At 40.7% G+C, this 134,496-nt stretch overlaps 3 protein-coding genes across 9 annotated transcripts; 1 reads left to right on the top strand and 2 right to left on the bottom strand.

Moving 5' to 3' along the window:
• Positions 1 to 14,247: 14,247 nt before the first annotated feature.
• Positions 14,248 to 33,730, bottom strand: odad2 (outer dynein arm docking complex subunit 2). Of its 3 annotated transcripts, none has more exons than XM_085467547.1 (22): positions 33,619 to 33,730; positions 32,762 to 33,009; positions 32,342 to 32,499; positions 31,787 to 31,991; positions 31,544 to 31,650; positions 29,763 to 29,899; positions 29,284 to 29,397; positions 27,083 to 27,213; positions 26,483 to 26,614; positions 26,207 to 26,338; positions 25,926 to 26,079; positions 25,379 to 25,525; positions 24,829 to 25,038; positions 23,707 to 23,940; positions 21,601 to 21,711; positions 21,335 to 21,489; positions 18,263 to 18,443; positions 18,109 to 18,170; positions 17,356 to 17,470; positions 15,668 to 15,856; positions 15,237 to 15,458; positions 14,248 to 14,615 (listed from the first exon to the last, which is right to left on the bottom strand). In XM_085467547.1, the coding sequence occupies exons 2-22, from the start codon at positions 32,983 to 32,985 to the stop codon at positions 14,490 to 14,492; spliced, it is 3,246 nt and encodes a 1,081-aa protein (XP_085323673.1). In that variant the 5' UTR covers positions 32,986 to 33,009; positions 33,619 to 33,730; the 3' UTR covers positions 14,248 to 14,489. The 3 variants fall into 3 exon arrangements, with proteins under 3 accessions (XP_085323673.1, XP_085323675.1, XP_085323674.1); XM_085467549.1 differs by having other exon boundaries at positions 27,083 to 27,210; XM_085467548.1 differs by having other exon boundaries at positions 32,762 to 33,003.
• A 2,909-nt stretch (positions 33,731 to 36,639) lies between these two features.
• mpp7a (MAGUK p55 scaffold protein 7a) lies at positions 36,640 to 104,314 on the bottom strand. Of its 4 annotated transcripts, XM_085467544.1 has the most exons (21): positions 104,014 to 104,314; positions 72,111 to 72,258; positions 63,450 to 63,568; positions 59,428 to 59,505; positions 58,211 to 58,291; positions 56,113 to 56,244; positions 55,875 to 55,956; positions 55,121 to 55,206; positions 54,550 to 54,624; positions 54,065 to 54,261; positions 53,471 to 53,535; positions 52,010 to 52,051; positions 51,440 to 51,460; positions 51,313 to 51,327; positions 50,532 to 50,564; positions 45,699 to 45,869; positions 45,168 to 45,248; positions 44,096 to 44,189; positions 43,301 to 43,409; positions 41,561 to 41,704; positions 36,640 to 38,817 (listed from the first exon to the last, which is right to left on the bottom strand). In XM_085467544.1, exons 2-21 carry the CDS (start codon positions 72,145 to 72,147, stop codon positions 38,638 to 38,640), a joined length of 1,842 nt encoding a protein of 613 aa, XP_085323670.1. In that variant the 5' UTR covers positions 72,148 to 72,258; positions 104,014 to 104,314; the 3' UTR covers positions 36,640 to 38,637. The 4 variants fall into 4 exon arrangements, with proteins under 4 accessions (XP_085323670.1, XP_085323667.1, XP_085323668.1 ...); XM_085467541.1 differs by lacking the exons at positions 50,532 to 50,564; positions 51,313 to 51,327; positions 51,440 to 51,460; positions 52,010 to 52,051 and having other exon boundaries at positions 104,014 to 104,309; XM_085467542.1 differs by lacking the exons at positions 50,532 to 50,564; positions 51,313 to 51,327; positions 51,440 to 51,460; positions 52,010 to 52,051; positions 104,014 to 104,314 and adding an exon at positions 76,044 to 76,102.
• A 1,754-nt stretch (positions 104,315 to 106,068) lies between these two features.
• Positions 106,069 to 131,342, top strand: waca (WW domain containing adaptor with coiled-coil a). Of its 2 annotated transcripts, none has more exons than XM_085467540.1 (13): positions 106,069 to 106,395; positions 106,597 to 106,627; positions 107,443 to 107,635; positions 118,102 to 118,193; positions 118,841 to 118,956; positions 119,056 to 119,171; positions 124,523 to 124,774; positions 127,031 to 127,153; positions 127,323 to 127,471; positions 127,727 to 127,851; positions 129,443 to 129,638; positions 129,723 to 129,850; positions 129,938 to 131,342. In XM_085467540.1, exons 1-13 carry the CDS (start codon positions 106,355 to 106,357, stop codon positions 130,005 to 130,007), a joined length of 1,632 nt encoding a protein of 543 aa, XP_085323666.1. In that variant the 5' UTR covers positions 106,069 to 106,354; the 3' UTR covers positions 130,008 to 131,342. The 2 variants fall into 2 exon arrangements, with proteins under 2 accessions (XP_085323666.1, XP_085323665.1); XM_085467539.1 differs by having other exon boundaries at positions 127,320 to 127,471.
• The last annotated feature ends 3,154 nt before the right edge of the window (positions 131,343 to 134,496 follow it).

Raw genomic sequence — 134,496 nt, 5'->3', positions numbered from 1 at the left:
GTCACCATGTTTGCCACAAATTGAGAGAGCTGTTGTGTGGTGACCTTGTCTGCGCGACCTAACAGAAACTCGTCCCACTGCCCCGCTGTAATGTTGTCGAACAACTGGCGCACAAGTGATTTCACAGCACTTACTGTGTCATCAGTTGTACAATTATCCAGATTACTCCTAGCTTTTATATTTTTCATTGTGTTTAAATTTCTCTTTGCTTCGTGAAAATTTATTCTAGGTTTGTTATTAAGCAAGTAACTGCGTTTGAACCCAAGCGGTGTGTGTGTCTAGACATTGCCTTGCCTTCTATATATAGATACACGTTGCCTGTGACGTGACTACTCCTTTGATCCCTGGTTGTGATGTCATTTGATCTGCGTTTAACCCCGCCCACCCCAATTATATATAATTTTTTATGTTTGTGTGCCACCTTAACTATATGAGGATCAAAAGCTAAACAGTCTCCTCTGTGGCCCCTTCGTATCATTAGGAATAAGGGGCCCTGCGTGGAAGGCAGTGGATGAGATTACTGATGTCTGAACACAAAAATACAGATACTGAAGCCGCAATGTAAACCTAAGGTACCTACCATTCTCCAATACAGGGTTTGTGTGTTATATTTTCAGTGGGCTGATTGCGCCATCTAGTGATTATTTTTTATCATCACATTCTTAAAAGACATCTGCAGTGTAGCATGCTTTACTTAACTTTACTTAACATCTTATCTGGACATATTTGGAGTTTACAGTGTTATTATACTATATCTATATCTATATCTATATAGATATAGATATATAGATATATATGGTGTATCGACATCTAGTGTATATAATCAGTGTGACTTTTTCCCTTGAAAAATCTAAATAAATTGCACAATACATTTTAAGCAAAATTCCAGATGTAGCAAATACTATAAAAATTAAGAATACATTTTATAACAAATTTGTCAAATGGTTCAATAATCTCAAAAGAAAAAAGGAATTTGCCTTTTCTTTTCTCTCCTTTAAAAAATGCTACATTGTCTTCTTCCACACATAAATCAATGTATGTTTTGAAATAAGTCAGATACAAAATATCACATTCTGCTTTATTAAACGGTATTCTGCCATGTTCAGATTTTTGAAAGGTTTAAAAATAGGTTACACGTTTAAATGAAACACGAAGTTGGTAAGAATGAATTTGTTCAACTCACAGACAATGAAATCAAACAGAAATCAGGGCATGAAATGTAAACATTTTTATTGACATTAACTTGAAGCGCTGAATTAGTTGTGTTTTCGGTTCAATTCAGTTCACTTCAATCTGTAAGGGAAAGTAAATGATGGTCTTTTCACACTGTAAGGTTTCCTTACAGTAATACACTGTAAGGAAACCTTACAATGTATTACTGTAAGGTTTGGTACCTTCCAGTGTTAAAAAGAAAACCCCAGCAGACACACCCCTCTGAGCAAGCACTCGGCGACAGTGGGGAGGAAAAACTTTCTTTTAAGAGAAAGAAACCTCCGACAGAACCAGGCTCAGTGAGGGGACGGCCATCTGTCGCGACCGGTCCGCGGAGTTTCATAAATGATCCAATTAATTAAAGAGCCATTATGATTTTAAAAATGGCTCCAATTAGTTTTTAAGAAATGTTTTCAGTTGATTTCCCTACATTACAGAAACCTTATTGTGTCTTTTGCTCCGGCAAAAAAAATTGCGTGCAGATGCTAAAAATTGGCGGATGGAACCCGGTTTCTTAGATAATTTTGCTATTTGGTTTTTGAACACGTCCACGATTGTTTCCTCAACTATTGGGTACTGTAACTGCATGAACAGGAGAACGTTCTCAGGCGTTTTATACTTTTTGCAAAGAGATTTGTAAACCAGCTTGCTGAGGTTTTTAAAGTTCTCCAATGGAACTTTAACACATTCTTCTTTGAGTTCTTTCCAGACTACAGTGGTAAATCTGTTTTGGATGGCTTCAATCATGTCTGGGGGCATGAAAATGCCTGCCTTATCAAAAGCACACCTAATCACGTCCCCATTACAGAGTTCCACAGAAAGTCTGTATTTTTCTTCTTTCTCACGTGATTCAACTTCACACGTGTCTGTTAATGCCAATAGGTGTTGTTTGAACACACAAAAAACTGTGGTGTCACTCAGTGATTCATCTAAAGCAGTTAATTTTTCATTTAGATCACTGAAAATGTCCTTGGCAACCTTTTCCAGCACTTCTGGGCCTAAAGGCACTTTAATGTTCTGGATTTCAGCCCAGACCTTCTCCAACAAACGTTCATGCAGAGAATCGGAAGAGGGGGACACTGATATTTTAGCAAACTCTGAAAACACAGTTTGAATAAGTTTGCTCAGCCATATTTTATCCTCAGAGTTGTTTTCAGCCGGCACGCTTTCATGTTTAACAGGGGATTTCTGTGGGGTTGGAGCTTTTACAGAACTAGATGTATATTCAGAAGATGGAACCAGGTGTTTTTTGAATGTAGAAATGATCGTTTCTTGGTGTTTTTCGTCTAAAACCATGGTGGAGAAAACCGCATGCTCTGGAATAGCCAGCTCCTTACAGATGTCAGAGAAAATGACAGTTTCCACATTTTCTGCGATTTCTACATCTTTAGACTCCAGCTCAGGCCAGAGTTTGTCAAACATTTCTTTCTTGTAATTTTCAGCAGAGAGATGTGCTGCTTTTTCGGCCTGAAAAATCACACCGTCAATGACTGACTGTACGGTGTAATCCATAGGAACGTCACAAGATGTTACATTGACTGGATTTTCTATGGCGCTTTCAACTCCGTCTGCGGAGCTGACAGAACTTGACTGACGCCTACAGCGCATCCACGGGTTTTTGAGTTTTTTCTTTAACCCACCGCCACGTGCAGTCTTCCTTCGCTTGACTATTTTTCTGCCAGCAGTGGCAGAGGAGACGTCAAGTGCAGGGGTGGCCTGGGAAGACCCCTGGTTTGCAGCTGTCGACTGCGAGCACAGGGTCACCATGTTTGCCACAAATTGAGAGAGCTGTTGTGTGGTGACCTTGTCTGCGCGACCTAACAGAAACTCGTCCCACTGCCCCGCTGTAATGTTGTCGAACAACTGGCGCACAAGTGATTTCACAGCACTTACTGTGTCATCAGTTGTACAATTATCCAGATTACTCCTAGCTTTTATATTTTTCATTGTGTTTAAATTTCTCTTTGCTTCGTGAAAATTTATTCTAGGTTTGTTATTAAGCAAGTAACTGCGTTTGAACCCAAGCGGTGTGTGTGTCTAGACATTGCCTTGCCTTCTATATATAGATACACGTTGCCTGTGACGTGACTACTCCTTTGATCCCTGGTTGTGATGTCATTTGATCTGCGTTTAACCCCGCCCACCCCAATTATATATAATTTTTTATGTTTGTGTGCCACCTTAACTATATGAGGATCAAAAGCTAAACAGTCTCCTCTGTGGCCCCTTCGTATCATTAGGAATAAGGGGCCCTGCGTGGAAGGCAGTGGATGAGATTACTGATGTCTGAACACAAAAATACAGATACTGAAGCCGCAATGTAAACCTAAGGTACCTACCATTCTCCAATACAGGGTTTGTGTGTTATATTTTCAGTGGGCTGATTGCGCCATCTAGTGATTATTTTTTATCATCACATTCTTAAAAGACATCTGCAGTGTAGCATGCTTTACTTAACTTTACTTAACATCTTATCTGGACATATTTGGAGTTTACAGTGTTATTATACTATATCTATATCTATATCTATATAGATATAGATATATAGATATATATGGTGTATCGACATCTAGTGTATATAATCAGTGTGACTTTTTCCCTTGAAAAATCTAAATAAATTGCACAATACATTTTAAGCAAAATTCCAGATGTAGCAAATACTATAAAAATTAAGAATACATTTTATAACAAATTTGTCAAATGGTTCAATAATCTCAAAAGAAAAAAGGAATTTGCCTTTTCTTTTCTCTCCTTTAAAAAATGCTACATTGTCTTCTTCCACACATAAATCAATGTATGTTTTGAAATAAGTCAGATACAAAATATCACATTCTGCTTTATTAAACGGTATTCTGCCATGTTCAGATTTTTGAAAGGTTTAAAAATAGGTTACACGTTTAAATGAAACACGAAGTTGGTAAGAATGAATTTGTTCAACTCACAGACAATGAAATCAAACAGAAATCAGGGCATGAAATGTAAACATTTTTATTGACATTAACTTGAAGCGCTGAATTAGTTGTGTTTTCGGTTCAATTCAGTTCACTTCAATCTGTAAGGGAAAGTAAATGATGGTCTTTTCACACTGTAAGGTTTCCTTACAGTAATACACTGTAAGGAAACCTTACAATGTATTACTGTAAGGTTTGGTACCTTCCAGTGTTAAAAAGAAAACCCCAGCAGACACACCCCTCTGAGCAAGCACTCGGCGACAGTGGGGAGGAAAAACTTTCTTTTAAGAGAAAGAAACCTCCGACAGAACCAGGCTCAGTGAGGGGACGGCCATCTGTCGCGACCGGTCCGCGGAGTTTCATAAATGATCCAATTAATTAAAGAGCCATTATGATTTTAAAAATGGCTCCAATTAGTTTTTAAGAAATGTTTTCAGTTGATTTCCCTACATTACAGAAACCTTATTGTGTCTTTTGCTCCGGCAAAAAAAATTGCGTGCAGATGCTAAAAATTGGCGGATGGAACCCGGTTTCTTAGATAATTTTGCTATTTGGTTTTTGAACACGTCCACGATTGTTTCCTCAACTATTGGGTACTGTAACTGCATGAACAGGAGAACGTTCTCAGGCGTTTTATACTTTTTGCAAAGAGATTTGTAAACCAGCTTGCTGAGGTTTTTAAAGTTCTCCAATGGAACTTTAACACATTCTTCTTTGAGTTCTTTCCAGACTACAGTGGTAAATCTGTTTTGGATGGCTTCAATCATGTCTGGGGGCATGAAAATGCCTGCCTTATCAAAAGCACACCTAATCACGTCCCCATTACAGAGTTCCACAGAAAGTCTGTATTTTTCTTCTTTTTCACGTGATTCAACTTCACACGTGTCTGTTAATGCCAATAGGTGTTGTTTGAACACACAAAAAACTGTGGTGTCACTCAGTGATTCATCTAAAGCAGTTAATTTTTCATTTAGATCACTGAAAATGTCCTTGGCAACCTTTTCCAGCACTTCTGGGCCTAAAGGCACTTTAATGTTCTGGATTTCAGCCCAGACCTTCTCCAACAAACGTTCATGCAGAGAATCGGAAGAGGGGGACACTGATATTTTAGCAAACTCTGAAAACACAGTTTGAATAAGTTTGCTCAGCCATATTTGATCCTCAGAGTTGTTTTCAGCCGGCACGCTTTCATGTTTAACAGGGGATTTCTGTGGGGTTGGAGCTTTTACAGAACTAGATGTATATTCAGAAGATGGAACCAGGTGTTTTTTGAATGTAGAAATGATCGTTTCTTGGTGTTTTTCGTCTAAAACCATGGTGGAGAAAACCGCATGCTCTGGAATAGCCAGCTCCTTACAGATGTCAGAGAAAATGACAGTTTCCACATTTTCTGCGATTTCTACATCTTTAGACTCCAGCTCAGGCCAGAGTTTGTCAAACATTTCTTTCTTGTAATTTTCAGCAGAGAGATGTGCTGCTTTTTCGGCCTGAAAAATCACACCGTCAATGACTGACTGTACGGTGTAATCCATAGGAACGTCACAAGATGTTACATTGACTGGATTTTCTATGGCGCTTTCAACTCCGTCTGCGGAGCTGACAGAACTTGACTGACGCCTACAGCGCATCCACGGGTTTTTGAGTTTTTTCTTTAACCCACCGCCACGTGCAGTCTTCCTTCGCTTGACTATTTTTCTGCCAGCAGTGGCAGAGGAGACGTCAAGTGCAGGGGTGGCCTGGGAAGACCCCTGGTTTGCAGCTGTCGACTGCGAGCACAGGGTCACCATGTTTGCCACAAATTGAGAGAGCTGTTGTGTGGTGACCTTGTCTGCGCGACCTAACAGAAACTCGTCCCACTGCCCCGCTGTAATGTTGTCGAACAACTGGCGCACAAGTGATTTCACAGCACTTACTGTGTCATCAGTTGTACAATTATCCAGATTACTCCTAGCTTTTATATTTTTCATTGTGTTTAAATTTCTCTTTGCTTCGTGAAAATTTATTCTAGGTTTGTTATTAAGCAAGTAACTGCGTTTGAACCCAAGCGGTGTGTGTGTCTAGACATTGCCTTGCCTTCTATATATAGATACACGTTGCCTGTGACGTGACTACTCCTTTGATCCCTGGTTGTGATGTCATTTGATCTGCGTTTAACCCCGCCCACCCCAATTATATATAATTTTTTATGTTTGTGTGCCACCTTAACTATATGAGGATCAAAAGCTAAACAGTCTCCTCTGTGGCCCCTTCGTATCATTAGGAATAAGGGGCCCTGCGTGGAAGGCAGTGGATGAGATTACTGATGTCTGAACACAAAAATACAGATACTGAAGCCGCAATGTAAACCTAAGGTACCTACCATTCTCCAATACAGGGTTTGTGTGTTATATTTTCAGTGGGCTGATTGCGCCATCTAGTGATTATTTTTTATCATCACATTCTTAAAAGACATCTGCAGTGTAGCATGCTTTACTTAACTTTACTTAACATCTTATCTGGACATATTTGGAGTTTACAGTGTTATTATACTATATCTATATCTATATCTATATCTATATATATATAGATATATAGATATATATGGTGTATCGACATCTAGTGTATGTAATCAGTGTGACTTTTTCCCTTGAAAAATCTAAATAAATTGCACAATACATTTTAAGCAAAATTCCAGATGTAGCAAATACTATAAAAATTAAGAATACATTTTATAACAAATTTGTCAAATGGTTCAATAATCTCAAAAGAAAAAAGGAATTTGCCTTTTCTTTTCTCTCCTTTAAAAAATGCTACATTGTCTTCTTCCACACATAAATCAATGTATGTTTTGAAATAAGTCAGATACAAAATATCACATTCTGCTTTATTAAACGGTATTCTGCCATGTTCAGATTTTTGAAAGGTTTAAAAATAGGTTACACGTTTAAATGAAACACGAAGTTGGTAAGAATGAATTTGTTCAACTCACAGACAATGAAATCAAACAGAAATCAGGGCATGAAATGTAAACATTTTTATTGACATTAACTTGAAGCGCTGAATTAGTTGTGTTTTCGGTTCAATTCAGTTCACTTCAATCTGTAAGGGAAAGTAAATGATGGTCTTTTCACACTGTAAGGTTTCCTTACAGTAATACACTGTAAGGAAACCTTACAATGTATTACTGTAAGGTTTGGTACCTTCCAGTGTTAAAAAGAAAACCCCAGCAGACACACCCCTCTGAGCAAGCACTCGGCGACAGTGGGGAGGAAAAACTTTCTTTTAAGAGAAAGAAACCTCCGACAGAACCAGGCTCAGTGAGGGGACGGCCATCTGTCGCGACCGGTCCGCGGAGTTTCATAAATGATCCAATTAATTAAAGAGCCATTATGATTTTAAAAATGGCTCCAATTAGTTTTTAAGAAATGTTTTCAGTTGATTTCCCTACATTACAGAAACCTTATTGTGTCTTTTGCTCCGGCAAAAAAAATTGCGTGCAGATGCTAAAAATTGGCGGATGGAACCCGGTTTCTTAGATAATTTTGCTATTTGGTTTTTGAACACGTCCACGATTGTTTCCTCAACTATTGGGTACTGTAACTGCATGAACAGGAGAACGTTCTCAGGCGTTTTATACTTTTTGCAAAGAGATTTGTAAACCAGCTTGCTGAGGTTTTTAAAGTTCTCCAATGGAACTTTAACACATTCTTCTTTGAGTTCTTTCCAGACTACAGTGGTAAATCTGTTTTGGATGGCTTCAATCATGTCTGGGGGCATGAAAATGCCTGCCTTATCAAAAGCACACCTAATCACGTCCCCATTACAGAGTTCCACAGAAAGTCTGTATTTTTCTTCTTTCTCACGTGATTCAACTTCACACGTGTCTGTTAATGCCAATAGGTGTTGTTTGAACACACAAAAAACTGTGGTGTCACTCAGTGATTCATCTAAAGCAGTTAATTTTTCATTTAGATCACTGAAAATGTCCTTGGCAACCTTTTCCAGCACTTCTGGGCCTAAAGGCACTTTAATGTTCTGGATTTCAGCCCAGACCTCCTCCAACAAACGTTCATGCAGAGAATCGGAAGAGGGGGACACTGATATTTTAGCAAACTCTGAAAACACAGTTTGAATAAGTTTGCTCAGCCATATTTGATCCTCAGAGTTGTTTTCAGCCGGCACGCTTTCATGTTTAACAGGGGATTTCTGTGGGGTTGGAGCTTTTACAGAACTAGATGTATATTCAGAAGATGGAACCAGGTGTTTTTTGAATGTAGAAATGATCGTTTCTTGGTGTTTTTCGTCTAAAACCATGGTGGAGAAAACCGCATGCTCTGGAATAGCCAGCTCCTTACAGATGTCAGAGAAAATGACAGTTTCCACATTTTCTGCGATTTCTACATCTTTAGACTCCAGCTCAGGCCAGAGTTTATCAAACATTTCTTTCTTGTAATTTTCAGCAGAGAGATGTGCTGCTTTTTCGGCCTGAAAAATCACACCGTCAATGACTGACTGTACGGTGTAATCCATAGGAACGTCACAAGATGTTACATTGACTGGATTTTCTATGGCGCTTTCAACTCCGTCTGCGGAGCTGACAGAACTTGACTGACGCCTACAGCGCATCCACGGGTTTTTGAGTTTTTTCTTTAACCCACCGCCACGTGCAGTCTTCCTTCGCTTGACTATTTTTCTGCCAGCAGTGGCAGAGGAGACGTCAAGTGCAGGGGTGGCCTGGGAAGACCCCTGGTTTGCAGCTGTCGACTGCGAGCACAGGGTCACCATGTTTGCCACAAATTGAGAGAGCTGTTGTGTGGTGACCTTGTCTGCGCGACCTAACAGAAACTCGTCCCACTGCCCCGCTGTAATGTTGTCGAACAACTGGCGCACAAGTGATTTCACAGCACTTACTGTGTCATCAGTTGTACAATTATCCAGATTACTCCTAGCTTTTATATTTTTCATTGTGTTTAAATTTCTCTTTGCTTCGTGAAAATTTATTCTAGGTTTGTTATTAAGCAAGTAACTGCGTTTGAACCCAAGCGGTGTGTGTGTCTAGACATTGCCTTGCCTTCTATATATAGATACACGTTGCCTGTGACGTGACTACTCCTTTGATCCCTTGTTGTGATGTCATTTGATCTGCGTTTAACCCCGCCCACCCTCAAAGAAAAAACGAGAAACTGTTGCCTAGCAACCGCTACACGCTGTCTGAGCCGCAGAACCGTTTGTTTGTTTGTTTTTGGGTTTTTTTTTGTAAAAGTAGGGAAAAATGAATTGCATGGGTCTAAGGCATGCATGCCAACCGTCCCGATTTCTCCGGGAGTGCCCCTTCCGAAAATCTCCCGGAGCCACCATTCTCCCGAATTTCTCCCGATTTTCCACCCGGACAACAAAGTTGAAAAACCATATCCCAGAATTCAAAGCACGGTCCAGCCAATTCCAGTTTCCAACAATGGCGGCAGCTACTTAGTGTTAATATTACTCTTATTATTCTTTCTGGGTCGCAAAATAAACTTTTAACATATTTTCAGGCGAGAATGTAGGTGTGTAAACCTTAAATATCTGAGCCGGCGAGAGCAGCAAACCCCCGCGGTTTTCGCTACTCAGGTTAAACATGATAAGTCACTTGGATAACTTAAAAATGTTATTGTCTGGCTTTTTTCAGTGTTTTATTTATTCGTGAGTAAATCGGTTTGGCTGAGATGATTAGAGTCAATAAAACTTTATTAAGCCCTCTGGAGGATTCCTGAGTATTTCACACAACTGAATAAACGTCAAACAGAAAACCGATTAAACAGAAGTGTGAGATGGTCGAGAATTTGCGCCAAAGTCCGGTTATATTTTAGATAGCAAGCAGCAGACGGCAGAGTTGATCTCCACCGAGAGAGCTCGTGACGTAATTCTGACCGTCCAATTTCACAGTCGCTCACTTCAGCCTACCTGGCTTTCGGAGGACCCGGCGCACTTAGACCGCGAAGGCCTCGGGTGGATATGGCCTCTGAATTTTGACACCCCTGCTGCTTCCAGCCGGACAATAATAACGATGAAATTTAACTTACTTTATCCGATAAATAAACACTGTAAAATTATTGTTTTTTAGCATATATATATATATATATATATATATATATATATATATATATATATATATATATATATATATATATATATATATATATATATATATATATATATATAGATAGATAGATAGATAGATAGATAGATAGATAGATAGATAGATATAGATATAGTATAATAACACTGTAAACTCCCTTACAGATTGAAGTGAACTGAATTGAACCGAAAACACAACTAATTCAGCGCTTCAAGTTAATGTCAATAAAAATGTTTACATTTCATGCCCTGATTTCTGTTTGATTTCATTGTCTGTGAGTTGAACAAATTCATTCTTACCAACTTCGTGTTTCATTTAAACGTGTAACCTATTTTTAAACCTTTCAAAAATCTGAACATGGCAGAATACCGTTTAATAAAGCAGAATGTGATATTTTGTATCTGACTTATTTCAAAACATACATTGATTTATGTGTGGAAGAAGACAATGTAGCATTTTTTAAAGGAGAGAAAAGAAAAGAGCCAGCTGAGTCTATTATTGTTACCAGACAAGAATATAACTGCACCAAATTTTGGAAGATTAAATACAAGAAATTTTAATCTTTTGACAAAGTGATTAAGTGAAACATTTTGGATTTACTCAGTTTCGAATGATGAGATTTTCTGAAATGTAGATATATTTAAAATAAATACATTTTTAAAATAGACATTGAACAGGATACACTTCCTTTTCAACATGACACCCACCTTCAGAAGGCATGTGACGCTCCTTATTGGCCCACAGTTTTCACTGATCGATGTCTCAGGCCAAAGGGTTGAGTAATGAACCATGACGGCTCTGTAGGCACGTTCACTTATTCAACCTGAACTAAACTGAGAGCAAATTTTGGCTTTTAGGGAGAGGTGAAAGAGATACCTGTAAAGGAAAGAGGAGATGTTGATTCAAAGCAAAAAAAATATGAACAAATGAGATCTTCAAAGTTAACGGAACGCAAGCTGATGAATGATTCAAATGAGTTTTTATCCCAATGAGCTTGTTTAATTGGTTGTTAAAAGCCAGAATTGTGATTTAAATCATAATTCAATTCATCTCCCAGCTCTGTGATTAATTACTGGATTATTAAAAGTATACTCATCACTTCTCGTAGCACAACAATAAACTGTGAAAAATGAATGAATGAAAATCTGTGGTCTCAAAGAATCACCTGTTAGGACATTAAACATTGTTGAGCTCGATATGGCCAATTTGTTTGTGTTGAGCTTATTCCTTGGTCATTTGGTGAAGAGGCTTCTGTGTGAACCTGTGATGACAAAAGTGCTGAAATTAAATTGTGCGTTTTTATTTTACTGTGAATGACAAACAGGAAGTTGGTACATGCAAGAATGAAATGTCCCCAGTAAATAGAACAGAACTGCCCTTTTGTCACGGTACTGGCTTAACCATCATACACCCTCTCTGTGCTGTTTGAGTTTTTGGTTTTGTTGTCTGTATTAGAGTTTTCCAGCAACAAAGCTGCCGTTTTGACTTTACTCCCCATGTACAAGTCCTGGTGAGACCTTTACTGTCATTGTACATGTACAACGAAATTGAGGATGCTTCACACCAACTGCAGGAATAAAATATTCATTGTAAGACAGCAGCAATTTAAAAAACAAAAACAGAAATGTATACAAAAGGAGAGAGGAGCACACATTTCACTGTAAGGTCTAGTCCAACGTAAGATCACTAAGTTAGGACAACTTAGTCATTGCAAGTACACAGTAATAAGAATAACCCGATTAATCTCAGTGTGAAATACCAATTGTATACCCACTAAACACCAAGTGCTAATAAATTAAAAGAAAACATTTTTTTCTTACACAAATTAAATGCAACTAGATCACATGATGTTTTTTTCTCATATTTCTAGATTAACACTGCAAATATAATTCAAAAATAATTAACAACACTTCTTGTAATGGAGTTAAAATCCAAATTTTATTTTCAAAACAAAAAATATATCAGCCAACATACTGGACACTGTTCTGCTGCACAACAAACAATATATTGCCACTATTAGAGCTTGTGTTATTTCACTATATTTTAAATGTTATCAATTTTATATACTATATTTTTAGTTAGACAACCTGAAACTTTAAGCTTACAATGAAACTTAGTCTCAGATTTAATTAATCTGAAACTAAGTTTAAGCTTCCCATAACTTTGTATTGCAAGTTACATTACCGATATAGTCTATATAAAATGTATTGTTTACCTACAAATGCAGTCTGTAGTTCAAATGCTTTTTTTGCATTCAAAAAACAGAAGCTAATATTCCAGTCATGGCATTACTGCCAAAATGACTGTCATGGATTTAGGTCGTCCAAATATAAGTTGATTCTGTTCATCTGGACGTACGCTACGATACGTCCAGATGATACAGTAGTGAGGAGTAGATTTCTTCACAGTAGATGTCATTCTAAAAGTGCGGTAACTACGTTTTTAGGATATAATCCACCCACTGTTATCATCGTCAATGCCCTGTACCAACACAGAGCAGAGCAGCTACTTGAACGCTACTCTAACAGAGGTCGATTATCTTGTTAATAATTTTACCTCCTCACTATTTATGACTGGTGAGTAGAGCTACAACATCAACTCATAAAAGATCACTAAAGTGAAATTACACAAGATGAAAAATGACAATATATGAATTTCCTATGAATTCATTATCATGTGAGCCCTTAAATGAAAGTCTTTCTCGAAGTCTGCTTTTCCTGAGCTGTAAAGGACTCAGTCTCACCTGTGAATGGTAAATGCACTGATTCTTATATAGTGCTTTTCTACTCTCCCGGAGTACTCAAAGCACTCTATACAACATGGCTCATTCACAAGCACTTCTATACACAAGTGCAAACTAACCTGCATTCACATGGGAGGGCAATTTGGGGTTAGTATCTTGCCTAGGGATACTCGCCATGCAGACTGGGGAAGCCAAGGATCGAACCAACGACCTTCCGATCAGTAGCTGATCTGCTCTACCACTTGAGCCACAGCCATCCCTGTGAAGAACGCGTGCAGACAGCAGATCAATTATGAGTACAGTGGCTAAATAAATGTTATGTGACTCGTGCGCATCAATGCAGTAAACTTCAATTCTATTCTATTCAACTTGTAATTTCTAGTTAAATACTGAAATCTGTCCTGACAAGAGAAGCACCTTTGAGCTTTCATCATTAACATTGCGCTAATTCCGTGCAACAAAAGCACAGAAACTAAACACCCAAGCAGTATTTTTAAGTTCCAACCTGTGTCACCATTTATGACATTTAGTTTTCTATATGGGGTTACAGGTGAGAATAAAGAGCCATGCAAACTCGGTCCAGTTCGTTCAAAGTTGTATACGTGTTTGTCCTCTACATCATCCCTGTCCTGAGTCTCAGTAACGTGGCTCCATTCCTGCTGCAGTGTGAGCGCAGTTACCTTGTCCCGGCTCCCTCCTGAGTCTGAAATACTACTCAGAGTTGCCAGCTTGTGAAAACCCCCTTTGGCTGGTATTTAGTCCTTCCGTTTGGAACATAATACTGCAAAGCAATATTATAACTAGTCATTAATGAAGCCTGAGTAATTATAAATTAGTAGACCTGAGTACAGATTATCTTCAAACTTGAAGAGTTGGCTGGATTTGTACAAAGTGAAATGGTTGGCAATGAACAGATGCAAGGATATCACTGTTATAGCCTCATGCAGTAAAGAGCATGTATGCTATATCACAAGACACAATAAGATGACTGATCAAGGTTTTCACTACCTCATCGATACGAGGCATTTTGTAGAGGGTCAAGCAGCTGTGGCAGTTGTTTGACTTCAAATGACAACTTTAATATCCACATTTAACTTTCAACTTTTTTCTCAAAATGAACATATTTTTTTCTTAAATCGGTCCTAATACTCTGTTGTAGGCACCTGAGCTGTAAAGTAGGAGCTCAGGATCAAAGTTCCCTGTTGAAATCGAAACAAGAAAGCCAACAAATATACACTCGTCGATCAAGGTAAAGCAGTTTATTTGAAACCAACAGATAGAATATATCTGAAAGACAGTTCAGACAGTTCAGTGAACACTTTCGTTATTAGAGCAGAAAGTGTAGGAATTTTTTTTCTAACAATTAAATGGTCCAAACGAAATTTGATAAGCCTGGAAAAACACAGTTCTTTAAAGTAACACATTACATAACTGCGCTGATCATTTTTGTATAGTCCCTCTTACATATCCAGGGGTGTTGCTGTGATCAGTTTCTAAAAGTGAATAACTCAGCATTCCTGTTAGCCATGTACAGTAGTCGGATGCTGCGCACACAGCCGGCAGCAGCTTCTTGAAGCTCCTCGTCATTGGATCCCATCATGTGGATCAGTGGCTGTGGAAGTATACAGGACAGAGCTGACAACCAGCAGAAGAATGTATTCCCAACAAATCTCATTTACTAAAGAGTGTTTCTCAAAACTGAATTAAAACACCAGAAACACATCACATTTCAAAGCATGAGATGCATTATAATACACCAGTCCACACATCGGTGTGGTTAGCAAAGAAGCAGAGGCAAGGCATTCCTAGGATTTTCCCAGAAAAACCAGAAGATGAAGTGAGCTAGCCTGTGGATGAAAAAGCTGTGAACTTACAGAATAAGTCCGGTTAAAATCTAAAAAACTGCTGTTCTTCTACTTATAACCACATTATTTTGTAGAAAAATACAAAAGCAGTCTGCTCAGTGTCGAGGAGTGTGTGTGAAACATTTGTGTTTCATGTGATTAAAATCCAAATATACATTATGGAGTAGTGTTGCAACTCTTAACTGGTACATTAATAAGGGCAAACATAGACACAGATTTAAAAAGTATTTCTTAAATTGGCACATTCTTACCACCCGTTAAAAAAAATCTAATAAAAATGTAAGTCTAAATGGAGGAAACAAAAAAGCAGTTTGAATGTGACTGAATTTTGGAGTCAGATATCTAGGTACCACAGCACTGTAACTGACCTGAACTACTTCTTTTTCATGCATGGTAATACAGTTGTTGGGATTCCTTGACAGCTGATACAGGGCCATGGCTGTGCTCCGCTGTACCGAGCCTTCTTTCGACTTAAGGTTACGCACAAGTGGTGCCACAGCTCCAGCCTCACCAAATGATGCCCTATTGCTGCCCCACATGCAGCACTGTGCGATGGCATCAGCAAGATGGTGACGGAGCCTGTCATGAGTCTGGAGAGAAATAAGACGCTACTGAATCCCAGACAGCATTTTTTACATTGCCCAGAACAAGTTGTGTCTACTAATGCACCCCTCATTAGCTGGATTCATACAGCAGTGAGTGATTAAAGAGCACCTAAACTCAGCATAAAGACGGTATATGAATACTGACAACAACACTACAACCCTGTTGTTTTTCTCCAGCTGTGAGGTGTTCTTACTGTGTTAGTCAGCTTGGCCAGCGATGGGACAACCCCGAAATCAGTGAGGATTGCCAGATTCTCCTCATCTTTGGCTATTTTGCAGATGGCAGCACAAATACTTGCCAGCACCTCATTGTTTGTTGAGCTCAGCAATTTAACAATCAGTTGGAATCCACCGATGAGCGAGCGTGCAGTTTCTCCTGCATCCTAGAGTCAAAAAGTCTGTTATTAGCTGCAAATGAACACAGAAGATGATCAATAGGGGAGCAGTCCTAAGAATCCAGTCCAGTGGATCCAGTGAATAAGTACTAACAAAGCCCGACCCTGTTTCCAGAAAATATCAGGATGCCTTTTAAAATGTAAATAAAAACAGAATGCAAGCATTTACATTTTTTTTCATCCATCCATCCATCCATCCATCCATCCATCCATCCATCCATCCATCTTCATCCGCTTTATCCGAGGCCGGGTCGTGGGGGCAGCAGCCTAAGCAAAGAGGCCCAGACCTCCCTCTCCCCAGCCACCTCCTCCAGCTTATCCGGGGGAACACCAAGGCGTTCCCAGGCCAGCCGAGAGATATAATCTCTCCAGCGTGTCCTGGGTCTGCCCCGGGGCCTCCTCCCGGTGGGACATGCCTGGAACACCTCACTCAGGAAGCGCCCAGGAGGCATCCTTGTCAGATGCCCGAACCACCTCAGCTGGCTCCTTTCGATGTGGAGCAGCGGCTCTACTCTGAGCCCCTCCCGGATGGCCGAACTTCTCACCCTATCTCTAAGGGAGAGGCCAGCCACCCTTCGGAGGAAGCTCATTTCTGCCGCTTGTATCCGCGATCTCGTTCTTTCGGTCACTACCCACAGCTCGTGGCCATAGGTGAGGGTAGGGGCGTAGATCGACCGGTAAATTGAGAGCTTTGCCTTTACACTCAGCTCCCTCTTCACCACGACGGACCGGTGCAGCGTCTGCATTACTGCAGCTGCAGCCCCAATCCGTCTGTCGATCTCCGGCTCCCTTCTCCCATCACTCGCGAACAAGACCCCGAGATACTTGAACTCCTCCACATTTTTTTTCTTTTTAATTTTAATTTTTATCTATCATCTATCTATCTATAAATCGATCTATCGATCTATCAACTTTCAAATCACTGAAGTGGACTCTGACAAACAACACGAGTAACTGATGCTTAAATTATTTTCTGTGTTAAAGCTCAATTTAACTGGAATCTACACTGGTCCAAAATATGGATTGGCCTTGCTAACCACACAACTTAGCATAACCTTGTTCAAATATTGGCACACAATAACAACACAAAAATGTCCAAACTGCTGAGCTAGAGGTTTAAAGGTGGTAGTCCACTGGATTTGGACACAGTGGGTACATCAATATTTAATTTACAGCATTTCATAAGTTTATATGTTTTCTATGCTTTTAACATACCACGGTTACAAATGAATATAATGTTATTCTGTGCATGGTTGCTCTGTCCTCTGAGCTACAGCCACCCCAACTGTGTGCCTCTGGAGCTGGTAGCATGTTCAGAGAAGATTTTCAGCTGGGAAATCAGAAGCCATGCCACAGGATATTTACTCAGTCTGGCAAAAACACTGCAGAACTCTTTGGTTTACAGGATAAATATGTGCTTCACTTCACACAAACAGGAGACACAAAAGACCCAGTTTTAAGTCACAGACAACTAAAGAAATACATACCTCTGCATTTTCAATGCATGCACAAAGAGCCCAAGCAGCACTAGACTGAACATCTGCACTGGGGGTTTTTAGCAGCGACCACACCAGACGGATTCCATCAAGCTGGTCAATGATTCTGAAGAGAGAGAAAGACATGGAAGTGTTGTGAGAAAAGAGGGAATGAAAGACGGAATGAACAAACAAATAAACAATTGTAAACACATTTTGCCCACTGTGTGAAACTCCCCACAGTAACTGGCTATATTTTATCATACTAACAATTTTTTATTGGGCTTTTTATCCCAAACACATGTAATGGGTTTATTGTTAGTTAGCACTAATAGATAACTAACAACGTGAATTCTGACATTAAGTTGTATTTAGGTTTAGGTATGTTAGTCTGACCAGCTCACCTCCTAACAGTGACTGCAGGCCGATAGTAAAACACTGGGAATTAAACCACAACCACATTTAACACAGCAGGTACAATAAACAAAGCTTTTAAAACCTGTCATTAAGCCGGGGATAACAGGGTAACCTACCTGCATAATTACAAATGTAAAAAACAGGAGATTTCTTGAAGCATCAATGCATGACCAGTTAATGATACCGTGTTTAGATCCTTGACTTGATGTCATTCTTTTGTAAAACGGTATGACCGTATTGTCAAGAATATGTGAGTGTATGAATATATGAGTCAGACACATCACATTTTAACAGGCAGTTTGTCTTGTGTAAATTGTACTTGTGATGTACAGAAAGAGACAGACTTACACCATGTTATCCTTATTTGTTGCACAGGCACCCACTGCTTTGGTAACATTCACAAGCAGCACCTGGTTAGATTACAGGAAGATGAATCGGTAAAGGAGCAAGTTGTAAACATGGCATCACCATTAATGCAAAAATAGAAAAAAAATCTAGATACCTGGTTTGGGCTTGTGAGCAACTTAACTAGTGGTTTGATGCCTCCAAACTCACGGATGGCAGCCTTGTTAGCAGGTATCTGGGCAAATTCTCCCAGGGCTCCCACTACATTGACCAAGACTTCTTCGGGTTGATCAGTTAGTAGATTCACCAAGATCTCCAAGGCTTTGTACTCTTGAAACCTTTAAGGAAAGAAGACAAAACTGGGGTTGTATGATATCACTTAGAATAATTTAGCAATTAATTATATTAACCAAAGAATGTAAAACAACACTAAGAGTTTAGTAGTGTTTACCAGGTTGTGCTAGACTGGGAACTGTAAACATTTGTGCTACCATTGGCAGCAAAAAAATACATAGGTGGAAAGTCAGGGGATGAATAAAGTACTTCTTATCTCACTTTTTAATCCATTCACTAGTCTGAACCATGTCTGGACCACGGTGTGAAGTGGTTTGAACAACAGACTGATGACTATCACTATGTCTAGAACCCCATGCAGGGCATACTACTCAAACTTAGCATTGACTTAGTTGCATCTGCAAGCCACACTGCAACCCACCTCTACTCCCCTTCTCCTTTCATGCCGTTTCTGACTAAATCCAGCATGAAATACTAGGAAAACACATGCATATCTACAATGGGAAGAAAACCAAGTCAAAAATAAATGTAAAATGTCAACAGCCAGCACACTGTGTGGCTCCAGTTTTGCCTTTTAACTGCACCATGGAATCAATGTCTGTATTATCATTAATCAAGAAAATGGCTAATATGTGCTGCTGTCCAGACCATGTAAATCATCAGTCACAGAAAAGAAAAAAACATCCTGTTGTTTGCAGTGGGCCACAGGGTCTCATTTGACCATGAACTTAATGACGGAAAAGAGAAGAAAGTCGACTTCCCTCTCAATACTCCTGTAACAAAACATATTCAAAAATGATTGTCATTTCAGTACGCCACTCAGCCTGTGACTGATTCTGAAATGAGCGCATGCCCCTAAAACCCTGTTACCATTAACAGCCTTTCCTTTTTGACAGTAATGGCTCTGTCGCTTCATTCCAAACTTTTGCCTGACCTAGACATTTCAACCTCCTAAGACCCGCACTCCTCTACGGCATGCATTTTTCATTTCTCTTTGATATTTGGTCACATTGGGGCCTTATTTTTGTTTTTAAGAAAAATAAGAGCCACATATGAGGATATTCGTTTAAAATTTTGATAGAACAGTAGCAGTATAATGTCCTTGTAAGTGGATATCAGGCCCTTGTCGAGCAAAATTGAGTATTTTGGTCTAAATAACCCAAAATGTGATGTCCAAATATGTGGACGCCAGGTCCTAGAAGGTTAAGTGATAAGCCTGAGAGAGTTCGAAAAAACAGATCCACTTACACATTCAAGTGGGAATTAAAAACATTTGCTGTACATCATGCTGGTTTCCTCCCGAAGAGGCGGCCAATTTCACCTTCATTCATATCCAGCTGTGCATGTCATCCAAAAAACACAACATAACACAACACACGGAAACCAAACCACAAAATGAGAGAACGCTGTCAACCTTTGTGATAAGTTAAAGTTAGAGTGAGGACAACCAAAGTGTTTTTTAGTCTTTGTAGTGTCACTAAATGTGCTTTACATAAGATTAATGGCATCATTTCTTCTCCCATGGAGGTTATGTACGTGAAAGTGTTTGTGCGTGTGTGCATGCATGCATGTCATTCTTTCTGTAAACACTAAAATTGTTTTTATAATCCTTATAAAAATGTCTAAGGCTGTAGAGTGGGGTCATGTTTACTATCCATTAAAGTTTGGCTAACATCCTCCGAGGTCTCAAAGGTTGAGTTGATAATTAATTGGTCAAAAATTGGTAAATAGCTTCAAGTGTAGAGTGTATTGTCAACATAGAGAAAGTACCGTACAAAGACCTATTTAAAACTATGTTTGTTACTGCCATTGTTTGTATGATAACAGCATATAAGAGATTCTAAATATCACATTACTTTGGACCTCTCACCTCTCTTTCATGGTCAAATGTTCATAAAATGTCTTTTATGTCGTAAACTGCTTAAAATTCTACTGCCATTGTTTGTAGTGGAAACATTTAGGAAGTGATACTGGCATATGGGAATTCTAAATATTACTTTATAGTTTTCATCCAAATATCATGTAACATTTGACCTCTGACCTCACTTTCAAAGAACAAAGAAAACGATAGGAACAAAATACAATACTGTTTCCTTGAAAGTAAATACAGCCCAGAGAGTGAGCTGCCTTGGCTGAGGTTTGCACTGTCTGAGCGCTTCTTCTGTTATTATTATTATCATTATCGGTAGCTGGATAACTGTTTTATAGTGTGACAATTCATTAAGTGAGGCAGAGACCCTGTACTGACAACAAGTGTTTTAAGCTGCTAAATTAGTCATGGCCAGTTAAGCTTTCATTGTGTCAGTTATGATATATGAAGTGCAGAAAGCCTTGTGAGTGCTACTGAACCCTTTTTCTAATTATTTTTAGAATTCCACTAAAATCTGAACTACACATAAGAAAAAATGCATTTTCTCACCTCAGGAAAAAGCTTTCAACTTCATATAGTACTTTTTTTTTTTTAAATCATAACAATTATTACAACAGACTAGCTTATGAGTTCATTTGCTAAACTGAAGGGAATAACCAACACATCCTGACGTCTATGCAATCAGCATCCACGCTGATCCTTTTGTTTAGCTGTGGAAAAAACTGAAATCTATAAAAATAACATGTGGTGATGGTATAATGTCCCTCATGCACAGAAGTCGGCAGGATGCGTTCTATATCCACCGCTGCTACTCATGTGTTCACAGACTGCATCATTCTGGCAAACATATGTTCGAAAGGCATGGGCATATGTGGACGATTCAGTGTTTTACTGCTATCAAACTATTTCATCAAGAGATTTGTCAAAGTCATACTAATCTGTTACATCTAATAACGAACACTAAAAAGTTATGAATACATTGTTCTTTGTGTCTCTTTTATATTCTCTTTTAAAATCTGTGTGTGTTAATGAGTGGTACCGCTGTGCTGTCTGAGGTATTCATACTTAGTTACATTCTCCTGGCTTATGGAACATTTCCATATTGCTCCGGTAGCAGCAGCCAGAAGTTGCTTGTTGTCTGCTTTATGCAGCAGTGAGACCAGTGGCTGCAGACCTTTATACTTGCGCACCAGGTCACGGGTTTGCTTATCCTCTGCACACTGCAGAGCAAAAAGAAAGAAGTGAGAGCTATGTTAACACTGTATAGAACTCTTTTAGTCCAAATCCTTTATTCTCCAATGGATCCAAGACACAGACAAGAAACACGGTACCTTAAAGATAGCACTGGCACAGTGCATTTGTAGCTCATCGTTGTCACTGCTTAGGTTTCTGACCAAATCTTTGATCATGCCTAAAGTCTGAATGTCATTCCTGTAGCTCTCCTGTAGTGACACAAGAATAAACAGATCACATAACCATGAATGAACCATGAGGTGCTGTAGGGTTAGGCTCAGTGTGTCTCAGGCAGCAGCCAAGAGTGAAGGCCATGGAGGACCAATTGGTGGCTATTGAGGCTGGCGACTGAGTCCCAGCCTCCCAGTCTCCTCTCTAGTGGGGAAGGAGCCTGAACTAGTGTGTGAGGTTGAGAGATACTGGCTAGATATAGCCTCACCTCAACACATGGCTTGAGCTATGGAACCAGTCTCCTAGAGAAGGACTGGACTCTGTTCTAGTCTAGAGTTGCCTTCAATGGGAGGTGGTGGGCTGCGGTGGGCATCCTTGAATTAGAGTTTTAATCAGTGGACAAGAGCGTTTGATCCCTGCACCTGCAAGCCAGGGAATAGGTCCTGGATGTTGTTTGCGCTTGGAGTACCCAGTGTACCCATAGTATCCACCCTTCTTGGAGTTGCTGGGTGGTGTGCTCGACAGTGCTCTGTCTGGAGCCTCTGTTTTCCTACTAGGAGACTTCCACACTCATATAGGCAACAATAGTAAAACCAAATGGTGTTCTGTTATTGGACCTGCACTATATTGCCAAATGTATTCACTCATCTATCCAAATCACTGAATGTAGGTGTTCCAATCACTTCTGTGGTCACAGGTATATAAAATCAAGCACTTAGGAATGCACACTGTTTCTATAAACATTAGAAAGAAAGAATGGGTTGCTCTCAGGAGCTCAGTGAATTCCAGCGTTGCACTGTGATAGGATGCCACCTGTGCAACAAGTCCAGCCATGAATACTTCCTAGCTACTAGACAGCCGACAGTCAACTATTAGTGGTATTAGCTCAAGAACAGTGCATAGAGAGCTTCATGGATTTGTTTTCCATGGCCGAGGAGCTCCAATTAAGCCTTACATCTATAAGTGCAATGCAAAGTGTTGGATGCCATGTTGTAAAGCATGCCTGGAGTGAAAAATCATGCTTCTCTGGCTGGAAGAGTCTGGTTTGGTGGTTGGAGTGATACTTGACTAACTGCACTGTGCCAAGTGTAAAGTTTGGTGGATGGGGGATTATGGTGTGTGGTTGTTTTTCAGGACTTGGGCTTTGCCCCTTAGTTCCAGTAGAAGGAATTAAAAAATTTTCAGCATACCAAAGCATTTCTGACAAGTTCATGCTTCCAACTTTGTGGGGAGAGTTAAGGAAAGAATGACAATAAGTCAGAATTGTTTTGTGCTCATCCAGTGCTCTCCTATGTCACACATTTTGTTCATAACCTTTAAGCACAGAATTTGTATGAACAACCAAGCATCGGAAAGTTACGGTTCGTGGCACCCAGTATCTCATGTGGTCTTGTTGGCTGCAGGCGGTGGTCTCCAGCTCACACTGGAGCAATTCACAGTCGAGCATGAACCAGTGAATATGAGAATTAACTCCTACACGTCTAAGGCCATGGCCATCAGCAGAAATAGGGTAAATATTTTGACCCCTCCAGATAAGGGGCTCGTTGCTGTCCCAAGTGGAGGGATTCTTGTTCCCTTGATTGAGGGAAGACAGGGGCAGAAGATTGACAAATAGATTGCGGCTGCTGTACTCGTCCGTCGTGGTCAAGAGAAAGCTAAATGTGAAAGCAAAGCTGTCGATTTACCGGTCTATTTACGTCCCTACCCTCACCTATGGTCACAAGCTTTGAAACTAGTAGAAAACCAGCAGAAACTAAAAACTAAACATTTTTAAACAACAACAAAGAAAATGTAAATAAGAAAGTTAACTCTGAAACTAAATTTTAATTTTTTTTAAAGTTAAAATGAAATAAAAATAAAAACTAATTAGAAAATGCAAAACTATTATCAGTTCTATAAATGTATTTACAATAAAAAAGAAAGGGAAATTACTGGCATTGTCATTTAATAAAAATGATTTGCAGTATTTGTTTTAACACTTTGAATAGATGTTTTAATTTGACGACTTGTTGTCAATCCTAGGCCCCTCTCACCTCTGAAGCACATTCCTGTAGGGTGCCAACCACTGGAATAAGCATTTTCTGAAGTGGAGACTTGAGCAGGCGTCCCAGCAGAGGGATACCCCCAGCCTTCCGAATGGCCTTCTTGTTCTTGGTGCTCCTGCTGCAGCTCCATAATGCTAAAGCCCCACAACAGGCCACCTCTATATCCTCCTCCTGGCTGGGAGTAAGGCTGGCGAAATTAGGAAGGCAGTCCAGCAGCTTTACCTGATTGAAGATATAGACACCCCAAAACTTACATGTATATAAACACACAGATGAAGCTGTGTGCAGACAAGCAAACACACTCTGTATTTAATCTGATATTCTCTACATATAAGATCTGTGAGCCTAACACAAATTCAAGAACTAAACTCAAAAAATTTATTTGCTAGATTTGGGTAATAATTGATGGTTCCAGATGGAAATAGCTCATTTTTGGTCATGATGGGTGGGATTAAAGTTCTGTTACTAGAACATTTCATTCAGGGAGAATTAAAACAACAGAGAAGTTAGGAGTGGAAAACTGTCAGGATAGATGTTGATGCTGAAAAGCCCAGTGTGACCATTTAAAGCCATCATTCTGTGTTCATTTGATTTGGAGCTGAACAAAATAAACAAGACATGGTGGCTAAATTAGGAAGGCAGTCCAGTCAAAGATCCCTCCATCAATAATCACAAATGCAGGTCAGAGGATGTAGGAGACATTCTATCTGGTACCCAGCACCCACTTTCTAATTTAAAAAAAAAACTGATGACCACTATCAGGCATCTATTGTGTGAAAAGGGAACATAATTCTTTACTTCAAGGAAGCCAAAACAACAAAAAAAAACCTTTGAACTATGTTAATATATGGATTTCATCAGAATAAAACAGAATTTTTCTCAAAGTTTTCAGGTTTTCTGAGGTTATTACAAAGAAATACTACATCATAAATAAGCTGACCTGTGTTTTCAAGGAAAATCTGCCACTGTTGGACATTTTTCGTTATTACCAGTACAGAAAGATCAGGCTCAAATCTGCAGTGTTTTTTCCTGCTGCATTCCTCACCATGGGATTGTAGAGCTTGAGCCATGTCACACTCTGAACTTGCATTTTACTGTGCTTACACTCACCAGTTTATTGATACCACCATATAACCTGACATTTCTTCTTGCTCTGCGGAACTTGGCCACGTTAGCGATGGTCTCGGCAGCTAAGGCCTTCAGTTCCTTGACTGGTGAGTCCAGGATCTTCACTATGCTCTGCACGCCTTTCATGTCAACAATAACCCGACGGATTTGCGAGTTGTGGCTGATGGTTCTCAGTATTTTTAGAGATCCGATCTAATCACAAGAACACACATTAATATTAAATATAACCAGTTAAAAATTATGTTTGTTTTATGATAAAGAAACTTATGCCTACAAGAGGTCTCTAGTAGCCAAAAAAGTAGCAAAACTTTCCACTAAAAGTAGATAAAATGTTGCAGTACAACCCAGTTGAAAAGCACCAACCCACACATCTCATTAGGAATGCTATAGAATAATTGCTACCCCATTTTTTAAACAGCATGCTTTCTACCTTGCTCTCATGTTTCTGAAACTAAAACACAGGCTGGCACACATGGCCAGCTCTGTTCATGCCAGCAGGCCATGCAGGTCCAACTTTGTCATGGCAACTCACTTTGCATTTGTGTTCATCTGTATCCAGCAAGTTAAGGAGGACTTTAAGGCCACCTGTGTCCTGGATAGCCATTTGGCATGACTCCTGCATCAAATTAAAGTCCATCATGGCACAAAGAGTGTCAACAGTGACTATCTGGTCACCATCCTGAAACAATAATTTCAAACACAAATGAATTAAAAAGTAGGAGAGGAGGAAATAACATTAAGAATTCTCCATTCTCTTATACTGCTCTTCCCTCTTACTCTGTTGTTTTTTTCATAATGCTACACATGCTGGAGCTGTTTCATTGATGCCACAGCCTTGTACTTTAAGTGTTTAGCGTTGTGCTGGTTAACACTGATAGAAAAAAAATGATTTGCTAAATTCCTGGTGTTCAGTTTGGCTCATGGTAGGTTTCAGCATCTAATGGTAATGATATTATAAAATGACTACTGGGCAAACTATAAATAACTGTGCTGTGTGGCGTCCAGACACACACACACACACAAAGAGGTTTTTGTGAAACCTGAGTTTGCTTCTGTTGTGCAGAGTGAACTTATCATACCTTGAGATACTTAACCAGTTTCTGGATTTGCCAGTATTCAGAGGGCAGGTCTGTGTTAGTCTCTGGATGGCGATATGGCTGCTCCTCTTCCTCTTCACTCTCAGTGGAGCTCTCACTGAAAAGTTCCCCTGGCAGGGCTCCTGCTGATGTCTTCCTAAAATACACAAGAGCAACTTCTGCCTTTTTAATTAGACATACAATCAAAACCCCATATGTCTAACGTCTTGGTTGAATTTACCCCAATTGCAGATCTAGAGGAAACTCTTAAAAGGAAAACTTACAGTTTCTGGGAAGACACGTGTCCAGGTGAAGAAGATGCAGATAATTCTGCTTTCGTCTTGCTCTTGGCTCTTTGTCTTAGATTTTTGTGCTCATCTTCAGAACTCTTAAGGGGTTTATTTTCCTCTGTTTTACTATAATGAGGTGAAATAAGAGTCATTATAGCTGCTTCATGGCTACAATCAGATCCCTTGCACTTTTAACCTCTGCTTAGTTTAATTTAGCCCAGCTGCAGTGCAAGAAGGAACCCTTGTAGGTTTTGACAAAAGAGATCTTACCGTTTTTGGGAGGACATGTGTCCAGGTGAAGAAGATGCAGAGAATTCTGCTTTTATTTTGCTCTTGGCTCCTTGTCTAAGACTTTTTTCCTCCTCTTCAGAACTCTTATGGCCTTTATTTTCCTCTGTTTTACTGTAATGATGTGAAATAAGACTCATTATACCTACTTCTATTTTGAGATGGTCACTTTTCTGGCATAATCATTATTTAACAATTCAGGACAGGGTTCAGCATTTTTTAAGCAATTAAGATTAAAAAGACCAGTTTCTCCTCAGATGGGTACAAATATCCTGAGGTAAAGCTGCAACAGCTCAGCCCTTGCTAGATCTATTTATCAATCAAAGACCAAATTTGATAGATCTTTTGGGGATTCTTTTCTCATACTTATTCCTAAGTTTTGTGTTTAGCAGAGAGCAAAGAGGGTTTCCCTTGAATTTCTAAACCATATAACGATGTTTTTATAACATCTTAGCAGATACACTAAACACATGCATTAAAGACTTGGCATCATGGTCATCAAAGTTCATCTGCTCTTCAAGAAGAATACCTGCAATGCAATGAATATTCAGAAGAATTCTTAAGTGAGGAATCATCACATACCCACATGTAGACAAGATACCACTTGGTCTTGGTTCATATATGTTCCTACGTGTTGTGTGCAGCTCAAGCTGTAGTTGCTCATTCACAGTCTTTTCCTTTTTTGTTGATAGTTCTTGAACTGCAGAAGCCTGCTGGTAAGGGGGAAAGCGAGAAGTTGAAGAATGAGTGTAAATACCTCTTCCAATTTGCAACAAAACAAGCGAAATTTGACTGTAAAGTGCTTTGTAGTCTGACTGTACATTTCTCAAATTCTTGCTTATATAAAAAAAGCTATTCTGATTAAGCTGATTAGCATTTCTTTGACTTCTTGTCAATCAGCGTGCTGTATTTTCCATCCATTTTTGCAACTCTATGTCTGACAAAGTCTTGGTCATGCCACTCAAGGAAGACTCATATAAAAACCACGAAAGAGTAAAAAGTTATAATTAAAAACACAAAATTGACATAAGAGCCCGTACTCAACAATATATGGACTTATTTATTTGGGCTGTGTTTGTGCATTAGCTAGAGCCAAGCATGCCCAATTGCTTTTTTCATTGGCTTGTGTTTTATAAAACACAAAGTGCTATTGGAAACGTATGTCAATATACAAACCCACAGTTTGACTTTACTAGGCTAACCAACTTTCTCCAGTTCTACTATATGAGAAATGGACAAATTCGTACTTGTCTGCCTGGAACTCAAAAGTACTACAGGAAATTAGCCCTGTTGTTCTCAGCCAACTTTGGTGGTTTCTCCCATTGATACTTGGGGACGTCTAGTCCATATGCGGCACAGATGTTTCCTATACACAATGTCTCTGTGCTGTCCTTTTTTTGCTTTTAGCCTTTATTTGGACAGATGCAGTGAAGAAAGACAGGAAAGCAGGGAGAGAGAGAGGGGGGTTGGTTTCACGGACTTCAGGTGGAGACCTCAATGCACTGTAAGGAGTTTTTTATGTCTTGGCATCAATGCCACCTATCACCTCCTGTGGCCAGCTTATTATTCCATCAATACATATGCCCTATCAGCATATGATCTTATTCCTGCTGTTCAGTTTGCTTTTCAGAACCTTTTTTACCTTCTAGAGGTACTTGGCTATGGCAGGCCTTCACTTCACCTCAGTTCCCACTGGCCTGTGGGATAAGAAGGTACTTGCAGCTGCACTTTTTATCTGATATTCTATCTTCTAGCAAGTTTGGATCACCTTCCCTCTCTTTGCAGCTATTCGCCTACACGTTCCCAGTCTGAATGACATCTTGATATCCTCGCTAATGATCCTGGTGATGTAATGTTCCCTCACTGATGGGATTTTGCCAGTGAGCCGGGGGACTCCTGCTCTTGGTTGAGTGGCTACTTGAGGTTGGGCACAATCTTTTTCCTCTGATAAAGATTAGATCCTTCTGTCCCTGTAGGCAGCTGGGTATCAACTAGTTCAATTCTGCTGGTCTCTTTTACTACAGTTGGTTCATTATGTCCATATTGCTCACTACTGTTTCCACTGTGCAATAGCCTCTTAAACTCCAGCTTCATCTTTTATTGATGTCATTGCAGTGAGCTGCCAGGTGCTTCTTGGGCAGTGTGGATGTTGGCTTTTGTGTTCATCCATAGTTCCCACATGTGTTAAAGATAACTGATCTCTTACTGCATTGGCTGGAATAGTAGCATCCATCAATTCTGTGTTGTCAGTCCTTGTCCATGTATAAGGCATACATGGACAAGTAGTAGTTCCAGTAGTCCACTTATCATCAGTATATCTGGGCATATATACAGATGTATAGTATTGCACTATTGCAAAAAATTCACATTCATTCACTCAGCTTAAATGGCTGAGAGTAGTACAACATGCTAATATAAACTGGGAGTTGGTGCAGACTATTGACTGATTAGCAAAGTCTGATAAAAAGTAAAAAAAACAGGGACACTGCAGGTTCATATACTAACAACTGCTCAATCATTGAAGTCATGTCCAGAAGCATACCCTGCTTTGCTGTCTGTTTGGTCTCTAACGAAATTTTTTAGCCTGGATTACAGAATCCCAACTCTGTGTACGGATATGAATCACACAGCATCAGTCATAAAATCACAGGATTAGAGAGAAGGTTCATAAGACAAAGAGGCATTTGAGAACCCACACACTTTTGCTTAGAGAGTTACAATTCACAGCAAAAAAAAAGACACACCTTAATGTGTTTATGTTAATTGCTATAATTCTACTCTACCTGGTTTATTTTATCAGCAAAATGTGGAGATCTGCTCTTCAGAAGTGTTACCAGGTCTTCATAAGCATCACTTGTTCGCTCATATCCATTCTCCTCCCCCTCCTGTTTTATGCCCTGTGAAAACAAAGTTAAATTAACTTTTTTTTATTCCAAAAACCACAATTTATTGTGGCTCACATGTCAGCTGTTGTTAGTTAAAGTTACAGTTGAGCTGAGGTTAGAACATATCTGAAAGCTTGTGTGAAAATGAAATGATTATGTTTTAAGTCATATTTACATAGAAATATAAAAGATCACAATGTGGACCACACTGCCTTTCTACGGAAGAGGATTAGGGCCACTGGAAAAAAAATCTGAGAAAAAAGTTAGAATTCTGACTTTTTTCTCAGAATTCAGGAAAAGAAGAAAAAAAAAGACGTGCCCACTTTTTTTTTCCAGTGGCCCTAATCCTCTTCCGTACCTTTCACTTCTAGTCTTACCCCATTGAGAAAACTCCCAGCAGTGCTACAGGTAATGTAGAGGGTTTCAGTGTCACAGGGCTCAATCACAAGGTAGCAAATGTCACCCTGCACCTGTCTCCACAGGGGGGCACGATAGCCATTTGAAAATTGAAAGTCTGAAAACAAAAACAAGAAAGCCAACTTAATAACCTTGGAAATGGTTAAAGGTACAGTCCGTTGATTTTCGAGTTTATTTCACAGAAAAAAAGAATTCAGCTTCAAGCCTCATCTCCTGAACTCAAGTTAGGGTTCTAACCAGGGTTCATACGCATTTTTGAGCATCAAATTCAAGCACTTTCAAGGTCCATTTTCAAGCTTTTCCAGCACATTACCAAAAAAAAAGAATGCCTGTTTCACTTTGCATCACCTCAGTAAGACCATGTAAAAATTAAAACAAACCATCTTAGGTCGACTTAAATGTACTTTGTGCCTCTTGTTAAAACAGAGAAAAATGCACCACACAAAAATACTGAAAAAGGAAATGGTTGCCTTATATGCATATAGTATACAAACTCAAACACATTTCTCTTAAAAATTAAGATATGCAAATGTGAACAAATGAACTTGTTAGAGATATTCATCTCCACTTGAAAAAAACAACAACCCCACAAAACAAGAAAACTGCACCAAACACCACAATAATACACAGCAAGGCCAAATTAATAAGTCTCTTATCAGGTATTGATGCTTCTTTCCTATGTGACACAAAAATAGGAGACAGATGTTTGTTTTTTTTAAGCACCCATGCCCAGAAAAATGGGGGCAAAAGGGAGGAGATCGCGTTTAATCGGTTATAACAAGAGGTCAGAAATATAAGTGCCGACGTGAGTAGTGTCCATAGAAACCTCCGAATCTCAGCCAGAAAATCATGTAAACCATTTCAACAACAACCAAACAAAGCGAAGATACCAAACAGTTAAAAGAGCAGCTATGTCACCATGAATCTGTGGACAGGTAATATCCATATTTTGATTTATGATTTTCTGGAGTTAAAGGTGTTATATGCTATAAAATACTTTTAAATAAATTAGGTGAAGGGACTTTAAGAATGCACAAGCATCTACCTAAAATCTATTTATTTAGTCTATCATCTGTGATATAATTATGCAAAATTATAATGTGTTGTTCATCTCCCTTAAACAAACAGGCAGCCTTAAAGTATGAAATATTAATATATTAAAACACTTAAATTTCTCTGCTGTCTTGCTCATAGAGGGGCTGTCTGATTGTTGAGGTTTTCTCTGTATTATTTTAGGTGCTTAGCTTACAAAATAAAGGTGATGGTTGTGATTTGGCACTATATAAATTGTTTTGAATTAAAGTAAAAATATAGTGTGTAACAATTTTCTTTTTACGCAAACAGTAGTTGAACCACACCAGCTGGTGCAGCCATCATGGGGCACAGTCTAAATTTCATGTTTTTGATGTTTTCTACAGTAGCTAATCTACTGACATCTAACAGTGCAGCATGATATCATTGGTTATGATGTCTATAGTTATACTTGCAATATAAATCGGATTTGAATGGGGTTTTTTTGTTTGTTTGCTTTTTCTGTAGAATAGAATAAAATGTGTCATTATGTGTGCATGCTGCTAAATGCAATGCAATGAAGCAAAATACCTGAGCTGAAAAATGACTTTGTAAACTGGAATCTGTCTCTCATGTCTTTGAGAGCAGCAGAACACAGCTTTTATGCAGCATTAGAGTTAACAGTGACTGCTTTCCTCGTATTCCAGTAAAATGTGGAACTGATTCAAACCTGATGTGTATCGCAGCGACTTCAACAGCCCTTTATCCCCTCCACCGCAGAACATTTGAAGGATTTCCACTTCATTCTTCACTGCTTTGGGGTTCAGCCTTACTTGTCTTTTGTGAATATTAAGGAAAACAAAACAATAATTCATTAGTAGTTACTTTTTTCAATATGCTTCCTAGTCCAATCAGATAGGCTGTTTCAAATGTGCTTGAACATGTCTAAATGGAAATATTGTGGAGCACTCACTCTGATATGTCTTTAAGAAGCTTGTCAAGGATCTGTTTGTCCATGTCTTGGAACAACTGAAACAGTTTGACCTTGACCTCCAAGTCCTTAGATAAGCCTTCCTCCTTCGTCCTGTCTACCACACTTACTGCATCGTCATGGGCTTCTATCGCCAGGTCAGAGGAAAAGCTCCTACCAAGAATCTTAACCAGGGGCTCTTTGTTTTCTGAACAACAAAAGAGGGGAGGTTTAGCGATTCAAATTCAAATGCTATGAGTTGGATTCATTCTGAACTATAAAAACAGCTGGCTTTGACTGTACTTTGTTTCTTTTCAAAACTAAGCTAATATTATCTCTCCATAACAAATCCACTGGCAGTATGAAATAAGTATTACTATATTCATCATGTGTCCATCTGTTAAAGAAATATATATTAGTTCAGAGAAAGAATTACCAATGGTGGCATAATTGGATGGCTGTACAGAGTAACAAGGAGGACAAACACATTAAGTCTGTGGGTTATGGAGGAATGCTGGTGGTTGGACTGCTTAGGATGCAAATTGGACTCAAATTTACCTTCTAGACATGCCCGAACCTCCACCAACTTCTTATCATCTGCCAGATGAAGCAGTTTAGAGAGCTGGCTGAAGCTGCGTACATAAACAGTCGGTGGAGAGAGCTGCAGGAGTGGATGGCCCTCACTATCTCTTTCGTGGGACTGAACATCTGAGTCACTGAGTAGGAAATAAAACAAAAAAGAAACTTTAATTGCCTGAAATGCTTAATGGAGATCTGAGTCTTTGTTTTTGTACTTCTGATGAAATACAGTGGAACGTTCTCAATCTTACTGAAGCTGAAAAACAAATTAATTACAGTCCACATGCAGCTTTGAGTATGTCTAAGGTAAAAACATTTGGAGACCATGGTGACAGCAAATCCTGCACAGACACATAATACTGAGAGCCAGCCAGCTGCCCACTTCATGATTAGACCAACCTGATGTCGTAGTCTGTTTTGAAATCAGACGGCACTAAAGTGGTACTCCACTGGAGTGGCTCCTCAAACACATGTTCAGCTTCCTGTGGGTGTTGGGAACTAAAGTGCTCCACAAAGTGCAGGATTTCTTTCAACAAGGACTCATTCATTGGTGTGGATGCCAGCTTTGCAGTACTGGAGCTGACCATGGTCCATTGGGCAGCCCTGGTCAATGATATCCCCATCGCTGTGTCTGGGATACTCTAAAACTTAACATTAACAAAGGAACCATTTAAAACAGCCTTTTAAGTCTTGGTTTGCTTGTTGGATATGACAGGAAATAAATAAATATTTCTGGATGGATTCATGGATAATTTTAAAAAAAAAGAAGACAGATGCTTGCACTGGTATCATGATGGCCATAGTGGGTCATTCAAATAAATGGCATGTACTATATACACTATATAATCCCCTCCCTCCTCCCATCATTATTATAGCTAAATAAAATCTAGAGAGCCAGACCCTTACGTCTGTGTTAGCTGCAGAACTTTAACAAAAGAAAGACATATCCAACAATCAAAACTCGCTAGAGGACAGCAATGCAAAAATAAACAAGTAATGTATTATAATAACGGCGTTAACGAGACTGTGAAGAGCACCAGCACACTTTCTTGGGACAGGAGTGACTACAGTTAAGCGTATTTTTATGCTACAGAGTCCCGTTATTAGAAAAGCCGATGGTCTTCAGCTAATATTAGATACAACAACTGAAACCACACCGAGGTATTCCTCATTAATTCACCATGAAGCAAGTCTCTTCCGCTGTCTGTCATGACGTTATGACTATCTGTTTTTTACCTGTATTAGTACAAACTTACCGTGTATTTTAACTTGCTTTACAACACCTTTACTGGTAGCTAGTCAACCACAGTGTCCATAGAAACAAGACCACTATCGGCTCTAGTAAGTGCCCCTCCCACTTTTGTTGCCATGACACTGGTAAACGAAACGGCAAGCGAGTTAAGTCAAAATTCACAAAACCAATTGTTTCAGTTGACACATGACGATAGAAAACGACTTTTTATATAGAGAAGAAGAAGAAGAAGAAGAAGAAGAAGAAGAAGAAAGGTGGTGTCAAGTGTTGTTGTTGTCACTTACTGAAGTTGGCAATCTTTTCAGCTGCTGGTGAACATTTTAGGAGCCTACAAGTCGTGTCCTGCGACCCAATCACTTACTGTATTCAAATTCAAATTTTATTTGTCACATACACAGTCATACACAGCACGATATGCAGTGAAATGCTTAGACAACTGCTCGTGACCTAAAATAAAAGACTATGAATAGGATAGGAAATAAATATGAAAATTAAAAAAAAAGAAAGTTAAAAATAAAATAACTGTACAACAAAATACACAATATAGAAAATATATAAGAATATATGAAGAAATATAGAACAATAAGAGCAGCTGTACAAGTAATAAATGGTAATGAAAGAAATGTAATGTCCAGGGTTGTGCAATCCACATATTTAAGTGTCTTGTGCAGTGCAAAAATGCTTAAAAGTGATTTATTTAAGTGACGTGTGACTAAGTGAGTGATTTGATTAGATGACCATGCAGTGTAGTTGTGAAGTGCCCACTAGTGTAAACAAATGTCCGGAATGTCCAGTGTGTGTGTAAGAACCATATGTGTGGGTCAGTATTATGTGGTGATGTGATTGAGAGACCGTATCGCCTGCGGGAAGAAGCTCCTCCTCAGTCTCTCTGTGTTGGTCTTCAGGGAGCGGAATCGCTTTCCTGACCTCAACAGAGAGAACAGTCTGTTGTTGGGATGGCTGAGGTCCTTCACAATCTTCCTGGCCTTGGTCCAGCACCGTCTGCTGTAGATTGAGTGCAGGTCAGGGAGCTCGGAGCGGATGGTGCGCTCAGCTGATCGCACAACCCTCTGTAGAGCTCGTCGTCTGTCCTGCATGGTGATGTTCCTGAACCAGGTTGAGATGTTTCCCGTCAGGATGCTCTCTATGGTGCACGAGTAAAAGTTCCTGAGCACCTTGGAGGGCAGTTGGAAGTCTCTCAAGCGTCTGAGGTGGTAGAGACGCTGACGGGCCTTTTTCACCACGGTGTTGATGTGACAGGACCATGACAGGTCCTGCGTGATGTGAACTCCGAGGTATTTGAAGCTGTCCACTCTCTCCACTGGGCACTCGTTGATGACAGGGGTCTGGTAGTTCCTCTCCTGCTTAGTGCTGAAGTCCACTATCAGCTCCTTTGTCTTACTGACGTTTAGAAGGAGGTTGTTCCTCTGGCACCAGTTCTCCTGTACTGTACTACTTTGTTATTTTAATGATCACAGAAGTGTAGTAAACTTTTCACGGATAATATTTGTGTTTAGTAAGTCACATAAACCAGTAAAATAAAAAGCTATGAAATGTTCAGGATTTAGCCTGTGGAAGGTTAGTGTGTAACAAATGAGATAATTATAAAAATCACTCTGTGTGATAGTTTGCATGTGAGAGGTGTATGAAAACACAGCTGCTGGGTGATCTTATGTGTGTTGGGAAATAATTTATAATTGTGATTTTTTTCATGAAGTTATGGCTATTGCCATAACTTGGCAATAGCCATAACTATGGCTATGCCACGTGTGTCTCTTAGATACAGTGAGTACCAAAATGCCACTGAAAATTTGTCACACTTTCTCAAGGATGATACAGTTTGATAACCTCGAGTCAAGACCTGCAATATGTGTGATGACAAACTAGCTGCCTTAAACTAGCCCACTGAATGAACAATGGGCTTTGAGGTCGGTTCCATAATCATTAATAATCAAGGAACTGACCTCACAGCCCATTGTTCTTTCAGTGGTGCTAGTTTCAGTCATTGTTCAAAGGTACTGTTTATAAGGTTGTGAAAATCCTGCAGTCAGCTGAGACTCAAAGTCGTCACTTAGAGGAGTGACAAAATGTTCCTCCCACTGAAGACGCTACGTCCAGATGAACAGAACTTTTGGGGATTTACTTACTTGGATGACTGAACATGCATCAAGACATAGCTCCCATAACAGAGGTGTGGGACAAGTGGGTAAAGGTTCTTCAGATTTTAGATTTTTAGTGAGTTTGGGTCATTTTTGACCCTAGGCGTGTACAGGACATGAGGACAACAGGAGGGCTAGAGTGTCTTCCTTAAAAGATGCAAAGCAACTTGTGTTATTAACAATTTAAGAGAAAATTTGGTCAAATACACTTACTTAGCACCTCCTAAACCCATCACTGTGCAAGCTTTAGACAGCCTGGAGGTGCTGTTGCCAGTACCCAGTACATCTCCGCATATTAAAAATGAGCCACTGACCTTGATTGCTTTTGGGGGGGAAAAACATATTTGCCCATTCATTCACTTGTGCGTACAGCCTTGGGAGTGTGGAGGGTTAGTGCCACATTACTGTATGTGAAAGCAGCCATTTTGTGTCCCCCTTTACTCTAGTATCCTAATTATGAAGCAGGAATGAGTGAAAGACATCAGCAGCAATGTGTGGACAAACTGAGTAAGTGGCTTCTCCTCCTCTTCCCCCACCTCGCACTTCTCTGCCCAACACCATTAACTCTCCTTTGCTCTGCTCTACTCTCAAAGTGAGCACCATGGAAGGTGTTTGGGTTAAGTCAACCTGATTTTGATCTGTACAGGATTTCTTTTGAACATCAAGCGGAGGGCGGCTAAATCCTCTTCTTAGGAGCCCCCCCCCCCCCCCTTTCACCACCTCCACCTGTTCATTACCTTTATTCACAAAATATGCAACATTTTATTAAAGAGAAGTAGGGATTGTGCTGGTAAACATAAAGTTGTGTTCACTCTTTGCTTGGCTAACAACATATATGAATTAATTTGGGGACATTGCAATTACAAGTTTAGTCGTATTTTCTTTAATAAAAAATGCAGCAGTTATCAAGAATAATGTAAATTCATACAATGTGCCACTTAAAGAGTATATCATTACAGGGAGACATTAAAAAGGTATTTTCTGGAGACTGTACAAATGTGACTTTGATCTGTAAGATGGGCAGCAGGGGGGTGGGGAGGTAGAAAAACTGAATAAACAAAAAGACAAAAAAATGTTGGGACAAAGTATGGCAGACAAGAGTGTTAAAGACTTTTAAATCATATTACATCAGAGCAGTATAACCAATCATGCTTACACTTAAAAAAAAGGACACAAATCAAGTTTGTATATGTCACAGTTGGTGGAAAGGGAGAAATAAATGATGCACAATTTGGAAACATACAACCTGAGCTGGACATTCAGCAGAGTAAGAGAGTATTCTTAGAGTAAAGAAAAAGAATAAATATAGAGTTTAAGGAATCATTTAGACAGTTTGGATAATATGCTTAATGCTTTTTTTTACTGAGACTTTGGAAGACTGATAGCACTCTTAGAGTTTTAAATGCAGCTAGAGATTGGAGGCAATCAGCCGAGCAAGCACAGAAATTAAGAGATGAATTCAATATGAACTAACTGTTATTAATAGGGATGAACAATGTACTAAAATCACAAGTTCAGAAAGACTAGCAGACATAGGGTAGCTCCTCCTAATTGTTTCCAGTCTCCAACTATCCTTGCGCTCTACCTCCATGTATAAAGGACAACTTATCCATTGGCTTGTATTTTGTCATATACTAAGCAGATATTAAACACTGCTAAATATGCAAAATATGCAAAAGGTCATCTCTGGGAGGCAGTGCATACGAGCACTAGTTTCTGTTTGCACAGGCTAGGTGAGGGGCAACCAATCAAAGAAAGTATACTTTTAAGGAGCAGGAAGTTAAAAAACAAAACAAAACAAAACAACAGCCCAAAGCATAAATAAATAAAATATGGATTGTTTTTGTGTGAATTCTGGTGAATAAAAATGTAGCTGGAATTATAGTCTCCCCTTAATTTAAAGGAGGTCAGCTTGTCCCAGAATCAACAAGAGAGCAAAATCTGGAGCTAGGAGAATTGTAGCAGTGCTGATAATAGAGCCAAATAAAGCCAAGTAGAGCTGACAGAGCCAAAAAACTAAACTAGGGTGACGAACAAAAAAATGCTAGATTGAGAGAAAAAAATGCTTCTAGTAAAAAGAGGCTGTCACAGAGATGGCTACAGCTAAGATCATATTAAAGTCATAAATGTATATAAAATGCATAAAAAGGACTACAAGCAGATATTAGAAAATATATTAATTTCTTTTAAATAAAATTACACTTATTGCCCTTTCTCAAAAGTGTACCTGACAGTGTTTTGCTTGGAATAACAGTCATGGAAGATTTTAGATGTACAAAAGTCTAATAAGACAGAAGGCAAGTATGTTTTCCTTTCTCCTCTTTGCCCTGGTGCTGTGCTCTTTTACAGACAAACACATGTAAGTTGTCCACGAAGAAGAAATACATCAATCCCTTTGGTTTCTAATGGTCTAATGTTATAAAACCACTAAAGGAGTCCTGTTTGGCCGGTTTACTGATGTGCTGGCAGGACTGCTGGTGCTACGATGCTCCAAGCTCGCTCCACGTTCCGGTTTGGACCAAGGCGCTCCAAGTTGTGGCCATGGATGTGTGACCCAGACTGAGACCCTGATCAATGTCAAAGTCTTAGATTCTGGAAAGAAGCCTGCAGCCACAACCTGATCACATCTGGTCAGACCTGGAGCTTCCAGACCACAGCTGAGGTCTAAATCCAACCTGATCCCAGGCAGAAGCTTATTTTTAGCTCGATGCAGTTCAGGTATGGCGACACAGCAGCCAGGCACTGTTTTATTCCTGATTTACTTCCCAACACCGTCCCTGGCAAATATTTTTTTAAAAAGATAGAAAACCTGCATATTTTTGTCAAAGCGCTTCCCTTTTCTCCTTTTACAGTCAGTATGTCTCTCAGGAGTGAGTCCAGCTGACTGGAATCCAGTGTGTCTCTGTCTCCACTTTCTTTAGTGCCAACTGCAGCTCGCTGAAGGCAACATCGAGGTTGTCGTTGACTATAACCATCTCAAAGAGATGGCTGTACTGAGTCTCCATTGTCTGGGCCGTGTTCACCATCTCCTGAAAGTCTTCCTCCTGGGAAAAGAGGGAAGAGACAAAATAGATGGAAGTTAAAAACACAAAACGAATAAAATCTCTTTCGTCAGTCGTCCAAGTGACTGATGAAACGTTTCTCCCACTGAGAACGCTACGTCCAGATGAACAGAATCAACTTTTGGAGAACTTATTTTATCATTTATCATTCAAGTAAATACTGCCTTTCTAAATGAGCCCAGGTATCTCTTGGTAGGTTAGGGTGCTGTGTTTTTACTGGGAACACTTAACTTTAAATTGGACTTTAGCTCATTTTCGCTGCTTGTATCTGTGATCTCGTTCTTTCAATCACTACCCAAAGTTCATGACCATAGATGAGGGGAGGGACATAGATCCACGGATGAATTGACAGCTTTGCTTTTACACGTTGTCATGATGAAGCTGTCTCTTACAGGGACTTTTGCCAGCAGTTCCTTCAGAATGTTTCTGGTGGTTTCTGCTTCATAATGGATTAGCTGTGTTTTTGTCTGCCCAACAAGAACATTAATCTGAGCAGGAAGCCGTTTAAGGAACAGCAAGCTGGGTTTGGAAGATGAATAGAAAATCAGAGAACTTAAAAAGAAAAGATTGGTTTAGGATGATGCCTCTTCTGGGGGACCAAACTTGAGAAAAAGCACACCCGGGACTCGTTTATTCCCACTAGGTGGCCTAATTTCCACAAGAAGTTATGTAGCATCTTGTGCCTGTTTAAGTACTTTGTAACAGCATAGATAAATTTCATTGCACAGCAACTAAATACTGAGTCACAGTTTAGGTGAACGTTCCCCCTGTTTTTATTGTAATTCTTTTATTTGTAGCCTTTATACATTTGTTGCTTTTACCTTACAGGACTATAAATCTTTACGCATTTCAGTGGCATGAAGCAGCACGTGTCAGCCTCAGTATCCTCTTTTACAAGCAACCACGTTCTCTGCTGGACACCTGCTTTGTTGTGCCAATAAAACCCACCTGTCTTTGCGTTTTAAAAAAGTGTCAGAAACCAAAGAGATTTCCTCAAATCACTTTGAAATGCCTGTGGTTCTTTCAGATTGGGTGCCAGTTTCTATGCTAACCACATTACAGCTGGGTTTTTGCATTACATCAGATTGTTTTGCTTGTATTCACATCACGCTTCCAGCCAGCTCGACTGAAACAATGAGACGACTGTTCCTCGGCCTTTATCATTAAAGCAGACCTGTCTCTTGCAAAGAAAAATACAGCTAGCGTTGGATTGAAAATGTCTGGGACGACTTGCCCAACAACAGCTTCCCTTCATTTAATAGTAAATATAAGATGGGTTTGGGTCTGTCAGTGTACATGAACATTTACACAGAGACTTTGTTTGTTAGCTGGTTGAAATACAGCCCGCTGTCACACAGCTTTATAGAAGTATATTTGTATTACATGAGAGAATAACAGAAGCTAATAAAGGGACGTTAAAACTGCAACAGACTGTTCACAACCAGATTGCTTCTGACAACTAAAGCTTATTGTTCTCAAGACCCAGCTGGGGAATAAGGAGCGGACTGAGACAGAATTATGTTTACCTGTGTGAATAATATAAGCTGATGCTGTGTCTGTATCAAGGTTTAACAAGCTGACCTTCAACCATAAATTCACTGCATGTTCTAGGTGAAAGTGTATTGTACTCTAGCATTTTCCTCAACACTTATTACCCATAAATGCACTAAATTATGCCTCAATAAGTCGGATCCTATTATATTTTGTGTGAATATGACTTGACTAACTATCAGCTCTGGGCATATGTGTTGTAACTTTTTTAAACAGAGTAATGTTTGACCTTTTGATTTGACATGTGAGTTAAAGGTAAATCAACACATGTGGAAATGAAACCACTGGCTATCGACTGATGACAAATTAGCTTTTTATTAGCTTTCAAAAGTTTTCTACATTCCTAAACAATGACCCCTTTGGCTCAGATGTCTGCTGCCTATACCAGAAGCCCTGAAATATTGCTAGTTGTTCTACAGAGGTCAACTAAAGTCCTGTGACTGTATCACTGCAGATTGCATGTGTGTGACTTGTAGTTCATCGTAATATAATTGCCAGAGACTGCTTATTTTCAGGTCATTTCAGATCGGGTCTGACTACCAGGCTTTTAATTTTTATGGGGTTGTGTTTGGGAAATTAATTTGTACCAGTTTGTAATTTCTCTATGGTCCATTCTGGTGTCAGTATAGAGTTGATAGAGCTATGACTAGAAATGTATCAGTGGAGTCATCAACTGATGTGGAATTAAGATCTGCTGGAATTGCAGCTTAATTTGACTGCATGTCCTGCCTGAAGTAATGCTATGCTTGATTTGACAACTTTAGGAAGGTTTAACTGCTATATTAGCTCAAATAGAGCTGTTGAAACTGAAGAGAAATATTTTTATTTCACAGTATCACGTGAACCGTGCTTGAATGAAATGTACAGGATTGTATTCGTTCCTTGTTGGTCTTCAGAACGGCCATTTGCCCCAAGGCTGCACTTTGAAAACATCTGTTTGAATCAACCAAGCACCACGATGTACCTCAAGCAAAAAATACATCAGAACAAATCACATAAAACAGGTCGTGTGGACAGAGAGAAAGATACATTTAAACCCGACCAAGTCACAGTTACACAGTAACAATTTCCTCTTGCTTTTCTATCTCAACTTAAGCAGGGAGGTAATATCTGATTAACATACGATATAAACTATCAGCCATGTACAACCCACACACTAGAAATAAGTTTTTACCGTGAAGGGTTTGGTGGAGTCCTTGTCGTCTTTGCCTGATATAATTTGGGGTTTCTTTCTGGTCTCTCTCAGTCTGTCGACGGTCGGGGGCTTCACGAACACAACGAAAGGTTTAAACTCTGCTGTTCGAAGATGCTTTATTAGCTGAAAAGAATAAAAGTGGATGCAGAGAAAAAGGAGTTAGGCATTTGGCAGCACATTAAGACGTAATCACAAAGTGTGTCACGTATGGTATAAACAGACTGTGAAAAAATTAATAGACAAAACGTTTAAAAATATAATCCTGAAAAAAAAAGGTTGCCAATTCATGGTCCACTTGTAATAGTGATATGAACTGGATTATGGGGTTGTCACAAAGTCCAGTTTAACAGATTCAGTCTGCTGATTTCCAATCGAGAAGATATTAAAAATTAAAATCTTCCTTCTATTTTTAAGCAAAGACATTTTCTGCCTTAAGTTCCTCAGACATGAAAAGTTGAGGCTTTTCTTCCATTCTCTCATTGTAAACCGAATATATTTCTGTTTTGCTGAAGCATTAAATCTTAAATTACCTTTTAACTTATTGACCTCTCTAGAATGAAGAAGTCTTTGCATAAATGACTTATTAGTTGGACAGAACAATTAATAATGACCACAGAGCAGATGACTTCCCATCATTCTGAGTGAATCTAGAACTTTGAAATCATGTTTATAGTTTTTGTCATTTAAAAATGACTCACAAACACCAATCTGAGGGATAAAGATTACTCACACTAACTCATCACAGCTTTTAAATTCTTTTGGAAGATAGTGGAGGATATATATGTTTTTATTTATGCCTGATCTTTGTGTCTGTCTCTTCTTTGTGGTGACAGTTTTCTGAAATAACATGCCAATCTGGTACCTCAAGGGCCTTTCACATAGGATATGGCAAGTGCAGAGCTCTGAAACCCATTTGTTTCTATTGCTTGCGCCACTCAATAACAGTTTTAAAGAGCAAGTGCGCCGGTAAGAGTACTCTTGCATGCAAGGGTCAACGTTTAACTGGGTTAAACTTGGTTAAACTTTGACTGCTGCGACGTACCGTCGCACGACCAACAGAAACGAAGCAAACAGCCCTACTAAGTTCAACCACACAATGAATGAAAACAAGGAGGAAAAGTTGATTGTGTGTGTTTCCGAGTTCAACAAACTTCATGACACAAGTTGACATGCATACTGAGACTTTGGGAGGAAACAACACAAGTGTTCACTTGTGGGGACAGTGCCAAAGCTTTCTTTTTTATGGATGAGAAATAGCTGGTCCATCGAGTTTTCGACGTACAAGAGCGCAACAACCACTGCAAGACAAATTTTAGGCCACTCGCTCCAGCTCGTGGTAGGTGCGCCCAATGTGAAAGGCCCTTCAGAGGTATGAGAGAGATGAGATTTGATTAGAGGTGGTGTCTGGTGTCTGGTTCTGGCATGATCATCTGACCTTCTTGCTATGCTAATAGCAGTGGGTCAAGACCCACAACTCACAACAAGATGGATAAAAAACTTAATGGAGAGGCAGCAGCGGAACCACTGGGAAACAGCTTCCATCATTCACTCAGTTGGTCAATAACTGAGAAATGGCATTACTGTGGAGGTTTATGGTGACATAAGCCAAAGAGGAAATCTTCAAATAAAGTAACAGGGCGATCTGCTTCTGAGACAGGTAGTTTCCAAAACAGGCTAAGAATACAGTACAGGGATGGTGAGAAAGAAGGTGTCACTCACATGAGGCTGGACATCCAGCAGGCACACTTTCTTCTTTGAGAGGATTGAACGTATCGAGTCCAGACTTGTGCCGTAGAAATTCCCTTTGTACTCGCCATGCTCAATGAACCTGAGACATGAAAAGAAGAGTGATGAGAAAAAGCACGAACGCACATCTTTGGATGGACACATGGACAAAGTTTCAAATAATTATGTCAGTTTTTAGAAGAGTAATTACTGTAATCTGAGTTAAAGCTCAGGCCTTGTACCTGAGCTAAAAGAGGTTCTTTTAGACTGTGACGAGACAAGGATTATTTTTAACTGCATATATTGTCCAAGAAAGAAAATATAGATCTTGAAATGAGCATCAGGAGGACATTTTTAAACTAGTTTACATAAAACAAACAAACCTTTTTCCACTGTATTAGATATGTTAATTTGTGCTTTTAAGATTTTTTTATATATCCTCATAAGAGCAGGATTTTTTTTTTTAAACAGCAACTTTCAACTTTCATTTTTATAATTAATTTTCTACAATCACTGTGATTTCTGAGATTAGAGTTTTGAGAAATGGTGATAAACCAAAACAATTCAGAATTGTTCTCTCCATTGTAGTAAACATTAAAGAAAGGCCGTTTGAAATAGAGACGTACAAACATATAATCTACACACAGCAGGATATCCAAAAAAGTTGTTCTCTTTTTTTTCCCAGGGAAAAAGTACTTTTGTTTTGGCCAGAGTATGAATATCAATTGTTCATCTCTGCTGCATAAAGTCTGAATGTGTGTTGTGATTGAATTCATCAGTTTTGCTTACTTGTTGTTTTGGATGTCCGTCTCAAAGAGCTGCTTGGAGATGAAGTGGTAATCCACACCATCGGTCTCCTGGTTCTTCTTGGGTCGACTGGTGTCTGAGTGAAAGAAGATGAAGATGGAAAGAGAGGGAGTGATGCCTGTGAGTCATTGCAATGAATAGTGCAATGCTCCTTGTGTGCAACAAGCAGAGAGACAGAGAGAGAGCCGGTGGTCTCCAAAGCTCCGGTTTTCAAATTAACAAAAAGAAGCAACACTTTTGGGCTTAACCCGAAACAACAGCAAGTGTTAAACATATCCATGTGTCCACTGGCAGCGATCAAACATTCAAAAAGAGCGAGACGAGACACTTTCCGATTCTCCTTCCTCTCAATGAGAGCCAGGACCTGTGCCATACGTTTCCTATACGGGTCTGAATCAGACTGTCTGGGCTCTATTAAACAACAGCAGCACAGGTCACATTTGAGAACAATTAACAGGCTGTGTGGAGAGAAAAAGGCCACGCCAATGGGATTTTAATACCGGGGACATTTCAAGTGTCAGACTTTGGCTGGGGGAAGACAATAAAGTCATAAAACTTGGTTATAAAAGTTTTTTTTTCAATAATTAAAAAAATCTCTCTATGTAAAGAAATATTTCAAATAGTGAGAACAGTGAGAATAATACAGCCACGTTTTTATTACATTTTATTTTATTTCATTTATGTTGCATCCTCAATTCAAGATAAAGCACAGAACGGAAGAAAGACAGAAACTTTAGTTTCGGCACACAAATGTTTAAAGGTTTCTTTGGGATGAAACAAAGAGAAAAGAGATTGTTGGGAACACCACATTTAATGGTCAGCGAATTAACTTCTATTCTATTAACTAGTATAAAGCACACATTCACATATAAGACGCAGAGATAAGAACAAAGAAATATGCAGAGCGAAAGACAAATGAACTGTACTGTTCAGCCAAAGTTTGGTGGGCTTAAATCAGAAGAGTGAAGTTATCTTTTTTCCTCTTTTTTAATTTAACCTTTATTTACACAGGTAGTCACACTGACACCCAATGTCTCTTTTACAGGACACTTACGTGGAATGGTCACACTGAAGTGCTGGGGGTCAGAGATCAACAGTTTCTTCTTCAGTTCACTCAAGCCGACACCTGTGGGTCCTACACACAAACATCTAATTATAAACTCTGCCAAACTCCTCATCACGTTATTATCACATCCATAACATGATATGAGACATTCAAACTTTCTTTCGTCTGTACTTGGTGGTTAGAGTTGCCGAGGTTAACTCAAGACCTCAAACACTAATGATGAGAATATAAATTCAAATGTCTAATAGGATCAAATGATGAACTAATGAAAATTTGTATCCAAAAGATCTAAAGTTACTTTCTGGTTATTCATATTCACTTCTTAGGAACAGATGATAGAGAAACATAATATTCAGCTTCTCTCTTGCAGAGCTGGGCCACCTTTATTGTTTCTGTCGTCTCTATGTGACAATGAGATTGAAGGTGAGGATTTTCATTAAATTCGGTATCCTAACAGCAACAGTGTGTGAGGTAAGCAGCGACATCAGAGTTTGAGAACTTAAATTTCTCTTTACTCACCTACTAGCACCACCAGCCTGTGTTTGTCTCCCCTTTGCCTGCGGTACGGGACGACTTCCTCGTATGTGGGCACGTCAGCCATGTCGTACATTTCACTCTTCTTCGCCTCGTACATGGACTTGGTGGTCTTTCTGTCTCTCCTGCTGAGGCGAAAGCTTCTCCTGAACCCAGCTGGAGGTCAGCATGAGCCAAAAGAGGAGACAGAAGAAACAGATCAATCAATACAAAAAAAGAAAATTCTTTGTCAGTAGTGTAAAATCCAGCACAACCGTATGTACACATACAAATACTGTGGACTTCAATTTATAGTTGTTTCAGGATCTTGGCAAACACCTCCACACAAACATTACTTTCCCCAGGTGACATCAAACAGGTGAAAACTCATCATAGGTCTATCATCATCCAAAATACAGTCCCTCTCTCCTCTTGCACCCGCTGACACACTCACTAAAATAACACAGGTAACTAATTACACAACAACAACAACAACAACAACCATCCTGTCTTCCATACCAGTGGAAACTGTATTACACAGAGAGGATGACAATGAATGTGCTCCAAATTTTAGAACAAGTCAGGTATGGGTAAACGAAGCTTGCTCATTTGTTCTGGAAAGCCTCATAAGATGATCCAAACACGAACAAGTTAGTAAAAAGAAAGGAACTGGCACAAAGTTCCGATCTCTACTTTGATTCAAAGCCCCTTCAGTAAAGTAGAAGTGCAAAAATGTGAAGGAAAAAGATGAGCATATTTAACACAAGCTGGGACGACGCACACTTACACACAGATACATACAGGAAGCGACTTTACTTCCACAAACAAACAGTTAAATGAAAACAGAAAGTTGGTGTAAAGATTGAAATCAGTGAATGAATCTAAGCGTCATCAGCTTAAATGTAAATTAATCTCTACACTTGATGTAACCTAACACTGACCCCCACAGCTGCTCTGTATCAGCCCAACACAGAGCTTTACTGTGATTTCACCACATTAATGCAAGCTAACCTGTTTATTCTGCAAATATGATATTATAGAAAGACAAAGTTAGTATACTCACACAATGAAAATAGACCATTTGTCAAAACACATATGTGATATGTGATTAAAAATTTTGACATGTAACCTTTAAATCTGCAGGTCATTAAATGTCCCAGAGCAGAGATCAGCTTTAAAAATAATCTCTACTCTTTCTCTCCTGACCTGACTTTCTTATCTTTCTCTGTCTCTGAGTGAAGTTAGCTCTCTTTCTTTTCTCTCCTTGTGAAATACAGCAGCTGGACCTTTAACTAGCAACACACTGAGACGAACAGCACACAAACAGCTTGAGTCTGCTGATGTTTGTTGAGCTGATAGAAATGTTGTAGAAACATTATGTTGTGAAGCAAGGTTACTCCCTTTATACTCATTCCTCTTTTGTAACACTAGCTACAAGCTGACTAAAACATACAGACAAACGCATTTTTTCCGACTCAATTTCAGCTGATACTGTTGAGTCTAGAGTAACGAGCCTGTTTTAAAAATGATATTTGTGCAAAAATGTAGAGAATAAGAGTAAATACTAAGGTAAAGTACAGATACCTGAAGGTTCTACTTAAGTACAGTAACGAAGTAGCCTCTAAACAGTGCTTACTAAGGAGATATCATTCTCAAGTTTGCAGGCTGTAAAATCAGGAATCTGTTCATCCCAAAGTTGTGCTCAAGAATGACTCTGGCAATGGAAGTTACAGACGTTGCATCATTGAGAGGCATGGGGAGAAAACAAACCAAAAACTAAGGACAACAACTGCCGCCCCCTCCCACTCCTTTATTTCCCCATGCAACCTCAGCAGCATTGCAAAAGCATCTGTAAGTTCTAAGATTTCAAACTTTTAGGGACAGGCCAACTTTAAATCATACAACCACATCCAACAGGCTGAAAAGCCATGCAGCAAGTACTCTCATAGAGAAGATGTTATTATAACTCACTATTTTTTACTTCTTCTCCCGAGGTTCTCTCATTAAGTGTGCCTATGCCAAAAGGCACACTTATTACTATTGCTCGGATTTATTATTATTATTATTATTATTCTTTTTCCGCCTGAAATTTTGGACCGTAACTTGCCCCACAGTTTTGAGACAAGGTTCACATATGATATATCATTGTGTGCGGCTGGAGCTGGAATGAGTTGCTATGACTTTTGGTGGTTATTACTTCTATAGTTTTTTAAATATTAATATTTTAGTGAAAATTTTCCCACGCTTATGTGCCGCACAGTTTTGACACAAGGGTTACATATTTTACATCATTTTGTGCGGCTGGGTCTGGACTACTATGCTATGACTTTTGGTGTTCATAACTTTTATAGTTTTGTAAATATTTACATTTTAGTGCAAATTTGCCTTAAAACTCAAAATCCCACAATGCAAAGCACGCCTCTACCGAGTGAAACAATGGCGGCCACCATTTCGTTTAATATATTGCTCTTATTCGTGTTTCTAGGTCACAAAGTAAACTTTTAAGATATTTTCAGGTGAGAATGTAGGTGTGTAATCGTCAAATATCTGCTCGTTTTGTCAAAACATCCCATATTAGCAAGAGATTTCTCACGATGTTGCTGCTAGCCGCGGCTAGCTAGCGAACGTAGTTTGACCGGAAGTGTGGCGTCCCGCTTGCCCTTCACAATAAGAGCATTATAGCGGATTATAATGGGGGACGCTTTTATTTTGTATAACTACCGGAAGTAGTTCCTGTGTACTGACGGTTGCTTAACCTCGCACTAATGCTATTTAGTTGCATAGTGTGAGCAGTTTGAAGTGTATTATATATTTCTGATCTTTATATTTGATTATGTTAACTATGTTGTATTATGTTTATATTTGAGTATTTGACTTGTCTATTCTCTTTATTTAGTGTTATAAGAGATGCTAAGCACTAACTTTAAAATGGATATTACCAACTCACAACTGAACCGCGTCCATGCTTACTGATGTTACTGATTCATTTTAGTAATTGACTAAGATGAAGCATTAGCTTTTCAGCTGCAGTTTGCTGGTGATCCTGCTATGTTAGTTTTGTGTCATACTCATTCCTGAGACCGTGGAATTTTGTAAAAACATGATTATTTTTGCTTAATGTGTTTTTTTTATATATATGTTGTTGTATTTTACTATGTTGATAATCACGCAGTGTTTACTGTGATGTGCAAAGGGCCAGCAGCAGAGTTGGAGTGGTGTTTGCCCCAGCATCTGAATAAACGGAACAGTCCGAGCCACAAATTGAACGCCTGGTTGAATTGAACTACCTGGGGCCAGGTAGGGCATTAACAGGGAGAGGGGGACACAAAGATATACTTTTCTTTCTTACTCTCATATAAAATATTTAGCTTTTATTAAATAGTGATCTGAATCTTACAACCAAAGTTTGTATAATAATACACAAGATTGGCTGTAGACTATGTTAATCATTCAGAACACTGTGTAAAAATAACAAAAAACAAAAAGTGAATGCAAAAGTGCATAAATATTTATTTTACGTGTTTGATGTGTGTGGCAGGGCGTGGTCTGCAGTGCCGCTGCAGGGGAGGTGGACCCACCTCAGGGGCATCTGCAATCACGCCTCTCAGGTGTAAAGTCTGTGCTCTCTCTGCTTTTTGTTTTTTTGTATGTGTCGGGCTGTGAGAGGAAAAGCTACAGCCAGCTGTTTGGGTACAGCAACTATGTGTGAAAAGTGGTCCATAACGTAATGCTTCACAGCGTGTTCATGCAAACATTGTCGGGTCTGCTTATGAACCTCTGCGCACAGCGTCTACAAATCGGGGCTGTACGAAGTCACCTCATCTTTACACAAAACTGTAAGCTGTCATCTGTGAGGTGCGAGCGGTGTTTGGGTTTTATCATAGTTCATGGTGGAGAATGGCTGCTCTGCTGAGTTTTGCTCTCTGTAGCCGTTTGAATGGCAAACTACACTCATTGGCGGCGGCATAGGCACACTTAAAATTTCTTCAGAAATTTTCGCTTTCTAGTTTCATTTAAACCTCGTTCTTGGCTGCTGGACTCAAGGTGCTGGACTTTTTTGGGCAAAAAAATGGAATAATGTTTGGCAGAGTTCGGCTTTGGGAGTGACCCTGATTGAGCTTGGCAGACATGACTCAAATGTAGTATTTATAAACTTGCGTGTGCTCTGGATATCCTGTGAAATCTGGAGTCTAAATGTGCAAATGACAGTGGTAATAAAAACACGATGGGAAACATTTTCTGTACAAGACAGGGATTTGGAAGCAGCTCTCTGGAATTAAAGTGGTTGCAGAACCAAAGTGGGCCATGGTAATTGTCATTAAGTCTGACTGGAACCACATCAGCAAGACCGGCCTTCATCCGGACCTCCACAATGCAGCGAAGCACACAAACCTTTCTTTTAAGCCAACTCCAACCAGAACCTCTCAAAGAAGTCCTCAGACCCACAGCAGAGGCAGAACAGGATAACTACATACTGCAAATCCATGACATGATCTGCCAGTGCACTCATGCTGTCAGCATGGGAGCACAAATAGCACAGCACAGTGAGAAAGTACAAAACTATTAAAGTCCAAAAAGTGAATTATGTAAGAAGGTTTAAGAAGTGAATTATTTGCCCCACAAGTGCTCTGTGAGTTAGAAGAACAGGTCAAAGGTATGAACAACTGTTCCGTCCCGTGAAACATGTATGACTTAATAGTTCTTAGAAGATGATATATGAAGGATTCATGTGGAAAAAACAAAACTTGTACTTGGCCACTGTCCTCATATTTATTGTAACAGTGAAATGACCACATCTGGCAGGAAAAGGCAAGAAGACAAAAGAAGACAATCTCTCACCTAGGTGAAATCCACCACTATAATCAGCATCCTCTGGTGATGAAAAGAAAGGAGCCAAAGAGAACCACAACATCAAGTTAAATAGAATAGTCAGAAATGAGCTGCGGCCCTCTAAATATGATAAAGGGAAAAACACACAGGTGCTGTTAAGAAGAGAGTGATCAGAGTGGTTTGGGGTAAATTTTGCTTGAGTTACATTTTATAGTGTGTTCGTTATTTTTAAATATTGGCCTTTGCCCAGAATGACAGCCACGCATGTAGAGGTAAATTCAAGGACAGGTTACATATAACCTCCATCTAGTGAGCAGCTAAAGTTGACCAAAATAAACAAAATACTCTCTTTTTCTTTACAGAACTAACAATGCTGAAAAATGTTGATGGTCCCAGCTAACTGACTAAGCCCCATTTAGCCTTACAGGCCACTACATTCTTGGCTGTGGTGTTGGACGATTCTTGGAGACAGTGAATCAGTTTGTGCTGTGACTGAGTCCAACAAATATTACTTGTGACGGGATGATTCTCAAAAATGATGTCCACATTTGTGAAAATGAGTCGAGGAAAGATGAGGCTTTGTAAAATGTTAAAGTCAATAAAATCTATGAGGAACCATTGACTGTGACAACTAATGTTACTCTTAAATGGTGAATAGCTTTAATGGGTCAATTGGGGAGATGAGGTAAGAAGTGGACCTCATTACACACAAATAGCATGAAGGGGAACCAATCACAGATGGTTGGGTTAGTAAAGTCCTACTCGGTGGAGGATGTCAGAAAAGTAGTACCTTCAATCTCTTCAGCTTTGAGTGCAAGAGAAGCAAGGAATGGAAATTAGGTAATACTAAACAAAATATTAGATTAGGAAAGTAAACATAACTCAGGGATGAGGAAGAAATATAAGAAGAAACCTACCAAACTCTACTGTCACGTCATCTTAGAAAAGCAGAGCAAAAGACAACAGAGAGAACATTATAAAACATTTTAAAGCTGAGTGCCACATCCACAAACATCCTATGCAGGTTCAATTCAGTCATTTCTCACAAAACACTGAAAAAGCAAACAATTCTCTTCAGTTTTGTAATGTTTGTGAAAAATACCGAGCTTGACCACTACACTGTAACTCCCAGTATCACTCTAATGGTATCACTAGTTTAACTATCTACGTTTCAAATAATAAAATAACTCAAGTTCCACTTGGTTCTGAAACACTCGTCAGGTCTTCCTGAGAGGAAGTTGCAGTACACTCAGCTGTCATGACATAAATTGATGGAACTCATTGAGGAAATCTTATCCTTAACTTCTTTCTTTTTTTAAGGTTGGGTTTAAAAAGAACACGTACAGAAACCCTTCATAAGCCATGCTGCTACTAAAAGGTTACAAAAACACCAGTAAGTGGAGCTTGAGTTCAGGTTTTATGAGAATATAACAAACATTTACTTTCTATTTGCTCCTATTTTGATAGAAATGTATATCCATTGTTACCTAGTGATACACAATCTGCGGTACATGTCTGTGGAGCAGTCACTATTTACAGGGGGGAAAAAAGCCATTTAGATTCATAAGCCTCCAAATGATTGATATTGTAATACTGATACAGTCCTCTGTAAGTATTTAACAGTATGAAGCTCACCTTACATCACTGCATTCATTTTCCAGAGTGTTGTTCAGCATGTCCAGAATTAATGTCTAACCAAAACAACAGTCAAGACCTATCTGTGCAAGGTTGTTTGTAGGCTAGACGCATCAGGCACGAGAGCGGCAGCTGTTCTGAAGTGTGTGTACCTTTATCTGACATCTTGTTTCAAATGTCAGTGGCCAGGTCAGTTTTCCCACTGATGTTGCCCTCTTCCTGCTCTAATGTGGCATCTTAAGTTGGGACAGCGACCTCAAAATGTGGTTTTAAGAAGGATGAGAATTACTGTACTGTGAATAAGAGTTTAGCCAGATTTAATTATCTAATTTATTTGAAACTAAACCTTAAAGAAAGAATGTGATGAAAACTGCCATAAAGATGTATGATTAGTCCACCTTTATCAAGTCCATGGGTGAGCTGCCAGGAATGTTTACATTGGAAAAATCTGGGTAATAATGTAATAATACTGTAATACTGTTTGTCTTCATTCTCTCTTCCGGCAGTGATGATAAGGAGTTGAACTCTGCAGTTGGAGTCAATCACGGACAATTGCTGAATAACAGGCTGCCATCAAAACCATCCTTGTTATTACCCTCATCATCATCACCCCAAGAGTATAAGTGATTATCCAAATTAGAAGCCAGGCAGCCAAGTGACAATACCAGTTCACATGAACTTGTCTTTTATCTTTGCTATCTGCATTATGCACAGCTTTTAGAAAATCAATCATCTCTTTAGCTAGAGTAACAGCCAGAGGGCAAACCCTCTCCTAATTCATATTAAAGCTCCTGCGTGACTACAACAACAATCATATGACCCCCTATGAGCAAGCACTTTGGTAATATTGGGAAGGAAAAACTCCCTTTTAACAGGAAGAAACCTCTGGCAGAACCAGGTTTAGGGACGGGCGGCCATCTGCCGTGACCGGTTGGGGGGAGCAAAGGAAGACAGGATAAAAGACATGCTGTGGACTTAGTGAACAACACACAAAGAGGCTGTAGAAGACACATGGAACAGACTCTGGATAGAAATTTAGAGGGAGAAACATTGAGCAGACAGGAAGGAAAATGAAAACAAAGATAAATCTAAATTGCTTCTCCAGACGACCAGCATAAACTACACAACTACACGAAAGACTCCAGTGGTGGAATCAGCAGAAGGATGAGTCTGTTTCAGAAATGAACTCCACAAACTGTCCTGACCAGCATTCCTCACTTTTGCCATTCTTCTCTTCCTCCCATCCACCTGTTAAAGACAACTGTCTTGTTGTGGTTTATTAGTCGCTAACACAGCAAATAATATATGCTTACATGATCGTCTAGTAGACCTCCTTAGGGACGAAAGAGTCGTAACAGGTTGCTGAAATGCAAGTCTCCTGAAAGCAAAAAGATGGATAAAGAAAGAGAAGAAAAAGGAAAGAACAGAAAAAAGAAAACCATCAGTTTTCATGGTCACTCTGGGAATAATAAACACTCTGCTATGCTACAGAAACCCTGCTCTACAATATCCTTCATTTCTATTCTGTCAGCTGAGACTGGTGAAACCAAAGATTGAGGAGGTGAAGAACAGAACATCTTTCTATTGAAAAAAGTAGAATAATAAACCTGAATATAAAATGTTCTACTCGATCCCTTTACTCTTCAGCCTTCCTCTTTCTGCCCAAGCCTCCTGAGCTCTGTGTAGGTCTGGTGTGTGTTTTCCATCCACTTGCAGTTCAACGTGGATTGGTACCAGCGCTATCATTTTCTGTCATTACTCACTTTGGACCAGAAAATGTGTGGAAACCCAGACTACTTTGGCAGAGTGAAGCAAGAATACATGGATTAAAGAGGGAGAGAAAGGAGATGGAACATCTATGACAGTGACAGCACTGGAGCCAATAAGGTCAGCCTTGTGTTTCTCACCTCTCCTGGAACTGTTTGGATGGTATTAAGCCAGCACGAGGATTTGTGTCGCCCTCGTGTTTGGCCTGCCACCAGGTTGCATCATCTTGGCTCATGATCTGTAGGATGCAACCCTTCTTGAAGGCCAAACCAGCTTCCTTACATGGGATGGTGTTGTCATCTTTTGGGTCGTAGTCAAAGAGCGCCTTCACAAACATCTGTACATCATCATGAGGGAAAGGCAAGAAAACAAAGAGGAGGATTGAAGACACAACAGGAACAAGTTCACTATGTTGTATATAAAATGTTTTCTTTCTAAAACATTGTCATCATGGTTAAAGGTGATTCACCAAAGCTCAGAGTGATTATTCTCAAAAGATTACAGCAATCGATGGTAAACGCTGCAAGTGATGGCCAAGATGGTCTTTCAATGACTTTCCACTATCAAAGGGTCTAAATCACTTAACAAGTGGATAAACCAAATAACAGAGAAAGACAGGACCTACCTGTGGCTCCTTGATAGATGCCTCGTCCTTTGCACCAGGGACAACTTTAAAGGTAATGGCTCCTTGTGACTGTGCCTAAATAATGTAGGAACAGAAGTTGGAGTAATTGTAAAGGATAGTTTTCCTATCCTTTTAAGTATTTTATAAGAGACCTAATCTAGTTACAGTGACATAGCGTCAAGCATTGATTTTTCAACAAAGGAAGGTTTAGTGGGATAGTATAACCATTCTTGACAGAATTAGGGAGTACAGTGCAGGGGTGTAAAGGAGGAGTGTTGAGAGCTCAAAGACTTTTGTGTCTGAGAAGGCCTTAAGAGTTTAAGATCCCAGGCACATGACAGAGCTCATTTAGGCCTGTGACCAAAGCTGCGTGGAGGAACTACACATCATCAGCCTCATCCACAGAGACTCTGCATGTGATCTATCAGCCATCAACACGGCAATGGGAGGCCTGGGTCGTGGATGAGTTGATAAGGGGAGGTTTCTGTCATTATAAACAAAGGCTGGTACCAAGGGAGTGGAGCTGAAAAACCCTCAGTCTCACAAACGTCCATAGAAAGACAAGACTTACCAGAATACGAATGATTTCCTCTGGTTTCTTGTCGTCCACAGGGATTCCATTGACCTCCTTCAGTTCATCCCCTACATGAATTAAACCTGCCACACATAAACAGACGTTACTAATTTGCAGTCATTCTGGCATTCTATTATTTTAACGCCCTGATGTAAGCGAGGTACTAAATTCTGTGCAATCCCAATATATTCCACACTACAGACTTGTATGGCTCTTTTCCACTAGTATCTACTTTGCTCATCTTGACTTGACTCTGTTTTTTAGGGTTTTCTATTAGATGGCAGCACCTGATACCTACTAGAGCAGTCGTTTTGAGCAACCTGAGTTGATCTGAAACTGTGACGTCAACAGACTCCATGCCACCATGTGATGCCAGTCAATTATGTCACTTGATGAGTCATGAAAGTGATTCCTTCACAAACATCAAAACTGCCCTTTTTGAAACACGGCATCCAGGGAAATGGGTGCAGAAAAACCAACAGTGTGATCGGACAGGTATACCAACGCCTCCATGTCCACTGTTGTGTGCTGGGTTTGTGTTGCATACAAATGACATCATGGGACTTTTAAATGAGTTGCTATAACGACCCCATGTAAACTGAGGTGCTACACAGTGACAGAAAATGACAGAAAACTGAGTAGAATCGAGTACACACACACACACACACACACACACACACACACACACACACACACACACACACACACACACAGGCAAACTTATAAAAGAGAGAAAAAGGCTGGAACCAACCACTTCTGTCAGCTGGCCCTCCCTTCATGATCCGGGCCACAATGATGGCACCTGTGCTCTCATCACGTCTTATTGTTGCTCCCTATAAAAGAAGAATAGTCATTATAACAGCATTTCTACCTTTATGACATTATGATGTGCAAGTCAAACAGCAATGACCTAAAATCACTGTAAAGATGAAAATTAAGGCGTAGAGACAGATAGATACTGCACACAGGATGATTGTTAAGTTACTTACCAGTGGCTCCTTGTTCTTGACCAATCTTATAATTTTCACAGAATCTTCATCGTCATCGATGTCTTCAGGCAGCGGAGGTAGTTCGGGGTCATACTTCTTTTGGGCAACTGCGTCGTGGACGGACAGGAGGCTCTAGAAAAAGGAGAAAATAGGATTTATGGGAGGAAACACAAAACAGGCAAGGGTTATCTGTCAAGCCACGAAGGCCTCAACTTTACCCCAGTCCACTTAGCTAAATAAAGTATGGCCATGCATGCTATTAAGAGTCCGATCTATCACTTCCTTTTTTAAGCAGGACAGAGACACTGCAGACTGCAGGGAGGATGGTTATGAATTGGGTTGTCTCCCTCATGTGCTGGGTGATGGATTTGAAAGCATTCAAGGCCAGAGCTTGTAGATGAACAAGCGTTAATTGCCATTAGGCCCGTGCTCTCCCTCCATACATCTCTCTGATTAAAGGCAACCCAGGCTCGCCCTGCACCATTGCTCAGCAAGAGCTGCAAATGTGACCACCACAAAATCCACACTTTGCAGGGTAAGGTGGTGAAGACTCAAAAGCAAAGTTCTCAGCTCAGATATTTCACACTTTCACGAGCAGGCATAAAAAGAGACGGGACGCAGACGGGAATGATGCCATTCAGGAGACATTCATTTTTCAAAGTATTTAACAACCGCGTGTCCGGACCAAGATGCAGCTAGATGCGTGCTGCTTTTTCTGTGGTTTAGAGGGGGGGAAAAAATTGAGAAAAACATCTTCCAACCAAAGTGCCAGACAAAAGTAGAGGGGTGGAGAGCAAGAGAAACAGGGAAGAAAGAGAAGGATATGGTGAGAAGAGAAGCAGTGTGTTTTATGACATGGGAGCATGCTGCAGTACAGCATTCAAGATGTTGCTAACTGGGAGCAGATGAGAGGAGGAGACACAACTGGAGCTATGTGAGTAGTCTTTGGAAGGCAAAGAGTCTGTATTACCTTATTATAACTAAAAATAATAACTTCTTTCGATCAAGAGAATCCCAAATGAATAACACATGTAAAGAAAATCTCACAGCCAGGAAATCTTTAAAAATGGTTGGTTTTGATCCTACTTCAGAGATAAAATGCCACTCCTCTCCAGCTTGTCTTCTTTGGCTTGTGCTGCTACACCGTCTGCCAAAATTCACCAGCCAGCAATGGAGGAAGCAGTAGCAGAAAGAACATTTTCCATTGTTTGGTGGGGAATTGCTTGGCTGACCCCATTCTGCACTGGAGCTGAGAGACCACTGCACAACTACAGCAGCAATTATATGTGTTAGGTGCAGGGGAAAAACATAGTAATGAGCCAAATGAGTACCAGTTTGCTGGAGGTGTGTGTGGAGTTGCTGATTCTATGTCTAAAATATGTGCTGCCTGGTGAAATATGTGTCTGTACCTATAGCACCTGTAAAAAACACATGCGCCACACTTGTCTTTGAACAGATTAATGTAGTTGTTCTTAATGTGTTTGGAGAATTTAGGAAATGAATCATAATTACCAGCTCAGACATTGAAAAATCCATGTTTGGGAACCACCATCTCTTGAATTCCTGCTGTTTGACACTGATAGGTATTAAATATTTGCATGTACTGTAAGTGTGTGTGTGTGTGTGTGCTATGTTGGGGGAGAACTAGAGAGCTGTTGTTTCTGGCAGAGCCCAAACAAGCATGACGACAGCGCATTAAAAACGGAGCCTGTCCAACTCTGCTTCTATCCTGCCGTCGTGAAGGCAGCTCTGTCTGGCTGAGACACCTGGAGGCCCTGATGGATGGCCCCAGTTATGCATTAGAAAATAAAAATGTGTAAATTTATTTTGTAGCTGTCTGCATCTGGCTAACGAAGTCAGCAACGGCAGCCAAGAAAACGAGACAAGGCCTGGATCTAACAGGCGTGTTATTTTGTGTACAGCACGATGATTGTAACGCTTTAATGTGGCTGCTGTGCAAACAGCAAAGATCCAGAGCCAGAATTGCCAAATGCTTTGCTGTTTTTTGGATGGAATAATACAATCCTCCACAAAGAGAATATGTGGTTTTAGTTTGTTAAAACCTGCTCAGTACAAAATAAGCAAATCCTTTACTCACCTTTACATGTGGGTTTGCCAGCAGTTTAAGAAGCTCTTTGACATCCTGACTGGCTGATTTGCCTTCCAGCTCATCAGACACCTGAAAATAGTCAAGGACACAATGTTCACACAACTGTGCTCAGACCATTAAGCATGCTTCTCTTTTTCAGGTGTGCATGTGAACATTCAATGCTTCGACAAGAAGACAACAGCAGTCTGTATAATGAAAAACCAATGGTAGAGGTTTGTAATTAACAGTTCAACTCTGCAAGGTGTGCTTTGTGTCAGTAATGAATAGAGGACTTGCATTTAGAGAGATAAACATACTAGTTATGCTTTATCTAAAGAAGTTATGTTGGTGTATCTTCTATTTGTATCATATTGTATTAAGACATAAAAATGCAGCTCTTTCAGTTACAGGATTTATCTGCAGCTTCATCTGGTCTTAAATAAGGTAAATCGCAGCTGGAGGCAAGGCCACACTTTGTCATGTGGCCTAGAACTCCCACCTACTGGCACCTGCCCTTTGATAAATCTTCTATTGTACCAGATCATTTTCCAATGAGAATCTCAAGAACTAAAGAAAACAGTCAGTTAAACCTGGAAACAATGGGAGCTCTGAGAGCATCACTGATTTATGGAAGATCCTCCTGGACTTGGTTGGAGTGTGGAAAGGAGCAGCAAGCCATCCCACACAGTAAAAACTGACATGAAAGCCACTTGACACTGATGAACCCTTTCTCTGTGTTTGTATTTTTCCTATCTGACGCTGCAGGAATAAAATGCAGACCAATGCTCTCTGATGGCACCAAGTGATCTGTCCAAGTAACAGCAGAGTTTGTATTAAGATGTTTGGAAGTCAGCCAGAAGAGGAAAACGGTTTTCCAACAGGGAGAAGGATACAAGTCAGCCATAACAACCATACAGTTCTAGATCAGTGGCCATCATTTGAACTATTTATTGATGATGTGGTGTGTCTCACTTGCTTACACCAACGGCACTGGCCATGCTGGTTTCACTTGAGCGGTGGCAGTCACTTGCTGGGAGTTCTAGACAGTACGGCCGGGGCCAGACGAGGGTTGAAGTGTCATTTTATGTTAGTCAATAAATTAAACCTCCATTAACCGAAACCCATCTAGACAGACACTGTTCACCAAAGGTTCCTTTAATCGATTCATTTGCCTCCCAGCCAATAAAAAGATCAATCAGTTTAAACATGTTTTTTAAAACACTTACGTCACGTGCCAGAGGTGCAGCTCCTTCCAGGACAGGGGCGGGCTTGCTCTCTTCATAGTGCTGCAGCCGTTCGTGGATCTGAAAGGACAGATTGTATTCATTATTAAGGTAGTTATTGAGATAGTAGTGAGCACATGTGGAAGAAAAAGTGTGCACGCTGGAAGCCATGTGCACGTCTCCAAACAGACATGTGAGAAAACATGTACAACCTTCATCAGCACCATCTTGTACATACACAGAGTTCATTAAATCATGTCCTTAAATACCAAAAGCACACACAAAGATCTTTCACTCCCTCGATCCACTAAGTATTTCAGTTAGCTTAGCCACTGTACAAACAATCCAGTTTTCCACCATGCATTCGATATGTCCCAGTGGCCCCGTGATGATTCCAAATCATTTCAACAGTCTGGTGAAATTGGCTAAACATTTCCTTATCAGCCTCAGCGCTGTGACTGCACAGTGTTGAGAGACAGAGCTGCGTCTCTGGAGAGTTGCTAAAATGGAAAGTAAGCCTGACTCGTGCGCTCACTTTCACTCATTTATACACGCAAAACCACTTCATCATATGTGGAGCAGAGATGGAATAATTTATATACACACAAAGCACACGTTCACACCCACGCACACAACGTCAAAGGCACAGTTGCACACTTGTGCCTACGCACACACAGACTCACAAAAAACACTACAGATATCCCATTTGTGATTTAAAAGCAGCTGCGCAGGAATGCATTGACAGCCTACAGGCTGCTGTCAGGTCCCATCAAGGAACAGACAGGGACAGCTTTCCTCCCAGCAGCCACTCCTGCGTCTCTCCTTCCTCAGGCCCAGCATGGTGAAGGGGATCTGGGCCACGGGTCTGACTGATAGCTGGGCCCCGAGCCTGGAGCTTCCAGCTGGATGTCCTAGAAAGCATTCCAGGAGGATGGTGGAACAGAGGAGCCTCTGGCTGAGGAGAGAGTGACAGAGACGCTCTGGGCCACTTCTATATCTAAAGGGCCAAATCCACACATGCGGGAGTGCACACACACACACACACACACACACACACACACACACACACACACACACACACACACACACACACGGAGCAGTGACAATGTGTGACAGAAAATCACTCAGCAGGACAGAAAAAGACAAGAAAAGCAGTTTGTTTGCTGTCACACTGAACGGCTACAGATGCTTTGTGCAATTAAAACATCTGTTTAGGAATGTTAGACATAGTTTTTACTCCTCGCAACACAGGTGATTATGTTTTAAAGCTAGATGGTAGCAGTACTGTAAATACGGAGGAAAGCAAGTCAGAATCACTGACAGTTGAATGTTCTGACACACTCACAGGACGGTATTTGACCTCAATGTTTTTGGCCCTGGCAGAAGTTCTGATTAGCAATAACATGAGCAGCATGTGTAGATGAGTTGATTTGAGTCTCTTCAAGCTGTCATCTGGCTTCGATAATCACCAGGGACCAACACCAAAATCCAAAACATGATGTCATTCAAAAACATTACCCAAACACCAAATGTCACCCATCAAAATCACTTTTATAACTTTCCAGTGAAGAAAACGCGACGCAACGACGTGTGAAATGTCTTTACATCGTCTCTCCCCATCAAGATTCCAGTTTAAATCTTGGCCTTAAACAGCTACAGCCATTTCAGCTGGACTTATCCACACAGTCTGCCGAGATAAATCACAGCCTGTTAGGACTCTGTCTTGGCCAGCACAACAGTCATGTTTCAAGGTCAGCTTAGAAGTTCAAATCCTGCATAAAGCCGTTATTACTCAGCAATAAAACACGGTGCATTAGGCGTGTCGTGGAGGTAAACATGTTTTTCCCCTGTGGACATGCTGATGGATATTAGGACTGCTGTTGATGCTTCGGCAACCTGTCATGCTGTAAACTTTTTTAGACCCCCAATTATCTCAGAATTAATCCTGAGATAAATGGGGGTCAAATCACTCTATAACACTATATAAAACAGTGCTAACTGCATCTTGTGAACATCATCTATAAGCCCTAACATTATGGCTAACTAGTTTTATTTTTCTTTCCACTGAGTTATTGGTTTGAAATAATCTGTCACTAGTTTGCTAACATGAACTAATGTAATGTTTAGGGTCAGGGTTGCACACTTTGGAGACTTTTCAAAATACCCGAAGACATAAAACATAGTATTTAAGCAGGCTTAAGACCTCTGCCCAGAAAACTTCACATCACATCCTTTACAAGCTGAACATCTTTTTCAAAGTGACCCGGAGCAAAACCCTGTGACAGACTGGCGACCTGTCCACGGTGTACCCTGCTTCTCGCCCTAAGACAGCTGGGATAGGCTCCACAGTCCCCCCGCAACTCTGAAAAGCAGCAGAGAATGGATGGAGGGATGGATGAAACTGGAGTAATGGCTGTGGGATTTTCCTTGATTACCAATACAGACAATACAAAATGATAGAATAGGGACTGGTTGACCTGTAGCTTTCTTCTTGTTTTAATTGTCCCTCCAGTGTGCTTGACATGGTTCAAAAAGTTTTTCAGTAGTCAACAGCATACTGTGACCTGTCTGCTGCAATATGGAGTTTCCTTCTTCCTTCCCCTGTCCCTATCATAACCTTGCATTTGGCTTCATCTATCATCATCTAGCCACTTTTGGCTCATTTCAGAGGTACTTGTTTGTGAACAACGTGCTTGATCCGGTAAATCTGGGCTGCAGTCGACCATTGAACTTTAATGAAAATATTTGGAAGGCAGCCTAAATCCAAAGTAAGACAGTGCAAGGAAGGGGATATATTTTGGATTCAAGTGAGGCTTTTAAAATATAAATAAGCACCTGGCTCGTGTCATGAGAATATTTTCTAGCAACAAACAGATGTAAATAAAAGCTGAAAGATGATATCGGACAATAATTCTTTCATCTCTGTAACATAATCGGATTAGGATGGATGTGAGACGTCCTGACCATCTGGTGAGTACAGGTGAGAGAGACAGAAAGAGCATATGTCTGGTTTAAGTCTTCATGTTACTCTGAATTCTCTACTTCTTTCTTGTTTCTCTCTCCATCTGTGACACCTCCTCCTCTGGACCGTCTCTCTCCTTCCAGACAGAGTGACCAACAACTGGTTGTAATTACCCAGGTGAGGCAATTACAACCAGTGAGCGACCTGGGTTGGGAAGCCTGTCAGATTAACTTGATGTGTGTGTTTTCTCTCTGCTGTTTAGCCATTCTTTCGTATCCCCTCTACAACCTTACACAAATCCCAAATAAAGGTGGACTGTGGAGATTTGGTGGCCGAGCTTTAGGAAGAGGATAATTAAGGTTTTATTAATGGTGTGTCCATGATGTTAGCCTGAATGCTGCATCTGGTTTCTGAGTAAGACGAGATGGTTGTTTAGTACTTGTGTGCGTTTTAAAGTCTGCCCATCTGTCCATTTGGCTCACTAGGATGGCTCAGTTAATCAGTCAGACACAGCAGTCGAGCAGCTATTACATTTATTTACTGAATAATAAAGAATGGAAAGCCGATTTGCAGGAAACTACCCCATGTTTAGGGGGGAAAATTGTTCTCTATTTAACAACAAAAATCAGAGAAAGATTTCAGACAAACCTTCTCCCCAATCTCTGCAGCTATCTAGTTTAACAGGCAGTAACCAAACCACAGGCCCCTTCCTGCTGGTAGAGGAAGGAATTAGAAGATCTGGGCAGGTAGATGGTGCAATAGGACTGTAATTCATGAATAATAATTGCTTTGGAGGCCGGGGGCTCCTCTTTTCAAGACTTTTTATGTGACTAATTTAGTTGTCTGCCTTCTTGACAATAAACTTTGTACACAATCTACATGTGCAATTAAAGCTAGGCTTGGTTAAACTGAGGTATTCATATGTATAGCACTTAAATGAAATTACTTAAGTGTTTTAAGTGTATTTAAGAGTTATCAGTGCGTGCATATATGAGTTAAACAACACGTGATTTTCTGAAAAATATGTAGGCGAAATTCCTATAACTCTATTTGTTTGTTGTACCTTAACAAGTGAGTGGAGACTTCTCTCTCCAAACATATCCTGAAGGAAGGTGTTGTCCTCAGAGCAGTTGACATGAGGCTGCAGCTGGGATGGCAGGGCCGCCAGCAGCTCATACAGACCTGCAGAAGGAAAGAGGAAGCAGGAGGGGTCAGTGTGGTAGTGGGAGGTGTGAGTTGTTGCATGCACAGCAAAAGACACAAGTGCTGTATGTGTGCATGAATACATATACACCCAACACACCCAGAGTCAGGCAGAAAGCAGATGCACACGTAAAAACAAAACACACAAAGTCCTGTACTAGTGCCTTTAGGAAGGAGTACATACTTACACAGACTACAGCTCTAATTATAATCTGTGGATGCTCTTCCTTTTCCTTCCATGCTGATTCTATTACGCATTAAAAAAAACAGAAACAAAAATGTATGGTTCAAACTTCTACGAGCGACAAAACAGACGATGATATCCCTCCCTTTCTTGCCACTGGAAAGAAGAGGAAACGTAAAGGCAATAAACTATTTCCCTTCCCCCGCCTTTACTTCTTGCTTTTGTTCCAGCCCTTCCTGTTGTTTGAGGGACGCTTCTGTCCATGATTAGAAACAACTGAAAAAAAACAGGGAATAAATCTGAATCCTCTCAGAACAGCGGATGCTGAAATCCACAAGGCCTTTCAGGGTTTTACTCACCCAGCTTATAAAAAGAATGAAGATTTCAAATTCAATTTAAAGAGAACCAGACTGGGGAGCTGATGGTTTCAAGATTAAGCAGGGGGGAGGTGAAGCACTCAAGACGGAGAGAGCACAAAACCAGTGAGTGAGTGGGGTTACATCCAAACACAACACAGTCTTGGAGCACAGCTGATGGAGAGTGGTAGCAGATACTTGTTTGCTGCTCACTTCTGGTCCTCAGCCTGGCTGTGATCCACCAAACTAGGTGATGCATTAAAGGTCAGGCTCATACTGAATGCAGTCAAGCTGCATCAAAGACCCCTTCACTAATTCTCCAGAAAAGGCCCCCCAGTTTCAAACTCCACAAACACAACCACACGGTGCTTTAAAGCCTTTGAACTAACACTGATCACGTGAAGAAGTTCTAAACATATCCACAGCAGAGCCACTGAAACGTCAAAACAAAGACAAGTAGCTTGGCTACCTCTCTGAGAGTGTCTTTCATCAGAGCACAGGGCAACAGAGAGAAAGGAGAGAGCAAAAAATCACCACAGACAGAAGCAGAGTAAGTCAGAGCTGAAAAGGACTGATTGATGGTTGACGTTGACTGCTGGACGAGCGACTGACTGAACTGGGTTCTGACCAGGTTAGAGTCAGTGTGTACTGGCAGCTCTGGACGTTTTGTGGGAGAGCTTATGTCACGCTCTCCATCTGCTGCTGTTGGGCACCAGGATACATCAGTATGATATCCTGTCCTTTTCTCTAAACCCTGACATGATTCCTGTGCAGTGTTAGCGCCTCATACCTCACCGTTTCTCTGGAGAAAAAAAAAGGGGGGAAGAGAGACCAAGATAATGATGCAGGCCAGATGCAGGTTCTGGTGTCCTCATCACCAGAAAGTTTGCTTTGTAGCTAACAAAAGCCGACTGAGGGCAGCTGGCCCTCTCAATCATTTACAACTTGGAACTCTCTACAGAACATCTCACATAATATATTCAACTAAAGGATTTAAAGAGACATGGGATGAGGTGATGGGTGTAGAAAGGGCTGCTAAGGGAGCCCACTTCCCACACTATACTGATCTTCTTACAAAATACGAACTGATGAAAACAAACTCGTTTGAATAGAGGAAATGAACGCTGGGTTTTGTCTTTCTCCCAGGTGCTCGGTGAATTATGGACCCCCCTCAATATATGGGGGGATTTACGAGGTTTGCCAGACTGCTGGGGGAATAGTGTTGTGACAACATATTTCAAACACTGCCTTGTGAACATGTCTGAGAGTCATGTTCACTAATCCACTTGAGGCTTGATTTACCTTCCTGTTCTCCAGTTGAGAGAGGAGGAAAGACAGCCTCAAGCAACAGCTTTACTGACAAAGCAGTAGACTTGATAGTAAAAGATACTTATTTGAAATTTTTTTTGCCAAACTTGCTGAAAAAAACGGTTTTCAGTGAACTTTGATAAAAGAAATTACAGAAGAGGATGTACTGATGGATAACTGCAATCACACTGAGGAGCGTGAATTTTTGTCAGGCATGTGTTTGGTGTTTTGCTGACAGATTTGACATGTTTTGAGTATAAATGTGGGAACAGGGTGACAGCAGAAGTTGCAGACTGATGGATTTGGATGGAAAATCTCAAAACCCCATTATTTGTCACTATGACCTGCCAGTTTAATAAGCTAGAACTGTCAGATGACATACAAGGGCCCAAATAGCAGACAGGTCTGGCCCGGATCTGGTGTCAAGCCGGCACTGCTGGCTGACTTCCGGCATGGTAAGTGATATGTCATCCAGATATGGGCCAGGCCTGGCATAGATGGCACTGTTTATGTGATGGCATGCCACATTTGGCCCGATGTGGTTTGGTGTATGTGGCCCAGGCTCATAGAAAATAGGTCTGGCCCGGATCTGGGATCAAGCTGGCACTTCTGACTGACTGGTGTCATGGCAGGGTGTATGTCAACCAGATGTGGGCCAGGTCTGTCAATGATGGCACTATTTATGTTCCTATTTTCCTATTTTAGTTAGAAGACCCAAATGCCATGTTGCAATACTATACTGCTATGGTAGCCAACGTTTCAAATGCAGGTTTGACAGGTTTATGAGTGTACACTTTATCCAAAACCTAGTGACAGTTTACTCATGTTTACCACTGGGTGGCTGTAGTTCAGGAGGTAGAGCAGGTCATCTACTGATCGGAAGCTTAGTGATTCGATCCCTGGCTCCTCCAGTCTGCATGTCAAGAGTGTGAATGTGTACGAATGTAGTTAGGAAGCACTGAGTTAAGAATCAGTCCATTCACTGTCTGAACACAGTTTCGTCATGTTACTTTTGTTCTATTATGTTCCAGCACATGTTGTTATTACATGGCTTGATTAAGGTACACATTAGGCTGATATCTGGGGCCAGAGGTGAAACTGTTCTGGGCCAGCACAGGGCCAGCAGTGTGTCTGCAACTGGCCCTGTGCTGGCCCATGTGTGGGCCACCTCTGGTAACCTGATCTGGGCCACCAAAGGGCCGTCATTCTTTGTGGTATGTGTGCCACGTGTAAGCACAATGTGTGGGCCAGATCCGGGCCTTACAAATTTTGCTATGTGGGGATGTGTGCTGCATACAAATTCAGGAAAATACACATCAAAACACAAACATTTTGATGAAATGTATCTACAAATTGAAGTTTACAGACATACTTACAGTTTTTAGAGGTTAACATTTTTCAAGTTATTAAATTTATATGAATTATTATATAAACAATGGCGTGGCTTTTTGGCAACAAATCATAGGTATGGAAAATGTCATTTTTTCCCACTCATCAAGTCAGGAACTCCCTTTAAAAAACACACATTAGTAATTTAATGTGTGTGACACCATCCCTACCATATTATCTGTTTTCTTCTCATGATTCTTTTAAAGTCAGGTGTCACAGTGTAAGTACCATATTCTTTATTTCCTCCTGAAGTTTAGCTTAGATTCATTTCTCTTACCTCTGAATAAATCTATGGAAGTGCTTGTTTGTATAAGCCTTTGTGTTGTTGAATGTAACTTCCTTTACTCTATGTCCTCTTTGTCTATGTGTTATTGTCTGAGTTTATTCTCTCCTTTTTTTTCAGTTCCTACCTCTTTCATTTTAAATGTTGGTTCCTCTTTGGGCTTTCACTTTTAAAGATAGATTTGGCAGAAAAATGAGTTTCATTCTAATTAAGGATGGGAATCAATAACAAGTTCTTGTAGAGAAACAGTTCCCAGTAGTCCAAGTCCTTGGAACCGTTAATGTGTTTGCCTATCGATTCCACTTATCCACTTGCACTTGCTCTACAATCAGCGGGTGTTAAAGTGCAAATGATATCCAGGACAGAAACAACTGTACTATGCTCTTAACACAACTTTGGCTCTTTGCAAGTATCTGCATAGACAACATGCTAATGCTAAGCTAGCCAAGAACCTAAAGTGATGTTAAAGCTGAGTGAATGGCAACCCCAGACCCTGAACTTCAACAGATTACAAACAGACGAGCACAAACCTTTGAGCATACAGTCTGTAATTAATTTGAACAAATGTAATGTCTTTGAGATCCTACTTAACAATGGTGACAACAGCTGATATTGATAATGGAATCAGAATCAATAAATTCTGATCAATTCCCATCCAGGATGGCTGGGCTGTCCCTTAGAGACAGGATGAGGAGCTCGGAGTAGAGCAGCTGCTGCTCCGCATTTAAAGGAGTCAGATAAATAAGGGATCTGACTAGGATGCCATCTGGATGCCTGCTAGATGAAGTACAGTGGGGCAAAAAAGTACTTAGTCAGCCACCGATTGTGCAAGTTCCCCCACCTAAAATGATGACAGAGGTCAGTAATTTGCACCAGAGGTACACTTCAACTGTGAGAGACAGAATGTGAAAAAAAAAATCCATGAATCCACATGGTAGGATTTGTAAAGAATTTATTCGTAAATCAGGGTGGAAAATAAGTATTTGGTCAATAACAAAAATACAACTCAATACTTTTGTTGAAATTTCCCAATTCTTTGAATCTTTGGGCTGAAGGAAGGACAATGCTTGGTGTATTTATGCTCAATCAACAATCATTTATTTCCATACAATTCAACACTTAAGAGCATAAGGACCATCATGATGGGGAGACCTGCCTGAAGAGGGTCACAGCAGTCTCAAAATGGTGACGGGTTATTCAGCTTCTTATAGTCTCTGGTGGCCCCCACCTAGTCGTAAAAGCCTAAACATTACATTCTTTCTCTCTTACGGCGCCTAAGTTATGACCTCGGCTCCCTGTCTTTCTGCTCTTCTGAAAGGTGGGGGTATGGAATGTGGTCTATCTCCCCTGTCTTAGACACCAAGTCTCCTGCTTACAACCTTCTTTTTATGATTCAACAATAGAGCATGTCAAGAAAACAGTGTAACACATTCCCAGCAGATCAAGGATACAGAGTGATGCACATTTATCTAATGAACTAATATGTGAATATGTTCTGTTAACTCAAAAGTATAATGAGAACTAAACTACATACAGATCACACCCTCTATATTAAAGGGTATAATATGATCTACAGCAGTATTATAATTCAACTACTTTGATTACATATATAAGGTAACATATAGTAACAGAATAATCTAATACTTTGTAACATAACCTTTGTTGGCAATAACAGAGGTCAAACGTTTACTATAGGCCTTTACCAGGTTTGCACACACAGTAGCTGGTATTTTGGCCCATTCCTCCATGCAGATCTTCTCGAGAGCAGTGACGTTTTGGGGCTGTCGCCGAGCAACACGGACTTTCAACTCCCGCCACAGATTTTCTATGGGGTTGAGGTCTGGAGACTGGCTAGGCCACTCCAGGACTTTCAACAGGACTTTCAAATGCTTCTTACGGAGCCACTCCTTTGTTGCCCGGGCGGTGTGTTTTGGATCATTGTCATGTTGGAAGACCCAGCCTCGTTTCATCTTCAAAGTTCTCACTGATGGAAGGAGGTTTTGGCTCAAGATCTCACGATACATGGCCCCATTCATTCTGTCCTTAACACGGATCAGTCGTCCTGTCCCCTTGGCAGAAAAACAGCCCCATAGCATGATGTTTCCACCCCCATGCTTCACAGTAGGTATGGTGTTCTTGGGATGCAACTCAGTATTCTTCTTCCTCCAAACACGACGAGTTGAGTTTATACCAAAAAGTTCTACTTTGGTTTCATCTGACCACATGACATTCTCCCAATCCTCTGCTGTATCATCCATGTGCTCTCTGGCAAACTTCAGACGGGCCTGGACATGCACTGGCTTCAGCAGCGGAACACGTCTGGCACTGCGGGATTTGATTCCCTGCCGTTGTAGTGTGTTACTGATGGTGACCTTTGTTACTTTGGTCCCAGCTCTCTGCAGGTCATTCACCAGGTCCCCCCGTGTGGTTCTGGGATCTTTGCTCACCGTTCTCATGATCATTTTGACCCCACGGGATGAGATCTTGCGTGGAGCCCCAGATGGAGGGAGATTATCAGTGGTCTTGTATGTCTTCCAATTTCTGATGATTGCTCCCACAGTTGATTTTTTCACATCAAGCTGCTTGCCTATTGTAGATTCACTCTTCCCAGTCTGGTGCAGGTCTACAATACTTTTCCTGGTGTCCTTCGAAAGCTCTTTGGTCTTGGCCATGGCGGAGTTTGGAGTCTGACTGTTTGAGGCTGTGGACAGGTGTCTTTTATACAGATGATGAGTTCAAACAGGTGCCATTCATACAGGTAACGAGTGGGGGACAGAAAAGCTTCTTACAGAAGACGTTACAGGTCTGTGAGAGCCAGAGATTTTCCTTGTTTGTGGTGACCAAATACTTATTTTCCACCCTAATTTACGAATAAATTCTTTACAAATCCTACCATGTGGATTCATGGATTTTTTTTTCACATTCTGTCTCTCACAGTTGAAGTGTACCTCTGGTGCAAATTACTGACCTCTGTCATCATTTTAAGTGGGGGAACTTGCACAATCGGTGGCTGACTAAATACTTTTTTGCCCCACTGTATTTTGGGCATGTCCTACCATGGGGTAACCCCAGAGCAGACCAATGACTTGCTGGAGAGATTATATCTGTTGATTGGCTCTGTTGAAGTCTTGGTGTCCCCTAGAAGAGCCTCCTTTCTCTGACTAAAGATAAGGCAGCCAGGGTGAGGGAAGTCTGGGCTTCTCTGCTCAGGCTGCTGCTGCTTAACTACGATACAGGGTGATTGATGGATGGATGGATGTTGTTCATTCTTCGTGTGGTAGGAAGGTGTGATCGCGTAATACCTTGCTATGGGTGCAACAAACCTCAGCATAGCACAAACCTTTCTCCCCATGCCATAACTGCCGTTCACTTTAGTTTATCTCAGTTTCTCATTTCTTCTCTCTCGTGCTTGGCCTCTCACTCGTCACACGATTCTGCAGAGTTTCATCATCATCATTTTTGTGGCTTATTTGTGGTAGCAGAGCAACCTTTAAAACCAGGGCATGGCAAATATAAAACTACATTGCAGAAAGGAAATTCAATAAAATATTATCTATCATATGTCTTCCAGCTGGAAGTACAGATTGTATTGAAACAGATTAAACAACAGTGGTGCACCAGGAGTCATCATATTTTTTAAGATGTTATTTCCTTATTACATTTTGAAGCTGTAGTTTTAAGTCACAGCTGATCTAAAAATGTATTTATCAATTAAATGGTTGCTTTTTTTCTTGAAAACTATGAATTCTTTTTTCCATCATTCTCACAGAACTTTGGCTCCTAAATCAACAGCTTTCTTAGGATACCAGGAGTAATACTACCAGTAATCTGTGCGAACGTCGGTCACTCCCTATGCCAGGCTAACCACAAGCATTTATGACTTCTCCCAACCTGTAACACAACATTCATCCATAATGCTCATTAGGTTTCACCTGCACACACAACTTCACGGCTTTCTACTTTGCCTCTACAAATTTCCAGAACAACAGGACCTTTGGTTACTAGTAAATGGACTGATTCTTATATAGCGCTTTTCTACTCTCCCAGAGCACTCAAAGCACAACATGCCACATTCCCCCCCATTCATTCTTCTATACTTCAGGGATGTTTAGCAAACATTCACACACATTCACGCTGCGACGGATGTATTGGAGAGCAACCGGGGGTTAGAATCTTACTCAAGGATTTTTGGCATGCAGACTAGGGGGAGCCAGGGATCGAACCACCAACCTTCCAATGAGTAGCTGACCTGATCTATCACCTGAGCTACAGCCACCCTGGTGCTCTTTACTCTGTTAAAAGTCTGGACACAGAAAAACACACGCTCTTTATCCATCAGCGTAAGACTTAATGTCTCTCCTCCTTTTGTCCTCATGCTGTTCGGAGCTTGTCAAGACCTCTGTGTGTGCGTGCACAGTGATGTAGCTGCCCATTAAGCCGGTCTGAGAGGAGGAAAGCGTTCCTGAGGGGAGAGGTGGTGATTTCTGCCAGCTGTCTCTGTGATGACAAGTCTGACATGTTCCTCGTTCTGACATCACACACACGCACTCCTCACAACTGGAAGGCGAGAGCACGGTGTATGTATTTTAACATCGTTTTGCTCTATGTTGTTAAACTGTAAATTCACAGCAGTATGCTTTTCATTGAGCTGGGCACAAAATGGAGCGAAAATAGACTTTGGTTTATTTTCCAACCGCAGTTTTACATGGTCCACTCGAGTGAAGAAAAAGTACCCTGAGGCACACGAATAGTAATTCTTTTCTACACTGAAATTAAATTTGGGCTCCCCTTGAAGTGGTGGGCGCACCAACAGGCTATACTGACATTTAAATAAAGATGTATTCATTTTTCAGCTGAGGTCAGACTTGCATTCATACTCTTCTATTTGTATGCTGTGGAGCCACATAATAGCATGAATCAAATAAGTCCTTTAGCAATTTCTTCTAAATGACACATATTAGTAGTGTTGCTGATTGTGTTCCTTGCCTGAGGGTCCGTTACCTGGCTCATGGCCGGTTCCGGTGGCCAGGGCAGGCATGCCTCCTGCCGGCTACTTCCTGGTTCTCCTCAGACTGTGGAAAATGGCGTCAGGAGCTCCTCGGAAGCAATCTCCAGCTGAATCTGAGGATGGGCTTTATGCCATAGAGCCCTGCAAGAGAACAAGAATTTTGAGCCTACTTGTGGCAGAATAGATGTATATGTCTGAGTATGTGTTTAGGGATTACACTGGCATCTGTAACCATGGATATAAATATATATATTATAAAACATATATTTGTCTCTGTAGGTGAGCCAGTGCATGTGCGTTGACAGTGTGTTCACAATTTACTTCTGGTGTTTACAACGCATTACTTTTTCTGCTGCTACTTTTCAGCTTATATATCCCCCTGAATCACAACATAAGGAAACCAAGCAGCTAATGTGCATCAGTGTGGACAACACACACGTATTCTGCTCATTTCCAACTCCATGTCTTTATTCTTGGATTCTATTGAAATAGTTTTCCATTATCCAGAGCTCAAACTAATCCTTTTTTCTCTCCTTCTGTTCATCCTCTGCATGGGTTGGAGTTTCAGCTACTTTACCACAACCTTTAATAAATTTTATGTATATAAGACTGTATCACAGCAACAGTCACATCAAGGCGCTTATTGTAAGCTAAATACCCTACAATAATAGAGAGAAAACCCCGACAATCAGACAACGCCGTATTAGAAAACATTTAGCATCAGTGGGAACTACAATCTTTAACAGGAAGAAAACCTCCAGCTCTGTACAAACACATGTAGAGTTTGAGCCTACGCAGCAAAATAGAAACAAACATGAAAAGTCTTAAGGCATGCTGCACCATCTTTTTCTTCATTTTTTGTTGCATGTGAAGGGGAATGACCACATTCTCAACTGTTAGTGTCTGTTCAGACCACAAGAAAATCTGATGGTCATGGGAGGAGTAAAGTGACACCTTGCCATGTTGATAAAGGTCAAGCTCTGCTTAGTTGCAATGAGCTGTTCCTCCATGTATCCATGTAAAGCCTGACATCTCCAAATGGTTCTCCCACCATCTAGTGGGAACTGTTGCAACTGCAGGGAGTGTTCACCCTAAAAACCCCAGCTGGGGTGCAACCTGAAGGACTTTTCCTCAACAAACCACCTGTATGTGTGTAAGTCAGAAGATCTTGTCTGCATGTACGAAAACACATCTGGGTGATGGAAAGGTGCACAGACTGTTTTTCTTCTTCTCTTTTCAAAAACAATCCTTTCTGCTGGGCCTGCGGGGAGAATCGGTGGAACAATCTGAATCTCAGCTGGATGCTGATGAAGTTAGAGAGAGAAACAGTCAGGAGGTGAATGACTTACAGAGAAAAACACTCGAGTGCCTGAAACTTCTCACTGCCTATCAAGAAATGTAAAGTCTGTTTCAAGTTTAAAACCTGAAGACAGTTTTGTTATTTAATCTTTAGCTTCCTCTCCTCTTTCTTGAGCAGACGGGACATTGGAAGATCACTGCTCAAAGCAAATGGCCAAAAGACATCAAGAACTTCATCAGGTAAAGAAACAGGAGAAAAACGTGTCATCCTCTGAATGCTTTCTCAGGGTTCAACTGGGAGAAATGCTGTCTCCATCTGGGCCTGACAGGAAGAGCAACGACAGGACACAAGAGAGGTCAACTTTGCCAACGAAGGTCAGCGCCACTGAATCCTCCCCAGGCACCCACTGGGATGTTGGATTTTCTGTCTGTCCTGTTCTTCCCACATCCAGTAACAGCAAGGCCAGCTCCTGGCACTGGATTTTACTGGGCCACCATGAATGACACTCGTCTCCACTGCGTAACTGATGACCATCCAAAACCAGCCCTGTCACACCTGCTCTGGTTACAGCTCAAAGGAGCAGTTAGCTCCAAAGTTATCCAGCAGCTCCAGTGTCTGCTGATCAGCTTCAGGGTTTATCTACACTGGTCCTTATATGACAGAAAATCTATTCAGCAGCCTGTGCAACACATGCTCCTTTTACCAACACCGTTCTGTCAGCTAGATTGAAGAAATTCATCTTGTGACATTTAAATAAAAGCAATCACTGCAGTGATCACAAATTTGATGAAAATATTTAATGTTAGCTTTCAGATTCGACACTTCTTAGACACTCAATCCTACTAGATGTTTTAGTCAGTACCAAATATATATTAAAAGGATAAAACAGTTTGAGGTCTGTGTAATCACTGGTGATTCCCTAACCCTTTACCTCCAACTATCATCTAAATCCACTGCATAGTTCCTGCAGCATCCAAGGCCACAGACTTGCTGAGGTATTAAATTTGCAGACAGTAATCAACAGCTGCATGCTGAAGGGTACACTATGTTGTTTTTGCTTGCTCTTGTGTGTTCCCATAAAGGTCAGTTATGATAGCAGACAGCACACAATCTTCAAGTCCACAAAAAGAGGTTTCCAAACATTAGTCCTGTGATGATGTTTAAAAAGAGGGAGGTTCTGCTACAGACACTGAAGATGAGAGATTTACAAGCTCGTGGGTTTAAAACGAGGAATAAAGCTGTGCTTTTTATGGAAAACTGTGTTTTTTTAACTTGAAGCCCCATTGGTAAGCTTCGGTTTGGGGTGTTGGTATCGGGGCGACTGTGAAGAAAGAAATCAATTTGTATTTCAGCTACTCTACATCATACTGACTTGAAGGAACCACAATGTGCAAAGTCAGACAGACAGAAGTAGATAGAGTTACAGGCGATGCACACAAGCATACATGACACACTTGTAAGAGCATAATTGCAGCTTAACCAGCTGTGGTAAAGGCGAACATTCATTTACACACAGTGGAACTCCATTTCAATGAGCTGTGCATAATTGCAGTGTATTAAAGCGTGGTCTTTGGGAATTTTTATCCACATGACATTCTGAAATTGAAAGAAAGAAATTGAGAAATCCTTCTGATGGCAGCCCTCTGCCGTTTTCTGGTTCTTCTGTGGAAAAACACATTGTTGAATAATGTCTTTCTCCTGCTTCGCTGTGGCCCTGCCAAAGTGTCACTACGTCCATTCCTATTAAGCATGAGGCGCGTGGCGTTGGCGGGACAGGGTTGAGTTTTCTGGAGTGTGCCATGCGTCATCTGCTTAATAGCCGTTAGCTTTATGAGGGATCGGGGCTGCTTAAAATAAGACTTGGCGGTACCTGGCATGGTTTGTGTTCCTGCAATGACTGACTGCTATGAAGGAGGAGAGGAGCAGTAATAACAAAGCAATGAGCAATAGGAAGAAGTCCATGCATACATATGTAAATTAGGTTAGGATTGGGTTAGCAAATGTGGAATATCGGTGTAAACCAAGATGTAGAAGAGTTCATATCAAGGGCAGCGTCCTTGTAAGCAGTTAACAGGAAAATGTGAAAAGTGAGCTCTCATCTCTCGGGCTCAGGTGGGATTTTTCTGACAGCTCAGACAGAATCAGCACTCAGCCATGTGTTCCTCATGACTGTCCAGTTGTTCCACATAAAATACTTCTGCTTATGTATATGTACACACATGAACACACACACACACACACACACACACACACACACGCCAAGAAAATCAATATACAACTCTCTACTGTATTCAATGTTTCCTATAGAAAAACTACACTAAATGTTTTGCAGCAGCACTCCAAACTGTAACACTTCCCATGTAATAAAAGCTCATAGTAACAGGGTAATCGTATCAATCAGTATGAACTGTACAAATACTGATAGAAAGTGAAAAAAGAACAAGCAAAGTCACTTTGTCTACACAAAAATCATTTGACCACAGAAACCTTCATGAGCACATGATTGAATACATGTGCAGGGCAAAAACAGGTTCAGTAAGCCAACCAGCCAAAATCCGATGACAAAGATGTTCTACACAAGATAACAAATCAAGAAGAAATGGCCAAAAGCTCTGCAGGGACTTACCAGATCACCTTCTTCGTTCAACAGAAACAGCTTTCTACGCAGCAGCAGATACTCAGACGTGCACAAAAACACTAGAGCCTCCCATACAGGATGATACCCACCCGCCAGGTGTGTCAGCTCACCTGGAAAGACCTGAAATTCGAGTTCCTCCTGCCTAAGGGTTGACTGCGCTCCACCCACTTTTAATTTACACTACAACTCAATAGTAAAGAGACAGAAAGGGTGTTAACCAGTTTGACCCTGGCACAAAAAAAAACAAGTCTTATCTTGGTCTTCTCCGAAACTGGAAACTTTTATTTGACTTTGATTTTACATACAGCCTTGCTTCTGTTTGGCTAAACATGCTTTTAAGTATACTATAGAAACGTATCAATCAAACTATATTTCCTTCTGTCATACACAATGTAACAAAAAGGTCCAGATAAAGTGCTTAGTAAACGCAATACAGTGTAGTCTTTTCAAAACGTAATAACAACAAATAACCACTAGATGGTGCAATCAGCTCACTAAATATTTTCACTGCTCAGCCACCAGGAGCAAAAACTACTTTGGAGAATAGCTGACAGCTTACATTCACATTGTTGCTTCAGTTTGTGTATTTTTTGTGTGTGTGAGTGTCCCCATCATGACCTCAAGATGTGCCTCAGTGTGCCAGTAAATACAGGGATCGGTAATCTCATCCACTGCCTGCCAGGCAGGGCCCCATTATTCCTCCACAGAGGAGGCAGTTTTGTTCTTGATGCTCATTTAGTTAAGGTGGCACACAAAGACAGAAAATTATAATTCTTATTAACAAATCAGATTACAATGGATTTTGAGAAGAAAAAAAAGGAATTGATTAAGAGTATTGTAGTGCAATCATTTTGCAAGACTTGAGCAAGTTGCCAGTTGTACACATTATCTGAGCTTTTTTCATTGAACACTTAATTCAACCCTGATCTGCCAAAAGAGGCATATAAAGAAAGCAGATAAATGGTCATTTCAAGCAGATATTCTTTTTCAAACACAGCTTTGCAGATGCATGGCCAAAAATCCTTGATAAGGCTTTTTCAGGAGCATTAACGTACCATTTGCCATTTTCCTCCAAGTATACTGAATGGGGACATCTATTACCTGCGTAACCTTCTTACTAAGTTGAAACTAACAGATAATGATAATAAATGGGAGATTAATTGTCCATAATAATACAACAGCACTGCTATAATACACAGTGTGTTTCTTTGTCCACAAACTCATCGTAGACCATCAGGTGTTGAACAACCAAACCTTTCCCACAGGTACATCTTAGGCTCCTGAAGGTTCTTATCTAGATCAGATGTCATTATTTCACAGATTATTTCACATATGCCCACGATGAATACATGTCACCCTTTGATTACAGCTCTATCTTAAAGACCTCATAGCATCAAATTATCTCGCTGAACATGTTCACTTCCTGTTTAAAATGAGTTCTTTCTCCCCCCGTGTTTGCTTATAGGAGAGTGTCTGCTTGTTGGGGTTTTCTCACTAATATTGTAGGACATTTACATCACAAGCCCCTTGAAGCGGCCGTTAATGTTAATTGATGCTGCATAAATTAAACCTTGCTGAAAGGAACAGTGTGTTACTTAATGCTTATAAAGTTTTTAGCAGGAGAAAAAATTATTTTTACCATAAAACCTGAAAGATATAGTCCAAGTCTTGTGCAGTCTAATTGTATTTTTTAAATCTCTTTTCTGATGATATTCAAATGTTCAACATATTTTGTATACTCCTAACAGAAGAAAGAGTAATTGCCATGTCATAAAGCCTATAAACAATGACTCATTAAAAATACAAATATACAGTACATTTGTTTCAAATGCTCCAGTGTACAGTCAGCTACTTGCTTGTCCTTAACACCTCCTCCTCCACCTCTTTGTTCTCCTCCTGTCACTCCCCTCTGGTTCCCATGCAGACATAGCAGCTCTTTGTCTGTCTCTGACCCATCAACAAGGAGAGGAGGCCAAAGTGACTATCAGTTGCCACTGACACATTCCACTTTCTCTCTCACACACACACACACACACACACACACACCGTGTTGAACCAGTCATTAACCAATTACATTGATCCTAGACATCAGATGGAGAACAAAAAGGCGGAGGGTGGATATAGTGGGAGTGGTGGTGCAGAGAAAAGAGGAGTAAAACACACTTTGCTTAATCACATAATATCATTGATTTGAGTACTTCACTTAAACCCCACAGGACTCAAAGTCCCTGAATGAAATTGTGTTTATTTATAGTGAGGGAGATGCTAATGCATGACTCTTCTTCACACACACACACACACACACACACACACACACACACACACACACACACACACACACACACACACACTTCAATTTCCATTCATTACATGAGCAAATAAAATAAACCTACAGTGAGAGGGACAGAGAGAGAACAGCAGGTAGCCATAAGCCTCTCTAATCTCTATGTCCCTCCAAATGCCAGTGTTGCCGGGTAGCCTACATCCTCACCAGATATTACCGGAGTGAAGTGCTCTACCTGGAGTGCACTGTAGGTGAGGAGGGGGTGAGAGAGAGAGATATACAGATAGAATAAAGGAAAGAGAGAGAACGAGAGAGTTTGACAGACGGATGGGATGAAGCCGATAAGAAAGCAGGAATGCGGCCTGCAGACAGGCCGATAAGTTAAAGTACGGTCTGCCTACTTTTCATGCATGTTGACACACACGCCCACCCACTGTGAGTGTTTAACATATGAGTTACCAAAGCTGCAGTGGAAAGTGGAAGCGAGCCCATTAACACGTGCATAATTAATACATGTAGAAAGCAAGAGGAAAGAGCAACAATGAGGAGAATATAAAAGAATATCACCTAAATAAAGGTAGATAAAAAAAAAAAAAAAAAGAAGTGTAGCATTTACTCATCCCAATGACACCAGCTGTATCTCACGCTCCTAGCTGCACTCTAATGCTGTTTGGCCCATTTTAGCCCAAAATAACTCTCACTGCCACTATAAATAATCCCTTGTAGTATCAACAAGCATTGTGGTAATATTCGAGGCACAAAGCTAGCCATGTCAAGACAACTTCAGAGCAAAGATAACTATGAGTCAGATACATTTACAGCCGTACAGGTCCATCAGTAAGGCTGCACTTACTTGGATGGGTGTTTCATCTGTTTCATAGGAATTCTGTCATAAACCAGAGGATTGGAAACTTTTCTGTATATATTATATGTAACACTTTACATAATTGGAGAAATTGTGTCTAACGTTGTCGTTAGCGACAAAAAGGTTCCTGCTTCAAACTTCCTGGTCAGCCGAGACCTTCCTGTGTGTTGCTTGTATGTCCTTGCAGGTTCCTCCCACAGTCCACAGACATGCATTTCAAGTTAACCCCAGGTGTAATCACGCTGATGATGTGGAAGTCTAAAATCTCACAAAAAAACTGTATGTATCAAATATGGCGTTAATGATCTATGAACATTTTTATAGATTTTATATTTATGAGTTTGTTTTAGTAATGGTGTTTGTAGCATCTTACATATTGTAATTGTAATAATAAATTAATTAATTAATCAAGAAAAATACAGAGATGTATAGATAAATAGACATTTGACTGTTGATCCATGGCACCCAACACCAATGTCCACATGTAAGACATTCACTGTATTTTAAAAGCAAAGAGACTCCAGCGTGCAGTCTCTGTAGTTGCACCACTCAAACAAAAAACAGAAGAAATTGGTCAGAAGTCTGAAAACCTGGTAATTTTTGAGGACGTACAGCTTGAGTAAAATCCAAGACCTTAGTAGACAGCTGCATGGATTAAAACTGCAGCTGATGCAGGTCAGAGCTAGAGCTGGTAAGGTCATGCTACTGCAGTAACAAATATCACCATCATCGTGCTCAGGAGATGGAGAGATAAACGCTTAAGTGATGGTTTGCGTGATGAGCTCTTAACTCCCATAATTCACTTAGAAGTCATAAACTAAGAGTCCCTCTGAGCAGGTAGACATCTGCCTGCTCGTAGATTACAAAACTGCCATGTAAGTGAACGTCCGCTCTAAAAATAGGGCTTTTATTTCATTAATCCCCAGAGAGGTGGGCTTTTTGGAAATGTTGCCTTTTGACTTGATATAAAAATATCCTGAGCTTCGCAGACTCAAATGCAACTGTAACAGGATCATTTTCCATTTCGGGCTGGTTCAATAACTCCAGGTTACTGACTCTGGTGTCATTCTCTTGAAGACACAGCATTATAGCACATTCTGGCCCAATGCAAAGAGAAAATCCTTAGCAGACTGTGAGCAAGCATTTAATTCTTTTATAGCATACTGGGACGCATACGCTAAACTGACCAACAATAAAAACAACACTTAATCTCATCTTGTGATTTATCATCATAATGTTGATCACCTGCCACATGTTTAAAAACTACTAAAACTGTCTTTAATCTTTTTATGTTGTCACTATTTATCTACTCTGATAACAGAGCAGGATCCAAGTCCACCTCTCACAGTATAACAGGTGCTATGAGGGTGGAGGCAAGAATAGAAGCTGGCACGCCAAGGGAATAACAACGGAAGGTATATGGCTGAAGCAATCCTTGCTGCGAAACATCACTTGCAGCGACTGATAATCTGAGGGCTAAGCTGCTTATGTTGGAAAACAAACATTACTAGATGCCACCCAGCTGGTGGTGGAGCAAGAGCTCGGTCAAAAACTGGACCCCAGAGTGAAAAGCACATGGCTGTGTGTCCAGAGCTCTGCTTCACTGCAAGTAAACAAAGATATTCAAGAAAAAATTATCAAAACACATCCGAGAGGAATGTGTTGTGTAGCCATGTAACCACATCAGTGGTTTACAGTCACAAAACAAAAACTATTCACAGACTCCTTTAAACAGGAAGAAATGTGTTTTAACCACACACCAACAGCAGTTTTAACTAGAAGCTGTTATTATCTCAACTTTTTGCCTATCTGGGGGGGGGGTTACCATGCCACCCACTGGAGCCACTTCCTCCAATAAGCCTCCACAGTTTGGCTATGGTCTTGCCCCCTCCGTGACACAAACACAGGTTTAAATCAGCCGGGGTGACAGTCATCCTACGTGCGTCCAACATAGTTTCTAACTGCCAAGGAAAGTCCAAACCACCGAGCAACCTCAAAGCTGCCAAATCCTCAATTCTACTCTCTCTGCGTGTCACACAGAAGCTATTCAAGGAACAAACTAAAGGATGTCAGGTCAGCACTCCTGCCATTTGGTGGCGATTGTTTCTCGGAGCAGATAAAGATACACTGTTTGCAATAAGTTAGCTGTCCAGTGAAGGCAGGAGCTACAAAGTGAAATTTTAATCAGAAGTAATCAGTGTTGTGGCTGAAAGCAATGGCCTGGTCCATTTAAAACTGCACAGTCAATAAAAACATGTCTGCTGGAGTTCCCAAAATTACTGGATTTGCTCAAAAACTGCACAAATTTGAAACACGAGCTTTCAAAGATGTGCGACTAATGCCTCATCCATTCAGTGTTAACGGCTTCTGGGAATCCATTTGAAAAGGTAGGATGTACCAGCTTTGACTAAAACCCAGAGTGCTTCTTTGCAAAACAGGGGTTAAAAAGTCAGAAAACAAACCAAACTCTTCTCCATCACCGTGAGGAACAGGAGGCAGTTTCCTCCACCTCTGCCTCCTGTTAGTCATTTGTCCACTCACCCCCTCTATGATCCCTTTCAGAGTAATGAAGCAAGGCCTCCAGATGACCCAGACCTAAAATGAAGCAGCAGAGACCTACACTAAGCTCAGTAATAAATAGGAGGCTGTACAGAGTCCCCATCTTAAAAGAGAAAAGCTGGTAAAACCTGACTTTTCTTTCAAGATAGAAGCTGGCAGGAATTCAGCTTTCATATATTATACAAAAACTATAAAATTGTTCTTGGTTAACCACAGAGTATATTTCCTTAAAAGTCCTGTGATACATACAGTTATGTAACGACTAGCACAGAAAGCATTCGACAAACCAGCAAAACTCAATATGGAGACTGTAGGCAATGAAGCATGACTTTATCAGCTAAGCTCTGCTATGTTTCTTTGCCTCATCAGGTGAAACTCTACACTGTTCCCACATTGAACAATGAAATGTGAGAACATCTGTCAAGCGTGCGCGTGTGTGCACGTGTGTCTAACAACATCATTATCAAGTCATCGTGACAATGCATGTTGAGAGACAAGCTGGGAAAACTAGCCTGCTGAGAGAACCGGATCATCACCAATAAGACAGGAAAGGATTTAGATGTGCGGCTGTACACTGACTCACTTTCCCCTCACGTTCATAATTTAACACAAGCCCGGTGCATAAACACCCAATCTTTATAACAAACTGTTAGGACACATCCTACATCTGGTAGATGAACTTTCATGATACAAGAATAAATCAATTCACAATAATGCTAATTGTGTTTATACAAAGCCTTGATCCCAAACTGCAATTCCCACTGTGAGGAAGAGACTGAGAATCGTTCCATAATCTTTGAGGTCGTCCAGCCTCAACTTTAAATTTAGTAAACTTACTGAATTGGTATTAATGTGAGGGTCACAGGCTGTTATTTATGGTGTCCCCTTTTCTCCTCTGTTATTCTTTTTGCTCCTTTTTTACTGCACATGCACACGTTGTGTGTGGAGCGGAGTTGACAAGAGGCAGGCGAAGTGAAATACCATTAATGGAGTTGGCGACAACATGCAAGTGCAGTAAAAGCTTCCAAACAAGCGTTACAACAAGCATACTGAGAGTGAAAGTGAGTGAATGCAGGAGGGGGAGAGAGTTTACACTAAAACAAATAAACAGACAAAAAGCTGTTGGTGTAGCTGGAATTAAATACGTCCATGCTGCTGTCACTTTGCTACATTAGCTCTCTTGCTAGCAGCCAATGTGCTGCTGCTGATGTGTCTCATGTGACAAGACTTAACAGTGATATCTGAGGCAATTTTTCATCTCAGAGTCAAATCAATATCCAATACAGTTATTAGATCACTATCACCTATTGGTCAGTATCTTCTCCCCCTTAACGGGCAGACCAATCTCAATGAAACTTTGCACGAACATCGTCACACATACAGCGATTAATAACGTTTACATCTTTAAAAAACATCCATAATAAATCCCAATTGTTCTTATTTTCATCTTCATCATCCCCCTGTGAATGTGATATTGCATGCTCTGTTTGTGTTTCCCATGTCAGCGTACATTGCCATTGATAACTTAACAAAATTTGAATCACAGCTGGAATTTTCTTCATGTCGCCATTAAATACAGAATAAAATTTTTTAAAAACTCTTGCATCCTGGTAAAAAACTACCCATAGGAAGGGTTTCTGCTGTTATTATATAAATATTGCTAATATTATCTTAAAATAGCAAGCTGTTCCACCCTTTTCTGTGTTAACCACTTCAGCCTTTGAATATGCACGATGAACTGTCATATTTCAAGATGTAGTTTCCAAACGTGGACATCCAGTCACAGTTCATTTTAAGAAGATTAAAATCATTTTATTTGCTGAAAATCCTAGCTTTTTATGCCCGCTTGCAGTCCCAATCAAAAGTTTAAGACCACTTGAAACATGGTAGACAGTAGATCCCCTACGTGCGGCCGTCTTCACCACTTGCAGAAATGTTCCCACACCTCATGGAAATGCTTGCGTCAAGCATGCCGCAACAAATTTTTAAAGTGATCAACAATAACGGTGCAGCTACTCATTACTGAGTTCATGTTTGGAACTTTGATTTCTGTTTTGGGGGGTTTACAGGGTTTTTTTGAGGTGTGGTCCTAAACTTTTGATCAGCTGTAAAAGAGCCTGCTTCAGTTTAAGCGTTGTTTTCAATAAATTGCATGCTCAAAAAAATGTTTTGTCTCACTCTCATTTCTTCTTGTTGAATGTTGAAGCTCTACTTGGAACCTTGTTAAGTTCCCACCATGCTAAATATGATTATTTGCCATTTTTCCAAAAAATGGGAAACTTTGGATCCGGACTGTAATTCGTTTAGACTAAAAAGGCATGCAAGTAAAATGTACCTCGGAGACTGATGGATGTCGTTAACCTGGAGACAACATAGCCCACAAGTTCAGTACACTAAGATTGTGTTTGGTTGTCCCTAAATGGTGGATACAGAACCAGAAAACATGACATGTCGTACACAGCAGTAACCCTGCTGAGGTTGACTCTGCTTTATTTCATACCAGATGGAGAAAGTCTGATCGAGCAGATGGACAAAGGTGGTGAGATGGTGTGTGGGAAGCTTTGGTGGCAGAAAATACTGTATTACACCAAAGCTGCTCCTCTGGGGGCAGCAAAACAACTGTCAGCCAGGCTGCCACGATCAGGGTAGTACCACCAGGGCAACAAGCAACTCGCTCTTAGTATAACGTGGGAAATGAAAATGCACTGTAGACAGACAATGCAAAAACAAAAAAAAACAAAAAAAACTCACCTACAATGCTACTGTGTGTGCCACCACGTGAGTCCAATCCTTCCAGCAGATCACGTTTTCAAAACGATATCATCACCAAGGCATCAGACATGAGCAGATGGCACAGATCTATAGAATCAATTGTGCTGTGTCATAAAATATCCACGAGCAGAAGCTTAACCTTGGAGACTGCAAATGCAGCTTTTTCTACTGCAGGGCGGCGTCTCACACAGACACTGGCTGTGAGAATGGGAGTATCACCATAGCTATCCCCTGGCAGAGTGACAGCAGCCATAATGGAGTGTCAGCAATCAGCACCTTCCAAATTACCAACACACACAGGTCAACCTGCGGTTTAATACAGCATGTGTGCATGGGGGGTGAGTGCATGGGGGCGCCAAGGCTTACTGTCTCACTAAATCTTTGCTCTGATGTCTCAGGCTGATAGAGACCATCACAGATTTTGGCTGTGATAGTTGGGAGTTTCCTACAGATTTACATTTTTGCTTAGCTGGCGACGGCATTACTTTAGAGCAGATGAAGCACTACCATCCTGGGGCGACCAGCTTTGGTCCATGAAGGTGGAGTTCAGGTACTTCTTACAATGGAACAAGATGTTTTTTGCAGATGAATGATACTAAGTGCAGACAGAATAACGACCTGAAATGGCCTGAAAGCCGGTTTCTAGTCATAAAACGAGACTAACTGCAAAAATAAAAGTATCCAAGAATGTATCATCGCATATGGCAATGGTCCTCCAGATGGATTAAAAAAAAACAAAAAAAAAAACAACGTAGTAACATGATTTGCCACTTTACTTGGGCAGGCCCATCAAAGTTAAGTCAATGTGTGGGAAAACACTGGTTTTGTAAATTAATTTAGATTTCATGTATAAGGTGATGTGAGATATAAATGTAGTAGGCACAACAATGTAGATCAGGGGTCTCAAACTCGCAACCCAGGGGTCACTTGCAGCCCACGTCATCCCTGCTTGTGGCCTGCATGTTGGCGTGAATGCAGTTTGGCCCTTGAAGTTACTTTTTTTGTTAGGAGGATTTGTTTGTTGTTGAGTACAATGCTAAAATAAGTTCTTTAAAAAGCAAAAAATGATTTAATATGAGGGCAATATGAGCAGGAAGCACACACATGTTGAGATTGGCTGTGTTAGTTCAGTGAGAGAGTTATTTATAAAGAAAACAACTTTCACTAGCAGTCATAAAACTAAAGTGTACATTTTCTGCATTTTTATGTTGTCAAATACAAACAAAATGATAGCAGAACTGCTGCCACGTGTCTGGCCAGAAAGAGAGTACCAATTTATTTATTTAGTAATTCAACGAAAGGCTTCAGTTAGTTAGGACGAGAGAAAAAAATCTCAATAACTATTTGGCTCTACAAAACATTTGATTCATTAGACTCAAGATCAGACATGATGTATCAGTTGATGTTGAATCAATTCACACATGTGCCTGTGCAGGTTTAGCAGAAACGTTTTTTTGGAGGGGGGAAATAGTAACATGCTTTAGGCAATGGCCGAACAATGCCAAATTAAATATATTTCTAGAAACCATGACCTCTAATTTTTGTATCACCTCATATTGTCGAGAGCTTTTAATCTGCGGAACGGAAACCACAGACCGCCATGTATTTCAACATAAGCCTCTGTTTGCAATGACTGTCTTGCTGCTGGTACTTCAGAACTGAATGAGAACAAAACCAAAACCGGGCGAGTTCTTACATGCAATTATGGGCTAGACTCAAAGACATTGTTGGGATTAAGGAGATAGACAAACAGGGTATTCACATAGAATTTAGCTTCTAGTGCTGGGAAAGTGAGAGAATTCACCTGAGGCAGTGAACAGGGGAAACAGATCGGTGCAGCAGTGCATCAGCTGAAGTCAGGGTGGTAGATCAGAAGGCCTGCTAGCACATTCCTCGACATTCATGTTATGCAGTACGGGAAAATATTAGACTGATAAATGAAAAACAGCAGTGTTTATGACCTCTATTTTTCCTGGCAACGCAACAGATTTTGGCTTTGGTTACTGCAAATGAAAGAGGAGGTATAAGCAGGGAGAACAATGCCTCAATTGATTATCAGAGTGGTGCCCCAACTCTAAACATGACTCACCTCATTTAAAACCACAAGTCTTTCAGAGACCAAACTCTAACATCATGTTCGGGGGACTTTGACTCTCTCACTGATGTGCTTGAACTAAATATTCAGACCATATATTCAGTGTTCCTGTGAGAATTAATCAGAAATAATCAGCTGCAGCTTCCTTCAGTGTCCTGTCACATCTATCAGACGGTGCTGAGCCGTCTGAGCTGAGAGACAATAATGATCCCTTTTGTCTACGACAGCCATTCTAAGTGTCTAAGCAGCACCTGTCAGCAGCTAATCAGGTACACAGAGAATCCAACACACATATCTCCATTAATTTCTCCCGTCTCCCAACCCTTTTCATCCCACTCTCTGAAGTGCTCTCATCCCCACACTCCTCCACATTCCACACACACAATGACGTACAGCCAGCACTTCCTCCTCCACTCTAGCAAAATGGGATCAGTTTCCATCGCAGCCTGGCTCCCATCGTCCTGTTGCTTTGTTAGTGAAATCGGAGCTGTGTGGATACAGGTTACTTAGTCTACAATTATAAAAGAAAAAAGTTCTCAAGCTTCAAAAAAAGCTTTACAAAAGGTTTCTACATGCTGTAAGCATGTTTTACTGTGAACTCAGAGAGGATTGTGTAATTAGGTGTAGGTCCTTTCTACCTTTCAGATTCAGTTACAAGGTTAGAGGGTTAAATAGAACTGAACATGTAAACACTTCTCCTGCCTGCTGAAGGGAATTCAACCCGTCTTGGCCTTAGTAATTAAACATGGTCTCTGTTCTAATCCATAGTTTTTCTTCCTTTGTGTTAATTCTTAGTTCTTGTCCTGCTTAGTTTTATGAGTGTTTTCTCAATGAGAAGGAAAACTGTAATTTGGTTACATCATTGGTCCCTCTCTTAGCTAATCCTTGTTTTATTTCCAAGGTTTGTTTTCCCGTTTGTGTTTTTAGTTCCCTTCTTTATTCCTTTTCTGTCCTTGATACTGTCTTGATTGAGTTCACTTGTGTCTGATTGGCCCTTTAACTGTTATGTGTAATAAGTGTGTTTTTCCTCAGTCTTTGTCAGTGCAATAGACCTCATTCACTAATATGTGCATAGAAATGATGTTATTTTGCATAAAAAAATAAGTGCGTATGCGAATTTACTGTCAGATTCATGAAATGCAAATGCATTAGTGAATCAGCATAATTCTAAACCAACAGGATAGTGCAATCAGCATTTTCGTGTCTCCAATTAACTGTATGAGCAAACAGATTTACCTCAAGGTGAAGGAAAGAAAGTGGCAGTGATGTTGTAAGAGAGAAGCCTGTTAAGGCAAGACAGCAGGAGAAAGACCAACTGAAGAAATTTAGACAATAGTGTCCTAGGAGGAAGCCACAAAAGGAACAGCTTTCCAAAGCTTCCAAATAAAAAGCAAAGCTCGGGCTCAGAGTCTGAGGAGGACAAGAAGGTCCAAGGTGGACAAGGGAGTAGGGGTGGGTTTTGATAATCGATTTATCGATTAAAATCGTTTCTAGCTCGGATAACGTGATATCGATTCATTAAAATCCTGAATCGATTTTTTAATATAAATTTATTTTGCCCGAAATGCCAGAATCTCAGGTGAAACCTCACAAAATGTCAACAACCACCAAACAGCTAAAACAGTGAATGAGAGCAGGAACACAATACTTCAACGCACAAGACTGCTGTTGTTTACAGCGCTGTCGGCCGCTGTTTTTTCCTTTTACTTACTTCCAAAAAGAAAACCTAATTTCTGCTGTTCAATGGGCTACTGAACAAATTGAAACGGTAATGTTCATATGTTGATTAATGGTTTTCTTTCGTTTTTGATCTACTGCAGAATATTTTTATAAGATCCCAGGCCAGGAAAATCACCATCATCTTTTTCTGTGTTTTATCTTCAGCTACTTTGACACAAAGGCCTCTGCTGTGATGCTCACACCTTTGATAAAGTCTTGCAAGTGTCAGCTTCCTTTTTATAGATACAAAAATGTGTAAATGTACTGATCTTAATTATAACATTTCTGACTGTCTGAGGCAAAATTTCCCAGATACAAATCGAATTGAATCGAATTGTGGATCGAATTGATTCGGGACCTTGTGAATCAGAATCAAATCGATTCTAGAAATCAGTGACGATACCCAGCCCTACAAGGGACACCTGATCTGTCAACCAAATAAGAGAAAGTTACTAAAAAACATCCATATTCTGGGATATTCTGGACATCTGTGATAGTACGTGAGGACATTAAACAAGGTTGAAAGTCAGTTTTAATGAAAGATAAGATTCTTGTTGCACATGGTCTGAGGCAGTTTTAAATCAGTTTGTTGAATATGAACAAATTAAGGTGTGAAAATAACAATGAATTGCAGATTAAACTCAGATTTGTGCATATCGACTGAATGAGACCCACTGTGCTTTGTATAATTCCTGCTGTTGCTTCCTAATTAGATTCCTAATGTCTGATGTTTATAGTTTTAGGCCTCTGATTGCTTGGTCAAAGTATAACATTTCCTGTTGACCACCCAACTGCCAGTTTATTTTGTACCTGCATATTAGTTCTTTCTATGAACTTCCTCAGAGATGTCTGATAGGTACCAGCGGTTATTCTGTTCAAAAATGCAACTAAAATTGTGTTGAGCTGTGCTGGTGTATGCTGCTTTTCTGCTTTTCCTCATTCGACACACAAACCTTGTATTAGTGAAACCACATTTTGGGCTTTACTGGGAAGTCATGCACAAGTAAGAAGGAAAACTACCCAGTTCAAGACCCCTGAGAATGCTAAATAAACAAATAAAATCAGTTTCCAACTAAAGCTGGTATCAGCTGGCACACACCAAAGAGAAAAAACAACCTTAAAACTTTACTTTGGATCCAACATATTCAAACCATCTAACCACATATTTCTCCAAGTGCAAATGGGATTTGCTATCACTGCAAACCTCTGACACATGTTGAATGTTTCTAGATAAAGTTTTTTCTTGGAAATAACCTCCTTTGGCTGAAAAAGTCCAGATAATGGAATAGTGGAGGAGTACCTGGCCGTTATCTTTACTATAAATGCAAAGCTGAAAGAAGTTGCCTGGGTGGTGAACATGGCAGAACCTCACTGTATCGAGCTGAAACTTTTGTTTTAAAAATGAAAACCTAAAAAACCATTGACAGCCTCAGAGAGGCGGTGGACTGCTGAGTGCCACCAGTGATGATCCCTAGTTCTGTGGATGATGGCCAGGCTAGATGTTCTAATACCTCGTTACGCAACGAGCCATTCACTTCACCCATTCACACTCCCGTCTGTTCAAATCACATAGATGAACTAAAGCATTTTCTAAGCGTTATTAGGCTTCCCCAGCTTTAAAAGAACTGTTAGGGATGAAAGAGGATGTGTGTGAATCAATGGTGAAAGTCAAAAGCTTAATGATGTGGCAAAGGGCCTGCTTGGTGTCTGCACCCGGAATTTCCCACGTTTTATTGTGCAGAACAAGAGTGCACTACACAGAGTACACACTGCTGTCACAGATGTTATTGACAAGAAAAGAGCAAACTGATGAGTGACCTTTAACATGCAAGCGAATTTACCAAAGTGTGCACAATACACTTGGTGATGCATACACACAGTTACTCAAAAGCACTTTCACAGTTGCTTAGACACTGCTTAGTGTTTACTGATGTTGCTCTGCAGTCTAAATGCCAGCAGCTCTGTTGAAGCTTTGAAAACTCAGCCCTATCTAAGGTCTGGGAAAATGAAAAACGTGCAGTTTTCTAACTAAGATTCTGATTAGATATAAAACTTTGGAGTGTCATGTATCAAGCGAAGATACATGCAATAATGGGTTACAGGCAGCTGTAGCCAATCGCTGTGTACTAGGCCTCAACTACACTAAATGGAGTCACTGAACTGCTTTTCAAAACTGTGTTTGATGTTAGTGCCTAATGACTCTTTATTAGTGTAATAATTTGATAAATATTATGACTTGTAGTGATGTTGTTACTGATGAATGTTACTTAGTCCTAATTGGCACCAATAGATGTCCTAATGTTTGTTTTAGTACACTTTACTGATAATAACTTCTACTAGGGGTGGGAGAAAAAATCGATACTGTGTAGTATCGTGATATTTTGTTTGCTAATAATGTATCGATACAGGGACAGCAGAAATCGATATTTTGTTACAAAAAAAGTTTTTATGGACTGGAACATGCTCTGACTTCAGAGCATGTTGATCCTTTTTCTGAGCAAGAATCCTGACATTCCTTCACTGTCCAAATGTGTTTAACTTTTTTTTTGGCAGCAATAAACATGACAGTTTACTTATTTTAATTTAAGACATGTTTTATTTTAATTAAGTTTAAAACTTTTTTATTTAATGTAAAATTATATTTTGTTTTAATTTACTTTCAAATTCTTCAGTTTCTGAATGGGCTGCATAGTTTTCATAAATTGCATAGTTCAGAATAGCTATAATTGTACCAGATGGTTGCATTCAGTTAAGTTGGACTAGACTGTAATACAAACCGTTCAGTTTGTCAACAATAAAACTGACTGAAATGAGAGACTGAGTGTGAGACTTTGATATGAGATAAAATGAATATTGATAAAGTTTACCTTTATGTACAGAATCTGAATTTCACAAAATATTTTAAAAATTGCAATAATATCGTATCGTGCGTTAAGTATTGTGATAATATCGTATTGTGGGATGTATGGTGATTCCCACCTCTAACTTCTACCATCTGGTCCAAATAAGGTAAGATCAGGTTAGAGCAGGGCGATATGACCAAAAATATTTATCACGATATACATTTGAAAATTTGCAATAACGATATAATTGACACTAGACAAAATACTTTATAACTCCTCAACTTTATTGGTGCAAAAAAAAAACAACCATCAATGTATTTTCACTTAAACAAGCAGCTTTTTTATGTGCATTAAAGTTATATAAAAAATTTGCAGTGCAAATGCAAATTCCTTGCTGACAGTTTAACCAAAAGGCATTTCCTGTGGAAATTGGCTGACATATCCTCAGCATAACCATGTATATATCCACAAAACTTAAAAAGCGGTTATACACACACAATACAGTAATATTATGTTGAAGCACAGTATGTATCACTCCGTGAGCCGCCTGCCTACAATAGCCGTAATGCTCTGACAATCCATCAAGCTGTGCGGGTTCGTAGCTTAGCAAAGTTGTACTAAAACATGTGACAGATTTTCCAGCGCCGTGTACCACATAAAATCGTTTCGAGGTCAGTAAACACGATCAGAATTCATACATAAGGCACACGGGATTATAAGGGGCACTGTCGATTTTCAGAAATATCAAAGGATCGATTTTAAGTGCGCCGTATTTTCCAAAAAAACACTGTAATAACGACGCCCTGCTAGCATGCACTACCAAAAATAGTGCTTTGTTGTGTATCTGATGGACGAAAGCTAAACCAGTTCCACACCACTGAAGTTGCAGCATTTTTACAAACCAATTCTGGTTCATCCGTTTCATTTAACGATCCGCTTTCGCTCTCCTCATTCTGCGTCGCCGTGCGTGTGCGTTTTACCCATGTTCTATCGCAATATTTCATTTTCCTATCATTGCCAAACATTACACCGGTATGATATAGCCCAGCCCTAGATCTGGTTCCAAAAAACCAGCAGCGATAATACTAAGCTGCTGTGAGTCTCTTAACCAGGAGGTGATGTCATAGTAGTTCCTGTCATTTTTTATATCGACTCTATGGTCTACACACCTCTCCTCTATCAGTAGCTACTGCTTTCTGTTCCCTTAATACAGTTTTCAGCACCATTAGGAACTTGTATGAACTTCTCCAGTTAAGGACATAAAGAAAGGAAATAAACAAAAGTGGTGTAAGTAACAACATACTGAAATATCACAGGTCATAGCATTTTTTCACACTGCAGTTTGGTCTTTTGAAGTCGAAGCATAGTCAGCTGGATGTGGTTACAACGTTCACACATTCGAGTGCTGTTAGCGTCAGAACCTAGCCCTCGCTGAAACCACTGAAAGTGTAGTCAAAACCAGTAAAACTAAAACAATCCTTTCCAGCATCTGTCTCACAGGTTTCTCATGTGATGGGGTGTCTACTGAAATACATTAAAGGTACTAATGAAGGAGGACACATGTCTAGGTTGTTGTGAAAAGATTTCTTTAATACTTAAGATGGATATCAATAAGATTTTAACTGATAGCAGTGCCATTACTGATTTTGCCTATAGGTCAGAGAAAGGGACGTCAATTGGATTAAACAAAATACGCTTAAAATGAACAGTTCATCTGTTTAACTAATCAGATAAAGACAATTTTTGTCACTTTTTAACAATTTTAGAGACAAAGTTTTAGGTGATTTGTATCTCAGTTTAAAAATGCGAACTTTCATCTGTTTAAACATTTTGGAAGCTTAACTTACAAAGTTCCCTTCTCTGCCAGCATCTGGAGGTCATCAAGAGAAAGGAAGGACGATTTTTTTCATTCTTGATCAAATACCAACTCTATAGTCCAGTCTATTCATAGAGATCAAGTTACAGCTTCATATTTATTTGTCAACACCAAAAAATTGCATTACTAAATGAAGTTTAAGGGAAAATCTTTTCCTCCACACTGGCCTTGACCTTTGGGGCGACAGATTAATAAGTGACCAAAACATCTCCAGTAAATTCTTTTGTTCTCCTTTAACAGCTACTTCACATAAACCTAACTGAGAACTAAAGCAGCTTTTCTTATATGCATATCATAGTCTTGTCTTGTCAACTGCTTCTGAGAATCTTGGGTTGAGGTGTATTGTTGGTAAATGTATCCCTGGCAGATTCCCTTATGATGTTTTGGAGATTTAACACCGCTGTCCTCCTGTATTAAAAAAGAAAGAAAGAAAGAAAGAAGCAAGCTGTTCTACAGTGGCTCACTGGCACACAATACTCCTCTGTTCACTGGATGCCAAATGGTCCAGTCATCACCCCTCATGCCACCCCAACCCCTCTTTCACTGTCTCTCAGGATTTTTCTCTGTCTTTCCCTGTGACAGAAGCTGCTGCTGATGGTCAGTCAGATTAGCTGAAGAGTCAACTCGAAAACAGACAAATAAAGAGCTGCTTTGTGTCCGTCTGGTGCCAACGACCCCGGAAATAAGAGAGGAAACTGAGTGGACAGAGAAAGAGCCATTATAATGACCAACTGTTAAAGGTTGGGTTTGCAGGGAAAACCAGCAGTACCTGGGTCAGTACGATGTCCAATTATATGCTTTTATTTTAATGTGTATTTCATGTTGTCGCAGAGGTTCTCAAATAATGGATCAAGCACAGTAAATCTTGAAACTATAGAAAAACTAGAGATTTTTCACTTGTTCCACTGGCAGATTTTTTCACTTGCCTCTGACAAAGGACACTAAACTCCATTAGGCAGTCACTGGGTGGTGGGAATTATTAAAGACTGTAATTAATAAGAAAATATGTGAGGGGGGAATTTTAGCTGACTGCTAGCATGAAAAAAAACCCCTTCAAAATGGAGGCAAACTTTTCTGTATGCATTCAGATAGAAAACTAATACTAACAATGCCAAGCATCCCTCCTTAAAGAAACCTAGCCTACTTCAAAAGAGCATGCAATCTGATTGGGAGGTCACAAATCTACTCACTACCTTAATACCACTGTGCTGCTATACAAGCACTTCTGAATAGAAAGCTGAAATACAGAAACAAGTTAAGGAGATCTCAAGTGATGTAGTATAATATCAATCAAAACTCTCTGAACAAGTTTCATTATCATAAAGCAAGCATGTGACCCAAACCCTATCCCCACACTGCACATCTATTCAAACTCTATTCAAATCTAAATAGACTAACAGCTGCATTATGGTGCCGCCAGAGAGAGTCAACTGCACCAACACACGGTGCTCCATGAACACCATACGCCTGCTGTTATCAACTGACAATCCAAAGCAAACTATAAATATCATACTTTGATTTCACCAGAGCAAAAAAAAAAAGAAAATACAGTCGAAGGTTACTCAGCAATTAGTGGTGAGCTAAGTTAGCGGTGCTTTGATATGAGGGTTCTGTGTCACAGGCGGCAGGGAGTGCTTACAGCTGTTTACATTTTAGGATGGTTCCCAAAAAACCCCCAAAAAACCAACCTCATTTCAGCTGGTGGAAATGTTAGGCTGAGGCAGTCATTCCTGCTGGTTTGAATCATGTATGCAATGTGAAGGCAGTTTAGGTTCAATGTGGCAAAACCTGTTTAGATAACAGCAGCATGAAACAACAATGTATTAGTATTAGAAAACAAAGGGACATTTGACAAAGGGACATGGGTCAAATTTACCAAACAACACTGCAGAAAACAACAGAAGCATACAATGTCACAAGAAACATGCTGTACATGCAGGAAGCTACAGTTCATAACAGCCCAGAACAGTCATTAAAACACTGTAGCAGTCACAGCTGTAGTCACATAAGCTCAGTGCGAAATAATTTAGTTTTTCCAAGTCCTACTGTGGTGCGTATAACATGTAGGTTTTCCTATTGACTATTCACTTGTGTAATCCTTATATTGAGAAAGAATTAGGGTTATTTTCTCTCCAGGTCTCACCAAACCTTCTCTCACAAAAAAGACTAACAGAGCTCAGAGCGTAGCACACTGCCCTGCTGGTTTAAATAGTTTATAATCCCTTTGTCCCTTTGTCTGCCATCATTTAGACTGAATAGCCTTTATCATGTGGGTCATCAAAGAGTGAAGATTGCATAGTTAATAGTCCTATTAGACTCTTGTGAAGGGTTTATTCACAGTCGAATTGCCCTAATTGTGTTCAATGAGCAACAAGGGAGTAGACACACACAGAGTGGGGCTCGTGGGCTAAAAATGAATGAATGAATGAATGCCTGTCCGATACAGGCACACACAAACACACACAGAAGCCTGAGAACATGCTTTCCAGCTCAGAGACAAAAACATGCATTCACACACACACACACACACACACACACACACACACACACACACACACACACACACACACACACACACACACACACACACACACACACACCTCCAAAGATTTACATGTAGTGGCGTGTAGTTGAGATTGCTACCCCTGCAGCCAGAAGTAGGTGGCAGGAGACAACAGCAACAAGTGTGGAGAACTACAGCTCCCACTACTTGAGACACCCCACACACAAAAGAGGGGGGATGTACCCGTGAAAAACAGCATTGCTTTCTGGAAAGGGTCCCTGCCAACTGACAGAAAACAGGCAACAGGAGAAAAAGAAGAGAAAAAACCTCTTAGCCTAATCAGCACCATTCTGGAGGTCTGTGCAAGATGCCACCCACAGTCACAGAGAGCATACCCAAGTACTAAGTCCCCTGCCACTCATCACATCAATGATAACAATGCAGCAAGGTCAAGAAGGTGAAGACATCTTGAGTGACATCAGTAAATGAAACATGCTTTACTTAAATGCACCGATCCACTACAGAATGAATAGCTTTACATCTAGCAGGCCAATAGCAGCCCACATCAATGGATACCCTAACTCGTTCCCTTCTTCAAGTCAATTGGTGAAGCACATACAGGTCATGCAATTGAAACTGTTATTTTAGCCTTTCCACAACGGCTGCAAGTCTGCAAACTTCTTTGCAACCCATCTCACCTCGTGCTGTTTAATATAAATGATCAGCGGCTAAGAAAACAAGAGCAGTTGTAGTGGAACTCAGATTCCTTGCCAGAAAGCCCAAGGTAGCAGAAAAAAGGAAATACATTAACATTAAGTTCACTTAATCTCTTTATTTTGTGTCCTTGCTCTACAGGACCCTTCACCATGTAAAAAAAAGAAGGCAATGTTTTAGGAAAAGAAGTCATGTTCGCTTGTGTTATCTGTTTTATCTGATGCTCTCACAGCAGCAAGCAAGGAAGACTGTGCTGACATCAGTGTGTTATGTGCGTGTTGCATCATAAATGGTGTTACATTACCCTTACATTAATTAAATCAAATGCTCAAGTTACTGTCAAGTTGCTGTTAGAGGTAAAGGCGAGCAAGGAAATCATGGGTCACAGGACAAATGTTTGGTAACTAAGGGCTCCAAACACTAAATATCATGGCCATTAATACAGCAGTGATGAACGTCACTGACAGTTGACGAAGATCTTGTCATGCTGATGGAGTAAACTTGAAGCCTTCAGGTCAAATAGCAAAAACAAAAGTCTTCCTATTCAGATCCATAAAAGTCATTAAGTTCACATTTAAAGAGAGTTACATAAACTGCATTATTTAACTAAACCACCAACAAGCGCACAGTTTAGGCTGTTTTAGTTCTATTTGCCCCGAGCGCACTGAATAATTCATGGCGCTGCCATAAGCGGAACAGGCATAGTAACACTAAGCAGGGGCCACGCATGGAAAACTCTCATCAATAAAACACTGTTTGACAAATAAGCCTGACATCAGTTAAGGGTACCCTCTTCTGCCTCTAGCCCTCACTGACTGCACACAAGTTCTTACAGACATGCATCATGTCTTTACATGACTGTGCAACATTGTCTTTGAACTAATTATAAAAGAAAACCATGCATATAGAGTTTACTGTACATATTCCTGTTAGCGCAAAGGCTTTAAATGTAAAGGTTAGAGATGTAGCTGAACACGTGCATGTCTTAATTGCCTATGACCTAAATGAGAAGAAAACAGCATCCCACAACAAGATATCACTTTCCTACTAATCATGTTTAGACCTTTATACAGTAGCACATGGCTTGACATTCTCCCTTAGGGTTTAGGGTCTAACTTATTTTCACTAAGTGCTGTCATTCATTCAGTCTCTCTGTTTTCTCCATCAAAAAATGGGCCGCAGTGAGTAAGGAGGGCTGCATGCCTGCACAGTGAGCGCAGCGTTTCATGTACACAGGCTGGAATGTGACGCAGTTGACCGTCGGTGTCTGATAGCTGGCATCTGCTAGGTGGGCTCATTCCACCGCAGCACAGCAGAGGCTTAGGTGGTACTGAGAGAAACTCTACACCTCTGCAAGGCAGGCAGGGGCATGAGAACACAGCATCACTAATGCTCATCAACCATGACCCCTGCCAGGGACCCTGACGAGCACATCAGTTTAATGTATCCATCTGGGATTGGCAGAGCGGCAGAAGGCTCACAAGTCCACTGCAAACTCAGAGATTACAGAAAGATGGTCACTATAGACAGACAGTAGGACTGATGGATAAATAGATGGATGGATGAATGGTGTAATGAAAGAATGGCTGGGGTGGGTAGATGAATGAATGAATGAATGAATGAATGAATGGAGAGACTGATGTGTCATTGGATAGCCTGTTCTCAGTATGCATGCTGCTTGGATCATTACAACAACAGCAGTGATGAAGTAAGAACAGACTGAGTCAGAGAGGATCACTTCCACTGATGTCAGAATTAGGGCTGCTCAATTAATCGAATTTTAATCACGATTACGATCTGGAATTTCAACGATCATTAAAAATGACTGAGCCGATTATTAGCCCCTCCCTCATTTATCCGCGACACCTTAAAGGCCGGTCTGTGAAAATATTGTCGGGCATAAACCGTCCGTGGCGCAAAAAAGGTTGGAGACCGCTGATTAAGAGGACCCGAGGGAAGCTCGGAAAGCTAAGCAGAAGTTATTTGGAGAGTGACTGCCGCTGGTTGAAAAGAGAGTTTAAAAAAAAAAAACTTCAGTGGTGTTGCACACTATTTTATATTATTTTTTTAAAGTCATTGTTAACCCTTTAAAGCCGGTCAGAGCAGCACGCTCCGTGTTGTGTAACTATTTTTAAATCCCTGTAGAACCTGAACCGTGTAAGCTAGCGCAATAATTTGTTTTGCATATGAAACCGGAGGAGTTGTACTTACATCTGATGCCATCAGCTTGTCCTCGGTCACGGTTTCCTTCCACATATAGCTTTGCAAAAATTGCATAAAAAGCACTTGCAGGAACAAAAACATAATATTCCAGAAACACGCTTTGCCGATCCATCAGCTGTTCGTAACACTTCCCAAGACTTTGTGGACTGGTGCCAGCTGAACTACCTCCAGATCAACGCCAGTAAAACCAAGGAACTGGTGGTAGACTTCCGCAGGCACAAGCATTCTCCACTGCAACCACTGAACATCCAAGGTATGGACATTGAGGCTGTGGACAGCTACAGGTACCTTGGTGTTCATCTGAACAACAGACTGGACTGGACTCATAACTCAGACGCCCTCTACAGGAAAGGGCAGAGCAGGCTGTACCTGCTGCGGAGACTCAGGTCGTTTGGAGTGGAGGGCCCACTCCTGAAGAAATTCTATGACTCTGTGGTGGCTTCTGCTATCTTTTATGGTGTGGTCTGCTGGGGCAGCAGCATCTCTGCTGGGGACAGGAAGAGACTGAACAGGATGATCCGAAGGGCCAGCTCTGTTCTAGGATGCCCTCTGGACCCAGTGGAGGTGGTGAGTGACAGGAGAACGGCGGCTAAGCTGTCATCCCTGATGGACAACATCTCCCACCCCATGCAGCAGACTGTGACAGCACTGAGCAGCTCCTTCAGTGGGAGACTGCGGCACCCACGGTGTGGGACGGAGAGATTTCGCAGGTCTTTCCTCCCCACTGCTGTCAGACTCCACAACAAAGACTTTAACTGAACAAACACACACATCCATACATATGCAATAATACTAAGTGCAATAATCCTTTCTGTCATCGTTGTATTTTTACTCAGTTGTATATAGTATTTGTATTTGTATTCTATTTTTATCTTATTGTATATTTATTTTATTTTATTCTACTGTATATAGTATTTTATTTTATTCTATTCTGTACAGTTGTGTACTGTATTTATTCTTATTGTATTCTAATTTTTGCCTCATAACTTTTGCACTGTCCACTTCCTGCTGTGACAAAACAAATTTCCCACGTGTGGGACTAATAAAGGTTATCTTATCTTATCTTATCTTCCCACAGTGAAATGATGCACATGCTGTTTTCTTTGCAAATTTGCATCATAGGATTGTTTTTTGTTTTTCCTGCAGTATATAAAAACTGTATCTCCAAAATAAAACTATGAAGACACTCAAAATAAATTTCCTGTTGTTGTAAACTATTTTTTGCAACTTTATTGTATTTAAAGTTTTGAGGGATAAGCCTCTTAAATTTCTCCAAGTAGAAATATATGTAAACAAAACAAAAGCGATTTTCAATTTTTTTTGTAGTTTATTGCACTTTTTTGCAATTTATGTAATTACTATGGACTCAATGCATACATATTATTAAAATATGGGCTATAACAGTTGTATTGATGTATAGCAACTTGAAATGCTCCCACAAATGGCACTACAGCATGTAAAAAAAATAATATAAGCTCTGGTGGACTTGGTTCTATAGTAGGTCTTAAAGGGTTAAATAAATATCGTCAAATAATCGTGATCTCAATTTCAGTGAAAATAATCGTGATTATCATTTTTGCCATAATCGAGCAGCCCTAGTCAGAATTGTTGATCTAGTTCTGGGAAACTAGCTTTAACAATCTCATCACTTCTCAGCTGTCAATTTCACAACATGGGTTGCAACATGTGCGATCATGGAAAATGTGCTATATAAGACCCTTGACAAATCTACATGCGAGGTGTAAAAATATTTTGATCAATCTGGCTTCAGACTGTATAAATGGATTAAGCTAGTGAAACAGCATACTTGTATTCATATTTCATATGATGCCAAGTTTAGCAAATGGCCAGCTGTAAAGTAGGCAGTGCTCGAAGACCTGAGCGAAGAGAACACAGCGCTTGATGAAGAGGAAGTACTGCTGAAACACAATGACTTTTAAAAGAGTCCACAATAACACCATGTCTTTCTCATGATTCTGTGGATTTTTTAGTCTTGTGCTTCACTTCAGTGCCAGAGGAGCTGCACACTGTACTCCAAACATTCACAATTAGCAGACACCTGCCTACTGCTTGAATTAGACTTAATTTATTACCTTTCATATTAAATATAAGCAATTCTTGGAGGTGTTTAAGAAGAAAACATTTGTGAAACACTTATTTAATAAACTTATTTTCCCAGCGTTTCTCTTCCAAGTCAAATGCTTACAGCTGTGCTTAGACTGGTGTATGAGCACAGCTGCTCAGACTTCCTTCTCCCGTGACACCAGGCTTCTGCTCGGGGGATGCTGAGATGTTTCCAAGCCAGCTGAGAGACAAAGTATATCCCGACTCTGCCCAAGGGTCTTTTTCCTCTTTGGCCATGTCTGAAACACCTCACACGCTGACCTTGTGATTCTATCTCAGATGGGAAGCTTGTCAGCCTTGCCTTCGCAAATGGCGCCGTACGACAAGGGTGATGCAGCATCCACTGGTGCGAGCTAGATTTTGGTGTCATTTTAGCCTGTCGTGCACCTCTCAGTTTTTGTAAGCAGATGTAGGTTCTGCGGCTGCTTTTACCAACATTTTATTGCTCCACGAGTACAGAAGCTTGTGGATTCACAGATTATACAGAGGACGATATTGCAATAGTTTGAAAAAAATGAGACTTCTGCTTCCAGTTTTAACTTATTCTCATTGTACAGCAGCGCTGATGTGAAGGTTTTGTCTGAGTAGTGACACCTAGTGTTCATGAAAATACTGCAGAAAGTAACCACGCCCTCAGTGCTGGTAGAACTGCTATAGAAATGTGGCGACACGCGCCTAACAACACAGCCTAACAACAGGTATAACAGGTCTATAAGTGTGTGTCCAGGCAGGCATAAGTGTCTTTCAGTTGCTACCATTAGCTCATGGGCAAAGATAAAGCTCAGAAATTAAACAGACCAATCAAATTGACAGTTTTGCCTCTAGGCTCAGCTCTCTCCTCATAAAATCTGAATAGATGATGCAGATGCTTCACCAATCCATCTGTCCACTCTTTCCCCCACTTGTGAACAAGATTCCGGGATACTTAAAAACCTGCAGCATTAACAACAGGCCCAGTACCCCATTCTCCTGAAGCATCTCCCACAGGACACCCAAGAGAGTCATAGATACATGACAGACATAGAGTGGTCAGGCAAACTCCAATGAACTGTCTTCACACAAGGCAATTTCCCATGACTCTGAGAGCTGATAGTAATCCAAACTAATGCTTGGATTAAGAGTCTTAAACCACTGTATCCCACCCACCCTTAAGCCCCAAGAAAATAGCCTCCCTGCTGACAAGCAGTTCCGAACCAAATCTCAGCTTTGTCTCCGGCCGTGGGCACAGCACTGAGCTGCTGATAGGTTTCTCATCAACATAGACCAGGCTGGTGTAGGGACAGGAAGCGTTTGTCTCTGTCAGCAGGTTGCCAGGGTGAATTCTGGGAGTTAAGCCTTCTATGCATAGCATTCTCAGTTCCCACATCTCCCTCCCCCAGCTCAGTGACCATCCACGCCAGGAACAAAACCCTGAGAATGCGAGCTATGCAGAGCTGCAGCTCGGAGACACCTGTTCAGGCAACCACCACGGGTCAAACTCTCCTACACGGAGCCTCGTCTGAGTCACAGCATTTGACCCCACCCTAACCTCCGCTGCTCCCATATACACACTCCAGAGAACTATGTGCACAAAAAACAAAAGAAAATCATCTGGCAGCAGGGATTTGCACAGTCAATTTCCAGGATGCAAACATTTGTACCTTGACCCCTTCAATCATCACTAAGAGTCCCTGAACCCACTAACCATGACAAACCTGATTTAATGAAACCCTCTGTCATGATGCCCGACTGCTGACCTCACAAACAAGCTTGAGTAATGAACTTGACTAAAATACTTACAAAGTCTCCTGAGAGACTTTTCCTGCCCATTTGGAATGCAGACTAAAGGCCTCTTACCCTTTTCTAGACAAGATTTGAAGAAAAAAAAAAAAGTTGGGTTATTCCTAGTGAGCGCACAATAGGTGGCCAAAAAACTGTAGAATAAACCACACAGAGGAATGTCAGCTCTTCAGAACGTCCCCTCAGTGGCAGTGAACCATGAGGAAAAGAAGGTCATCCTCTTACTGTCTTTTTTTTTCCTTTTCACTCTCAGCCAAAGCACCACAAATGTGGTAGAAGGATACGAACAAAGTCACTACTGAGTGATGGGACACAGTTCAGGCACTTTACCTGCCAGCAAGCAGTGAGAGGTTTATTTGAAATTAAGTCACCTAGACATTGATTTAAATTTGGAAAACCCTTGAATTCAATGGGATTTTTGCCAGTGAAGTCCAGCTTTGTTTTTAATGAACTGTTTCCTCCAAACATCACTGCACTTCCTCTTTTACATGAGAGCCACATTTGGAGTCAGTGGTTATGCAGAATTTAACTTTCAAGGGACTCAGAGGAATAAGAGGAATTGAAAACAACAGCTTAATTCGGCAAATTATACTGGTGTCTTGGGTCCCTTTGACTTTTGGCCACTTCAAGAATCCCATTATAGGAAGATACTTTCACTTCTGGACTATCAGGCACTCTTAAGTAAAGATGCACAAAGGGTGTGAGCTATAATTATATGAAGGCATAGCAATAAGGATTATGAAGGAATTGTGTGAGACAAAACACACATACACCTGCTCGATCATGATTATGCACATTCAAAATATGCAAAACCAGTGGCTGAACTGGGAGGCGGTGGCAGCTGGCCAAGTGCTGAGTCTCCCGGTGTGGCAGCCCAGTCAGAGGCTTGGCGATGTCAGCCAGTGCCAAGCTCCGTGTCACCATACTTGACTTCGCAGGGCACAAGGGCTCTGTATTCCCTCTGTCCACACTACAAGGCGTGGATAGAGGGAGAAGGAGCTTTACGTTGTAGGTGTGTGTGCTTGTGGAAAGGTTGTCTTTATGCTTGGTTTGTGTGTATTTTACCAGGCTGGACTACCTGTGTCGTGTCATTAGGTTGTACGTGTAGCCGTGCATGTTGCTATCACTAATAACAACTTATCACTGTCATTTCGAAACATTGTTGTGGGCCCTGCAACGCAGCTGCGTTCACTTCCCCGCGGAAACCCAAGAAAAGCCGTCAGGTGAAATTTTATTTACTAAAAAGGCGATATTAGGAATGAATTTCACATTTCACTGCGCATATGATATCGACAGAAGGGGACGAGGTTAACATTTCCTTCGAATTAATCAATTTTACCGTGTAAAATTTGGCACAAGTCCCAGATGGTTACTTTTATATTTTGTAGGTTGGTAACAACTGAAGTTCGCTGTTAGGTTAGCGCATACAAAGCAACTCTATTACACTGTTACACGGCTAGTCTCGCTACCTATAGCCTTACGCTTTTCCCCCATGGAACCACTGCAATATTCACGGCAGCTTTTATTTTAAATACAAATATATTCGTTTGTTTTCATTGTTCTGACAGCTGTGAGGATAAATAACGTGATGGTTCTACTCACTCGGAGTTCGGAGTTGAATGGCCACGGTGTAGCTACTCCACTGGTTCTTTCGAGGGCAAAACTTTTCACTGGTTTTGTTTCCCACTTTTAAAACCGTCTGTTCTTTCCTTTGTAGACCCTTAACTCATCCCCGCTCTCTGCGGTGTGTGCTGAGCTTTCAAAACGTTACGCCTCGGCAGACGGTGCCACTCTCCAAGAATCGTAAAGTGCTCTGTCAAGGGGCTGACTTGGAAGCGGTTTGTATATTTAGACACAGCGTTAGCGGGAGGGCGTGCAACAACACAGAGCTGCTCTGAGATCTGTGCCGCGCGGAGCTTTCACCACCCAGGCAACCCCATCCGCTCGTTCATTGGTCAGTGCTTTATCGAGGTGTGTCCAGAGATTCAGTCTACATTTTAATTGGCTTGTTTTCGTTGTCCGTCATCCGCAAACGCCTTGTAAACTTGCCTTTCCGTAGTAAGCAAGGAGGCACAATTACAATTAAAAATCAGGTCGCTGAGGAAATATGTTTATGGACACATTGATGGGAAATTTACAGAAGTGCATCCAAGGCAAAGGTTATGTGTGCCAGTTTAATCATAACGAGTGAAGTATTTCATTTATCGACAAGTATCATAGTAGGACTTTTTTGTTTTGTTTTTTCTATTTAAAAAAAAAAGCTGAAAAAAACGGAACTAGAAAATCAAAACCCATAAGAATCTAGTGTTCAGGTGAGTTTTTGTACCTTTCCTACTAGAGCCATAAAAGTGGTGTGATATCTCCCCCTATCGGTCATATTAAGATAGAAAGCAACAAGTTGCCCAATGAAGGGCCAGAAGTGATTTGATTTAATTCTGCTTTATTCCTAAAACAAATAAACACATACGTAAATAAATATATTAATTAATTAATGTCATTTTAATATAGCTCAGAGACATCATACACATGGTCACACGCAACACTGGACGTGTGTGAAAAAGTTCCTGAAATATGCTAACAATAGAAACACCCCCTGTTTGTGGCCTCTTGTCCCCACATTAATTTGCACTGTGAGCCAAAATGCTTAACTGCAGCTTCTTTTGTCCTCGGGCTTGGGATATGATGTGGGCTGCATTGTCTGGGAACAATGGACTCCTGCAGCCCCCTTGTGACAGCTACTCACTCTGAAACTTTAATACAACCTGGTCAAACTCTGTGTTAGGAAATGGCTTCACGTAGTACGCGTTTATTATAGTCCATAACGATTCCTTTGGGGATTTATATATTTATGTTTGGATTTGTCTTTTTTTATCATTACTATATCCCTTTCATAAATTTTTGACAGACAGATTTTTTAAAAAGTCGACTGAAAGTAGAATAGTACAGTAATTAAAAAAAATGGCCCCTGTTTCATTTGTTAATCTGACAAAGGAAAGTCAGTCATTCAAAATCTTCCCAGTCGTTTGTGGTATACCATAAACCGTGTTTTAGGTAGTGCAGTTTTATTGATTGCTGACGCTTAGATGAATATCACCTGCGATGTCAAAGTACAACCACTAGATGTCAGGAGAGAACAAGTCACTGGCAGTCTCAGATCTGTCAACATGATATTTATTCACAATCGTTTATTCAGTATGGAGGACCACAAGAGCCACGTGCATTAAATCAAAATTCTGGGTAGAAAATAGTAATTTCTCCGATGCAGCAACACAGATTCACGTTTTTGCAAGTTTTGAGGGGACTCCAGTCGCTTTGTGGCCCGGATGTTGCCATAAAAAGGGGGTGTGTGTAGTTGCAGCGGTTGCAGCTAGGTTGCCAGGTCTGTAAAAAAATTGTAGTTAATGTATATATATATATATATACTCGTTATTTTTCCAAATACTTATCAGTGACGTCATAGTGCTGGCACGCGAGGTGATTTTAATGCGCCGTTAAATAATTTATGTGTAAGTTTTACATATCCACATTCGGTAATGTTAAAGTAAAATTAACAGTATTAGCTTAAAACTGTCAAAACAAATATATGTACATGGCAGAGAGCAACAAAACCTCACATATATAATGTTATTAGCATGACTTGGTAAACATTTTCTGACTTCACGAAGGCGTGCTCCTAGTGGTGGATGTGGCCTATCTGGCAACCCCGGTCTCAGCTCAGCTTCTCTGCTACGTTTGCTCGGCTGTTAGAGACACGGCTGTGAGCCAGAGTGGGAGATGGACTGAGTGAGGGCGCTCTTTCGACCAGTGCAGCCGATTTAGCATTGCAATACCCAGAAGCTAGGCTGAAAAATAACTGGCGATTTCAGGTCGCTGAATCAACACGAAAACATAGTGCAGTTATCAGTCTTTCACATCCCACTCCAATCACACTAACACGGCATTGATGGTAATGTATGCAAGGAAACAACCGAGACTCGGCGATGGGTAAACACCTCCTTTTAACCTTACTTATTCACATTTTTTTTCCTTTTCCTCATAGCTACGCTTTGACAATCCGCCATTTTTACTGAAACCAAAATAACTGTGTGGAAACTTGTATCCCTCACTCGCTGCGGGGCTTTCACCGATTTCTGAACATTGACATTTGAAGCTTAAAATTCACAACTGTTTCCTTTTTCTTTTCAGGTGCGACCGAAGAGATTCTCAGCCCTATCAGGTACTTGTTAGCCAAGCGTCTCCTGCTAGCTTGCTAGCAGCAAATAAGATTAAAATGGACACTCTAGTGCAGGCTTCTGGAGAGCACAACAGGCCCCAGTCAGTGCGGAAAATAACACAAAAAGTAGAAAGGTTTGCTTAAAGCCTCCATTTAAGCCCTGTAAATATATCCTAACGTTAGCATTGCTAGTAAAGACTTGACAGAGTGAACATATTCGTCGAAGTCGGCTGTTTTGAAAAAGGTACGGGCGAGTTTTATTACAGCTGAAAGCTAATGATAGATTGTTACTGTTAGCTTGCTTGCTAGCCAGTCCGATTAGGGCCTGACCGCAATCTGTCATTTTAAGGATATAGCCAGTTAAGCTTCCTTAATATCAAAGTGTTTGATATTTATACAGCAAACCAGTGAATTCACTACCTAATTCAAATCGCGATAGCCAAGTGAAATGGCGAGCTAATACTCATAGGTCGAATAAAATGTTGTTTACTTCGTCATTTAACATGTGTTAGTTTGCATGCATACGTTGTTATGAGCAGAAATACGGGCACAATTAACGTGGCTGTTAAATATAAGCTTATAGAAGGGACGAAGTCGATAAATAAGCTGCTCGATTTATATATATATATATATGCATTTCCTCGTGCTAATTAATTTCTGCATCATTCAAACTGAATGAAATGACATGACAGTACTTTCAAGAGCTGAGGACTCTGCTCACCATGGCTGCTTTTAGAAACCTGCTAATGGTGATAACAGAAGTGTAGGCCTATTTTAAGTGTGAGGTTTTTAGTAAAGCGTTTGATTTGTGTTTACAGACTCTCAAATACTCATCCAAGAGCCATCCAGGAGGGGACCACCGGCATGACAAGATGCGAGACTCTTCAGACGTCACCCCTCCCTGCAAGATGCTCAGGAGGTCTGACAGCCCTGAAAACAAGCACATCGACAGCACGGGACACAGTAGAGCAAAGGGTGTCCACACGCACCGCGCCAGAGACAGGGATGGAGGTGAGAGCGGCGAATAAAATGAGTTTAGAAAGAAATAAAGCTGCTCTCTTTAATTACTCCAGAAACAGGTGCTCTTTCTCTTAGTGAGGCGCTGTTTTGTTTTTTTGTTTTTCTTACAACTGAGTGCTTCAGTATTGAAACTGCAGCTGTCAGGTTTTACACTGTGGGTAATCCGGCCGTGGTAGTTTTTGAACAAACAAATTTAAAATAAACGCGTTGTTAAGCTGTTGCTATGTGCTTTAATTTTAACCACTGAGCATTAGTCTCTGCAGGTTGCATTTGATTGAATGAATGGTTATCGTGGTTTCCAACCTCACAGGTAGATGTTCTGCGAGTACAGTTAAAGTTCAGACCAGAGTAAGACCACACTCTGCACAGACATTCAAGTCTTGAAGGACACGTTTTGTGGAGGGGAGTAACTGCTTTTGTTTCTTCGCCTTGGTCAACTGCTAATTTTAACAACATTATTTCAGTACAGTTTTGTCAAAGTGGACTTTTTTGGTAAACTTTGAGTAACTGGCACGCAAGCAGTTGAGTCCATGCGTGGAGTATTGTGGTGTTTTGAGCTCCTTTTCAGACATGCTCTCCTCTCTGGAATCGGAGTGTGTCAGCTGTCCTGGTCACTTTTCTGTAAAAAGTCACTACAGCAAACTAATGCTACTTGAACACTAGTAACAGTGCCACAAGTTTGCATGCAAGCAGCCACATGATGGATAGGCTCTCACAATATAAGGACAGCATGTGTCTTTCTTTTCCAGATGAAAACAGCTGTTTGCTAACTTGTTTGACCTTTAGGCATTGGCCACATTTCATTACATTCCAGCACCAAAGATCCATTTTGCATTTTTTTAAGTGTAGGAAGTGTATCCATACTAGGGGTGGGTGATATAAACGATATATGATATAAACGATATAAATTTGGCCAACGATATAGATTTTGACTATACCGCTCTATCGCGATAGCGCATGTTGATGATGTCATCAAGCTACGCCTGTTTTGGTCGAAAGCATCGCAGCGGCTACAACCATAATCATCTGCAAATTATGCCGGGCAACAGTCATAGCAAAGAGATGAAGCACTTTTGAAATATGGGGAAAGCCAAAAACTGCGCTTCCTCCACTTCCATAACATTGATTCATTAATGTTGAATTCTCTCGCAGCTGCTCTATTCCCATGTTGTTGCAGTATATTAATAACTAACCTCGTATTGTGGATGAATGATCTCAGTTGTTCTCCTGACTGAAGTTTGGCCCGTTTATAGCATCCTGCTATGCGATTGCGTTTGTCTCTGACCACCAGAATCCCTCACATTAACTTTTATCGAGTGGAAAAAAGTTGGCGTTCATCCTCCAGCTTCACTGTGCTAATGTTATGCTAACATAGCTGTGTCGCTAGCAATCACGTAGCACAACATTATATACCAGGTAGTCCAACTTCAGTAACCCTGCAAACGTCACTGCTGTTTAGTTTTCTGTCTTCATTTATGTTGGAAGTGGTAGCAGAGCTGTACGTTTTAATTAGTTTCAAAAATCTCTCAGTCAGAACATGGTATGTCATGTTTAGGTGGAAACTAGCGAGCTAACTTCCTGCTAACTTCTAACTCCGTTAAATTTAATAAATTCTGTTTTCATGGATGCCTGGATGTTAAACTTAATTGTTACACCTGGTAAAGCAGCAACGCTGATGATTTTATTAAAGATGAAAGAATTTAGACTGTTTTTAACTCTGTGTTCGTTTGACTTTGGGACCTGAAGCGGACGGAGTTTTGGACCCAGATTACTCCGCGAAGCTCCTCACTACGGCAGCCGTAATGCTCTGACAATCCATCAAACATTTTTAACAGATTTATGCACGCCAAAATCGGTTTGAGGTCAGTGAGCACAACCAGAATTCATACATAAGGCACACTCTCGATTTTTGAGAAAATTAAAGGATTTTAAGTGTGCCTTATAGTGTGGGAAATACGTTATACAGAAGAAAAGAATATATCGCGATATATATCGTTACCGCACATGCTTCAAATTATTTCGCGATATGAATCTTAGGCCATATCACCCAGCCCTATCCATACCCCTACAAACTGTGTGTCTTGTCTTTCCCTCAATGTTTGATCTGCAATTTCAGTTATTTGAAATGTTTCTAAAATGCCGTTTCATGAAGTCTTTACTGTGACGAAGACAAATGCATAGACAGTTTAGGGTTAACAAGATTCTCCATCATGAACCACAGAGCCAAAAATTCAGTGCAGGATTACAGGTGCTCCAATTAGATTTCTGCATATAAAGCATTTCTAATGTGGGAGAATCTACAATGACAGCAGTCTAATAATGTGAAGCCCTACGTTTGAATCAGTGCAAAATAACTAGCCTGGAGCACTGCAGAGATGGACCGACATCCAATCTGAACAGCAACACCTGGTCTGCTTTCTCTTTTTCTCTCTCTGTAAGATTATAGTCTCCTACAGGCAAAGATGTGAAATTGAAAGCGTTCAGACAAGGCCTGCTAGCTGAAAATTTACATTTACAGCTGGCAAGGAACTCACTCAGAAAACAGCAACTCAACACTTGAAGGGACAGTGTGTGTTCTCAGTGAAGCTGATGTTAAGGCTTTGAATTCTTGGGTTTCTCAAATGAAAAATGCTAATATTATTAGCGCGCCATACCAGATAAATCTGATAAACATTCTAAACAAACTTGCCTTAAAAACTGCTTTAAAGTGTCATCTGCCTTTTTCATCTCTGCTCTCCTCCTACTCTCCACCTGAAACATTGTTTCCTAAACTAAAGTTATTAACACACAAAAACATGCATAAACAATGTCCAGAATTTCCAGACATTGTCGCAGTTACTGATTTTTAAACGGAAAAGAAATGCTACCCTTCCATCTGTGGACAGCTGACAACAAGCTGGTTAAACAACAACAACAGCTGGTTATAAACAAAGTTATGATAGCTGGTGTTTGAGTGTCCTAAACATCGCACTTTGCCTCTGATAAATACTTTAATCACATTCGCAAATCTTATGAGTGGATTGTTGGCCTCAAAGAAAATTTCATTGAAACCAGCTAATAGCAGTGTTACTCTCACTAAAATGCTTACTGATGGGCAAAGTTTTGGCGATCCTCAACTCATCTCAGTATCTCTGTCATCCATCAGAGGTGAGCTTCACTGACTCATCAACTCGTATCGGAATCCTTTCACAAACTTTTACAGCCTCAGAGTAAATAGTTGTGGACACTTCTTACTTAGCATTGTGAGGGTTAGTAGAAAGAACCAGTCCAAATTAAGTGAAATGATGTGACAGCGCAGAGATGTGTTAAGTCAAGGAAAAATAACCCACTGGGCAGTATGTTTGTATTTTTTTTCTCTCCTGTAGAAAATCTAAATTTTGGTTATGGTTCCTGTTTCTGTTTTGTAGCAGTTTTTGTGTTCGGTTAGATGTGATTGAGTCAACACTTTTAATATGTCGATATGTCATACTGACATGTTGGAGGTTTCAGTAAGGGAATACAATCGGTCTTAAATTCTGTATGATGTTTTCCTTATTTGCAGTTTCTTCTGAATAGCTGTGTCGCAGTATTGTTACTATTATTATTTGCTGAACTCAATCTTTTTAGCAGATATGAACTTTATTATTTTTGAGTTTTAGCAAATTGTTAATAGGACTTGAAATTATTATTTTGTTTTTGCTTCCAGATTTTTCTAGAAGTTTTTCATCTTTCACGGCTTTCTGCTGTTTATTGTGGAATTACTGTATCCATGTCTAAGCAAGCTTGCAGAATAACAAGTAGATAAAAAATGCTGCCTGTTCTGTCATAATTGCTTTGACAGTGTTGGGTATTGAAAGCTATTTTTATTCTAGTTCTGGTTGGTTTGTAAAAATCAAACTGGATTTGTTAATCTTAGAGACATTTGTTGCTGCTATGGAACTATTTTTATGGTCGCTCATGCGGAAGTCGGTGCTTTAGTTGAAGATCTCATTAGACTTGGATTCTTTGAGTTGCGTTTTTTTCTTTTGTACATTTATTTTGTGACAAAAAAAGAGTTCATGGTTGAGATCGGAATCCCAATAGTTCAATTCCTTGGAATTGTTAGTCTGCTTGCCTATTGACTTTTCTTATCGGTTCCACTTGCATTACAATCAGCTGATTTCAGTTTGTCCAAGAGAAGCAAAATAGTGGCACAGTCTACAGCGTGTATATGGACATTACTTTTATTGCACAAATTAAAGCTGAGTAAATGCTGACCCCAGCCTAGCAAACAGACACTGAACTTCAACAGCTAACAAAGGGATGAGCTGTGAGGCTACAGCCTGTTTCTACCTGTTCATGCTTCCAAAGTAGAATCATTGTGGCGACTGGTTTTCATGTTTGCCTTGGGTTGCCAGCTTTGTGTTGATACATAAATAGTAGCCTCGGGCTTAAATTGGTCGATGGTAAATGGCCTGTATTTGTATAGCGCTTTACTAGTCCCTAAGGACCCCAAAGCGCTCTACACAACCAGTCATCCACCCATTCACACACACATTCACACACTGGTGATGGCAAGCTACATTGTAGCCACAGCCACCCTGGGGCGCACTGACAGAGGCACCCCAGAGGTTGATGGTAATTTTGAGATGAAGGGTTTCAGGTCATTTTACAGAGAAACAAAGTATTGTAATGTTGTTAAACTAATCACTTTCTTCAGTGAGTGATGTGTAATGGAGTACTTTTTTAAGTAATCACTGATCACAACAAAGAGGGGAAAATGCCCAATGCTCCAACATGCACAAACATCTGATCACACAGGATGAAATTCATTTTGCACGAGCAGATTAGTTGACATTTCTTGACTTGATGGAGGAAAGAGCCAAGGAGGAAGAAAACTGCACCTTAGCCAACTACATAACTACCCGAAGATGTCAGTAAAGCTGATGATGTCCTCTTACACGTTGGTGACAGACATTAACTGTGCTTTGGTGAATTAAAAAAATTTCCTCAACATTGAGTGATATAACATGGTCTTGCGCTTGTTTTCCCTCAAACCCAGATATGCTCTGGTACAGAAATTTGGTACAGATTGAGTTCGTGTGAACCGATACTCAGTTGGTCCGACAGTGTAATTTTGACAGAAAATTTAGTTTAGTCATAATTTGGGATTCTAAATTCTTTGTTTTAGTTCACTAAATATCATAAGATTATCGTAGACTAAATGTAAAGTTGATTCAGTTGACTGAAATATACAGTGGGGCAAATAAGTATTTAGTCAGCCACCGATTGTGCAAGTTCCCCCACTTAAAATGATGACAGAGGTCAGTAATTTGCACCAGAGGTACACTTCAACTCTGAGAGACAGAATGTGAAAAAAAAATCCATGAATCCACATGGTAGGATTTGTAAAGAATTTATTCGTAAATTAGGGTGGAAAATAAGTATTTGGTCACCTCAAACAAGGAAAATCTCTGGCTCTCACAGACCTGTAACGTCTTCTGTAAGAAGCTTTTCTGTCCCCCACTCGTTACCTGTATGAATGGCACCTGTTTGAACTCATCATCTGTATAAAAGACACCTGTCCACAGCCTCAAACAGTCAGACTCCAAACTCCGCCATGGCCAAGACCAAAGAGCTTTCGAAGGACACCAGGAAAAGTATTGTAGACCTGCACCAGACTGGGAAGAGTGAATCTACAATAGGCAAGCAGCTTGGTGTGAAAAAATCAACTGTGGGAGCAATCATCAGAAAATGGAAGACATACAAGACCACTGATAATCTCCCACGATCTGGGGCTCCACGCAAGATCTCATCCCGTGGGGTCAAAATGATCATGAGAACGGTGAGCAAAGATCCCAGAACCACACGGGGGGACCTGGTGAATGACCTGCAGAGAGCTGGGACCAAAGTAACAAAGGTCACCATCAGTAACACACTACAACGGCAGGGAATCAAATCCCGCAGTGCCAGACGTGTTCCGCTGCTGAAGCCAGTGCATGTCCAGGCCCGTCTGAAGTTTGCCAGAGAGCACATGGATGATACAGCAGAGGATTGGAGAATGTCATGTGGTCAGATGAAACCAAAGTAGAACTTTTTGGTATAAACTCAACTCGTCGTGTTTGGAGGAAGAAGAATACTGAGTTGCATCCCAAGAACACCATACCTACTGTGAAGCATGGGGGTGGAAACATCATGCTATGGGGCTGTTTTTCTGCCAAGGGGACAGGACGACTGATCCGTGTTAAGGACAGAATGAATGGGGCCATGTATCGTGATATTTTGAGCCAAAACCTCCTTCCATCAGTGAGATCTTTGAAGATGAAACGAGGCTGGGTCTTCCAACATGACAATGATCCAAAACACACCGCCCGGGCAACAAAGGAGTGGCTCCGTAAGAAGCATTTGAAAGTCCTGGAGTGGCCTAGCCAGTCTCCAGACCTCAACCCCATAGAAAATCTGTGGCAGGAGTTGAAAGTCCGTGTTGCTCGGCGACAGCCCCAAAACATCACTGCTCTCGAGAAGATCTGCATGGAGGAATGGGCCAAAATACCAGCTACTGTGTGTGCAAACCTGGTAAAGACCTATAGTAAACGTTTGACCTCTGTTATTGCCAACAAAGGTTATGTTACAAAGTATTGAGTTGTATTTTTGTTATTGACCAAATACTTATTTTCCACCCTGATTTACGAATAAATTCTTTACAAATCCTACCATGTGGATTCATGGATTTTTTTTTCACATTCTGTCTCTCACAGTTGAAGTGTACCTCTGGTGCAAATTACTGACCTCTGTCATCATTTTAGGTGGGGGAACTTGCACAATCGGTGGCTGACTAAATACTTTTTTGCCCCACTGTATCCTGTTTTCAACCAGTGAAACTTACTCCACATGTTCACTCATTTAACTCGTCCCGCCTCTCTACACAACTTAATTGTGATTCTGATTGGCTCTCATCTCTCCTGATCATTTTCATCTCGTTTTTATTCGTCAACGAAAGTGTCAATATATCTCTTAGTTTTTGACCTTGTGCATTAATTTTTATTTAATTATCATCTTTTTTACAGTACAATTGGGCAACTTTTGAAGGTATTTGGCAGGTGGGGTTTTGGTGGGAGGAGGGTGTGTATAGTGTCGGGTAGGGCTGGGCCATACTATACCGTTCACGGTAATACCGGTACAATGTTAGGCAACGATAAGAAAATGAAATATCGTGATAGAATATGGGTAAAATGCGCAGTGCCTTTGTTTTCATACCGCACATGGCCGAAAAAGCATGGCAGCAACAGAGAATGAGAAGGGAGAAAGTGGATCGTTGAGTGAGACGGATGAACCAGAATCCGGTCGTTAAGTGATGACGTGACGAATCCTACTTCCGGGCCTAAAGTAGTCTGCGTATAACATGGCTTTTGTGTTGTTAACATGTTTAATGTTTTGTATTTTCTTCTATTTAATCTCAAAAAGCTCCTAAAACAGTCAGTGATCACTGTTGACCTCCCTCGGTTTTATTACCGCTAATCATTTATTTAAGCTCAGTTTTTAAAACCTTAGGAAGTAACTACAGCCCAGCCCATGCAGCAGTATATGAATGACTAACCTCGTATTATGGATGGATTATCTCAGTTGTTCTCCTGGCTGAAGTTTGGTCCTTTTACAGCATCCTGCCATGCGATTACATTTGTTCCTGACCACCGAGAACACTCACGTTAACTTTTATCGAGTGGGGAAAAAGTTAGCTTGTTTATATTATGCTAACATAGCTGTGTCGCTAGCGGTCACGTAGCACATCATTATATACCAGCTAGCCCAACTTCAGTAACCCTACAAATGTCACTGCTGTTTAGTTTTCTGTCTTCATTTATGCTGGAAGTGATAACAGAGCTGTACGTTTTAATTTGTTTCCAAAACCCCGCAGTCAGGACATGCTATATTGTATTTAGATAGAAGCTAGCGAGCTAACTTCCTGCTAACTTCTAACTCCGTTAAATGTCATAAATTCCATTTTCATGGATGCCTGGATGTTAAACTCAATTGTTACACCTGGTAGAGCAGAACGCTGATCATTTTATTAAAGATGAAAGACTTTAGACAGTTTTTCAACTCTCAGTAATGCCATAGTGATCGTTTGATATATGGACCTGCAGCGGAGTTTAGGCCCAGACACGGCTAGTGACTTTCAGACTTAACGACCGGATAGGTTTGTAAAAATGGTGCCACTTCAGTGATGTGGAACTGGTTTGGTGTTTGTCTGTCAGATACCCACAAAAGCACTTTTTTTTTTTTTTTTTTGGTAGAACATGCAAGCGGCCATCATTACTGCCGTATTTGTCAGACTAAGGTGCTCGTAAATCTGGGAGTAATCTGGGTCCTAAACTCTGTCCCCTTCAGGTCCCAAAGTCAAACGAACACTGCAGCATCACTGAGAGTTAAAAACTGTCTAAATTCTTTCATCTTTAATAAAACAATCAGCATTGCTGCTTTACCAGGTGTAACTATGAAGTTTAACATCCAGGTATCCATGAAAACAGAATTTATTACATTTAACGGAGTTAGAAGTTAGCAGGAAGTTAGTGGATGTTAGCTTGCTAGTTTCGCTAGTTACCTAAGCATGATATAGCACGTTCTGACTGAGAGATTTCTGAAAAAATTCAAACGTACAGCTCTGCTATCACTTCCAACATAAATGAAGACGGGAAACTAAACAGCAGTGACGTTTGTAAGGTTACTGAAGTTGGGCTAGGTGGTATATAATGTGATCACTAGCGACACAGCTATGTTAGCATAACATAAACAGTGAAGCTGGAGGATGAACGCTAACACTTTTCCACTCGATAAAAGTTAACATGAAGGTTCCTGATGGTTAGAGACAAATGCAATTGCATGACAGGATGCAAACGGACCAAACTTCAGTCAGGAGAACAACTGAGATAATCCATCCACAATAGAAGGTTAGTCATTAATATACTGCAACAACATGGGAATAGAGCAGCTGTGATAGAAAACCGCATTAATGAATCAATGGTACAGAAGTGGACGAAGCAAGAAGAATGAGTTCAATAAAGTTTGATTTATCTGACTGCTTTGTTTTGCTTAATGTGTCTTATAATCCCGTGCACCTTATAGTCCGAAAAATATGTATTTGACTTTTTTATTTGGCACACTGCAGTTTAATGTTGCAGAGCACCGCTTTTTAACTTCAGTGGGTATTATACATGTTATGCACAGGGTATGTCAGCCCATTTCTACTGGAAATGCCTTTTGGTTAAACTTTCAGCAGGGAATTTTCCTTTGTACTGTTAATTTTTACATAGCTCTAATGCACATAAAAAAACAGCTGCTTGTTTAAGTGAAAATAAATGGATGGGGGGGTTTTTTTTTTGTTTGTTTTTTTTTGCGCTAGTAAAGTTGTGGAGTTGTATTTTGTCTCGCATCAATTATATCGTCAGTTATATTGTTATCGCAAATTTTCAAATATATATCGTGATAAATATTTTTGGCTATATCGCCCTGCTCTAGGGTCGGGCATTGAGACCGGATCCCAGTATCTGTTTAATATGTCTGTTTTGGATATTCAGCCTTCGCTTGCATCCACATTGCATTGGACCTGAGAGGTCCAGTGAAATGATACAAACTGCTTTTCAGTCAGTTGTCCAGTTGCTTTTGAGCATCTGTAAATAAGAGACTATGGGTGTAATTTCTAAATGGATAGTGTTAGTATGGGATGGGACTGATCTGTCTAACCGGCCGTATGTCACAAAAATTATCCTGGAAATATGCTCAAATTATTTCTTGGGTTGTAAACCTAAGATGCTAGTCAGGTTTTTTAATAAAAATTATTAAATGAGATGATTTACAAGCTAGTAAAGTTTATAAGCTGAAACTTTCATTTTGCACCAGTAGCATATTGTAGTGATGCCTGTGTGTCCACCGCTAGAGAATCTAGTCTATACAGAGTGATGCTCACTGAGTCATTCATCTCCTTATGCTGCATGTGCAGAAACAATGATCACCAGAGGCCTTTCTGTCACGTGTACCTTGCCTGCTGTTCTGCCTCACTGACATATAGTTATATCACCAAAGCAGTTTAAAAATGTTATGGCATGTTATCTCAAAATGCACACTCTTGTAGCATCTCGGTAAAGATGAGAGAGTTCATATCCAAAAGCAGGTTCACTGTTTCCATCGGATTGTTGTACTTGTTCTGTTACCTGTTGAAGTGCTGGCAGTCTTCAAATGTATCAAGTAGGCAGCTTAATTCTCAGATTTTTAAGTTTCTAATTATTTGATAGGCCACATAGCTGGAATAAATTATACCAATACTGTTACATTAATGGAGCTTACTTGTTAAAGTACAACCTGGAAGTTAAGTTGGCCGAGAGAACATTGATGCTTGCCGCAGTCTGCTTCATCCAAACACTCGGTGATGCCAGTGAACTTTGTTTGTGTTTTTGTGTGTTACTCATGGATCTCTCCCTCTGCTGTGCTGTGTTTCATTGCAGGGACCAGTTATTCTCCACAGGAAAATTCTCACAATCACAGTTCCCTTCATAGCTCCAACTCGCATTCTAACCCCAGCAAGACCTCAGACACAGTAAGTATCGCCTCTTCCTTAACACAGGAAGCTATAACGGCCCGAAGTCTTGTCTATCCTGTGCAATAGACTGAATTGTTTCCTGGCAGCAGCACCTGCTGATGTGTCATTTCACAGGTGTAAAAAAATAGTGTTGTTTTTTGGTACTTGCATTTCATCTAAGTTCCCTTACATGTCACACATAAATCAGGGTAATCCTCCTCTTACACTCATAAACTTGTGCTTTTATTTGAAGTTATTTCTACTTTGCTTTTCTCTGAGTGATATGTAAGCTTCAAGTTTCTGCTCTTTTCTATCTGTTTACCTCATAATATTGGATTAAATTTGTTAGGTTATTTCTAAATGATGGAAATGAAGAAGAAAAAAAAAACTTCAGTGACAATACAGCAATGTTTTAAAAAGCAACCCTTTTCAATCTGATTCCTTAACAGCCAAACCTGTCTCTAGAATGAGTCTTCCTCCTTCTTACAAAGCTGCTCTGCAAACAGCCTTCCTAGGCTTTCTGCTTTCACCCCAATATCTATTGTACATTTCAGATTGTATTACAAGTTCTTGCATCAGAACCTGCCCACACACACACACACACACACACACACTTTCATTCTGTCTCATTGGCTTCATGTTCCTAAATGTATATTTCTTTTCAGCCTTATGAACCTGGTGATGACTGGTCAGAGCACATCAGTTCCTCTGGAAAGAAATACTATTACAACTGCAGGACAGAAGTGTCCCAGTGGGAGAAGCCCAAAGAATGGCTGGAGAGGTAGCTAAAAGTATTTCATTATATAAGCTTTGACTTTGTCCCAGTGTTGTCACATAAAGAATGCATGCATGGTTAATTTGTATTGTATGCGTTTCATAGAGAACAAAGGCAAAAAGAGGCAACAAAGACTGCTGTTGTCAACAGTTTCCCAAAGGACAGGGACTACAGAAGGGAGGCTATGCAAGCATCGGCAGCCCCTGGCTTTACTGGACCTAGTAAGTGTTCCACACACTATTAAATCATGCACTGTTCTAGTCGGGTCTGCTATTTATGATCATACTATGTCAAAACTGCTTTGTTTACTTTTTGTGTGTGTGTTTGTTTCTTTGCTTGGCATGGCAGATGTTTATCAGTAACGGTCCTTCTACACAGCTAAATAAAATACATTTAAAGATTATTACTGGTTCATTGGTAATGGTAGTGTTGAGGTGCTCTCTGGTGGATCAATGCTAAGGAACTCTTTACCAAGCTACTGAGGCTCCAAATGACTGAACAGTGTTGCTGAGGTTTTACGTTGTGTACTGTGGCAGTGAGCTGAAGCTAATTGAGTTCAAAGCTATTAATTTCTGCTGTGAAGTTAAGGGAACACATCTCAGTTTATCTAATTATAGCTGTTATTTTGAAATTCTGTCTGCTCAACCAAGTTGGGTCGAGTCTGCAGTCACTTTGAGTTTAGTAATTTATCTGCAAAATCGCTCCATTGTTTTCCTACTGGATAATATGAGATGCATTTTTTTACAAGATTTGGGACTACTTTCTGAGTGGAATTCTTGAGGGAGCCGAAGAACTCCCATTGCAATCCTGTACAATCCTTCTATTTTATTTGGATGGCAAAAGTTGCCAAAGCACTTGGCGTTTAATACCACTTGGTAAATATTAATGGTCTTTATTTCAACCAATTTACTAGTGGATGAAATGGGAGATAAAAATCAGTCTAATCACCAAATTTTATGAGTAGTAAATTGAGCACAGTGAGATGGAGTGTCCATTAGAACCACGTTCTAATAATCACATTTTTCAGCAACAGATGCATATTTTAAATGCTATTGTGCGTAGGGCTGTGCGATATGATGAAATATATCGGATGACGATATGAAAACATCTGTTGTTTCATATTATACACTATCGTTTGTTTCGTGATGTTGCAAAATACACTGTTAATGGCAATATTTTTTTCTCTCTACCACCCACGCAAGAATCACGTGAGAGAGTATGGAGAGAGTTTACGGATGAGAAGCAAAAAAGGTGCTCAAAATAAACCTTTGACTCAAACTTTAGAACAGGGTTTTCCTGGCAGCACGCCATGTAATAAATACTCACAAAGAAAATGGCAGCTGTTACAACTTGTATCTAAAATATATAGTTTCATGCATCGGTCACAAAACATGACTCCAGGTACACAACGCCCAGCAGAAAACACTTCACACAAGTCGAGTTGCCTGAGATTAACTGAATTTACAGAAAAATCAATATTGTGATATATATAGTTATTGGGATATGAGATTTTGGTCATATCGGACAGCCCTAATTGTGCGTGTAAAATATTATGCACTCTATGCTGTGCGCACATGCAGTATCAGTTGGCAGTATGGCTGTAGGGTCTCTAGCTGTGCTAATTCTAGCAGCCTTCTTTTGTTTCAGGTTAGCGTCCACATGTTTGTGCTGAATGTGTACATGTGTTGCTTTGTTTGAATGGAGACAGTGTCAGAATATTCTGTTTCCCTCTGGTCCATCTGACTTTTTAGCTTCTAAATGATCTTTTATGCTCACAAGTTTCCATCATAGCTACACCGGTGCTGCCATCTGCTGGGCCTGCAGCTGCAGCTAGTCGCTGTATAACGTCTTAGATCCAAAGATCAGTCATTAATAAAATGTATTTAGGTTAACAGACTGCAGTTTCTCTTGCCAAGTATCGGGGGCAGCAGTATTAAATCGAGTAGTCAGTTATTCACACACATCCCTGATAAATATGTATTTGAGCCCTGGAAAAACAGGGACTGTGATGAGATCTTACGCTAGAGATGCTGGAACTACAGCCACATCTATAAACTACAGTTGTGTTACAGAGTGAAGCATCAAACAGTCTTTGGCTGATTACACTGCCTCACAGAGAGACCCAAACCCAACATCAGGGAAGGTTTTTATTTTGTATGAAGCTGTTTTGCACAACTAGAGCTGCTCGTGAACCCAAATAATTTCATCTTTGCACACTAATCATCGATCCATTTTCTTTACTGCTTATTCGGTTCAGTTTCGTGTGAGGGCTGGAGCCTATCACAACAGTTCTGGCGCAAAAGGCAGGGTACAGGAAAGCTCACTGGTCTCTTACAGGTCTAACGCAGAGGCAGAGATAACCATTAGTGCTCACATTCATACCTACAGCTAGTTTCAAATCAGCAGTTGCCTCCTATGGGTGAGACCCCACGCAGTCATAGGGAGAACACACAAACACCAGGACGTCCTTCTGTGAGGCCAAAGTCGTGACCACTGCATGACTGTTTGTGCACACTTTAAATTTGAAATGCAGATATGAATAAGATGCGCAAAGTTTTAAAGAGGTTTTTTTAAATACTTGTTCACCATCATGTGAGATTTTGTGTTCTTTAAAAATCACAATCACACAATCTGTTGCCGAGTCTGCCTATTGTCCCCGTGTTATTGGCTTATTTCTCAATGACACAGAAAACTTGTCTGCGTGTAGATGGAAATAGTTATTTGAGTGGGCCGGTCCTGATGCTGTGTGTTTGAACAATCTGGTAAATGATTTCCTGGAGCGTGGTTGTCTTCTATTATTGTGATAGGAATTTAAGCAAGGCTGCTACAAGCTAGTTCCAGGCAAAATGTTGCTGAGCGTTTGTCAGTAGTAATCTTCTGAAAAGTAAACAAACATGTAATGAAGTGGTGTACTGAGAAAAGGATGTCATTTATCATGAATAACCTGTTTCTGAATATCTAATAACCGCTCCTTATACTGCTTCCTGCTTAACAGAGGAGTACATGACATACCTGACAGATCTGTTCATTAAATCTTTCTGATTTACAGAAACACAGTTATGTTGTGTAATATGTTAACATTTTCTAACCGTCCAGACACCCAGCAGGTGGTAATTGCTGCTATATTTAAAGCGTGGTGATCACACACTTGCTTAGTGCAAAAATTTACCTCCTGGAAGTTTTTGTCTTTACCTGGACAAAAACTAACAGGCTGTAATGAAGCAATTATATGAAGGATGCTTACAGCTTGTAAAAAAATGAACAAACAAGCATTCATAACACACGCTTAAAAGATCAAAGTGAACAACAGTGACGTTAGGCTTGCCTGTCATTGCTTCTGGATGGGTTGTGAGCTGATAATTGTCAGACAAAAACAGAGGTTTCCACATTGGTGCTTATCAGCCGCAGGTCTCCACAGCACTACGCTCGCTAATCACAAGCTTTCAGTCTATGAACGTCTGTATATCACTCTCACCACCTTTATAAAACTGTAAAAATGAAAGCGGAGTCTCCTTTTAGTGCTTCACAAGGTAGTTATAGTTGAAGCGTGTTGAACCTGTTTATAAGGATGCAGACTAAATTGGCCAAATGACAAAAATGAACCTACTCAAGCCCTAATACAGTCCTGATCAAAACTTAAAGACCACTTGAAAAATGGCAAAAAAAATCATATTTGCATGTTTGGATCTTAACAAGGTTCCAAGTGGAGCTTCAACATGCAACAAGAAGAAATGAGAGTGAGACAAAACATTTTTTTGAGCATCCAATTTATTGAAAACAACACTTAAACTGAAACAGGCTGTTTTACAGCTGATCAAAAGTTTAGGACCCCATGCCTTTTAAAAGGCCAAATCTGTGCAGAAATGTGCATTTCATTGTCATTTTCGGTCATGACGTTCTGATGGCAAAGGGAAAAACTTTCCCTTTTTCAATGTTTTCGGGTTTTTGAACTGCCTAAGTAGGGTCTCTCGCAGTGCGCCATCACTGTTGAGGTGGGGTGCAGTAGACAGTCATGTGGAATTTCTTAAATGATCCTGAGGGTTATGGAACAGGACTGTATGAACACATGAAATCATCATATAGGGGCATGCTTCACTACAGCAGTCCATGTTACTAGTATTGTGTATTAGGGTTGGGCGATATGTAAAACTTTTCCAACCAATAATCGACGACGGGCGATACATTTGCGCATGCACTGACTTTTTGATAGGCGGAGCAATGTAATCATGCACGGACTGATTTGCGCATTTACAACACGAGAGTCCAAACATGGACAACTAATTTCTCCAAAAAATGAGGGCTGTTAGCATTAACGCTGTCATCACCATTAAAATTTTTAACGCGCTCAACCCATCTGGAGCGCAGAATGAACAAACTTTGGACAAATGCGTTGCATTTCGGGGACTTTGACTCAGCCTGCTCTCCAGATGGGTTAATTGTTAATCGCGTTAGTCATGATGACGGCACGTTAACGCTGACATCACTGAAATAAATATCAAGTTGCCCATTTGGGATGAAAGAGGTAAACTTAAGGATGTAACCAAAGTGGTGTGCCGCTTGTGCAGATGTATAGTGCGAGCAAAGTACTCAAACACAACTTGCATGAGCACGTACATGCGCATGAGCACGTACGTGTCCACTATTTGCCTGAGTATGCTAGGCTATCACCAGCTTCTGCAGCTCCATCAACTCCATCAACAAGCATTTGGGTGCACGCTTCTATTAACGCCATCATTATTAGCAAACTTACTCATGGGCAAATAAATAAATCACTCTTGTAAAAACGATTGCCGATGGGCTCAGCCTATCGTTGATAGTCGATATATTCGTCCAATCACCCAACCCTATTGTATATTAGTAATGCAAATATACAATAGCCCCATTCAGGGCTGACATTGGTCACAGTTCTTCTTCTCCTTTGTAGTCTTTCAAAAGACAGCTATTAAAATTATTATTGTGATCATTTTTACTACGTTTGCAACCATACAGGAAGTTAACATCTCACTTTGTGAAACGTTTAATATAAACAACTAAATGACAAAAATTAGATTCTGAATTCTGGTTTTCAGACCAACAAAAAATAAGCTGAATCATAAGGGTTCAGTTTTGTTTAGATTGTTGCCCCGTTTATGGGCAGTCATACTGTAACCAGTCATGCACAGGCCTCTGAAGGTGTTGGCGTAGTGCTTGTTCTTCCATTGAAACACAATCTATAAAATCCAGCTGGAACAGCAGAAAGTCTTGTAAAGCCTGATCAAATGCCACAACACTGATTTAAAGTACTAAGACCAGAAACAAAACCACATGCAGCATTCACATGCTGACTGTTTGACCAGGTGTCTCACTTGCAGGGATGTGTTAAATGTTGAAGCAATCACAGTGGCTTGTTTGCACTTATTGGCATATCACCCTGTGCTGGAAAGTGAACGATAGTTCCTAGACAGGTCTTTTTCAGATGAATGTTGTTGTTTTTTTTAAGGTTTTGTGTTTTATGTTGGACCATAAATTATTGGAGGAAATGGATTTCAGACTTCCACCTTTGACACTGCATCTTTATCTTTTTGCTCCACAGAGTCTGCCCAGGTGGAAAAGCCTGCAGCAGCACTTGCCACCCAGTCTCAGTCGTCATCTGGCTCTGGGAGCTTGAATCCGTCATCAGGCCCACCTGGGTCGTCGGCGTCTACAGTACCCGTATCTCCAGTCCTTCAATCCCCAGCTCCTCCGCTCCTCCAGGACCCCACCCTGCTTCGACAGCTTCTCCCAGCACTTCAGACTGCCTTGCAGCTCAACAATGCCAGTGTGGACATGGCAAAAATCAACGAAGGTAAGAAGAAATAGATTTAAGAGCCGCTTGACATATTCAACTTGTCTACATTCAACTTGCAGCAGAGACGGTGATTGATGGCCACTGGTTACAAGAAGGCACTGAAATTATTAACTACTGTTATCAGCTTTTGTTCTGACACCGTTGTTAGAAGCTTTGTCATAATCTGTCCTGTCAGTCTGAGCACAGAGTCCTAACTCGACATCGTCAGTGTGGTGCTGTTTGCATAGCTGATGTCTGGATGAAGAATGCCTCACGGCAAGAGTTTGCTAGATGAGAACATGGTATCTGACCATGTGACACTGAAAGGAAAGATTCAGCTGTCAGAGTGGTATGAGATGCATTAATTGTAAAATGGGAACGACAGCACAGACTTTTCTAAGTCTAGAATGTGTTGTAATGTACCAGATGCTGGCTGCTAGATGTCCTTAGAAGTCATCCTGCTTCAGTTTGATAGACTCTGTCAAGTCCAAGGTTCCAGGGTCGGGATGAAGATAATGGTGTTTCAATGTTTACAAGTGTGAGTCACTGTGGTACCAGCTCATGGTGTAAACCATGGCATAGTAGTGGGAACTTCAATAAAAAAAATTCCCCTCTCACCCCTGCGGGCGGTCTTTATCCTTCAAGTTCGGGTCCTCTACCAGATGCCTGGGAGCTTGAGGGTCCTTTGCTGTTCCTAGGACTGCGCACTTCTGAACAGAGATCTCGGATGTTGTTCCTGGGATCTTCTGGAGCTACTTGCCTCGCTTTGGGGGGTCACTGCACTGAGTGCTCAGATTACCACTGGGACCACTGTTACCTTCACCTTTCACATCCTCTCAAGCTCTTCTCTGAGCCCTTGGTACTTCTCCAGCTTCTTGTGTTTCTTCTTCCTGATGTTGCTGTCATTCAGTATCGCTATGTCTATCACCACGGACATCTCTGCTTGACTACCACTACTACGTCTGGTTGGTTAGCCATCAGTATTTCGTCCGTCTGTATCTGGAAGTTCCACAGGATCTTAGCTTAGCTCATTTTCAACCACCCTAAGGGGTGGTCTCCCATTTTGACCTCCAGACTTTCAGGCCATACTCTGCACAGATGTTTCTATATTCTATGCCATCCACTTGGTTATGGGGTACCATGTTGTTATGTGCTGGATTGCGTCAGGGGCACCTTGGGTCTTGCCTGTTGTGGTAGACCCCAACCTCTATGGATCTTGTGCTCTGAGCTTGTTCCCATGCTGCCATGATTATTGCCTCTGTGCTGTCTTTCAGTCCAGCTTTGTCCAGGCATTGGTAGGATTTCTGGATGTCAGCCACTTCCTCTATTTGCTGGTAACACATACCATGCAGGGGCCTGTCCTTCCATGATGGTTCTCCTATTGCCCCTCTCTCTTGGGTTTCTGCTGCCTGAGGTATTCACTAAGCAGTTAGGGCCATCTTCCTGATGTATTCGTAGGTGTTCGTTATCTCATCCTGGACTGTGGTACTGACACTCACCAGTCTTCCTTAAGCTTAGCATACAGCCTCAGGGTGCTGAAGTTAGGGTGAAACCCTCCATGCATGGTCAGAAACTTCCTGGTCTTGATGTCAGTGGCTTCTGAGGTTGTGTAGAGAATTTTTGATCAATAATTCAAATGTCTGTGGTAGCAGGTTATGCGTGGGGTGTATTTGTAGTAGCATAATAACTTGGGCTAAGGTACTTTATATGTATGTATATCAAATTTCCCTGTTACCTTCTGTTACAAATATATGTGAATGAGCTATATATGATGAGAGAGCAGTGTGGGTCTGAAGTTTTAAGATTTTTCCCTCTCCTTATGTGTGACATCTCATTTACAAACATACAGGAGAAAAATATTTTTATATATATATATATATTTTAAGACAAAAAAGGGATAAATGAGGGCCTGTTATGTCCTCGCATTTATATTCTCACAGGTGGGTTTCACTATTCAGAGATGCCGTTGACAATCAAAGCAGCAGACATATGGACGTGCATACTGTGTCATATTGCACAGCATAGAGTTGATCTCGGTTAATGAACAGGATCACTTGTGCTGAATAACACTGATCACCACCATATTCCCACCAGAAACATCTCTGTAAACACACAACTGATAGGCTCTGCTTTTATTTCTAATTTCTAAACCAGCTTATAGGAGACATCTGAGTTTTGACTGTCAGACTTACTGCAGTGCAGTATCTAAACTATTCTTGTAGCAGGACTCGTGTCATCAGTTCTAACCGCGTGTCCATTTTCTTTTCTCTGTAGTTCTCACAGCTGCCGTCACACAAGCTTCATTACAGTCTATGCTTCATAAGATCCTCACTGCTGGACCGTCAGCTTTCAATATCACTACTATCCTCTCTCAAGCTGCTCAACTATCCAACCAAGGTAAATGAAGCTCATACACAAGTGTTTCTATACCACCACTGTATTCTTATGTGTGCTGTGAAATGACTGCGTCGGCTTCCTGTGTGTTTCCTGTGAGGTACTTAGAAGTTGTATTTGAAGTTGTTTTGATTCCCTAGAGTGACTTTGTTGTTTTGTTTATGTCTAGCAGCTCAGCAGTCGAACCAGTCACCAATGTCATTAACATCAGACGCCTCATCGCCAAGGTCCTATGTGTCTCCGAGGATCAGCACACCACAGACCAACGCTGGTCCTCTAAAGCCCCTCCTCAGCACACAGCCTGTCATCACACAGCCAAAAGTAAGATAGTAGGATAGTAGGCAGGTACTGAAAACTCCCAGCTTAGTGAATATTGAATATTTCCCAAGGGGGGAAAAAAAGGTCAGAGGAGGGGGAAAAAATCAATAGTTTGCAATTATGAACGTGAAATGCTTTCCAAAGAATGTTAACAGGTGTGAAAAGTCTTTTGAATTTATTAAATATCCACCTACAGTCACGATTGACACTGTCAGTCTGTTTCAGTGAAATGACGTGTTGTTTGTCTTGTTGTTTTAGGTAAGCACGCCATCAGCAAAGCAGGCATCTCACCCCCAGCCCACATCCCAGCAGCCCCTCTCCAGCGATAAGCAGCACAGTTATGATGCGACCACATCTTCCCCACGCACCCTCCAGCGCCAAGGGTGAGTGTCTGTACAACAGTTCATTTTATAAATCCCACTTTTTGGGGGGTTGCTTGGAATTATGACATGAATGATGAGTAGGTGAGCTCTCAGAGAAACAAGGGATGTTTTTTGGGTTTAGGTGTCAATATGCGTGAGTTCATGAAGCTTGGGTTGTCCCTTCTTGAGGGCAGAATTGGTTACAAGTAATTAAGACATATCTTGTTAGAGTTATATTAATCTCTGGGCACTGATTTCATCTACATCTGCTATCAGAGAGTGGAAATTCTGCATTAGCGAAAATGCACTCACTCTTATAAGCTGTTTTCAGTTTTCATTTTGTGGTGTTGTTGCTCCCTCTGCTGGCTGTTGATGGAACAGTGAGTTGCTCTTTGATTCATTTCTAGGTCTTGATTTACTTTGTGCAACAGTCATTTAATTGGAGGTGTTCATTACTGCGTGAAGTGTATTTAGTGTTAGTGTGAACCGGTTTGAACATGACTTTCCTCTGAGCTTAACTCTTGTACATGCAGACTCTCGCAGATATTATTCAAAATCCAATTCCAAAAGTCAGAATATGAGATCCGAGTTGGTGCTAATGGAAAAGGGGCTTAAGCTTAATCCAAAACCTTCTGTTATATCTGACATTGTTATAAATTAACGCTGACGTATATCCATGGTAACATACTGAGTTTAGAGTGCAGCACAGCAAAGTAAATATAGTTCAGCATTTATCCCATTTTTGTGCAGAATATGTATCTCAGGGGTCTTGAAACCATATTTTCATTTCAGTCTCGCATGAATCAGGCAATCAAGTGGACGAATTCAGTTTTTTAGGAGGGGGGAGATCCATCACTCACTCCATCAGAAGTACTGCTTCACATCACTCTAGAGAGCTATTTTTGTACAAATTACCCAAAGTAAATTGCAGTGGCTTTAAATGCCTATTTGGGTAGAGTTACTATTATGCCATGTCAAGCTGCTTCTTTTCCTTAAAACAACAACAGAGTTGGCCAATCTGACAGACTGAATTCAGGCTGTACTTCTGTTTATCACGGCCCACCAAGGAGGCCCCAACCCACACTTTGGGAACTACTGTACTAGCATTATGAGTTAGCAAGTTCAAATTACAGGCTGTTGACAGTGTTTCTTGTTCGAGTCAGTGTGCTTTGTGTTAATTGTGTTGCGTATTTAAAGTGCACATTAACACCAAGCAGAACAATAATTTTGTTGTACTTGGACCCTTGCAAACACTTGATCACATTCCAGGACAGCTGACCATCAGGCTGTTGCAAATCAGCACAGAACCAGATAGATCTGGCCTGACATCAGTCAGCTGCCTGCATGCTGCTCACAAGTGTCAAACAAAGGCCTGAAAATCTCACACTGCACACACAAACAGTATATTGTTCCATTAATGTGCCAGCTTTCTTCTAGATCACCGTACTATGTTGATCTATCGATTGTAACTATAATACTAAGACACCTTGTGAAACTCACGTTATCATGTTCAGCATTCTACCTCATGCATTCTCCACTGCTGTATGATTGTCACAGGCCAGTTTGTTCATGCACATCGCTCACATTCTCCCCAACACTGTGCTCACTTCAGCAGTCAGAGGAGTCCCTCCCCAGGTCCCAACCACGTCGCCTCCAGCAGCAGCAATGCCTCCAACTCGGCCTCCGCTCCCCCTGCCCCCTCAGCAGCCCGACCCTCCTGCTCCTTCACCCCCACCTTGGCTGCCCACTTCAACGAGAACCTTATCAAACACGTGCAGGGATGGCCCGCCGAACACGCAGAGAAGCAGGTCTGTACCACTAACATTTCCACAGGTTTTGGCTACATCTTCATGAAAGCATCGTTCAAATGATTTTCATCTTAACCCTCACAGGCATCAAGACTACGTGAAGAAGCTCACACCATGGGCAGCATCTGCATGTCCGAGAACTGCACCGAGCTCAAAAACCTGCGGTCTTTGGTCAGAGTCTGTGAAATACAAGCAACATTGCGTGAGCAGAGGTGAGGGTCTGTGTTTTAGAAGAGTCCCTGTTAATGATGTAAAACACACCTGCACATAACTCATTGTTCTCTGCCTTTTCCCCACAGGATACTGTTTCTGAGACAGCAAATCAAAGAACTTGAAAAGCTGAAGAATCAGAATTCTTTTATGGTCTGAGAACTTCTGATTTGCAAGTCGGAGCAGGTGTCGGAGAAGAGTGGGGACGGGTGGGGGTGGGGAGACCCATTGCACATAGTCGGAAGCTGGAGGGAGAACGGGTTGTTCAATTTCAATTCCTCTTGAGCCCAGTCTAAACACACACACACACACACACACACACAGGAGCTGTAGTCAGGTTTGCTTTGGACCGTTGGGCTGGGAATCCAAGAGGGAGAAATGAAGAGCTGTTGTGGGAGGATGAGGGGAAGGGGGGAGGGCAATTTACAAGACTTTGTTTTGTAAAAACCCGTGGCTGGCGGGTGGACGGGGAGGGGGTGTAGATTTCTTGTAGATGTTATTATCTATGTTGTAAATATGTTTTGTAGATTGAAGCCATGGAAAGCCATGCCTATCAAAGCTTTTGACATCCAGACTAATCAACGCCTAGGCGGCTACATTCATTAGCTAGCCTTTTCCTTCATGTTAACTGGTCAGCAGACTTTACAGCTTCATTTTGTCAGTTCATAGATCGCTGAACCACTGAGCATGTGTGACCTGCGTGGAAACAGAGGAGGATGTTTGAAGGCATTTATTTACACAGAAGCCTAGCATAAAGCATAACACACTGTCGTCGATGTAGTTTGGGTTTTATTTTAATTTTTAATTTTTTTTTTTCTTCAAATCTACTCTGTCTAGATTCTCTTCCTTCCACCCTCTCGTGGTGAACTGTAACATGTACTTAGGCGTGGCAGACATCCCCTCTGTGTGGGTCTGTGCTTCCAGTGGTTCACTGATTCGTTTTGCAGCTTTCTGGTGGCCCTGCATTTCCCAGTCTGAAAATAAACAGTGCCTGATGGTGTGATGAGTGAGTGATGGGGGGGGGAAAAAAAAAAAGACATGATGGCGTGCTGCTTTGGACCATTCCCGCTCCACTCCCCTGGCCTCTGCCCTGCCTCACCTCCTCCTGAGACATCACACCCCTCCGTTTTTTTTTCTCCCGCACCCTCCCACTGTTTCTGTTCCTGTTTTTTACATTCAGGTGTCATCACTGGTTCATTCCTTTGTACAGTTGCTAATAGCAGTGCAGTTTTAATTAAACATAAGAAAAGGGTTTATTTATAAAGAGTTGTTGTGATGAGAGCTAAATCATGACAATATCCACACTTTTTGTTTTTTTTTGTTTGGGTTTTTTCTCTTTTCCCAAAAGCACCCAAGGTTAGGAGATGTATCACAACTGCGAGCGGGTCAGAGGCAGGCGGGTGGGTGTGTATGTGGAGCACCTCTTGAGTTAGTGCAGGGTAACAAGAGGTCAAATGTGAAATGTATGTATTGTAATAAACATGTTAAACTAAAGCGAGCACTGGTTATTTCCTTGGAGTGTTAGGTTTGGTTCATTTGCTAGTGCCTTGTTGAAAGTCTTAAGCCTCATTCACCTGTTGAACCCACTTTGTTTTTTTAATCCCAACAAGATTATCTTCAACAAGCATGTGACACACACACTCGATTTTTCTGGCACGTCCCCGTCCTCCCCTGCCCTGCTCCCCTCTCGTTTGTTTGCTTCCCACTGTTGAAGAGCAGGGTCCTCAGTTGCAAAGGCCTGTTTATTTCTCCCACCATAACTATCTATTGATAAGTGAACTGCACCACACATTCAGTAAAAGGTGACCACATCATTGCTTTGTATATTGTTTCCTGAAGTATATTGACAAATGAAATAAAATATGCCTTTCCAGGGCCATGTTGTTCTTGGGTTTTTGATGGTGCTGCAAGCTTAATTTTCCTCCTTTCATTTAACTCTGACGTGAAACGCCTGATGGTTAAGTAAACATGTAAACTGGGACGAACTGTGCCTGTCTCGTTTTGTTCAGTGATTGAGCCGAATTAACAACCCGCTGTGGCTCACAGTAGATGCTCTTAAATGCATCTGCAATCAAACACACCAGTCAATTGCAAACTGGAGCTCAGCAATAAGATTACCAGTCAGCTGTGTAGACTCTGATCCCATCTTGTGCTTTTATTTCTTTCATTCTTGCGGTCATTGCCCAACACGTGAAAGCTTGTTGATCAAATATGTGACATAAAGTCAAACACATCAACAGGATTTTTTTTAATTTTTTTTTTTAGCTGTCTATTGTAACTGTGTAAAATGTTGAAGGTTGGTAATTGTTTGGGATACGACAATATTGATTTTTTTTTTTTTAAAAACCCAAAAAAACCTTGAAAATGTGAGACCAGTCCAAGAGCAGGATTTTAACTCTTCAGTAAATATTGGACTTGCTGTGGAGGATAATGCCCGACCACCTCAGCTGGCTACTTTTGATGTGGAGGAGCAGCTCTCCTCTGTGCCCCTCCTGGATGGTCCAACGTCTCACCCTATGAGACGTGAGAGGCTATCCATGGAGAAAGATCATTTCTGCCGTATGTATCCGTGGTGTCGTTCTTGCAGTCATTGCCCAAAGCTCACGACCACAGGGTGAGGGTAAGGACATACCTCAACTGGACCATTGGATACCATGAGGACCATGGCCTCAGACTTGGAGGTGCTGAGTCTCATTCCTGCCGCTTCCCACTCGGCTGGGAACAGTGCGAGCTGGAGGTGACCACCTGATGAAGTCAACAGAACCACATCAAAAGCAGAGGAGACTCTTAGGCCATCCAAGTGGAAGCCTTGCACCAAATCTTATTGTTGGCTATGCGGACCAAGCTCTTGCAATAGTTTTATTAGAATAACACCCCTTACTCCCGAGGAAGCAAGCACAGGACACTCCAAGAGACCACAAAACGTGTGTAGACTTGTTGGCCATACTCTCAAGTATCCTCCAGAGGGTAAAGAGCTGGTCTGGTGTTCTGTGGCTGGGACAAAACCCCCATTATTCCTTCTGTATCACAGGTTTGACTAGCAGACGACTCTAGCACCCTGGCATAGATATTCCAGAAGTGGCTTAGGAGTGTGATTCCCCTATAGATGATGATGTTCTCCTCGTGCCCAGACTCTGCTTCCTCTATGGTAGATCTGCCAGTGTGATTAAGGAGGTCCTCGAGGTATTCCTTTCACCGCCTGACAATATCCTCAGCTGAAGTCCGCAGCGCTCCACCCGCACAGTCCAGGTAGAGGACAGGTTTTCCCACCGGAGTCACCTGAGGGTTTGCCAGAATTTCGTCGAGGCAGTCCCAAAGTCTTTCTACATGGCTTCTCCATCCATAACCTGCTGGGAGGCTGCCAAGGTACGAGACCCTGGTGGTTCAATCTCCAACTACCAAAACTAGTTACTGGGACACGGAACATCACAGAAGTTTTTCCTGTAATCTTTTAAAGTGCTTAGCAATAGCAGGCTTTCTGAGGATCTTTCATCATTTTCCTTTATACATTGTCTGAATTTTCCATTTATTTTCAGTTCTGTTCTTGGTGGTTTTTAGAGGATTTTTTAAAAGTCCCTTTAACACTCCCTTCAGAATCATTCGAGCAATAAATACCAACAATAACCAAAGTCTAACAGTCATAAAACAATATTTTTACACCAACAAAGCAATTCCCAAAGAGCTATTAGCTGAACACTTAGCATGTTTCACCATGGTGTGTAGTGTGTTGTTAAAATGTGAGGAAACTGGACAAATGCAAGATGAGAAGAAGTGGCCGGCCTGAAAACACTAACTACAAAAGATGAACAGTACCTGAAAGTCATGACCTTAAGAAAGAGGAAAATATCCGGCAAGAACCTGACACAGGAACTTCAATTCTTTCATCTACTGTTCACTGAAGCCTCATCAGTGATGGTCTCAGTGGAAGAGTGGCTGCCAAGAAGCAGTTTTAAGGAAGGAAAGGCCAAGTTATGCCATCTTGCACATCAGTTCTTTGGGATTAACTGACGTTTGTGACTAAAATTGTCATGAATATGTATGGAGGGGGTCAGGAAACAACAATCAGTAAAACAAGGGTGGAGGCTCTTCCATGGCCTCTGGCTAAATTACAGCCAGTGGCGTTGGGGATCCTGATGAACGCAGAAAAATCTGATTTTGATCCACCATTTAATACCATGTGGAAAACATCTGATTGGCAACAGCTTCATTTTTCAGCATGACAATGATCCCTAACACTGCCAATACAGTTAAACCATACCTGGACACAAACGCACAATAGAACACTATCAGTCATGGACTGGCTTCCCTGGATATCAACACTGTTGAAGCGGTGCTGGATCATCTTGGCAGAGAAAAGAACAAAAGGCAAAGAAGAGCTTTGCATGTCCTTTGAGAAGGCTGGAGAACTCTTCATGAGGGCCACACAAAAACATGCCAGCCTGCCCAAAGGGCTTCAGGGTGTTCTGAAGAATAAACAGGTCAACAGCCAAATACTGGCTTTGAATTCATTCAGGTTCAGAACTGAAAACAAGTTGTTTTTTTTGCTTTCTTTTGGGTTTTTTTGTGCTATTTGTTCCAATATATGTTTTACAATGTTTAATGCACCTATTTCCTATTTTTCTATGAAAACAAAGAAATGAAGAATGGC

This window comes from Copadichromis virginalis, linkage group LG9, assembly GCF_057382275.1.
Source record: "Copadichromis virginalis isolate Kocher_CV1m ecotype Utaka linkage group LG9, C_Virginalis_male_GT1.1, whole genome shotgun sequence".
In the NCBI taxonomy this organism is placed as follows: Eukaryota; Metazoa; Chordata; class Actinopteri; order Cichliformes; family Cichlidae; genus Copadichromis; species Copadichromis virginalis.
This window is presented reverse-complemented; position numbering and strand designations above follow the sequence as displayed.

Coding starts and splice junctions, on each gene's coding strand:
- odad2 (XM_085467547.1), bottom strand. CDS start 32,985: ATGGGGATATCATTGACCAGGGCTGCCCAATGGACCATGGTCAGCTCC. Junction 29,900..31,543: donor GTCGCTGCGATACACATCAG/GTTTGAATCAGT, acceptor TTTTGTTTTCAG/ACTTTCAATTTTCAAATGGC. Junction 23,941..24,828: donor ATGGTGGTATCAATAAACTG/GTGAGTGTAAGC, acceptor ATCTTCAATCAG/GTAAAGCTGCTGGACTGCCT.
- mpp7a (XM_085467544.1), bottom strand. CDS start 72,147: ATGCCTGCCCTGGCCACCGGAACCGGCCATGAGCCAG. Junction 63,569..72,110: donor CGGAACCGGCCATGAGCCAG/GTAACGGACCCT, acceptor TTCCTTCTGCAG/GTCTGTATGAGCTGCTGGCG. Junction 54,625..55,120: donor AGGAAATCATTCGTATTCTG/GTAAGTCTTGTC, acceptor TACATTATTTAG/GCACAGTCACAAGGAGCCAT.
- waca (XM_085467539.1), top strand. CDS start 106,355: ATGGTAATGTATGCAAGGAAACAACCGAGACTCGGCGATGG. Junction 107,636..118,101: donor CGCCAGAGACAGGGATGGAG/GTGAGAGCGGCG, acceptor GTTTCATTGCAG/GGACCAGTTATTCTCCACAG. Junction 127,852..129,442: donor CGCACCCTCCAGCGCCAAGG/GTGAGTGTCTGT, acceptor TGCTCACTTCAG/CAGTCAGAGGAGTCCCTCCC.